Below are 144,179 nucleotides of genomic sequence, written 5' to 3'. Positions count from 1 at the left end.
AAAATTTTTCTATATGTGCTCAGAACCCACACAAGACGGCCTAAAAAGCAGCCTCAACTAGTAGTAATTGAGATCGTTTTCTTTGCATGAGGGAAAGATATAGCATACTCTTTAAAAGCAAATGCTTAGAAATTTATTCTGTCCTTTGTCACAAAAGCTTAGCCTAATCCCCTCTCCATCAGTGGTGTTACTTGGGATTTCTGGTGTCCACAAGGGCAAGTGCTAGCCCACAGGTCTTTTCCAGCAAGGTTTCACAGAAGTGCATGCACATATGTTTGCTTATTTTTTTAAATAAGCCAGGGATGGCTGCTTACTATAATGGGAAGAACAAGATGTAATTCCCCTTCGGTTTCAGAAAGAACCTGCATAAACCTGCAGTTTTACCTTTACTGTGAATGGATTTCTTTAGACCTGGGAAAATTAGAGTGAAGTTCTAGCAAGTGTTGTCTGTATTGCTGCTTACTCTGTGAAGACCAGAGATCACGGAGGCTCTCACACTTTGATCAGCTTCAGCATGTATTGTAAAGAAAGAGTTTGGATGGGCGTGGACACTGGACATAGCCACAGTAGCATGTCTGGACACTGTCAGCCCAGCGCCCCTGTGTGAATGTGCCCTGAACGTAGCTGCACTCTGGCTGCAAACCAGAACAGCAGGGAGCACATCACCTTTCTAAAAGTTAGTGCAGAGCAATGGTTCAGACTCAAACCAGGGGAGGACCCACATTGTCTTCTCCAGGTGTGCAAGTCACACAGTTGTTGTTGGCAAAGCAGAGCCAGCCGCTAAGGAGAAACTCTGAGGAGGAGGTAGCTCCATTTCTTCCTCCACCCTCTTTGACCCTGGGACTCTGCAGGGTTAGGGGATTTACAGCCCTGCTCTGAGATGGCCAAAAGGCTGCTCTGAGTTATCTGTCCAGGTGTACTCCTGAATTATAACCTTTGGGCTGCCCCAGGCACTTCCCTGTACAAGCAAGGCACCTTGGTGGGCCCTCCATGCTGCTGAGGGGATGAGGGTGGCAAAGTCCTTTCTTCCCAATGTGGGCCTCCCATCTCCACCCCATTGTACCAAAGCAGACTATCATGCAGCTATCACATTCTTGGGCAGTGCTTCTGGCTGCCCTGGATAAAAGAGTCACTCATCAGCCAGAGGCAGTAATAGGCTCTGTATGAGGGATTACACATAGATTAAGAAAAAGTTGTCCAGTATTTAATCAAATTAGAAAAAGTCTGGCAGCCAACTACAGCACAGACCATGCACATGGGAACACACTATTGCTGGGAAAGATCAAATGGATTTTAAATGCATCAGTTCCCTTGGCTGCCCAAGGCAATGCCTACTTAAGGGAGGATGCTGTCCATTTGCTGTAACAAGAGGCGTGCACAGTATACCCTTCTGAGAGCTCACTTATGCTCTCACAGCCACTTTGATGCACTGCATGTGTTACTTGTGGATTTACACAGCTGGCAAACTCCAAGTGTAGTCCCACTACAAAAGTCTCATTGTGCCACTATTTGCACTGTACAGGAGGCTGAAAGAAACATGGCACAGAGGGCAATGGTAAGATTCATGTTGCTCCCTAGAGAGCACCTCTCGAAAGACCTATTGTCTCCTAACATCTGCCACTGAACCTAGAGTGAGGCGAGTCACTCTGGAAGTTCCCATGTTTCTCCACAGATTTTGGCAGCAAATTGCACCAAAACTTACCTTGCCTGAGCTTCTCAGAAAGTTCATAGCAAAGCTAAGAACTGCCCATATTCTTTTTGGGATCCCAGTTCCAGGCTGACCTAAAAGCCCAGTTTCTGATTAGGTGAATACCAGCTCTTCACCAGGATACTAATGGTTCTTTTCAATGACTTTCTGGCACCAGCTGTTTTTGGGCAAATGCAGCTTTACTTTCATGCAATACATACTTGTACAGGGACTGTAAGGAAATTTTAGCAGTGCTTGAAATTATGGTAAATCTGCTGACTTGGAGCTTGTTTTTTGATCCTGAATGAAAAGCGGGGTGCCTACCACTGATTTTTTGCTCCAGGGCCTCTCCCAGTTGCTCCCTTTCTTCTTTCCCACAGGCTCCTAAAAAAGCAGCATTCCCTGGGGCCATAGTGTTAACATCTAGCACTCCAAGAGACAGTTACAGTGGAGACATTAGACTAAGGGAGCAGCTTGGAGGAATAGCATGGACGAGGAGAGCGCACTTTGTTCCTCCAGTGACATTGCTCTGTACAGTGCACAGGTATCTGCCAAGTACATGCAGTACAGCAGCCCAGCTCCCTATCCCCTAGTGTGTTTTTTGTAATGATTATACAGTGTTTAGATACATTTAGACCTTGGCTTGCCGGCACATAGCTATTGTCTGCATGGGCATGTCCTCAAGGAACAACGCAGAGAGCCCATTATGGTTAGTGATAGACCTGAGCTGCATAATTGAGATCCACCCTTAAGCCTCAAGATGTTCTGATCTAATGCTGAAATCCAGCAGATTCCTCTGTTGCAGATCAAAGCAAGACACACCAGACCTGCCATTTCCAGAGCTGAATTTTCCGGGTTCTAAAGAGCCTGAGGATTTTATGTTGGCTTGAGAGCTCAGTGTCAGAGTTCAGATCTTGTTCCCATATATGAATGTCCAGGAGGACTGCTGGATGCACTAGCTTGTTTCAAGCCTGGTCTCCTGTTACATTGGAAGTGTTCAGTGGGGAGAGGCTAATCATGAACTGAACGAATACCCGGGAAAATTAATTTTGAGGCAGATCTGTAAAAGTCTTCTTTTGTGCCAGAATAGCAATATTGTTAAGGAACATCCTTCCCCTCCTCTGTTTTTTTCTTGGTTGTTGTTTTTTGGTTTTTTTTTTTGGCAGAGAAGCTGAAATTTCCATATTGTCGAAAACCTTAGTGCAAATGCTGTTGAATCAACTTCTAAGTTTCTTTGCCAATATATAGAGGTTTTTATTTCACTTATTGAAATCAGCTAAACCAACAGGACTGTCTTGTGACAGTACAAGCAGTGCTCCCACAAAGAAGATCTGCTTGGATATCTCCTCAGGAATAATTACAGCTGGAAATTTTAAGAATAAGACCATGCTGAAGTGAATGTATATAAATATACATATATAAATACATATATACTGTGAAGAGGTAGTAAGGAAAACGGCCTGACTCATCTCCAGTCTATCCCAATGGACAGATGAGAAAGCTTTGCCTTGCTTCCATTTCCTACATAAACACTGGGAGCTTCCTCTCTGTTGTTTATGTCCCAATGAGTAGGAAGATGCCAGTAACAAACACCACCAGCATTGCCTTCATTCTTAGCAGCTTATTAACTCTCACAGTGTGCACACAAGCCTCTCAAAGGGCATTGCCAAACTCACCAGACAGCCTCCCCGAGGTATGTTCTGAAGAGCTAATGCGCGTCACGCCCATGCAATCTTCTTTTCCTGCATCTCCAGGCAAGGGCACGCACTGCCCATAAAAGCATGCAAATTATTCCCTAAGTATTGTACCAACGTGTAAAAGAAAGTATTTCCTTGCCCTCAGGAAGTCACCAGCAATGAAGAGATGGAAAAGACTGGGGAAGAACTACAGGGAATCAGCCCATCCCTAGCTGGAATTATTAGGGGGTTGCAACAAGCTGGGTGATGGAGAAGCCCAAACTGCTGTGCTGGCCAGCAGGACCAGGGAATGGGGCAGAGAAGTTCTCTCCTGGCTCAGCATAGCCCAGGCTGTTGAGTTGCAGGGGCCTTTGGATGGGCTCAGGATGCTGCTGGTCTGGCAGGACCAGGACAGCTCAGGTGCTGCCACCCTTCCTGAGCTAGCATGGCTCTCTTGGCCAGCATTGGAAGACTTTATCCAGCCAAGGGACAGCTGCTCTTGGCCAAGACCACCAGCTTGGAGCTGGTGACTTCTGAGGCCTGACTTAGTGCTCAGGGCACTGGCAGAAACACATTATTTCAGCTGACTGACAAAGGATCTGGGGTGGGCATGGAGGAGACTGCTTCGATTGATGCTCTGCTATTGGCCTTTACATGTTGGAGCTATTGCAGAAAGGGCCTCTTGAACTTTACAGGTATTTTTTAATCTTGCTTAACAGCTTGAAGAAATATCCTTCTTCCTCTTCCTTCATTATTGGGACAACATTTTCCAGGTAAACTTCCAAACTCAAAACATAGGCTTCCTGATGCAAGCTGAGTGTATTGAGCAAGGAGCTGGCATTACTAAATTGGAACGGTACCATCTTCTCCTGGAGAACAACAGCGGAGGAAACAGAAGGTTTTGCAAACCTAATCAACTGGTCGTACGGGAAGTCACGAGACCAGCTCCTCTCAAGCCAAAGCACTAAATGCTTAAACAACAAATTACGATGTTGATTAAAAGGAAAAGCCTTTAAAATATATATTGGCCAATGCAATTCAGAAGGAAGGTTTATTGTTTTAAGTGTATATACTATAAATAAGGAGGTTATTTGATGTCCTGAGAGTTGCGCAAGAGACTGCTTCATGCGATCTTTCAAGAAATGGTTGTAGCATGACTGAGGTGGGTGGTTCTCTTAGGTATTCGATTTCATTAGTATGCTGAGGCTTTTGAGGGAGCTTCCACCCTAAGAAAGATGGACCTGTCGTATTGGGTTTTCTGCCTCTCCCAGGCTACAGAGAACAGACAGAGAGATAAAAGGGCATAACGCCCTGAGAAGCAGGAATGGAGGGAATGGAGGGAATGGAGGGAATGGAGGAAAAGATAGAAAAGGAATAAAAGAAAAAAGAAAGAAAAGAAAGAAAAAGAAAGAAAGAAAGAAAGAAAGAAAGAAAGAAAGAAGAAAAAGAAAGAAAGAAAGAAAGAAAGAAAGAAAGAAAGAAAGAAAGAAAGAAAGAAAGAAAATAAAAGAAAGAAGAGAAGGAAAGAAGAGAAGGAAAGAAAGAAGAGAAGGAAAGGGAAGAAAGAAAAGAACTAAAGAAAGGATTGTTTGGGTAAAAATACTTTCTGCCCATGTTGCCAATACAGGCAGCAGTGTACTGGCAGTCAGCTAGATTCTAGCAGTGCTTCCATAGTCCTTGACAGCAAAACACAGATGCTGTGTAGCAATCCTGAAATCAGCTTATAAGATGGCAAGGAGGAAAAAAAGAAAAAAAAAATCACAGCGCAACAAGGACCGGTGCATAATCACAGATGGGGACTCCAGGCAGTGTGTTATGAGGCAGGTGCAGCAAGCTGGAGCTCAATGAAAAAATGTCAGCTCTCCTTCTTCACCTGAAGATCTTTAGGAATGCAGAGGGACCTGGGCATAACTGGTACTTCACCTCAAGCTGTTAGTTTTTAAATTTCCACTCTCCTGTTGTGCCTTGTGGAGCCTCATTTCCTCTGCTCAGGAACAGTGCAGTAGATTGCAAAAGGTCTCTTACAGATGCAATGCCGTTAGCAAATGTAGTGGTAAGGGAAGGCTGAGCTGGAAAACAACTGTGCAAGGGAATGCAGGTTACACCTCTAGTTCCTGCTGGCAAGTACTGCTTTGCACTTCTGTTGATGCAGGATTTTTTTGTTTGTTTGTTTGATGTGGTTTGGGAAGGAAAGTCAAGCTCCTTGCTGTCAGTCCACCCAAGTTAATGAATATAAACTGGGTCATTGCCACTGTAAAAAGGAATGCCTTGAAGGAAGATTGCAGTGTAATAAAAAAGGTAACCCGAGTACTGCACCTAATTCTGTGCTTAGCGCTGTGTAGCTGAAATGTTACTCACTCTAACTAGACCTTGACACCAGTCTGACTGCGAGACTAGATTTTTTCCCTAAATCTGAAAAAGTTTCATTCAAAGAGTAGGATTTAGAGCTGAACCATGAAGATCAAGCGGCTAGATTCACTGCACAGACTTCACCCTGCTTCTAGCCATATTTAAGTCTAAACCACCATGTATTAATTGGTGAGTATTCACCGTGGAGCCTGGAAAACTCCAGCTACATCTTAAATGGAAAATTATAGTTCCCTACTGAGCCATGCACCTGTATACAAGATGCCCTTATGCTTTCTCTTACAGTAGTACAACAAGGAGATTGCTGGCTCTTATCACCCAGAGCCTCATAGCTAAAGGAATGAGATGCTGACTGAATTCTTACCCCAAAAGCTGCCTTCTTCCAAGGAAAAAAGGTCATGGGCTGTACCCGATTGCCTCACCGATTAGCTCATGCTGATCTACCTCACCCATTGCTCTGAGGCAGGATCATGGGTGTCCACCCTACCCTGTCCGAACTGCACAGACATTTAAGAACTGATGGGTGGTAGCCCAGCAGCAGAGGCTGTGGGTACTTATTGGAGGACTAGCAACTCTTAAAAACTTGAAAATATTTCCCTGATGCCTACCATAAATCATCCTCATTGTAAATCAAGCCAGGCTTGCCTTGCCTCTGTGGACATGGAGAATAATGCATTGCTATTTTTATAAAAGGGCAGGATTTCTGCTACCTCCCCACTTGTTGTGTCTGGAGGAAAACATGCCAGACTATCACGTGTTCCTTAGAGGCTGTGTTTTCTGAGCCCTCTGCCCAATTCCCTTTGGCCCTAAGTGAACAATTTCTTTGGAGAGGTAATAGAAACAAAACCGAAACATGGATCCCATCTGTCCATGAGGATACTTGTCCCTGGGTCATAATTTTGTAAGGCTTAGCCAAAATCTTGCCTTTAGCCATCTCCAAACTCCGCTTAAGCTTACACTTGAAATGAGCACATGCACTCCTACGCAGAGCCTGACCCACAGTAATTCCTGAGCAAAACATTAATAATGCAGGAGAACCAGAAACTTGGGACACTCAGCTTGATTTACCAAAAAGGTCTTGCCCATGGATTGAGTTGCGGTTCTTAGCACAGAGGCTTGCACGACTCCTCCCTGGCAGCAGAGGTGGAGGAGCATTTGAAGGTGGCTTTCCTCCTTGCTCTTCTGCAAGTGTGAGTGGCAGAAGGCATGGTGTGCATTACTGGTCTGGATTTCAGTACACCTATATGTGGTAACCAGAGAAGCCGTAGCAGAGCCATGAGGAAAGCAAGCTGAAATAGATCCAAGAAACATGTAGTCCATCAGATATCCTGTTGCAAATCCCACAGAGAGGATGTCAATATGACAATACTGGAGATTATTGAAGAATAGGCCTTTCACATTTTATGGACATAAAAAGCAAAATAAATGGAAACCAAACAAGCTTGCAGCTTATGTGTCCCTGTCTCTGAGAGCCTGAGAGACCACATTTAGGAAAGTAATGGCAAGAGAGCTGAATCTCACGGGTATCAGCTTGACTTCTGAAACTTAGCGCCCAGAAGGAAGAACTGACACATCTAGAGTGCCAGGTGATATATATAAGAAGGCCGCTCCTGTCAGGCCAACAGTCTGAGTCTCAGTTGCATGGAAGCTCTGCCTGGCATGACTGCATCTGTGTGTTTATCTCTTGGGACGGAAAGGAAAGAGTTAACAGTCTTATAGCTATCTACTACAGCCTGAAGGCACTGTACAAGCTTAGACCGAGAGGAGGAGCAGATTGATGGGGCCCTCAGGCTGCTTAGGGAAAGTTGCAGGGTAATGCCCTGGTGCTCCACACAGCAGTACTGCAGTAGCTGCATTTTGTGGCAGTGTATCAAACCCACCCCAGTCCCCAGGCAAAGCAGGCTGGGCTGGTAAAGCTCAGAGAAAGCCATACCTGCCAGGCACCCTGCTTGCCCAAGGTCTGTGTGTCCTTCCACCTCTGGCTGTGCTGGTGAGGGGCACAAAAAGACCAGCAACACCTGATACTCTGCAGCCCTGCACCTGCCCCAGGAGCTAGGGCATCTAGTGTTTCACCCAGGATGTAGGTGGCTGCATCAGCATCAGATGGGTTCTGGTCAGCCTGCCACATCCATATGTGGGCTTGCTTCCCTCCTCCAGAGCTGGGGATGCCTGAAACCTTGTACAGGGTTCATGGCATCCACATCTCTGCATTCATCTACCTCTCCCGCTATGTTACGGGGCTGGCAGAAGATCTGCCCCCAGCGCTAGGGTTTATCTGTAATTCCCAATGTCTCTCAGCTGTGTCCCATTAATCAGAAAAAGGCACGGTACTTGGAAAGAGTCTGCTGCCAAGGCCTGTCCCATGCATGACCTTGCCTGGAGGAGAGGGGAAGGCGGACCCCAATCAGCAATCTGACTAGGGGTGAGGGGCTGCCCCTCATGTTTGCTAGCACTGAGATTTCACTGAGTGGCTGCTCTGTTTGCAAAAACCATCACTGGCAGAGCTGCCCTGGAAGCTGTGGGTTTCCAATTGCACATCAAAGAGTCTCCTGAAACCATGCTTCTTGTCCCTTATCACAACACACTAGAGCAACAAGATGAGAAACAGATAAGTTTTAACAGTCCTTCAGGTCCTGGGTTACCAGAAAAGCAATACCCATCTGACAACTCTTGTTGCTGAGATGGGATTTTTCTGGCCAACTTCTGTGGGACTCGTCCTCATTCTCCTCTGCTTTACCTGTTCTCTGCCTCTTCAAATGACAAGTGTTAATGTCCTTACTCTTCCTAAGCTTAGCAAACATCCAGCTGAGGGAGAAAGGACAAGGGATCGTTTAGCAGCCTTAGAATAACGTATGAGAAATTGTGGGCTGTATCCGTTGCTCACCTCCCTCACACAGACTTGGATTGGCTCAATACTGTGTCCCCCTTTTAAAACAGAGATAATCAGTCTTCCCAAATCTGTTGCTGGGAGAAAGTTTGTTATTGCTCATTAAGTCCTTGTTAGAATTGTTAGAACGACATGAGGTCTATCACCTGCCTGGAAGGCACTCTGTGACTTGAAATACAACAGCTGTGTGCAGGGGGGGCGGGATCATAAATTCCACAAGGCACCAGATAAACCAGAGGAGGTGAAAAGACAAAGGGGCAGCTGAAGTTTCAAAACCTCCCCCCACCCCCACCGCCAGCCCCCTGCATCTTTGCTCAAGCATTTGCCATGCCAACACAATACCAGTATGACAGCCCTCTCCATCACTTCTTGGGGCAAAAGCAGCATGTGGTTATGCTGCACCAAGTCTTGCTCCTTGCGGACAAGATCTCTCCTTCATCCCTTTTTCTCCTCCTTGGTCAGCAGGTGGGCAGCCTGAACGGCTTCCCTCCTGAGAAAACAAAAAGAGGAATGGCAGTGGAGAGGGGGAGGAGGGTTGCAGTATAGGGCAGAGGGGAAAGCTGGACCTAAGCAGAAGGAGAAAGTGGAGATCTTGGGATATAAGAGGGAAGAGGAGAAAGGAGTACAGATACCCACAAATGAAAGGCAATGGGTGGAAGTATGAAGTATGGCCTGGTGATGGGTGCTGGTGTTGCACACATTTCCTGGCAAGTGGGCAAATAGAGCAGAGATGAGAGGTTGCACAGAGCCTGCCTCCCGGCACACACATCTCTTGGCAGGTGCCTTGCATACGCGAGAGGTAGCACTGATGTACACATTTAGCAACCATCTTCACCTGCCCCTGCTGGGTCAGAGTTTTTGGACTAGATCAGAGATCCACAGAAGTAACACCACCTTCATTTGGTGCAAGCAGTGCCCGCTCCAGCCAGCTCCAGCCCTGACTCTTTGCCTTTCATGCTGTGGGGTGGTGATCAGTCACACAGTGGTCACCCAACTTGTTCTACTGCTTTGGTTGGACAACACAGGACAGTTACAGGAGCCTGGAGACTTCCTGTGAGGGTGAAGACAAGGAAAACAAGGCTACACATTAAAGTCTTACCAGTGTAATAATTTTGTAAGGGGGCTGGGAAGAGGAGGGAATACAGCACTTAGTCAGAGAAGTGACAACCCAAGTGTAGATGCAGCTATGCAGCAAAAGAACACTTTTACAAGGAAAGCTTATTTCATTTTTACAAGGAAAGCTTATTTCGCTTGGAAATTCCTGCAAACAACATCAACAACTGCTTTTTATGGAGTAGCATGTGTACAAGAGCCTAGATATGCACCCAGGTTACTGCAGATCGGCAAACTCCTGCTTATTAGCTGCATGCTACCTGGGAAGGAATATCTGTGTTCACAACATGTGCAGGGGCATTCAACATAGACAAAACAATCATTATTTATTCATAGTTTGTTATTACCAATTCCTTGACTGTGTGTCTAAGCTCTAACATGTGTGCTGTGCAAGGAAAATAGGGGAGGAGGCCATATACAACTTTGGGAATAGTGTGCTACTGACAAGCTACTTTGGTGAAGAGAAAGTCTTCACGCCTTGTTTTTCATTGCACAGAGAAATAGCTACAGTAGCTACGCAGAAAAAGCCATATGAGCACTGCTGGGAGACTTCTCTGCTACAGCTTCCCATAACGGGTACAGCCACAGCAAGGGAACAAAGCTAGAGGCTACAAGAGATTGACTGACTTCAGCCAGGCTCTTCATGCTCTTGGACTCACCTCCAAACTCTCCCTCATCCAGAAACATTAACTCCAAGCCCTCACTGACTGAATCTGTTTTTCACAAGTGATGCACGCTCAGGCTTGGAAAAACACAGATCATTAATGGATCCTACTGTGACAGACGGGGACCTCAGGCAACCCGCAGCCCACAGGCTGGGAACTGCATTCTTCCAAATGAAGGGGAAAAGAATTTGCGTCTTTGTTTTAGGTATTCTTCTCCCCAACTCTAAGCTCAAGCTGAATATTCATGAACCTCCTATATGAATTAGTTATCTTCTAAAAGCAAACACAAAGTCCCCATTCTGCATGAGGTGCCCAGGCACCAGGCAAAGCCAAGTGTCTGCTCTAATAGTAGGTTTCCCAGGGACTCTGCATGCTGCCTTAAACCAGTTACACTTGCCTATTAAAGCAGGATCAAAACTGAACAAAGATCCTTCCAGAGCTGTTTAAGGCAGCTGCAGCTAGTTCAGACTTCTACATCTCTTGACCTAACATGACTTCCAGGCTGCCACATTGTCTGGATGGGAAGCCAGAAGGGAAGCTAACGTGATTTTTATTGTAAGTGCTGCTCACCAGTGCAGTCAGTCTAGTTTATGTTCAGAGTTCAGGTTGCTAAGTAGCTTGCCTGTTCAGAGGTTCAGTTTCATGTTCGAGCTGTATTTATAGTAGGAACAAATGGGTGTGTATGAGCACAAATGCATTTAATGGTTCATTTGCAGGTGTTCATGGTAGTGTGCTGGACGGAAATGGGCATCTCTGAGTGGGAGCACTCCTGAGGTTGTTGAGAACATCAAAGAATGGCTTTTTGTATACATGATGGAGCTGACAAGGTGGCATTCAATAAGTGGGTATCACTGGAGAGGAAAATTCAGGTCCAAGTGAGATGGCAAGAGAGGGCAAAAAAATAGGTGAGCAATTGCACATATGTATAAAAGAGACATGCTATGCCTGTTGTCTGTACTGGGTCTGTCTGGGATGGAGTTAGGAAGATAACTTTCTTCACAGCTGTCTGTACGGTGCTGTGCTTTGCATTTGTGGCTAAAATGGCATTGATAACACATCAATGTTTTGGCTACTGCTGAATAATGCTTGCACATTATGCAAGCGTCAAGGCTTTGTCTCTCTCCTCCCCGCACCCTGCAAGTAAGTAGGCAGGGGGGTGAACAAGAGGTTGGAAGGGGACGTCCGGACAGCTAACCCAAACTGACCAAAGAGATATTCTACATACATGGTCAGCAATAAAAGCTTAGGAAAAGGAGAAAGGAGGGGTACTCATGGTTATGGTGTTGGTCTTTCCAAGTCACCATTATACATACTGAGGTCCTGCTTCCCAGGACATGGCTGGACATCTGCTTGCTGATAGGAAGAAGTGAATTAATTCCCTTTTTTTTTCTTTATTTCTTTGGCACTGTTTGCTACTCTTGTTAAACTGTCCTCTTGATGAGGAGGGTTTTTTTTTCCATCTTACTTCCTCCTCCTGTACTGTTGAGGTGGGGTAGTGAGAGAGCAGCTGTGTGGGTGGCCGTGTGTCCCACCCCCCTCCCTTTTCCCCAAGCCCTTGTGCAGACTACGGGATTGTTAGAGACACTCAGGAGGCTGATGAGCCATTCAGAGGGTCTGTGTGGGGAACTGCCTGGAGTTGGGAAATAGGAAGAATTACTAGGGTCAGGCTGTGTCTGTCTACTTGTGAACAAAGTGTCATTGCCCCTAAAAATACCACCACAGTAAAAGTGCTACAGTGGTACCCGCATACAGCAAATGCCTCTGGGCTGGACTTGCCAGGCTGGACCTCTATGTAGTGAGGCAAGGGGGCTTGAGCTGAGACCTGGGCTTCTAGGTTCTGCTCATGGCATGTGCTGAAGACCACCAGACCTGGTGCACATGGAGACTGTCTGGTCACCTACATGGCAGCCTCCCCTCCCCACATCGGTGGGACAAAAAGCGCTGGCCACATGGGTCCCTTTGCTTGTGTTCTGTGCCATCTTTGGAGAACAAGTCTTACAAGGAGCGGCTGAGAGAGCTGGGGTTGTTTAGCCTGGAGAAGAGGAGGCTGAGGGGAGACCTTATTACTCTCTACAACTACCTGAAAGGAGGTTGTGGAGAGGAGGGAGCTGGCCTCTTCTCCCAAGTGACAGAGGACAGGACAAGAGGGAATGGCCTGAAGCTCTGTCAGGGGAGGTTCAGGTTGGATATCAGAAAAAAATTCTTCACAGTAAGAGTCAATGGCTACTGGAACAGGCTGCCCAGGGAGGTGGTCGAGTCGCCTTCCCTGGAGGTGTTTAAGGAACGGGTGGATGAAGTGCTTAGGGACATGGTTTAGGGAGTGTTAGGAATGGTTGGACTCGATGATCCAATGGGTCCTTTCCAACCTTGTGATTCTGTGATTCTGTGATCTCCGGGGACAACAGCTCCACGGTCTGCGCAGGCCTGCCTCTGCCACTGATTTCTTTCCAGCCCACAGTGAACATCTTAGAGCAACCAGGTCTCCTGCAACCATCAAAGGGCAGAGGGGGATGTCCTTGGCGGGTCCCTATTATATATCCTCCACATCTTGCATACAGATTGCAGAAAGACCCTAGTGCCCCATAGGACAGTCCTGGCAGGTATCACCAAAATCAGAGCCATTCTGGACCACAAGTGGTTGAACTCCATTTGCTTCCTTTTCCTGACCTCTAAATGGAGTCAGCCTTTACCCTCAGAAGACATTGGACACCAGCAGAACTGCTCGCTCCATCACCCAGCTCCACACCCTCCAGCAGCAGCAGGCACAAGCACAGTCATGGAGTATGGGGTCCTCAATCACAAATCCTTTTTGTGGCATGAGAGAGACCCTGGCACACAAGTACCTAGCATGGTCCGGACCCTCTCCCAGCTCCTCCAAGGCCAAGTGTTTTTCTCCCCACCTTCCTACTTGCATCTCCCTACCTGTGGCCCCACTATGAATCATGTCAGAAGACCTAGGCAGCCTCCTTTTGGCCCTGGTCAACCTGATCACCTGCAGCCCCAGGAGGAGGAGGATGAAGAAGGAAGAACTACAGTGACTACTTCTCTCACCATGCTTTGAATGCTAATAGGGAGAGGTGGGCACAGATGGTGGGGCTCTGCTCCGTGTCCCCTTGCACTCTCAACTTCATCCTTTTTGTCTCCTTAATTGTCCCCATTTTTGCTGTTTTTCTTTATGCCTCCTCATCCCAAGAGCTCTATGTTTTAGTTAGGATCAGCTGACACTCAGTCTAAGGGGTAGGGTTTTCCCCAGCAATCCTTGGCCATTGGCCACATGATTAAAATCATCAGGAGAGCAGTGATGGGAACCCAATCTGGCATTAATGAGAATGAGAGGTTGTTGCATGACTGGCTGAGCAGCAGGAGCCTGGCCAAACAGCAGCATAACAAATGGTGCCGTGTGTAGCAAAGCTCCTTCTTAGCATAACACGGATCTCGGTTACACTTGGAGTGCTCAGCCTCCCAGATTTGCTCTTTCCTAACCAGCCCTCTCACATAAGGGCATATAGAATACCAGAGTCTACTTGATCCTTTCAGCAAAATAAAAGAGATGTCTTGCATTTCCACTTTAGCCGCCTTTGTGTCTTACCCTTTTCTGGAGCTGACAGTGCCCAAATGGAGCTGGTCAGGCTAAGTGACTTGGAACTAAGTATTGTGGAAGAGGGCTACCCTGCTTCTCTTTGTTGGGAGCCTGCTTGCCTCATTGGCTGGCAAGGCATCCATGGGCAGGGAATACCAGCAGGACGTGGAGAGTTGTTAGGTGCACTTCGCTGCCAAACATCTCTCTGCATGGATATGAACTCTGCTTGGACTTTGCAGTACTTGATTGCTTTGGGATCTGCCTCTGCTGCCCTTGAGACCACAAAACACTACCCTTTCTTCATGCAGGTACTTTGGTGAGGCTGATTGCAGGCTGCTGGCTGCAAAACTCTCTTGACTGGCCACTCTGTCTTGCACGGTGTTAAGAAACTCCTTCTCAAGGTAGCTCACTGCTATATTGTACAGCAAAGCACACATGGCTTTATACTAACTACTAGTTGTGGTTTACTTCAAGTCCTCCATGTACAAGACAGCAGTGACTTGCTGACACAGCTTAGTAAACAAAAGCTCACGCTTCTTCACAGTCTTAACTGATAGTGGCTGTAGTGAAGGCCCGGTCCTATAGTCCCTGATATGAATGTGATCAGAAATAATTATATAGTTTAACTATTACTCTACTCCTGCACACAACAGTGGTCCTCAACTGGAAGATTGGAGGGAGTCCATAACCTTTGTGCAATCTTGGGAATTGATTGCAGTCTGAGGAAGCCGCCGTCTACACAGGCCAGAGACATCAAAACAGGGTATTGCCCACAACACGTTCTTTGCACAGTACTGTTAGCTAAGGAATGACATATAATATGTGGTCTTATCTATCATCTGTTTAGCTACACCAGCATAGTTCATACAGTCAAAGAAGTTAAGTCAGTAAAATTTCCCAAGTGGACAAGCCTCATCATGGTTTTCTCACAACCACATAATACAACATTTTCACACTGCTCAGAGCAGCTAAGCAGGCATCAGGCCTGACTTCCAGTGTAATAAACCCTCCAAACAAAAGCAGCATGTTAAAGGGTAGGTTGTCATCAAAGCTTTTCTGTCTCTTCTGGAATAGGGAAATGCATGAACATTTTCTGCCCTTTTGGAATATGAATTCAGAATAAATTTTGCCAGGGACTTCAAAAATTGTCATTTAGAGCTAGAAACCCTGAAATACATGCAGTATTTGGTCTGTATGCATCAGGAGAGTTTGTATTGGCAACAGCATTTCTGCAGTGGAGATGGGACTCACTCAGACCCCAGCAGACTGGCACAGGAGTTTGCACAGACCACATCTGTTTGCAGAGATTGATATCCACTGCAAAACTTTCATCTTGGGGCAGGGACTCCCAGTTGTGCTCTATTGAGAGAAGTAATATGTGATCATTTATCGTTCCAAGGATGTTTCTGTTCCATGCAACCTGAGCTGGGGGGACCTGTGAGGTCAACCAAATCTCCAAGGCCAGTGAAACACCTACTCTAGGGCTGGAGAAAAAGCTGTTCAGCACTAAGCACAGAGAGGCTGAGCTGTCAGAGGCATTGCTGTTTTGGTTGCTGCAGACAAGTCGTGGGCCTCACATTTGTCAGAGACCAACCAAAAACTGCCATTGGGAGGGGACACCCAACCACCAACATGAAGTACGCCCGGATTTGCAGCATGCAATTACTCTGATTGTGAAAAGCACTTATCTGCTCTTGAAACCTTGTACAAGTACACACTGGGGGAAATTACAAAGGTCTGCTCTGCAATAACAACTGTATCCCAGCAAAAGCCGCACTGTAGGGGCCTCATACTGCCTTTCTAGGCAGTAGCACTTCCCCAGCAGTAGCACTTCCCCAGCAGTAGCACTTCCAGCACTTCTAGCATGAATGCCATATCTAGCAGCAAAATCTCTTCTGGCAGAGGCAAGGAGCACTGGGCAGAGAGAAGCCTATAGCTGGGCATTTCCCAGGCCACCTCCATGACCAAACCCACCATTTCATTAACACACCACCGGCGGGTCAGAGGCTCCTGTTTCTGACTGCATGAAGAAGATGATGCCAGTACAAGCATGTGTAGGTGATACAGACCACAGTCCTGGCCACAGGAGATGTGCAAGGCATCCTACTATGTATGTCTATGTGGTTGCAGAAAGAATGCTGTGATGCTGCACTGCACCTAAGAGAAAACCTTTGGAGGACAGGGCCACAGTGTAAGGTTCTGTCAGCAATCCCAAATGAAGCTGTTTGTACTTAGTCAAACACCTTAAACATGCTTCGTGCTTTGTCCTGGATAAAGAAAGCTGTTGAAATGCTACCTGCAAATATGATTGCATCTTGCTGAATACAGTGAGACAATATTGCACCCCACTGCAATATTGACAGGGTAACACCAGGTCTTAAGTGTGGGAAGGTTAGACAATAACATAAAAGACAGAAAATGTGTCCGTGCAATAGGTTAGATATGGAGCAATGTCCTGTCACAAACAAAGTTTGGCCTTACTTATGTAGGAGGGATCAGCCTAGGTCTACCATATCACAGCCTGGCAGAAACCATGAGCCAAATCCTGACATTTCATTAGCTTTAAGACTGGCGCCTACTCAGAAAATAGTTAAATGAAGTTTTAGTTCTCTGTGGATGAAAAGGATTGGTTTTACTGTAACATGATAAGGAGCACCGTACCTGCCTGCTTCAGGGCTGTGGTATTTGCAACAGGGATGGGACTTTGGCAGGCCAAGGAGTAGGAGGCAAAAACAAGCCATGAGCTGTACGTGTGAGGCCACAACAACAGATGGGGCTGGAGGCAAACCATCCTAATGGAAATTGTCCATGGGTGAAACAAAGGCCTGTTTGCAAAAACCTCTGTCTGAACCTGCCCACGCAGAGCGGGTGGTTAAGTCTCAGTCCAAGCCTCCCTGCAAGCTCAGTGGTGTAAGAGGTAAGAGTCAGAGTAGAAGAGATCACAGGGTTCATGAGAAAAGGGGATAGACCAGGTAACAGAGTCCAAACCCAGCAGCTCCTTTATCCTGTGACTCATGAGGACAAGGACAGTTCTGCAGAATCATTGCTTCAGGCCTTTGAACGGTTTGCAAAAAAGGCATCTTGGTCCTGATGCACGTGAATTGCTCTCAGCTGAGCTCTGTGAGTACAGAGCATGGGTGGAATTTGACCTATTCTTTTATCCACTCTCTGTACCACAACCATCACAGACAGTGAAAGAATTGTACAAAGGGTTGCCCAGCCACTTTCCCATCAGTCCCTCCCAGCCATGATGGGAGGTCTAGAAAGTATGGCCTGTGTTTTCATCCAATCTACAGGAGACTGAGAGGAGCCGCAGTAACAGGCTTCAAACATGTGAAAGGGCACTGCAGAAGGGAATAACCTGTTCTCTTTCCCACCAGGGAAAAGTCAAACTCACGTGCCTAAAACACAGTGAGAAGATCCAAGTCAATATCATGAACCGTCTCAAAACAATAAGGTGAATGAATCACTTCCTGAGTAGGCTGGAGGGCTTTTAAAAGTATGTCAGAAAAACATAGCAGGCAAGGGCTAGGTTTAGTTAATCCTGCCTTGGAGAGGAGGATGGGTGAGCTGATCCCAAGGTCCTTTCCTATTCTGTGTTCAGTGATCTCACAATCCTCATAGAACACAGGGAACAAATGCAACTATTAAAACATTTGTAAGATTCCTAATGGTTTGTATTTCTTCCACTAAAAAAAGACACACACCAAAAAAACCCGAAAGTGACAAAACAACAGACTCACCCATAGTTTATTTGGGAAGGAAACAGATACTGAGGGAAGGAAAACATCCTCCATTTACTCCACTGCCAATGCTAAAGGGAGGACCGTGAAAGGAACCGGGTCCTCCAGTGCTTTCTAAAAGCAGGCAAAACTTCTTCAGAAGCAAAAAGATACACCCCAGGCAGAACAACCAGCTCTCCCGTAAGTGCCTCCAGTTTCTTGGACTGGTGGCCTTCAACATTTCTGATTATAGATGTTTACAAGATTTTCTCCCTTTGAAGATGTAGGTGCCATAAAAGTGAATTTAAACCAACCAGCAAAAGGCTTTCTCTCCTTAGTTACCTTTCATGGACCTTTTAGAAAGAGGGGGTCTGCAGACCACAAGCCAAAGGTCATTTTGCTGATGAGATTTCAGATTTAATCTCTTTAAAACCAGGTGCAAGGAGTCAGGCATCTGAATGTGATCTTGCCTAGGTCTCTACCCTGGATTACACTCCCAGAGAATAGTTTGTATTTTAAAGGTCTTCTTCCGGATAGACCAAAAAGAACTCTGGACAGGCGGAGAGAAAAAACATAATTTTGATTAACAATGACAGACTGGTCTATAAATCCCCTGGGGCTTGTTAACAGCCTCATCATAACTGCCACGCCATTTCTCACGCACTCAGAGATGTAGCTGGCTGTTTGCTCAGATGTTGGATGAGGTGTCTTCCTTGGCCATTTGCAATCCTCACAAAGTACCCTAACATGCATATCCTGGGCGCTGACACCCCACAACTTTGGATTCAGGGTAAAAGCTTTATGGTAAGTTCCTTACTGCTATATTTCCCCAGGGGCTGCCAGGAGTTTCTGTTTCAGCTCATGCCCCAGAGGGCTGGAGCATGCTGTAGTGCAGCATGGAGCACTGTTAGCAGAGACTGAAATGGGTTGTGCTTGGCAAGTGCAGTGGAAAGGAAAAAGAGGGTGACCTAGGAGCACTGCTGTTCTCACTTCATTTTTCCATTGCATTCACTGCTTTTTTTTTTTCTATCAAGCCCAAAGGGAGAAAGGGAACACAAATGAAATATAAATGGGTTTTCTCACCATAAGTAGCACAAGAAGGGAGCGCTGTCGGAGAGAGGAAAACAAGAAGGGCTGGGTTACAGCCTCCACCCTTGCACTCATCCCCTCTTCTGTCTTTCATGCCCCTGGTCTCACTTGCTCTCCAGCATCTCACTGCCGCTGCCAGTCAGGGTGCTGAGCTGACCTTTGCAGTGATGCCTCAACAGAGTACCCAAGAATTACATTGCTTAAAGCCTGGCTCTGAAAACACATTTTTGGAAGCACCTCAACTCTCCCCGCAGCATATTGTCAGCAGATACAATAGCTCAACTATGACAGCAATTGAAGGCAACACGAATGCTATTGTTGTCTGTGCTGCTGGGAGCAGCTTCTGGCTGCTCAGAGGGGCCAGATGTCTTTGCGAAGCATTGACAAGCCTATTGCTCAATGCTCAAACCAGAACTGCTCATCTCCTCAGCACCACCTCCAAACCATCTTTTTCAGAAGCTGAATGTCGTTGGAGTCTACCTTCCCTAAAGAAACACAGGCCTTGACAACTGGTCCGATGTACCCCCTCTTTTGACTGGCTCAGCTGAATGGCCAAGAAGTGAGTGGACCAGACAGGCCCTGTGCTGAAAATAACACACATGCGGGAAGGGTTGCTTTGCCACCACCTGGGCCACACCGTACCCTCCCAAGGGCTATGCACGCAGTGTGGGGTTCAGGAACACGATGTTTCCATCCAGAAACTTGCTTTGCCCTTCCCTACCTGCAGCTGTCCCGCACCACCTGCTTCCCTCCATCCCCGTGCAGCAGGAGAGCTACGATACATGGGTTATCCGTGCTCCATACTAACAGTCTGGCAACTCAGCCTGCGCATTTCCATGACAGCATCACGGTCTGCAGAGGACACAATGCCAGGAAAGTGTCTGGAGAAGGTCTATTTGGAGAAGATTCCCTTTTGAGCCAGAATTCCACCCATGGGATTCATGATGACCCATCCGCCCTAGAACTGGATCCAGGAAAAAGTTGACTGGCAATGTTACCATCCTAGCAATGGGCACAGCAGACCCCTGAACTTGGCTCCTCCTTCTCTGGCAGAGCTGCAGGGGCTGAGGGAATTCGCAGCTTCCAGGAGCCTCAGAGCAATCGTGTGCTTGCTTGCCAGTGAAGTCTTGAAGCTGGAGAACCCTTTACTGGAAGCAGAAAAGCCAACATTTCTTCCTCCACAGCATAGCTTTGAGAACAACAGTGGCCACGGTTTGCCTTGAAATTGGACTGCAGCCAAAACACATGGGTCTTAAAGCTGGAGAGGAGGGCACGTTTACACCCTGCTGCTGCCTGTAACCTCAGGCAAGTCACCGCCTCAATTGCCTGCACCTCGAACCTGCTAAAAGTATTCTTTTCTGATCTTGCTTTAACTCTCCAAGAACGTGGATTCCCCTGCAAGCCCAGCATATCCCACCAGTCTCTGAGTTTAGCCCATAGATTTTGCAGCGGTGTGGCTACAAGCAGACCCTCTGTGGCTGTGCCTGTGCCCCTTTAAATGCTGCTCCTTTATTTCAAATGGCTCTTGCAATCCTCCTGTAACCTGAGCAGCCAAAATTGGTGCTGGCACTGGAAAGTGGTTACACAATATCCAGGAGGTGAAACCTTTTTGGAAAGGAGATAGAGGTGGGAGGCTCCGATCACTGGTGCAAACACCCATACATCCGGTGAGGAGCCCAGGAGAGAGGGGATGGATGAATCCACTGTCTCCCTCATGGTTGTTCTCCTGAACCACCTCTGCCATGAAGTATGGACAGATATGGATAACCAGATGATGGCATAGCCAGGAACTGGGACAAGCCAGAGCTGCCCAAACTTGACAAGCCACTAGACAGGAGACCTGCACAGATACTGTCCACTCTGCACCTTGTGATGCCACCTGATCTGGGCAAGAGTTCAAATGCAGGGGGACCTCTGGGCAGAGTGGCGTGGGGAAGGTGCTCGGTGATGGATAGCCTGTAAACCTAACCATGTACCACCCCAGAAAACATGCCATGCTGTGCCATGGAGCTGTGCCATGGAGCCGTGTCCTCCGCCACCCCGCAAGAGCAGGGTTTGGCTGGGCAGGCCAGCTCTGGCACGTGTGAGCAGCAGGATGTGTCCTGCTTCTTTGCACCGGCTTGCCAGTGTGTGCATCGCTGTGCAGCAGGACTGTATGCGCTCAAGCCATGCCATCTCCTTGAGGCTGGTCCCACCCCTGCTGCCGGGGGAATTGCTCCGACCTGTAAGGACAGGATTTTGCCCACAGCATCATTTTTCTCCAGCCATACAAATTAATTTGCTGGTAACTAAGAAGCATGATCTGACTGGTACTCTGCACCATCTACACATGTTGGAGCTGCTGGGATTCCTGTCCTCCTTTTCTTCCTGCTCAAAGTCCCAAGCTGCCAGCTCCACATAGCTGCCAGGAGAGACCCAGCTTTCCACATTGACAGCTCACCTGCGAATGAACACCCATCAGCTGCTGTGTGAGCCGTGCAAAATATTTGTGCATTGGCTGCAGAAAGCCATGCATGCTGCTTCTTCCTAGCCCTTTCACAGAAGCTGGCATGCTTTTCCCTACTGGGTTGAGCACATTCCTTCCTCTACACTTTGCTCTGCCCTGCAGCAATTTTCAAAGCATTTTTGTGGCATCCAAGGCTTGGAGACAAATTCATAAGATGTGGAGATGCGGTTTGTGTCACGTGCCATTAGCCCTGAGTCCTCGTTAGCGGGGGGGACTGTGGATCTGCAGGGTCTGCACTGGGCATGGGCACCAGCTGTGCTCCTCTCCTGAGGGTCAAGGTGTACTGACTGTTTCACAACTGGGTCCTTTTAAGTGAAATTAATTTGCTCTCTATGAGCTGATTGGGAAAATATTGTGTCTGTGCTCTTTCTCCCAAGTTCCTGACAGTCAAAATAATAATTACGTGGCCTGGGAAACAATGATTCTTACCCATAAGCCTGGGAACTGCTTTTGCTATTCAGCTTTATGGGAATCCATACAGCTCCCATGGAAGGGGATTATTTACCTAGGCCCTGAGAAAAAGCTGAGGAGCCCACGTGCTCCTTCTGGCTATTGTATTGCCGAGTCCCACGGTGGCGCAGCCTGAGAGCGGCTTCCTCTAGCTGTCATTAATCCTTGCGTACTTGACTGCCTCAGCACGCGGCATCCTTTGGGTCACCAGCCGCTGGGAAGCCGGGCCATTGTTTTGGGATCTTTGTTCCAGACAGAGGGCTTGCTGGAGCTGAGGAACCTAGCTTTGCAGGCATCGCACAGTCACAAAGTGACTGGCTCCCAGCCTGACAATTGCCTAGGCCCTTCCCAGCTCTGCTTCTGGGAAGCCAACTGGATTTGGACCCGTTTGACAAGGATGTAGGAAGGACTGGCCCCAGGGTGCTGTCAGCTGTGCTGACCCCATCTGAGCAAGCTTCCCTGCATGCCTGCGGCTGCAAGGGAGTGGCTCTACTGCAGTACCAGGGGTGGGACAGCACACCTGGGACTCCCCTTTCCTCCTGGTTCCTAACTCCAAGTCTGGTCTTCTAGTCTGCCAGGGGAGAAGTAGGAAGACCCAGTTTCAATTCAATGCATGAACCAAAGCAAAAATGTTCTCTTCCTCTAGGATCTAAAAGGAAGGCTTTCAGAGGAGGCTTTTTAGGTATGGTGTCCATGGCATGCATGTGCACACGTGCATGAAAGGAATCAGGGCTTATAAGGAAACCCAAACACACCTTTCATTCCTTGCTATGGGCTTGTGGAGCCCTTTGTGTTTTTTCATTCTCCAAAAGATGCCGTAGCCTTCAGGAGGTGGGAAGAAAAGAGGAAGATGTGGGAGATCAGTATCAAGTGATTCAGCCATCATCAGACCATCACTATCTTGCACTAAACAAGTGGGCACACAGCAACACTTGAGAGCAAGCCTGCAGTAATAAACCTGCACCTACAGGTCAGCTGTCTGCAGGATCTCAAGCTGCCCTACAATAACCAAGCAGTATATCTTCTCGTAGACACCATCAGACCAACCCACTGCTTCCCTGGCTAAGTCAGAGCAAGAGGGCTAGTGCTTAGGAAGGGCCCCAGCTTAACAAAGCACAGCACGAACACTCAAGCGGTTAAAATTGCCATACCATTTTACAGCCCCAAGCAAATGTTTTTACAGTGCAAACCTTAGGGGAAGGAAAAAAAAAACCTGAGGGTTTTCCAAATCAAGGTTTGAAGGGAGTTTATAGCTCTAATGGGAATGTCTCTTTTCAAGGTTGCCTCTGCCTCAGTACAAACACCACTTTAGGGACAGCTCAGAAGGAAGCAAGTTGTGATTTCTTGTGTGTGATGATGGCAGGCAACGCACCAGCAAGCATGGAAAGAGCTGTCTTTTCTTTCTCTAGGTGAAGCATACAGCTGGGAATGTCTGCATGTGGGCAAGTCTTCGCATCACTCCCAACTCCAGTCCCTCCTAGGGTGGCTGCAAGGCCATGGAGCAAAGCAGCCAGCCCCTACTACCCACCCAGACCAGGTTTCCTTCCTCCTGCCCTCTTCAGGGATATTGGGTGCAACTGCAGGTTTGCAAGTCACAGCAATATTATTTTGATGCTGCAATCACACCTTCGTAATAGCTCATTGCTTTGTGAGGTGCTAATGATTAAGGAGAGGGCTGAAAAGCCATCTTTTATACCAGCCCCACAGTGATGTCAGAAACACAGCCAGGATCTGGAGGTCTGTCTGATGGTCCCCATGAAGAGGAGCTGTGCTGCTGTCCCCTCCACTGTCACCCAAGCAAAGGACACAGGGAAAGTCTGTGGCTCCCTCCACCCTACATAGCATGGGGCTGTCCCAGAGACCCCCCAGCTAGTGTATCTCATGGCCCTGTGTGCAGTGCTAGTTTGGGGGCTGGGGCATGACAGCGTGGCTCTACGTCCTGGCTCCTGTGCTGTGCAGTGGGCCCAGGCAGCTGCAATGCCTTGCAGGGATCACAAAGCACCAGCATGGCCCAAGGGACCCGCTGGAGGTCTGTAGCGCAGCGAAGGTCCAAGCTCCAACCCAGCCAGCACCTGGCAAATGCAGAGTCATCCTCATCGCTGCAAAGCGGTTCCACCCTTCACAGCACACAACGGAGCAGGGTGACATCGGTCTTGGGCTTTAGTCCTTTCACCTTCTCCCTGATTTTGCCCAGTGAACAGTATGCAGGGAAGCAGAGGGATGCCCTTCCCCTCCCATGTGCTTGGTGGATGCAGAGTGTGGTGGCAGCCGGACAGAGCTGCTTTCTCCAGCACAGTGCCACTATTGTCTGGCCAGGCTCTGGGGCAGCACAAGGCGCCTCTCATCCCCACCAGGCAGGCAGGGTTGGGACCTCCACGGCCCAGCAGCACAGATGACAAGGTGAAGGGGGTGGAGGCAAGCCTCTGTATGGGCAGCCCACCTTTGCATCTCCCTCGTGCGGCCCCACTCTTTTCTGGACTTTTGTGAAGAGACAGTATGATAGAGGACACTAGGGTGGGAGCTAAAAAAAAGGGAAAATCTGAATGAAGAGGAGGGGGGAAGGAGAGGAGACAACTCTGAGATGCAAGGGGCAAGATAGAGCTGACAAGGCAGGCCTGGGCTGGGAGCCAGAGAGGAAAAGCTGTGAGCCCCATGGGAACTGGGCTGTGGGAAGAGACAATGTGATGGAGGGGAAGGAGCCAGCTCCCGCTCTGGGACACTCGAGCCCTGCGCGAGACTGCAATTAGAGAGAGGAGACAGAGTGTCTACCCATTCTGGGAAGTCTTTCTGCCATGGACACAGGCTCATGCAGGGGCTGGTGCAGAAACCTGTCACCTTCTCTGCGCCCCTCTGCACAGCCCCCCTTCAACTCAGACCCTGAGGGGGCCAAAAGCACCAAGGGAAGGTATTGGCTGTACCCACGGAGAATTGCGCCATGGTGCAGTGGGCTTTGCTCTGCAACGTCAGAATGAGGTGTCTGGTGGTGCTTTCTGCCACCACTGCAGCTGCATGACTGCACCAGAGCCACTTCCTCAGGTCAGTCCTCTTCTGGCTGTCCTGAGCAGCTCCTCCCTACTTCACAAAATAGCTGCTCTAGTACCAGCATCCTCAGGACAAGCAGGTTGTTCAACTGCCTGCTTCTCACAGCAAGCAATGCACCCTTCATGGGCTTCAGGGATTTTCCCAGATGACGGATGCTACAGACATAAGACTGCAGAGCACAAGCTCTGCTTTTAGTGTCCTCCTCTGCACTGCAATTATCCAGCCCCCAATGGAAAATTCAAGTTTATTTGGAAAGAGTCCCTGGGTTTGGCATGGAAAGGCTCAAAAAGTACCGCACAAGGGTCACAAACTTTTAACATGAACTGTGTTTGGCCATGGCTATAAAACAGCAGGGAGGCAGAGAAGGAACAGGAGCACACACGTTTTTTGCTACTGCAAAAACTGGGAAACTCTTTGTCATTCACTCTTTCTGGATATAGAGGTCCAAGCAAAGAGTTAGATGCTCTAAAAAGAAAGCAAACAAGGAGCACAGCCAGAGCAACTGATTTCCAAATTTGCTTTTTACAGTTCATTTTTACCACCCAGCCAAGAGGTGGATGAAGCAGAGCTCCTGTGACCTTCCACTGGAGTGGCAGCAAAAGGAGACGTTTGCAAAAAGCCAGCAACTCATGGCAAGAAAAGAAGAAAGAGGAGAGCCCTAGTGGGACAACAGTGAGTTTTCCAAAATATAAAATTATATACTTCAGACTTGCGGTGGTTTTTGCTTCCTGCTCAACAATTTTAAAACAACACAACTACTTTCTTCTTTTTCTGGTCATTTGAAGGTCTTTTTTTTTTCTGAGGGAAAATAAATACAAAGTGTGAGAGGAGACCTGCTGCTTTCCCTGCCCTTCTCACCTGCAAGGGAGAGGCAGTATCCATGAGTTACAAGGCAGCACTGTTGCCAGAGAGAGAAGGTGGAGGACTACTACAGTGTATTTAGAGCTGTGCAGCAATAACAGCTAATTTGTTTTTGGTTGAAGTGCAGTTAGGGTTAGTTTTGTTTCATTTTAAATAAAGACGTTTGGACTCGAAAGGTCATTTCCGTGGAATAACAATGCTTCTTTCAGTAAGGGGCACCGGCAGGGTCTCCGGTACACCCAGTGTGCCCGGTCTGGTTTGAAAGCCAAGTGGCTGCCCAGGTGGGCGAGCATCCCCAGTCTGCCTGTACGCAGTGCAGCAGCTGGCCACCCCAAGACCCCTGCCACCAAAAGCACAGGAGCTCAGGAAAGAGTTGTGGTTTCTCTGATGGTATGTTTGGAAGCACCCAGTATCTATTTGTCAGTAAAATGAAGATGGGGTCCAGCCCATCTTTCCCCTCAACTCAACCTCAGCTACACTACTCTGTCTTCTAGGAGCACCGGTGGAGGATGGTGCATCCCCAGCAGGCAATGTATGGTCATGCATTTCCCTCATCCTCATCTAGTATGGCACAAGGATCAGATGTGACCAAAAGTACTGATTTTAAAGTAGTGTGTTAGCAGTGCTTGAAGGTTTTCTGGGTGCTGCTGACTTTAAACAGAAGGTGAATGTGCCTCACTGACTCCAGTGAAGTTGGTACCATGATCTATATCCATATAGGTACATTGAAGTAATGTAATTTAGCCAGCTCATGAAGGGAGCTTTCAGCAGAGCTGGGAGAAAAAGCAGGCATCTCCATTCCCTGCTTCAGTTAGATTACATATTTCTTTTGCTATATGCTTTCTAAGTAGCTACTCACTCAGGCAACTCACTCAGGCTACTCACTTTCAGTAGGCAAAATGTGATGGAGCTGTGAAAAAGAAAACTTGAGGCTCAGGGTGTTCTCTGTGTTGCATGCGTGTGTTGATATAGATTTTCTCTCTGTTGCAGTGCAGCCCCCTGCATCACTTTTTGTGAGTCAAACAGTCTTCAACTTTTGTGTCACTTTGCTTTAAAAGTAAATTATCTTTTACATTGCATGGGGAAAGAATCTGCAGAAAGAAAAAGCCTTTGGGTTAAAAAAACCTGCCCTGCTTAGCAAGCACTGCTATTTGTCACCCTCTTGGAAATCTGTAAACTCTTTACTCTGTATTTATCTAACTTTGCTATTTTTGGATTTGCCATAGCTGTCTGCGCCAAGATGTGTGTATGGAGGGGAGAGTGTCTGTGCTGCCTGGCTATTTTTGGCCAGTGTATCAGTCATTAACAGGAGTGTGGGTACCTCAGGAAGGTGCAGAAAGGAGTCCTGATGCCCTCATCCCTCTGCCTCCTCTTCCTCCACAGGGAGCTATGCTGTCCTGCCTGCCCACCCACAAGTCTGCTCAGCGGTCCCTGACCGAGATGGTCTATGTAGATGCTACTGGAAGTGCAGAGGACTGGATGAGAGTGGAGACTGAGGCCAGGATGGATGGCACAATTGGCTGCAGTAGCAGTGTCTGGACCTCTTCTCGCCACCCCAGCTCTCTTGTCACTGCAGGAAGGATCACTGTGGCAGCAGGAGGTCTGCACAATTTTACCTCCCATGGGCGTGGCAGGACCATGATGGTCCGTAGAAGAAGGCAGTTTCCTACACTGTTTTTCCCAAAGCTGTCCTGGTGACTCCGAGACAGCCATCTACAGTGTGGGAAAGAGCAGCACAGGACAAATGCAGCTACCACATGCAGAAAAGAAAGGTCTGCATCAAGCTGCACCCCTCCAGAGGGAGGTGCAAGTGTACACATGTTGTGTGTATACATGTGTTTGTAGGTACCTTAGTACCCTACAGCTTACAAGACACTCATAGTTTTATTATTATTTTCTTGCCGGGGGTGTTTCCAAAACAGCTTCAGCTGTGATTAGCCTGGTCTGCCCTATGCAGTGCCAGGCATTGGGTGGTGTGGGGAAAGAAAGAGCTGCCACTATGGGGATGTCACCTCTACCCCTTCATTCACAATTGGGGACGCCCCAGCAGCACGTGAACAGATTCCCCCGTATCTCCTAAACAGCATCAGTGCATGTTTACTTCCGAGATCGAGGATGAAGCCCAGCACCAGGCAGCGATTCACTCCCATCCTCCCAGGCAGCAATGCCACAACAAGGAGTGGTCGCTGTGGTTCTCCTGTGCCTTTGACAGAAATATCTGTCCTGCCCCAACCAGAGTCCTGGTCAGAGGCACTGTGCATGTACTAATCACATACAAAGCTCTTCCCGATTTCTTGGAGGCTTGTGGGAGCAATTTTTTTCAGCTGTGGAGTTTTGATTAGGGTTTGTCTTCCAGTAGCCAAGAGGTCGAAGTGTATGCATAGATCGCAGCTTGGACATCTGCATCCTATTACATAGCAGGGTGATTATTTTTCAACATTCACTACGTCTTCTAGCAGTGACAGTCATGATTAAAGCCTGGAGTGGATTCCTGAGTAACGTTTCAACTTCCTTTACTTTCGCATCCTGACGGTAAACAGGAGAAGAGGGCTTTCCTTGGGCACTAGGTCAGGAAGCCCATGTGCCTTATGGTGACACTGATGTCCTGATGAAAGCCCGGAGATGTCAACTGGTACAAAGCAGCTGAACAAACCTGCCAAGGGATGCCAACAATAGCAGGATGTCACTGCAGCTTGCAGGGAGGATGTTTCCATTCATTGATTTGGCTCCCGTGCCAAAAGCTGTCCACTGGTCCAAGGAATAAAGCCAGTGTCTCCAGGAAGTGACCATGAGCAGATCCTGGTGGCTCAGATCCACAGAGACACAGCAGCAAGAGGAGGAGGTATGCAAGGTGAACTCTGTGCGGGGCACCTCTGGGCAGCCCCATTCACATCTGTTGTGCAGTCTGGATCTCCTGTTACAAGGAGGGTCTGTAAGCCTTCTTGTTGGAGACTGAGACTTGATCTTCCTCCTTCATCGGGGAGCAAGAGGAGATTGGATGGGGAGATCAAGGTGCCAAGAGGAAAAGGATGAGTAGGGTCAAGTGTATAGCAAGAGGCTGGAGCTGCCAAGCAAGTACTCCAGCCAGGAGATAGCCTCAAAAATTTCCCTATCTAGTAAGGATTTTACTTTCTCTCCTCATTATACAAGGAGGCATTAATGACCTCACATTTCTGGGCTGTTGATTTTGGGCCTGTGCAGGTCAGAATTCAACATTCAGAAACCTCCTTTCACTATAATTTTTGCTGCAAGGTTTTATAAAGCAGCCAAAGTCAGGAAATTCTATAAATGAATGCAACTGTTCCAGGTGGGTCCCAGCACTGAAAGCAACTGCTGTCTCTGGTCTGGATCTGGCCAGCAAGGAAGGAGGAGGCAGGACTTGTCTAGCCACTTGACCCTTCCCTTGGGAAAAGGGTCCGTGGCACACGCCTGTGTGCACAGCCTGCGCAGCAGCCCCTGATCACTCTTCCTCACCATGCATCTCTGCAGAGTCCCATCCTATCTGCCTGCTATTTCTCTGTCTGTATCTGTCTGTCTGTCTGTCTCTCTCTCTCCCCCTAGGCATTTGCAGATGTCCTGTCCCTGTGCAACTGCCTGCACATGCACCCACATTTGTAGATCTCCTTTAGCCCCGGCGTGTGTGTTGCTCTTAATTGTTCAGGTTGCCTAGCGGCTATATGCATGTCTATGTATGTCTGTATTTTTCAGCTTGGTTATGCTTGTGTGCCTCTCCCTGTGTCTGCCTTCCAGCACCTGCCTGCATCTCTGCTTGTGTTAGTACATCCTCCTCTGAACGCTCTTTTTATTGTGGTAAACAGGACAGGCACATGCATCCAAGCCATGTGCGCGTAAGTCAGCTGGAATTGTGGCAGCCGAGAGCTGAGATGGAGGGATGGGGTGAAGGAGGGGCCAAGCAAAGGGGAGCAAAAGAGCTATTGGAAAAGGCCTTGGGGACAGGCTGCATTGGTGACAGCCTGTCTTCCTACTGCCTATGTGCTGCTCTCATGGAAAAGATCTTGAGATAAACCTGCTTGTTAAGATAATGACTGGGTTCCCTGTGTGCTGTGGAGCTGCAAGCCACTGAGCTGGAGAAGCACAGCAACTCTCCTCATTTGCCATCTGAGACAAGGTTGAGGGTGTCCCAAGCTGGCGTGTCAGAGGCTGTCCCTGCTGCTTTCTGTGAGGGCAATAGGGGTCCAGGTTTAGGGGCACAGATGTGCAACAGAGCTCAGTTAAAAAGAGAAGGGCTCCAGGAGTCTGGAAAAAGCAGGTGCAGGGCAAAAATACTCCAATTTCAAAAAAAAGTGGGATGATCAATTAAGGCTGTTTAAAATAAGAGTAATATTACTTCCCCTCTCCCCGGCAGAGAAAATGTGGCTGGGACTGTATGATCTAGCTTGTAAATAGCTCTGCAGAGCCTTAGTTAAAACTTCATCCCCCTCATGATAATGTCAATATCACTCCATGTGCCAGCTGAATTGTCACCCCACATCAGGGGGCTTCCTTGCCTTGCCTGCCTGTGTGGTGGGACAAGGTGGGAGGATAAGAAGGGAGGATGCTGCAATAAAGGCACAGAGTGTCTGAGGATCCAAAAGTGCTAGCAAAAGGCAGAGGAGAGGGTCTGCAGGCAGCTGTGGGCAGCTGGGAGAGCACAGAGGACACTGATGAGTTGAATCAGAGAATGCAGAGAGGCCAGGTGAGAAAGCTGGGGAGGAGAGCCCAGCGAGGTTTCTGGAGATGTTGCTGGTAGGAAGGACGGAGCAGGCTGGCTCTCACCTCCTGTGTGGCATGTGCCACACAAATGGTCAGAGCCACCCTGGGGCGCTGGCAATGCCAACGCCACTCACATGTGCAAGGAGGCAAGGCAGTGGCTTGGCTGGGGTGAGACGCAGGCATGAGGAGAGAGGAAGAGGCATGGAGGCAAGCAGAACCCTCAAAACAAGATAAAAATGAGTCAGCTGTACCAGTTAATGACTAGGGGGGGCCTGGAAGATGTCAATGTTTCTGTCTCGCTTTCTGGAAAATACCCACGCTCATGCAAGTTCCCCAATGGAAAACTACTGCAGTAGGAGTCACAAACATGGCCACACACCAGGCAGATGGGGGCGTTGGTGAGGCTGGCTGCTGCTGAGAACTGGCAGTGTCCGACCTGGACCCAGTGTGTCCTGGACAAGACCCTTCCTGCATGGCTTTCCAGGCATCCCTTGGCCCGCACAGCTGGAGCAAGCTTACCTGGCAGCAGCTAGCCCCTCTGCTCTGGTATTTCTAGATGCACATCAGCCTGCCCAGCTGCTACATCCCACCTTACCCACAGGAGTGCCCACCTGCAACTAGCCTGTGAGGTCCACCGGATTTGGCCTTTTTTTCATGTAGCTGGTCCCTCCCTGCACCCCCACAGCACTCCTGATGCTCACGGTGATTCAGCAAAGTAGTGAAGCGACATAGAGACCTTTACAGCAGTGCCTGGCTCCCCTCCCACTGGCTCAACAAACCCTGTCCCAGGCTCTTGCTCACACTAGACATATCAGCTGGTGGGCAGCTTCAGTTTTCAGCTTATTTCTGGCCTTTCTTCTCATATGACTAGCAGTTAATTTAAGAGACATGAAAAGAACCAGTGGGGCCAAGGCTAAAGGTCAAAAGAGGGATGCCGGCATCTGTGCGTGCTCTCAGGTACAACAGCAAGAGGGGCATCTTCATTGTTCACAGGGGAAGGCAAAAGAAAATCTCACTACTTTTCTTTCCCTCAAGCAATCATTTAACTCCCTGTGCTTTCTGTTGTTTCTTGCTAGCTAATTAAATTTACTCAGATGGCTGTGTTTCAGGGCAGAAGGCTGATGTGGGGATGTGGAGGTCATCCAGCCTTTAGCCAGCCACAGGGAAGGAGTTGACATGTACCCCCATGCTCCCCATGTCCAGACTCCAGCCCTGGCTGCTTCATACAGCTGGATGGAGACATAACCAAGGGCACATAGCAATCTCCATTGAAGGTTAGGAGATAAGCAGCCCTCTCTTAATAAGGACAATGATATACCTGGCAAGACAATACCCTTCATGGGGAACAACAGGCTCTTTCAATCTGGGAGCAGTCATGGGACAGAAAGAACCACCACCAGCCATAGGAAGCTGCCAGGGGTTGTGGGGCTGCCCCATCAGTCCTATGCTCTTGAGGCAGCCCCACATCAGCTGCTGTTGGAAAGTCCCAGGATGCCCCACATTGGATTCCACCAGCAATTCCAGCGGGAGAGCAGCTCTAGTGGACTACAGCTTTGCTAAAACTTGCTTTTTCAGGGAGGTTCATGTGGGAACGGCAGCTCTCCAGTGCTGAGAGAAAAGCTGCATTTCTGTCTTCGGTATCTGCTGAGGCAAGCCCATCCCGGAGGGAAAAGGGCAGCGTTACCACTGCCTGCCACCTGGGAGGCAAAGTCCTTACTGAAAGGAGCCAAATCTTTACTGTGTATATCTAGAGACACTGAATTATTAAGGAGAAGAAGTCTCTTAAGGCTACAAGTGGAGCAGAGAGCTTTACAGATGGCTGGTATTAAGTGTAATGGACTTCTGACGGAAAATCACCTGATTGCTGCAGGATGGTTTCTCCTCTGTGGAGCAATACAAAGCAGCCAGAGTGAGTGTGATACATATCACCATCACCCCAGGGAATTACCCCCAGGGTTTTGGGTAGTTTAGTGCAGCCTTTGGGAGCATTACAGTGAACTTGTAAAGGGGAGATACCCACTCTGAGAATGTATCTACAAACTAGCCTTTGCTTTTGCTGAATGAGCCTAAGACACCCTTTTGCTGTCTCACCAGAGCATGGAAACAGGCCTTGCTAGCCTACAAAGAAGAAGCACACTAGGTAAAAGCTAAAAAGTGACACCCAATATGGAGTCAGGGGGAAAACATGGGACTGGTGAGTCCCATGCAGCAGAGGTCCAAGCAGGTACCGAACACAGAGCCTGAGGCTTAGCATCTCTGGCTGGGACAGATGTGTGCAGCATTTGTTCTGTTAAACTTGGGCTGTTTGTCAAGCAATGAGGAAATCCTCAAATACCCTGGAACCAGACTTCTTCCCACTCTCCCACTTCCACGTGATTAAGGTCATGTAAGAGCTGGCTGTCGTTTCCAAGCCTCTGGAATTTGCCAAAATTAGGCTGGATTTGTGTAAACTGACTTCCTGAGACCTCAGGCACTTTCTGCTTCGAACACCAGGCCAAAACCAACATAGCAGTACTTGCTTTCCCAAATTTTGGCATGACTCCTTTAGTCCCACATGGAGACACAAGTTACAAAACTCATTGATTTTGAAATCTTGAAGGTCAAATATTTTGGCTTTTTCAAGGCTGCTCAAGCAGAACATTGCTACGGTACCGAGTACGGGAAAATTTTGGAAGTCGATGCTGCAGAGACACATCATCTTCTGGTTGCTAGCACTGGCACCAGGTGATCCTTTGCTATTAAATGGCACCCGGGGGTCAAAGAAGTCTCACCTAACATCGAGCAGTTATGGGAGCTATTTCCACTTATTATGGGGATCACTTTTAGGGACTTGAAGAGTAGGAAAGAACAGTACAGCTGATTGCCCTGCTGCTCTGGGACAAGAAAGCCTTTGCTCCAGGACCTCATAATCAAATATAAGAACAACAAGAAAGATCTAATAACCACTTTGGAGAGGAAGTCAAGGGCTGGAGGAAAGCATGATATGTACCAGAGCTGCAGAGACTGAAGCTTTCTATTCCTAATTAATGGACTCATGTCTTATTTTCTGCTTTAACCACCATATTAGCCTTTTAAATATAGAAGGCTCCTTCCTGGCTATTTACACAGCCAGCCCAGCACCACCATCCATCTCAACTACGTTGTCACAGGTTGTATTTTCAGAACCACTTGATGCGTGGATTAATGGCTGCCTTTTTATCACCAGCTCCTCGGATTTTTATTTTTTTTTGAGGGGGGAAGAGGGGAAGTAATAATTAAAAAAATAGATGTGAGGCTTACAAGTGTCGTGAAGATGGCAAAAAAGCCGAGGTATTTTTTTTTTTAAGGAACCTGTAAGGTTTTTATTTGTTGCTTAGTTTGAGAAAAGGGAGGCTTATAGGCTCATTTTTCATACTCCCCCCCCCCCCGCCCCCGCACCCCAGGCCTCAAAAGGTACTTCATTATTTCAATGAAAACACGGTGGTTTTCATAAGAACATGGCTCCAAACTCTGGAGCTTTACTGGAGTAACTACCGTGAGCGCTTGTCAGTGCTGCCCAGTGCAGCCACATTCACGGAAATCTTGAGATTTCAATTTCATTTAAGATGAAGAGCAAGGTCTGTCATATTCTCTTTAGGGCTTTAAGGAGTAATATTTAATATGAAAAACATAGAAGTGATTTACAAATAGTTGTGATTGTTGATACAGGTTTGATGTAAAAAGGAGTACAAACTGAAACAGTTCTTTGGGTTGTTCTTTTTTTAAAAAAATGTTGTCACTATCATGAGGGAAACTACCCAGATTTAAAAGTTTCCCTGTAGGTAACACAAAAAAAACCCCAGTGGGATGCAGAAGGTGGTCTGGATGCAGGCTGAGGGAAAACCAGCAAAGGGTATGCATGGTGTTAGAGCTGGGAATCAGAGAGGGGAAGAGGCATTACTTGCTCTCTCTATCACCCTGTAGAGCTACAGCAAAGCAGTGCTTCAATCAGAAATCTCCCATCCATGCTGATGTTTCTTGTAGTGGAAATCCAACCTCCCCAAAGGACAGGGAGGGATTATTTTAACCTCTCCTTCAGAGCCAAGTCTTCAGCTGTGCTGCAACAGGCAGCACACTGATCTGATGCTGTTACTACTGCAGCACAGCTCCAGCCCTTGCTCCTGGTCCCACCCCGTCCATGACCATACCCATCTGACTACAGCAGTGCTCTCGCTGTGGACAGATCTGAGATGGCCCCTTGCCTTTTGCATATATGCGCTCCAGCCAGAATGACTCAGCCTCACTGTGGCTTACAGACGCCTGTTATTCTTTGGAAAACCAGGGTGTCTTGAGTCATTTGTTCACATCAGTGTGAGGCCAAATATTTTGGGCTCCCTGCAGCTTGCTCATCTGTGCAGACTGTGCTTGCCCCATTGGCCACAACGGGGCCATGCTCATCCTCTGCAGTCCCCATACCTGTGTTTGGAAGCACCTGTGACATGGGACCATATCTGCCTCATGGGACAGAAGATGTGTGTATTGGGGGCTCACCAGCACACTCGCAAGAGGTCTCCATCTCCCTGCCACAGCAGGAGAACATGATTTTTATTGCAAGTCCTGTGAGTGGGGAGCACTTATAGGGGCCAGGTCCCCTCGACATTGTATTTTCCACTCCCCAGACAGAGCTGGCTGCTGTGTGCTACAAAGGTGTGTTGGAGGAGAAGTATCTGTAACTGGGATCACTCCTTCCCAGCTGCACGCAGGGGTTGCTGCAGATCTGGGGGCTGATCGCTGACAGGGCCCAATGCAGGGGAGCAGCAGCCCAGACCCGACCATAGGGCTGAGCCAAGCTGTGTTGAGTGCCAGCAGGGAGTCAAACCAACAGCCTGCCGCTCTTTGCGCTCCTGTTGCCGATTACAGGGAGTGCTGCCTTTAAAAGTCACTCACCCAGGGCTGGGCTGACTTGCTTACACAGGGCATGCCCTTGCTCAGCAATCAATTTAGATACGACTAATATTTGCATGTTAATTACTCTGCCTAAGTAACACCATGTGTGCAGTAAAGAGTAAGTACTTTTCCCTTACTCTGAAATAACTCCATTTATGGACAAGGACTTTGAAACAGATGAGGCTCAGAGCAGACACCAAGATACTTCCTATGGTTTTCAGACAGCATCACCCTGACTTTGCCGGTCGGCTCTCTGGGCTCAGAGGGGCCCAGGAGCACCCCAAATTCAAGCAGGAGGGCAGAAGAACTGTGATAAGTAACACAGGTTTCCCCCTCCAGTTACCCTCATCCATGGACTTTCCTTTGGGCTGGCACAGCACCAACTGCCTCCCTGAGCTGGTATCTGGGCGAGTGGGAAGGAATTTGGACCCCGTGGATCTGATTACCAGAGCACAGCACAGCTGTTAAGGAGGCACTCACAGCACTGGCAAAGTTGGAAGTCTGGCATTAGGACTAGCGATTCCATTCAAATTGCCTGGCTGCATCTGGACCCCGCGCTGGCTGAGGATGCCTCACTCCCAGCAAAGTGGGCTGCCATGCTCAGCAACCTGGAGCCCGCAGCTCAGTGTGAGGAAAAGGGGAAGCAATGAATGGCACCCCTGGCTCATCTGTGGGTTTAAAAGATCTTCCGGAAAGAAGGAACAGGAAGGAGCTGTGTAAAAGGCTGCTGAGAAATATTTAAATATTTCAGTTTCCAGCATAAGTTGAGTCATTTGGAATGGAAAGTTTCCATTGCCTAATAAATCTAGCACAGTCGTTTAAAAGGAGGAGAAAAAAAAAAAAAAAAGACAAAGGACAACTTTTGGTGTTGGCTTGAGGAACATAACAGTGCAGTGGAGGCACTGACGCGCACCACCCACCAGCAGGTACATGATGTTCTTGGCCCGGGCTGGGGCTGAGGAGGAGCAAGGGGCAATGGGTGCGTTTGCTGCCCAGGGAGCGCTGCTCGCTGATGCCGGCATGGCTAATGCTGAGGACAATGTAGGCTTGGATCAGAGCAGGTGGGGAAAAAAAAAAAACCATGCACCTTTGGATGACATAAAAACTCATGAGAGTCTTTTTGGGAGATTTTGTGGGCTGCCCAAGTGTGAAGCAATGTTCAATGTTGCCTGACCATGAGACAGGTGCAGACATGCTCAGCTGTGACTTCTGCCCAGGGAAGGCAGGTTTACTTTAGGCTATTACCTACTGCCTTGGCAGGGATGGCTCTGGCGCTAGATTAACCTGAATCCAGGAAGCCTCTGCTTGAAGCACAGGTAGCAAGATGGAGGATCAGCTCTACCTGCCCCAGACCCTTCTGCTACTCCTTACAAGCAGAGATTTTTCCTAACACTATGATATCCAGAGGCCAACCATACCCAGGGCTGAATCAAAAGAAGCATGGCCAGCAGGCTGAGGGAGAGGATTTTGCCCCTCTATTCCACTCTTGTGAGACCCAACGTGGAGTATTGTGTCCAGTTCTGGAATCCTCATAAGAAGGATATGGAGCTGTTGAAACAGGTCCAGAGGAGTTTTTATCAGCCTGGTCTGGTGGGAGGCGTCTCTGCCCATGGCAGGGGGGTTGGGACTGGATGGTCTTTGAGGTCCCTTCCTACCCAAACCATTCTATGATTCATGAATGGGCAATGAATGGGGAGGGCGGGGGGTGGAGAAAAGGGAAGAAGAAGGTTCGTGTGTTCACGGACCGCTGTTTTCGAGTAGTCCTCGGCCACCCCGATGGCTCCCAGTGGCGGGATCCGGGGACAGAAGATGCCTTGGTGCTTCTCCACGATGGTGGGGCTGCACTGCACCCCAGCGGCCGCCTGTGCAGGCGACCCAGGGCAGCGGGAGAGGACTCCCTCTGCATCCCTTGGAGCATTCTCATGGGCCTCCCAGGCGTCGCCTTTCCATGCCCCACTGTCCCTCTCTCGTCTTGTAGAAAGCCTTTTCGGTATTAAAGTCAACGAAGTGCCTGAAAGCTTCTCCTGTTATCCTGCTTTCCCTCTGCCCTAACCTCTCTCCAGCAATCCGGTGCTGCTCTGCAGCCAAAGGAGAAACACAAGGAGAACCACAGGCACAAGGTCTGGAAAGCCAGGCACTGCTCCTAGCAGAAAAGGGCATGTGTGTAGAAGTAAGTAAATGGAGCAGGATGCTTGACAGCACCTTCTTCCCCATCACCCAAGAAACACGGATGGCAGGAGAGAACAAACCAGAAGTAACCCGGAGCCCCACCAGCTCCTTCTCCCCACTGCTCATGCTCTCCAAGGGGAGGATTGCACTACGGCACTCTGGAGGGCATGAGCAGGCACTCACAGCATGTAGGGCATCAGAGGGATGACCTGCCTGTCCTCTCCCCTGCTTGCACACATCAGATCCTACAAGCTCAGGAGTGGAGGAAGGGGAGAGCAGCAAGGAGGGCTCCTTCTGGAAGAACAGAGGGCAGAGCTTGAACTGTGGGAGCTGTAGACCTGCTGTCACCCTGATGGACACCAGAGTACTCAGCTGCCAGCAGCAGGGCTGGAATGCTCCCCTGATGGGGGAGAAATAAATACAGGGAGGTCCCTCACCACCTGGAGATGCAGCTGCAGTGCAGAAATTGCCCCAAAATAGGGCAGTGGTTTTGTGGAGCTGAGACGCAGGGAACCCATGGTGGGGCTCTCACTTGAGCTGGTCACATCAGGTAGCAGAAGAGGGGAAGAGAAATATTGCTTCCCTACAGCAGGTAAGTCCAATAGCATCCATTTATACGCTACCACTGTGTTTCTGGGCAGATAGTGACAGAGGTCTGGATACTCTTATAGCTTCTTGCCTAGGCTAAAGAAACAGTTACTGCAAATACTGCTATTTTTGGTCCGTCTGGGAAATACCATCCTTGCAGTCACTCCTGCCCTGTTGTGGGACCACCTTTCAAACAGAGGCCAGGGCAGCAGTACATAAAATGCTCTCCTCGTGAAAGCTGTGCATTTATAGCCAGAAACTATTGAAACTAATGAAGGCTGTTTACATGCAAGGCACAAGAAATGTTGCAGACAGAGCACTGCAGTTTGACCAGAGGTGGCTCTGTAATCACCAAGAAGGGTTTAAACAAACAGAAAGAAAACCATACCATTAACAATATGAAATAACAACAGAGAGAAAAACAACACAGCATCACTAGGAGCAGCATTTTTGCTTATAGGAGGATTTGTACAGTCACAGGTGATTCCTCAGCTCAGCACACACTAAGGCGCCAGGCCAGAGGGATGGGAGAGCGGGGACCAGGTGTGCCTCTCACCCTCTGCTGCATCACTTTGGATAACCACTGTCCATCCTTTTGCTCCATGTGCTGATTCAAGGAACGAGAAGCTTAGAATATGCAACACTTCAGTCATGCCTCCCTTCCTCCAAAATGATGCACAGTACTACCTGTGCCAAATGTCTGTGCTCGGAAGGAGAAACTACAGCTCTGTCACCTTAAAAGTCCTACTAAATCCAGCTCAATTCTTATCCAGTCTTTGCAGGCTTTCAGAGGTGGGCTGGTGCTTACAGTGTCTTCATGCCATGCCCAGGCCAGAGAGCGGAAAAATCTGAGGATGCTTTTAGGGACATTGTGGTGACAAAATGAGGGGAAATGGAAGGAAGAAAAAGGGGAGATCAGATGATTTTAATGATCGTCTACTTTCAGAGCACTACCATGTGCCTTATATTGCTAGTGTTTCAAATGACACTCTAGCACTTGCTTTTAATTTGACCAGGATTTTGTTATAAGGCTTTTCTGGCTCCTAGGAGCAGACGGCTGAAAACCAAAATCAATTAAAGTTAATTTTGAATTGCAGCCTCTATAAATCAATATTTAGATTGAACAGCTTTCCAGTGTACATAGGTAAGAACTGTTGTATTGTTTCCCCATACCTGCTGTCAATATTACAAGACCCTTGCTGGGCTGATATTAGTGCTTCTTCTATTAAGCCACAGAATTTGGCACATATTCTAGTTTTTCTTTATTATTGGTCACAGACCAAGTCAGTCTCTCTGTGAACCAAGAAAAGGATGCGCCTGTTCATGCCTCCAAGATTTGTGCAAAATATTAGTAAAAGCTTAGCACAGTGAGTTCCTGGGTACCCAGCCAGCCTCACAAAGAGCTGTGCTTGCTCTACCCTGGATACAGGGTAAAGCAGAAATGTGTGTTACGGTTCCCCCAGACTGCTCCCACAGTCATGCTTTAGGCTGTGCTTTAACTACTGAGTATTGCCAAAATTTCTGTTTGGTTTTTGAAATGTTTCCTGTTCAGAAAAACACACCTGGACCCCAGTGCCCTCCTATTCACTGACAATGTGTTATGCAGAGCTCAGTAAGCAGACATTAGGTTTGGATACTAGCATGTTTTTCATAAATTGCATGTATTTTGTATGTAAACAGTGACTATTGAAGGATTGTTTTCTGTTTTCTTGTTTCAATTGTAAGCTAAAGGCTCAAGGGGACTCAATTTGAGAAAAGCAAGAGCAGCCTTTGCTGTGGTTTCCTAAGTAAAAAGGGAAAGTTAAATGCTGTAACACAAACAAGGATGTGGTCCTCCACTTTGATGGAAAAACTGCCCTTGTAAATCCTACCCAATGAAAGCAACCAGTTGCTACAGCTTCTCCATGCTGTGATCACACTAATGGCTTTGCCCAGGCTGCCTGGTGATGTTGCTACCACCTCCACATCCCAACCTCTTTTACATCACAACCCATCCCATCCTCTGTCAGTCCAGTTTGCCACAGGGCTTTTGCACAAGTAGCAGGCAAAGCAGGGATCACCTCAGGTCTTTGCTCTTGTTTTGGGATCTTTTAACCACCCTTGAAGTACTTTTATTTACCAGAAGACTGGTACCCTTATTTTCAGGTGTCGCTGTCTGCTTTTCATAGGCCCCAATTCTGTGTGTTATGGGGTTTGACTTTATGAGCTTTGATATCTCACCACTGTGCCTCAGATTGCCCTCTCTCAGTGCTTGGTGGAACCTAATTGAAGCCATTTTCAGAAAAGTTCCAGTGTTGCAGCAGCTCCAAGAGGCATATTTAAAGACTGGGGTCTCTCTGTATGGGATCTTTAGCAGGATCACTGCCTTCAAGAGCCTTTAATACAAGAAAGAGCAGTGCCTGGGCACGGGCTAACTTATCTGACAAAGTCTCCTGGGCAACAAGAGGACAAGATTTGATGAGGTCAGTCTCCTCCTCTCAGCAGTGCACTTTGCACTGTGCTTGCAGGGGCAGCCGCCTACAGTTCCAACTTGGTGCACAGACAGCGAGAGCTTGGGCTGTGCTCCTAAAACGTTGTCTGTGTTCCTATAGAAAGTGCTGGAAGAAAAAACAGCCTAAGTTTGTCTGGGTTGGTACCTACATTATATAATGTATACCATATCCTATTGCATATGATCATCCCTTATTAAAACCTTCAGCAAGACTGAGATGCCTTTGCTGAGAGCAGCCTTTATTATCTGCAGGGATACTTCTGGGAGCATACAGTGCCACAGAGGGAAGAGTTCATGGGGCTGCATAGCTGCTTTCACTCTGTGAAGCACTGGCTCAGACCATTGCTGCAACCACGGTGAGCTTGGCCAGCCAGAGCAGGGTTTCTGCCCCTGCTTCATTCCCACCATTGCTGTGATCTGAGCGGAAAAGAATCCAAGCACTGCCAAAGATCTCTGCCTCTTTAGCAACTTCCCCAGTTCCTTGAGGGGCCAAGAGCTCACCCAAAGTCAACGTACTGCATGGAGGTCCTGGGGGCAGTCCAGGTTTACAGCTTGTCTGATGGGAGTAGCGAGCATCCCCCATCCTGCTGCAAGATTAAAGAGCATCACAGCTGGATTTATGCTTTCCCATTGCTTGAGTGCCCTTTCTCAGTTTCTGTCAGGCACCAGGAAGGGAAGATTGTCTGTTGCTGTCTTTTTTCAGTTCTGCATGTTGGATGCAAGTTCCCTGAAGGCATATACTAAGCATCTGGCACCTCCATCCCCTGCACACTGACACTTCATCATCCCAAACCAGGGGACATAGTTCGAAATCTGCGTAGCTGTAGCACTCATGTGGAGCAGGGTGTGAGTTTCTCATCCATCTCCTCCTCACGGACTGCCTCCTTATCTCCCCGAAATTCATCCTGGGTGGCTGGAAGGGCTCTGGCAACTTTTTGGATCAAGATCCCTTTCATTACTCTGAGATTTTGCTAGGGGTTTGCATCATGTTAAGTTTCAGGAAGCACAATAAGACTGAAGATCTTTTTATGCCATAGGCTTTATACTGTAGGCTCCTGCCCTACAGTACTTAGTCTCTGGGGAATGGAAAGCAGACAAAGGAGAAGGAAGAGGGTAGAATATCTGAGCAAAAAGATCAAGCTGATGAAAGAGTAAATTATTCACCAAGCATATCTCCAGGAGAAGTAACAGAGGGAGTGTGGGAACAGAGCTTGCAATTGTCTTAGGTACAGTTTTAAAGATTATATACCGATTTTTATTTCCCCTTTGTTGCCTGCTGTTTACTTAATTTGGGGCAGGACTCAGCCTAGCCACCATTTGTGAAAGCGAGTGTATTTACATATTACCACTGGTTTCACTGGTGATGACAGGATGTGCTTGTGATTATATGAGTTCATGCGTCTCCTTTGAATCTGGAGCTGCCCTGAGTCAAAGCAGTTCTCTACAGATTTTGCCCCCTCACTGATTTTAACTGTCCTCTGCCTAAGAGGAAAAAATAAAGGACAGAGATTTCCAAGCTGCACTACTGCAGCCACTGTCTTAAAACTTCCTGCTGCCCATTACAATGCCCATGGAGAGAGCTGCAGATTAGCAAACTTGTTTCTGCAGATTGTTTCTGCAGCTGGTGGTAGCTGAGGTCTCTCCATGAGACCTGCCTGTCCAAAGGGCTCAGGGCAGAGACTGGAGCTGCTTTAACCCACGATCACATTTCTTTCTGGTGACAGAGATGTCAGTAAGTCATCTGCATGTTGCATTTCCCAACCTGTCAACTTTTGTCTTACTGCTACTTTTCATACTAGCCAAATCTGCTCAGAGGAGCTCACAGAAGGCCTCCTAGCTGGTCAGCTCACAGCAGGGCTCTTGCTGACTTTTGGAGGGTGCCTCCTGCCCCCCAGACTGCTGGAGGACTCATAGGACTCTGTGCTAAATGTACTGGAGAGGGAAGGATCTGGAGGAACGGCAGTTCAGCTCAAGGACCTGCACCTCCAGCACAGAGACAATGAGAATTGTGGCTAAGACCAAGGGCAACTCTCTCCCAGAAGTATTGTGCTTCAAGACACATGCAGCTTTGGCTTCTGGCATCATTTACACTCCCTGGGGTTTCCTTCCCCATGCAAGCCCTCAATTCAAGTCCTCATCTGGGAAGGAAATCAGAGTGAACCAAACCTGTGAGGAGCTGGTGGCTGTGAAGCTACGTCATATTTCAAAGTGGGTGTTAAAACCCTTTTGCTCAAAACTGAGCAGTGAACCAGCAAAAAAAATCTTCCCCAGCTCGAGCCTCCACTTTCTCCCCTCTTCACCTCCACAAGTAGAGGCAACTCTGCACTGTCACACAAAATTAAACTTTCACTTTATTCTCCAGTCTAATCTCTCCCTCCGCAATATGATCCTGAGGTTTAATCTGATTATGATCCTTCATATCACACTATAACAAATGGCCCCAGCTGCCAAGCTAAGCAGTTTAATGAGATACCATGTTAGCTATCAAACAAAAGGTGCAGGAGATACTGCAAACAAAGGCATTGCTTGCTGAGTTCCATCCCCAGGATTTGGTGCACCCGCTGCAAAGAAATGCTCATGCAACTTTGTCGTGCCTCTTAGACACCACCACACCTGGGAAAAGACGAAAACCTGCCTTTCTGCAAGAGTTTTGACAGAGAACTATGCTTTACCAGGCAGGGTTGGTGGACCAGCAGCTCTGAGATACTAACATAACATTTGCTGGCTGTGGGGGTCTGAACACAAGATACAGATAATGCAGTTTGACTTTGTTCAGATGTTATTACATCTGACCTAAACATAGCAGCTTGAGATGTATCATATGGCAAATCAATATAATTGTTTGCTAATCCAAATGCAGTCAGTTGCATTTCTTTTTCTTCCTGCCTAGATATGACCCATCCTTCCCCTTCAGAACTGCAGCCATAATGTAATTCCCTCTCAGCGGCTAATGGCATTCATAAATTACATTCAAGACCTATTGTTCATTTAATCCTTTTTGCTGCTATTATCTCTGGTCACTGATCTGTTGCCTCTCCAGCCTACAGTATTTTAATGACACAGCTAGAAAACAGCCAAACTCTTTAGCTTAGTGGTGAAACCCAGATTTGTTTTACAAGGAGGTATGGTGTCTACCACTGACTCAAAAGGAACAAGTTGGGAAGAAACAGCCCAGAACTAGTTGTCAGCTGTGGGGGGAAAGAGGAACATGCTGAAACAGGCTCATGGAGATGATGAATGTGTTGGCTCAGAGCCTTGGGAATTTGGTTCACTTCCAAGACAATTGGACCATAGCAAGCCTTTCAACCAGCCTAACCTGGTTTGACAAAGGAAACAACTGATGATAGTTACTCCTCCTTTGAAGCTGCAGTTATTGTTTAAGGGAACTTGGCCCCTGGGTGTTCTTTTTAGCACAGGGGATGTGCTGCATGGATTTGTAACTATGTGACATGCCATTACTGAGATACTGATGAGACCCGATCTGGAACACTGCAAACCATCCTGGCTATCCATGCTGAGATGAATTACACTTGGAAAAGGTGCAGAGCAGGACTGGAACAGAGGTTTCACCAGAGAAAAAGAGACCATAAGAGTTTGGCATATCTAATCATCCTCAGCTAAAGCCAAGGGAGCTCATGGTTACCCTTTTGATGGTTGCATGAACAGCAAGCCCTTTGGAAAGAGAACAGCAGCTTAGTCTGTATTGATACAAACCAGACAACACTGGTTGTGAAGACACTTAGGCTGAAAGTGCAAGGAAAGCTCCTAATGATCTGTATGGATCTGAAACAGTCTGCCTGACTGGGGAGCCAGGGGCCTCCAGCTGTGTCAGTGACAATATCATCACCAGAGGGATTATGACCTGGCCTTTGCTGCTGGGATGCAGTGCAGAAGCAGGTGGGCCTACGGCTGCCTGCAGTTGTGAAAGGGGTTTGGCTGTTTGGGTTGCTGGGTAACAAATGGTACTCATCTTCTCCAAGGCAACAGCAAAAGCACCATGTGCTGGATGCAACTGGGTCACGGGTGGGGATCAGGCTCTGGACCACCACGTATGTAAAGTAATGCCCCAGGCCGAAGGAGGCTTGATGCATATTTCTCTGAGCTGTTGGCCTGTGTAGCTGCCTGGTTCCAAGAGTAGCTTCTCTAAAAAAGGAAACAAGAAGATATTTAGCTTTATAATCCAGTAAAGTTGTGCAGCTGGTAATTACCACCACCCAGGGGAGCCTGAGAAGATGCCATTCTTTTTCCTAATTACTACAAAGTCTTTAAATCTGATTAATTCCTTCCTTGATGCATTTTCTTATAATTTCTTTTTGTGAGAATGGTAAGGGTAAATTAGAGAATCATTCCAGTTCAAAATACATTCTGCAGTCTCCACAGGCCTGGTTTCTGGTAGCATCTGTGTGTTCCTCATCAATCCTTCAGGAGATGCTTTCAAAGCTAGGCTCTTATCCTGTCCTTTCTTTCAGATCAAAGGTGTTGCTTGGAGCAGAGCTAACAAATATCTGTATCATGAGAAAAGCAGCCTCCATTTCTTTATACTGCAATAGCTTGGGTCAGAACAAGGTAAAATACATCTGCTACCTGGATTGTTTAATTTTTTTTGAAACTGCACGTCTTCCTTCAGCCAGATAAGTCAGACTCCAGAGCAATCAAGGGCACCACACACCTCCTGTGATGATGGCAAAGGTTGGCCTGATTGGTGTGAGCGGGATGTCTTACCATATTTTGGCCATTGGTGCTGTGTCACTGTCTTATGTGACATTGCAAGGGCCTCAGATGACAGCCTGAGGGCAGGTGTGGAATGGTAGTAAAAGAACATGCTTATCCTCAAAATGAGCACTCCTTCAGCAGTCAGGATGGCTGAGCAGTTTAAGGTGCTGCAGGCGTGGGTTTGTATCCCACTCCTGACAACTTCACTTCCTGGGCTGCATCAAAAGAAGTGTGGCCAGCGGATAGAGGGAGGGGATTTTGCCCCTCTGCTCTGCTCTTGTAAGAACACACACACACCCCTGGAGTATTGTATCCAGTTCTGGAATCCCTAAAATAAGAAGATTATGGAAATGTTGGAACGGGTCCAGATGAGGTCTATAAAGGTGATCAGAGGGATGGAGTACCTCCTGTATGAGGACAGGCTGAGAGAGCTGGGGTTGCTCAGCCTGGAGAAGAGAAGGCTCAGAGGAGACCTTTCAGTGACTTTCCAGCACTTTAAGGGGGCTGCAAGAAAGCTGGGGAGGGACTATTATAAAGGCATGTAGTGACAGGACTGGGGGAATGGCTATAAATTGGAGAGGGGCAGATTTAGACTAGACAGAAGGAGGAGATTCTTCACAGTGAGCATGGTGAGGCACTGGCACAGGTTGTCCAGGGAAGCTGTGGCAGCCCCATCCCTGGAAGTGTTCAAGGCCAGGATGGATGGGGCCTTGTGCAGCCTGATCCAGTGGGAGGTGTTCCTGCCCATGGCAGGGGGGGTGGAATTAGATGATATTTAAGGTCCCTTCCAACTCAAATGATTCTATGATTCCAAGGCAGAATCAACCTGTTATCTTACCTATCGCTATCCACGGCCCACTTCTTCTCAGAGGGGCTGAGATTCTCCCATTGGGAACGTAGTTTGCTAAGTACCCTAACTTTATTGCTGGGCATCACTCCAAAGTAAAGAGGGAGTATAAAGAGTGGAGGGGGGAGGTAGATGGTCTGTAATGGCCTGTGTGTAAATCTGGGTCCTGTGTACACCTAACATAAAGGAGAGACAATGTGCACTCAAGAAATGACCATTCCCACTAGAGCCAAATAGATGATGTCAGAAAACCAGTTTAGAGAAAATCTTTCTGGGGGAGGAGCAGAAGGAGTAAAAGAGGGACACAAAGATGCCTAGGAATGGGAGTTAAGGTCACACTGTCTTCTCAGTGGACTAGTGGACCAGCCCCATGAAGAGATGGCAGGACACGTGCTCTGATGGAGCAAGGTCATGGCTATTCCCGCAAGTTCCTTCCTTCCCAGAACCCTGCCTGCACTTTGCTTGTCAGTGCTCTCCACAAACCAAGCCTGTTGGGAATTACTACAAGCTCATCTTTTGCTGCAGAAAGCAGTAGATCTGTATTCTGGCTCTTGGAGTGGTTCCCAGAGTTTAGAGACTTTTTACCCAAGTCTTGCTATTTATTAGAAAGCTCTCCCATGGTTTCTTTCCTTCTCTCCTTTTTGGTAATAGAATTTACCATTAAATTAATCGAGATCATTTGTCTCAGTTCAGTGATAACTAGCAAGATACCGATTTTAAAAGCGAGATCCAGGACTTTTTTTTTCTCGTTTTTGAGAGGGAGATTGCCCTCTAGTGACTTAAAGGCAGATAGTGTAAAAGGATTAAAACATCACGAGTTTGGTAAGTTTTTACATGGCAATAGCAGAACGCATTTCAAATTGAAGTTTCTGATAGACAGAGCAATGGTGTCTGTGGTGAGGGCTAATGCTCTGAAGCTGTAAGGAGGCCCTTAGCACCCACCATGAGCCATCTCAGCATCCCTCATCCCAGTTAAGGCTCCAGCACCTGGCATGACAATGAGGATCACACGCACCTCTCTTGCCCAGCCAGCAGCTAGCAACAAGCTACCTTGCACAAGCTACCTTTCAAGTACTTTAACACCCTCCATTAGTACTCAGGCTGAGCGCCATCACGTTGTGCAAAGGGAACAGTGGCCAAGAGCTCAGCCATGAGTCAGCTGAAATTCTCTCGTAGTTGCTGTTTCATGTCTCCTGAACAGAGGATTCCTGCAAACACTCACTGTACCCTATGTCTCATCAGAAATATGCATTTTAATCTGTCTTTTTCTTATGTGAATACTTTGGGAGTGTCTGTTCTTGAGCGCTGTACTTCACATGCATGCAAAACTGTCCCCTTTTGGCCACTGTTTCCCCTTTTTTGTTTTGAAGACAACAATTCAGTTAAGGAGATGAAAAAAAATTGAGAAGTAAACAAAAAGTTACAGCCAATCGTAAAGAAATTACGAAAGTCAAAATGACTTCTTTCCCTGATGGTGCCTTTGGGAGTTAGCAAATACATGAAAGCAATTAAAAAGAGAGGGAGAATGAATCGTCAGCACGGTCCCTCCAGATGCTCTGAACAAAAATAGAGCTTTTGATTAAATTTAATATACCTCAAGAAAGTCTGTATTTGTCAAGATGCTCACTTTTTCAAAAGAAAAATTAAAAATATGAAACACAAAACTTATTCCATAGCCAAAACATAATGTACTATCCTTTTTTTTGGAGGAAAACCTTGGGAGAAGGGCATGATTTTGCAATCAGGCTGGATGTGTAGTGAAAATCTATTTCTGGAAAGTTTACTGTGATAAGGAATGCAACAAGTACATTTGGCAATGTTTTTTATCAGATACCTCCTGCACAACTCTCCCACCATCACAAAAAACTGCCTCACAACCTCTTCCTCTCCACCCCCAGCAACCAGACTTGCACTAAATGATGTGATATAGTACGTAGTATAACCCAAACCTATAACTAAGATGGAATTGTTTCTTGTATTCAACTACTTCAATGAACATATTAGTTCTTCCTTCAAAGCCTTTTCCCTCACCCTTTGCTAGTGGCCAGCTATGTGGTGTCTTGCTGTTCTGAAGAAAAAGCTGGGGATGGTTTCTGTGCCTTTGTGGTCAGTAGCAATGTACTGTCCAGAGCAGATCCTTAGTTTTATATTTCCTGTAGCACCACGTGCTAGCTGATGCATTTGCCTGTGTGTCAACAAGAGAACAAAATGAAAATCAGAGCTGACTCAAAGCAGAGGTCCATCATTCTGCACTTACACACTGGCTTTGCTGATTTATTCCTGGCAGTGAAAGGCTGCTGCCCTGGCAAAGCAGCAGCACAGCATCACCTTCCACTTTGTGGCTCTGCAGTACACAGTGTATGCCCACAATCTCTCTCCATAGCAGGCTGCAAACTGCAACGACCGAGGACTGACCTGCAGCTGCATCCAAGTTAAGATATCACCACTGAATCACTTTCCCCCTGGCTACAAAGGGAGATAAATTCTTCAACAGCCACAACTAAATCCCAAACAGATCATTCATCAGAGCAGTAGAATATCTAACTCAGGATTAAGAGCCCTGAATGTTTTTTACTGTCCTTTCAAACTTCTTTTTCCCTCCTCCAACTTTTGAAGGTAGTCCTTCGATGACAAGACAAAGCCGAGATGAAACATGGAATATTACTTCATTGTCACAGCTGCCTAACTCCACTCAGTAGATTGGCATCTCTTTACTGAAACAGCTCTGCTTACCAAAAACAGGAAAGCCATGCTTTAACAGTGGGACATAATCATGAAACGCTGTTTGTGCCCCATTTAGAAACGAGCCTGAAGAATAAAGGTTTAGCAAGAGAAGGTACCTGTTCAAAACAGTTCTACACCATGTGGTTACCCATACGGAAAGGCAACTTGGAGGGTTATGCCCAGGTCCTGAGAAAAAAGTGTTCTGGTTTCATGGTACGGTCCAGTTTGGACATAGTGGGGTCTGCTGCAGGAGATCAGTACAAGAATGACCACACAGTTAGGATCCTGCCTGATCCATATCTTCTCTGTTAAAGAATTAACCATAGAAGAAAGCTGCCTCCTATGCTTGAGCGAAGGATAAGGAAGCAAATAGACTAGACTAGGCTACAACAGACTATTTCAGTTGGAAGGGACCCACAATCATAGAATCATAGAATCACTAGGTTGGAAAGGACCCACTGGATCATCGAGTCCAGTCATTCCATCATCATTTAGTCCAACAACCTGACCAGTCTTCTCCATTTCATCTCCTTAGGAAGCTGCAGAGAACAATGAAGTTGCCTCTCAGCCTCCTTTTCTCCAAACTAGACAAGCCCAAAGTCCTTCACCACTCCTCAGAGGACACACCTTCTAACTCTTTTACCAGCTTTGTTGCCCTCCTCTGGACATGTTTCAGGACCTTCACAACCTTCTTAAATTGTTGAGCGCAGAACTGCACACAGTATTCAAGACAAGGCCTCACCAATGCTGAATACAATGGGATAATCACCTCGTTCGACCAGCTGGTTATGCTGTGTTTGATGCACCTCAGGATACGGTTCGCTCTCTTGGCCGCCAGGCGCTGCTGACTCGTACTGAGCCTGCTGTCGACCAGCATCCCCAGGCCCCTCTCTGCAGGGCTTCTCTCCAGCCACACCTCTCTAGTTTATACTTGTGCCTGGAATTACTCCCTACCAGGTGCAGAATCCAGCACTTTAGCTTGCTAAATTTCATCCCATTAACCATAGCCCAGTACTCCAATCTATCTAGATCCCTCTGCAAGGTCTCTTGATCCTCAAGAGTCAACAGCACCTCCCAGTTTGGTATCATAAGCAAACTTGCTAAAGGCGCATTCAACTCCTGCATCCAGATTGTTGACAAATATATGGAACAGGACTGGCTCTACAACTGAACCCTTATGAACATCACTGGTGATCAACGTAGCTCCATTGAGTACAATCCTTCAAGCTCTGCCCTTTGGCCAGTTCTTCACCCAGCACACCGTGAACCTGCTCATCCCACAGCTGGACAACTTGTCCAGAAGGATGCTGTGAGGGACAGTATGTAAAGCCTTACTAAAATCCAGAAAACCTATATCCACCGCCTTCCCTTCATCTACTAGGCAGGTGACATTATTGTAAGAAGAATATCAAATTAGTTAAACAAGACTTTCCCTTTGTGAATATATGTTGACTGTGCCAATGATTGCATTATTCTTTAAATGCATTTCAATTGTACCCAGTATAGTCTTTTCCATGTTTTTTCTGGAACTGAAGTTAGACCAACAGGCCTGTAGTTCTCTGGGTTCTTCACTCACACTCTTTTTGTAGATTAGAATAACATTGTACACCTTCCAGTCAGTAGGGACCTCCCTAGACTCCCAAGACCTTTGGTAGGTGATGGGGGTGGGGGGTGGGTATGTCCTGTCATAACATCCGCTGGCTCGTTCAGTACTCTGGGATGAATCCCATCAGGCCCCATGGACTTGTGAATACATTCCCGGTAACAAACTCAAGCCGTAAAGCAGAGGCTGTGCTAAAGATCCACGGTTAGAACACAACTCAACACAAGGGGGAGATGCTCTGCCACGGATGGTCATTTTGCAAACCATCCACTTCAGCAGTTCCCTGGAGTATGGGCTCTGAGTCCTCTCTGCCACCTCCCTGGGCAAAGGAGATACTTATTTACCTTCCTGTGCAGGTGTAAGGAGAGAAAAAAAACCCAACCAAACAAAAAACCAAAAACCAAACCACTTTGGTTTATTTTCAGTGATTTAATAACATTAAAACCAACATCCTTTATACTCATCATAGAACTCTGTTCTTATGAAGCATTAAAACTGATTTTCTTTTTAAACATCCATAATATTAAAAGCACTGGGGGGTTTGAAGCTAACAGCTTTTGAAGAATATTCTCCTGTACACCACCCAAATACACGTGTGCTAACAGTGAGGGAAAGACCTGCTCCTCCTCCAGCCTGCTGGATGGACCCAGGGGTGGGAGCAAGGTCTGCTCTGGCAAAGCCCCCTGGTTGTATGGCACTAGCACAAATGGCAAAGGCAAACATGAAGAAAACATATTTGAAGTAACTGGGAGGAAAAATGTAAGTGAGGGAGAAAAAAATGAGGAGGCAGCAAAAACCAACATTCCTCCTCTTCCTTCCCTTGAGCTATTCAACACTAGCGGCATGGTTATCTTCGTACTGGAACAGGATCCTGTTTAATTGGAGATGGAGGCATAGAAGTGCCTCTGAGAGAGCTTCAGTACGCTTTGCAAATATTCCTTTGCTCTTCTGCAGAGCTGGCCTGTGAGGTAAACAGGGAATTAAAGATGTTGTCCTTGTGAGAAGGGGGGAGGCAGCAGCAATATGTGTTAGGTTACACAGCAGGTAGGCAGCAGAGCGAGACTTCTCTGCACCATCTTTCTGCTTAGATGTTGCAAGACTAGAGACAGAGAATAAGGCAGTTGCCTGTTCTGACTGACACAGAAAGTTGGGTTTCACTGGCTGTAGCTTCCAGGCAGGCTGTCACTGTCAAAAGCAAATTAGATCAGCTGGGCATCAAGCGATACCTCCCATCAGTTTTCACCACCCGCTGCTGCCAGCTTGACACTTCTTTTTCACGCTGCATGTGCCAACTGTCTTACAAAGCCAGCTGCAACATCTACTGGAAGGACATGAAGAACAGCCACAGGTCGGGAGAGGAGGTGAGGGATTGGCTCAGGGTTGGGGTACTGAGGCTTTCTCCTGCCTTAGTCCAGGCAGAAGACAGGGTTCTCCAAGAAGACTGCAAGCTTGCTGGCCACCAAGTCCAGGTCACTGGTGTTGGCATATTTGAGCAGATTGGTGTTCTTGACAAAGTAATGCTTGAGGAAATGCTGGCTTACACACTTGTGCAGCTTCTGCACCAGCCTCAGAAAGGCTTCAGGGAAGCAGCGCCAATCCTTGGTGCGTGGGTATTTTTCACACGTCCAGAATAGCACTGTCTGCAAGGAGCAGATGGGAGAGAAGAAGTGTTAGAGGTTCTGTTGAGGGCTCACACAGATTACTAAGGCAGATCTAGTGCCGGTAAATGGCTGACAGCCTTGGAAATCAGAGAGACCTGCACTGCTACCTCCCTGTGTTAACATTTCTGTAATGGAGGTATCACAATTAAAGCGTCCTCTGGGGATCAGGCAGAGCAACTCTGATGTGCCTGGTGAGGATGTCTCCCCAGAGGAGCCTCTCTCAATTGAATGGGCCAGGAGCCCAAGGAAAATATTCTTGCTAAAATAGTCTTAGTCTATTTGCCATCCTCCAGCAGGAGCCTCTAGAAAAGCCAGGCATTTTAGTCTGTAGAAAATGTCCTGTTATACAAGCGTAGAAGCCAGTAGGTGCAAGGAGACAGAGAAGAATAATCAGAATAACTTATTTATTAAATATATAAATTTGTTAGCTTCAGCTGTATTTGTGCTGAAGATGTGCACAGATCTGCATCTCAAACACACTGAGATTCCAAACAACAATTGCAGGTGCAAGGCATGCTTTCTGGTCAAGTGCAGCCTTTTTTTACCTGACACATGATACTTATAGTGTGTGCTATGTCATATTGCCCTAGGTTTATTTTATGTGATTTCATATTCGAGAAATCCATAGTTAAATTAAGAAAATGCATATGATTTTTGCTCTTACAGTATAATTTTTATGCTGCCCACGTTGTATATCTCAGACTTCCCCATGACTGAGGAAAATTTTCTCAAGGTACTTAGACTTACTATACAAAAAAGCCATACTGAACATCTTGGTCAACTTGAAATCAGTTTTTAAAGCACAAAGTCACCCATCTTTGGTTCAAGAATTCTGCTGAGTTCATTACTGTCCTCTGAGCCCCAATTTTATTTTCCAAATTCAGCCATGTGAAAAGAGACCCACAGACACTGTAAGATGTGGCCTTCAACTCCTCTGTTTATTCAGAGGTAGAATTTCACCAAAATAAGACACACACTTCTGGATTGACTGGCTTGGGTTTTTCCTCCAATAGGCCTTACAACAGTTGTATTGCTGACAATCTTCTTCTCAGACAGCTTTTCAAATGTAAATAATTTTTTGTTCACAGCTGCAATAAGCACAGAGACATTTTTTTAATGTTGCCAGGGAACAAAAGGTATAGGGAGGAATCCAAGCTGTAATTCTGTGAGAGCTACTCTTTGGAGACTTGCAAGGCAGTTACCTTTCATCACACTAAAACTACCTCAGCAAGATCCATGGACAGAAGTTGCAATGAAGTTTCTAGAGGCAAGGAATATAGCACTGCTTTTCCAGTCATGTGATAAATAAGTGATCTGTCCCCAACATTTACTGGACCATTCCTAACTGCCAGCTGCCTACTGAAGGCATAGATTTGGCTTCTAAAGCGTACCTAGGTCTTTTAGACCTAGTGATCTTGAGTTTAATTCCTGTGGAGGTAATCATAATGAGTACATTTACTAAGTCCTCTAAGGCTTTCACAGCTTCTGAGGGAAAGGATTTTCTCTGTCATAGAGGGGCTTTTCATGTGGACTCCTGTTTAATAATAGTTTTTAGATACCTCTAACAGGGGAAAACTGATAATGGGAAGAAGACTAACACTGAGCCTCTGCTCAACTGCTAGCTTATCTGCCAGCTGATTCTCTTTCTTGTTTTTCTTTACTTTTCTTTTTATTTCATGTAAGTAATGTTGAGGCATTTCTTCTGTCTGGTAAACCAATCCTCTCTTGTACTAAAAGCATGAAATACAGTTGCAGTAAAGCACTGAAGAGCTTATAAAGAGCTTTTTATTTTGATTAAGAGTCCATGCAACATGCACCACTTCTTCAGCCAGAAAAGGAGATCATTATGGTTTTCCACTTTCTCCTGCCTATGACAGTTTTCCCATCAGATTATTCATATAGGCAGTAAGAAATTTTGCATTCTCCTAAACTATAATCTGTTCATTAACTCTTTTTTTGATGCTATCTTGACTTAGATTAGTCCCATGACTATAATAGCACACAATGGTCTCAACCTTTTCTTTGGGAGAAATCTTGGCTTTGCATCTGATTTTGGACACAAAAGATCAGTAACTACTGGGGAAGCCTGATGGCTTGAGCCTGCAAGGCGGGAGAGGGTGACAGGTCCAGGAGGACGGAGGCCCAGAAAACAGGACTGCCCTACTGTGTGGTGAATGATGCTGCTTGTGGTCCATAAGTATTTGCAGCTGTGAGATGTAGGGACACAGTCATAGCAGAGCCTTCTATCTCTCCTTCACAAATGTTGTTTGCATCCGTCTTGAACCCTGAAGTACATGCAGGAAGGATGCTACCAACTCTTTACCTCTTTCTTCCCTTCCCATCCCAGGTGAAATTACACGAGACCTGTCAGTTTGCATCTCATTCATGAAATAATACCTAAGAGAATTTTGTTCAGTGCACATCCACAAAGACAAATGCACATATTTCCTCCAGAACAGTTATATGGATATGGATGGCTGGGGTAGTCAAAAAGCAGGACATAACTGTGCAGTTAAAGACAGTATTACAATGCCTGTGTGAAGCCAAAACAGAGCAGGGATCTCAACTCTAACGCTATTTACATTGCTGCAATAATAATGTTCCTGAAGGCTTTAGTTTCTTGTTGAAGTTTGGAATATATATTTACTGAACTTCTTGCCATTGTAAAGCAATGAAATCATACACAAGTTTTGACAGTTATCTTAAAAGTTATACAGATGCTACAGTGATTTGTACCGTGACATTTTGACATTACTGGACAGAATCCTCTGCAACAGATACTGAGACTGTTTCTTAGTATGTCACAATGCCTACCTGAAGATGATAGGCTGTGATGACAGGCTTATTTCCAGCACACCAGACATCTTCCTTCATCTGCCTCATGACCCTGAAGCATTTCAAGCGACAACCACCATCTTCATCAAGCCCTTCCATGAGTATATGCTCAGCACGGGAGAAGCACAGCTGCCAGTGATAACTGGACCGGGCCAAAAGGTCAAAACCAAGCAGCTGTGCACAAAATAGGAAGTGTGACAGCAGATTAGTGGCAACTTTCTCTGAGCAACCCAGAGAGATGTTACAAAAAGGATGTGTGACATCACTCAAAGTGTATTTTAAACAGGGTTTACACAGGCAGCAAACATGTATCATGCTCCCCTCCTTAGTCAAATGATAGAGCAATTGGTTGTGTTTCGTCATGTGCTGATAACAGTTACTCCACAGAGAACCAGCTCTAGAGCCACCAGGAGTACTGGCAGTGCTACTAAAGCAGAGGCACAGCTCTGCAGGCACTTTGCCACAGAGCATGAGAGAGGAGTTGTGCATGAGAGGGGAGTAGGGCTGCAAGGTGTAACTGGACTTGGAGGAACGTGGCAGCTGGGGCAAGCTGGAGTGTCAGAATCCAGCCATGACCTTCATAGGATTAGGCTGGAAGAAAAACTGCAAGGTAGTGGCCCGTTTGCAAAAGGTTTAAATGAAGCAGGGCAGAACAGCAAGAATGATGGACATGAGCACTGAGCTACACTGGCAGAGCTGTGTGTGAGAGACTCATGCAATAAACTGTTAACTCAGTTTTTCTTCCGTAGGATTCAGCACTGCATAGAGGGTGTGTGTTGGGGGGGGGGAGGTGGAAATCCCAATGAAATCTGACAGAATACTTTGAAACATCATTTTTCTAGAGATTACACCTTCCAACCACACTGTTGCCTGCCATGCAGTCCTTCAGTTTTGAAGCCACTGTCAGGCACTTTTGAGGTAAATTCCAGCACAGTGTTAATAGTGCTTTTTACACTATTCACCTTCATGCGCTGCACTATTTCCTGGCAAGGCCAACGCTTCAGGCAACGAGGCCACCGGGCTTTCTCAGGCCAGCATGTCGGAATTTCCACAGCAGGGACCAGCTCCACCTCAACCTGGGATTCTGATGTCTCCACAGCCACTCGGACCACTGAGCTGAAGCTCTCTAGCACTGTCACTTTACCTGCAAAGGAATGGCAAGAGAAGATAATAGAGGAAAAGGTCCTTTTCCAGAAGCCAAACAAAGGGCTGTCTAGGGCCTTGCAGTTCTATTGTGCTATCTTAGCATTTTCTCTTCTGTGAAAAAATTATCATGATAATTTACCCTGGGGAATGAGAACAGAAAGAAAATAAAGGAATCACTAAATTCTCAATTTTACCTTGCTTTTCCTTTCCTCTGTGGGTCCTCTTAAATCCTAAGACCACCTTCTTAAAAACAGAGATAGACAGCTGCTGCAACCTAACATTTCTAATGATCTGGTACAAAGACATCGCTGCATAGTAGAGAGTACCAGATGAACACTTCATATCTAAAGATCTCCATATTCCTTCATGATCAGACCAAACAACTTACCCTTGCTGTCATTCAGAATGTTTTGTGGGGTATCTAAGTTTTGTTTCTGGAGATGCACAGTAAACAATGTTGGAATTTATGGCCTATTGTGCAGGGCAGTCATAATAAGGTAGCAAACGACTTTCCTCACTGGGACTGCTGAGCATCAAAAAGACTTAGTTCTGTGGTGACTTGGAGGAAAGATGTTTCCTCAGTGAAAGCGAGGCTCATCTCCAGGAACAACATGCTGTAAGAGAGCAGAAAGGAATGAATGCTGCAACTGATGGACTTAGTGATATGTGTCCTGTTGGTCCAGATACGTTCATGGAAGAAGTTACTCTCCCTAGCTTTCCCTATCACTCTGGCAGGATCACTGTCCCTTCAACTTTGCCAGCTGAGCCAATTGTGTGATTATGCTTTAATCCACTGAAGTAAAAGACAGAGAAAATTACCATAAACAGGTTGAATAGTAGTGTTTTAAGCCACCTTGTTTTGACTGGCATGGGCTAAGGAGCAATACCCACAAGGAACCCAAACAACAGACTTGAAGAGGCAGTGATGAACACCATCTGCCTTCACAGAGGAAATATCTGTCTGCTTCCAGTGGTAATTTAGCATCTCCTCCAGGAAGCGCAAGGCTGAATTACCTTGCAAAATAGTGGAGTTCATCCCAACCAGAACTTTATAACCCCCAGTAAAATTTGCATGTTATCTCCCTGCTGAGTCAAGCCTGGTGCCGAAACAGGAACTGTATTACTCCCAAGCCCTCAGCAAAGAACCCTAGCAGCTGAAAAGCATTAGAGCAACTGTTATGTCAGCATGTAAATACATTGACAGCATATCCAAAAGAATCACAATTGGGCTACCTATTTTTCCACCAACAAAAAGTGAGACACTTCAAAAACTCTGGTTTTGCTGGTACTCAAAGAATTAAAAAATAGGGAAGCAATGAAATCAGATAACTTTTTCTGTAACTTTAGTTGTCCTGTGGGATGAAGGAAGTTCATTCTTCACAGAAGTGAAGAAAACCTTCTTAATTCATCTTAGCTCATCTCCTCTGTATCAATCTCCTCCCAGCCAGCCTTACCAAAAAGGCATCAGAATCATCAGCTTAAACATCACTCCCTGGGTCTCTTGGAAGTACCTCCTCTGGCTCAGCAATTTGATGTACTGCTGCTAGGCACAATGGCAGGGTTTCACTTCAGCACAATGACTTTCCCGGAAGTAAACCCTCAGATGTAAGCCCATTCCATCTGGTCTTTTCTGTGAGCCTCAATGGCGAAATTTTATTCTCATCAAACTTTTGATTTCTATGACAGCAAATACTTCCTGGAAGAAATGCAACAAGCTAGCTGAGGTTGACTTTAACATAGAATCATAGAATCACTAGGTCGGTACCTTTCCACTACTAAATTATATCTCTGAGCATTTAATCTACCCATCTTTTAAACACCTCCAGGAATAGGTATTCAACCACCTCCCTGAGCAGCCTCTGCAAATGCCTGAGAACCCTTTTGATGAAGAATTTTTTCCTAATGTCCAATCTGAACCTCCCCTGGCATAACTTGAGGCCATTTCCTCTTGCCCTATCACTTGTTACTTGGGAAAAGAGACCAACATCCACCTCTCTACAATCTCCTTTCAGGCAGCTGTAGAGAGCAATAAGGTCTCCTCTCAGCCTCCTTTACTCTACGCTAAAATTCACAACACATTTTTTCACCCATGACTGAAGTTCAGAGTGCAATCAGATGGGTGGAAACAGCCCTTATTTCTCTGGAACACAGAAGACCTGCATCAGGCTGCTGCTGAGTAAAGTCATCCTGAAAAGGATGAGAAGACACACCACAGTCTGGATTTGATATGGCATGATATCTTAATGTGAAAAGAGGGACACAGACCATTTAGCTTGGACCAAGCCAAGTGTTCATTAGCTGATGTCTATAACATGCCTCTAGGATGCTAAGAATTATGCATGAGGATCATTGTTCAGGCAGCATCTTGTTACAGATGTTGCAGCTATGAAGGCATGTTGCATGCACCACCGATTGTGTTATGTCAGCGATCAGCACTTCCAGTATAAATAGCCATGGGAAATAAGCAGCCACACTTTGGATTGCTCACAGAGGAATCTGTGCCACTGCTGAAAGCAAATTTCATGAGTCTAGTTCTACTGAACAGGACTAGCGTAGCCTGGACACTGGGGAAAAGAGCACTTGTTTAACAAACTTGGCTTAAGCAGCAGTTCTCCTATTTAGTTCCCATCACCCCATGCTGGAAGGCTATGGGCAGCTGAAGTTTCTTCAGTGTTATCTGCCCTATACACATCTTCAAGCACTTTCTCCTCTGACTTATGCACCTTCCTTGTACCCAGTTTTCCTATACTATCTTCCTTCATAGTCTAAATAAGTTGCAGGAGCAGTAGTAGAAAAAAAGATTCCCAAACAAATACCTAAACGTTCTGAGAATCTGGGTTGCGTCTTGGGTGATGTTGCTGGAGACCCTACCCGAATTCCTAAGAAAAGAACAACATCTTGGGTATGAAAAGCCCAAGAATTATTTAATTCTATCTCCAACACAGGTCTATGTGAATCACTGCAGTGGGCTACAGGCTCACTGATTTTGGAGGGGTAAATTATTTTTAAGCTTCTGATCACGTGTGCCAAATTGTGTGTGTGTGATGGTTTCCCTCTATCAGTGCAGAAGACAGTCAGATCCCCTTTATACTTGTCCCCACTAAACTCACTGGAGAGGTTACAGGAGACAATCGACTTCTCCACCAGCTCCCGGAAGACAATAAGGACCTTGGCTGGAACAAGATCGCCTTCGATGTTCACATCCGTTTCGTGCCACTGCTGAAGGCTTTTTGAGAACTGCTCCACCTCTAGCCATTGATGCAATTCCTCAGGGTCCCGCACGGAGGAGAGGAGCTTGGCTCCATGCACGGTGTAATAACGCCAGTGCCGTACCTGGCGTTCCCTGTACCCAGCCAGGCCACGCAGAGGGACTGTGATGAGGAATTGGCTGGGTGCTAAGACCTAGGAGAGTGCAAAGAGATTGAGAGAGCAGACAAGGGCAGATCCACGAGCCTGAAGTAGGAAAAAGAGGGTTAAGGATGTAATAGGTAAAATTGTGGGTTTTGGAGAGAAGAAAAAGCCAGGATAAGATGGGAGTACTTGAATATAACCAGGACCTGTTCCATGCCTGTCTGAGGGGTACTTTGAAGGTACACAGACTGAAAGAAAATCATCTGAGAAGGAGACTAATGGAGCAACCGCGGCCCACAGAAGACAAGAACACAGTGACTGATTTGCCACCACAGCTGCCATGCTTTCCCCTATTCCTTGTTACTTCTAGTCTACAATTACATGAGATGTAGTAACCAGCATCTTCCAAGGAGCAGGAAGATGATCTCTGTTTTGAGATCCAGAAAAGAGAAATAAAATAGTGCAAGTTATTATCACAGACTAGTTACTAGAGATAAGCCTAGAGCTCAAAAGTAGCAATAACTGTGGCAAAAAGTGTAGCGTTCTGACCTCTTCTGTAGTCCACTACAGACTACGGTCCATTCATTTCACAAGTGTTTGACTGTCCTTTAAGAGACAGAGATGTGAGGCAAGTAACACGCCTGAGCTTACACACTGCAGTGGCACTTTCTGAAATAAACTGGGTCTTGGCCAGCAATAGTGTATGAAACTGCATCTCCTGCTGAGCAGAAGCCAGAAATGGTGTAAAGATGGAAATAGTAACCAATGGACAACAAATCCTCTAACGGGCTTGTTTGCAAGACAGTAACTAGCCTCACTTCAGGAGTGAACATTTTGCAATAAAGCCAGTGTTGAACCAGTATTTGCAAAGAGACAATAAGGTGACACAAATAACATGAAACCTCCTGCTGGCCCCAAGGCGTAGCCAGATATCTCCAAACAGTAGTTTGGAAGCATCTGGCAACTGTGGCTCCAGGTATTCAGAGAGGGCATTGAAACTTCTTCAGACTTCTACCGTGTTGACCCAGAAGCTATTCAACTCCATTTGCTACCAAGCCTAACTTACATTGGCATTAATAAGGTGAAGCTGCTGCACGAGCAAGATGGAAAGTGACAGCTGTTGCTGCAAGGTGGCTTCCTTGAGGCAAATGAAACACCCTTGTCACTTTCCTGTAGTAATCCAAAACATCATGGTAGTCTTCTTGTAGCTCAGCTGATTTAAAATATTACTGCAGAGATACAGGGGTCCTGAGGGCACTAACAGCCTTTCATGGCCCTGAGCAGTCTTTCTGGAGCTTCTACTCACATTTTCTTGCCATTGGCCTGCAGCTCCCATTTCAGCTCAACGCCAGGCTATGCCATAGGAATGCTGGTCTCCAGCCGTGTGACAGCTATGCCTGTGCCTGGCCACAGACCTTGTTGTCCTACCTGCAGACTGCCTTCTGAGCCTGACCTCAGGCCACTGTGGACTTCTCTGGCAATCAATAGACTGCATCTGACCACAGTTAGTGCCATTGGGCTGATCCTGACCTCAACGACTGCTCCTGGCTTGACTTCAGACCTGCCTTGTAAACACAGACTTGCCCAACTATCCAGACTCTCGGCTGACCCCAGCTGCCACGTTGTCATGCTCACCTCTCAGCTTCCTCTTCCACAGGGAGCAGCTGGTCTTCTCTGCTCCCTGGAAAGATATTTGAAATACCAAAGATGGCCAACAAGAAGCACAGAAATGCAAAGGAAAAACCAGAAATCTCTTCTTTCTTCAAATATAAACCACCTCAAGGCAGAAGGATACTGGAAGGATATTTTGCAGACAAGCTGCCCAGTACAAGTCAGTTTTGTTGGGGCTGAAAAATCCTGTGAGCAGCTCAGGAACAAAGTGTTAGGCTCCAAAAGGAAAAAATACAATGGCTGTCATGCAGTTACTTCTCATTTCACTGCCTCAGCCACATTTGCAGATAAATAGCCATTCCTGCCCATACCAAGATACTGACCTAACACTGGCACTCAACAGATTTTAAAGGGAAGAGCTGCAGGTGTTATATGAGTTCCTTCAAATACAAGTCACAAGGTTCCCCTACTTGCAGCTAACCAGGAAACACCAGAGATCACAAGGCTGGGGATGGTAGTGTAAAATTGGGCAGCTCATTTCCCAGTCTCACACCTATGCTCTGTTGCATGGTGGTCTTATATGCCATATGCAGACCATGGGGCTCAGGAAGTCATGGGATTGAATAAGACCTTCAAATTCTGGGTTGTGTATTTATGGCCCACTATTCTGTATTTAAAAACTTCCTGCTACATTAAAAACCTGCTTGATGTATGCCAGACAAATTAAATACTGCATCACTCTTGTGATCTTGGCCAGGATATGACAGGGAGGGAGAAGCATTAGGTTAGAAACAAGATATTGACACTTTGAGCCAAAAAGCAAGTCTCTTATGAAGACAAAGAAAGAGTGATGGGAGGATTAGGTGGGTGAAGTTGCCTGGAGTGTGTGGAAGGAGGAAGCAGGCATATGGACTGGCAGGGACCAGGTGGCAGGAAGGCTTTGTACCTGGATAGATGGGTGGAATGGGCGCTTCCCCTGAAGCATAGCTGACCACTTGGCCAATAAAGCTGGCTGATCCTGAGAGAAGCAGAAAAGGAAACAAGAAATACACAGAACAGAGAGAAAGCATGTGCCAGGTCATTCATTCACAGAGCAAAGCTGCAAGCTTTCCACAAGTCTATTTGTTAAAGGAAAATCCCCACACCCTCAGCCATGATTACGGAGTTAACCATGCAGCTAAAAATTACAGAGTTAAAAATGCTATTGGGCAGTGCTATGCTACTCATTACCCTGGATGCTAACCTGCTTATTACACCTTACTGAATCCTCCACAGTCCTTGCATCAGTTCTGTACAATTCACAGCAGCAAAAAATGGTGGGCCACAACTAAAACCAAACACTTAAAAGTTTTAAAATACAACATTCAATTTGCCCATCTGAATTTTATTTCATTTTTCTTTAGTGAAAGATTTTGACTTTTTGTTCTCTGGGTTACAGAAAAACATAGAATATCTGAAGACTTTTCTTCTATATCTCCCATCCAGCCCTGCATATTTAGAAGGAGACTTGTATCTTCTCAGCAAATCTAGACCTGCGACTGTGTTAAATTATGTGCTTCTAATCAGAAGCTGAAAGTTCTGCAAAGTTCCATAAATTTAATTGACATAAAAAAGAGATGTTGCAAAATTAAAAGCAGAATAGTTAATATATTGGCTTCCCCTTGACACAAGTCGCCTCTCTGTTGAGTTATGTCAGCAGTGATAATAAAGTTTCTACTGTTTGGAAGCAGAACAGCACAACCCATTAACCCATTCTACAGGAATGTTACTCAGGCCCTCCTAGCATGACTATCACAGATTTGTATCACTGGGTTCAGTTAAGTATGAATTGCAAATCTGCAGCTTTTTAAGAAAATAAATTTTGGGGATTGCTTTTAAGCAAAGGTTGTTTAGACCAGCCTACTATAATACCAAATTACTGCTTAGAATAGAATGCTCTGGTTTTGTTCTGCTTTGTTCTCCAGAACAGGAATTTTACCCTGAACGTAGTCTTGTGAGACTTCATTAGCCAAGCAGGTTTGTTCCAGCACAAGAGGTGGATGGCAGGCTACGGTACTAAGGACCAGGTTTTGACACCATTTTATGTCACTGTTGTCATTCCTACCAGCAAGGCTGGATGCCCTGGCATATGCAAAATTCCAGAATATATATATATATATATATATATATGAATGTTTTCATCCCCAGAGCAATAGCCACCTTTTAGACCGGATGATTATATTCTGCCTCCACTTAGATATCCTTTCAGCATCTTGATGCACACACAGTTCTCTCTTTTCACTGAGAGTTGCAAAAGCTGTTTCATGCTTCTACATGTTTGGTGTGTTTTTATCTGTCACTGACTACAATTTAGTGTAACGATTGGCAGAGCTAGAGAATGTAAACTACTTCAGATGGAAAAGGCAATTTTCATCTAAAGTTGCCACTGCTATGATTATTTCTTATATCCTTACACTAGTTATTCTTGTTTCAAATAGCCACAGAAAATAATGACAGTCTTCTCCTGTCATAGCTAGGATAGAATATTATCATTTTGGTATTTGGTGGTCTAAAATGGGGAGGTATTTAACTTCTCCCATCAATAAGTATGTTTCTTCCCAGTAAAAAGGAAGTTCCAATCTGTTAACAAGAAACCCCATATTTTTCTGAAGGAGTTTTCTAATGTTCATAGCAGAAGAAGGATGTGGGTTGTTTTTTTCCTTTTTTTTTTGTGAATTGAGAGGTTTTCCACCTGTGAAAAATGAGTCAGAGCTCATGAAGGCATGAGCATTTTTCTCTTATGCTACTGCTGTACAAGTTTTTCTTTCTGTCTCCCAAAGAGCTTTGGCTTCTGCTTGCAGATTGACAGCTCTGGCAATAGACTCTCTTTGTAAAAGCAGCAGCTGTAAAATGAGGCTCTGCCTGATTTACCCAGCTCTGTCTGATGCTTCTCTCATTGTAAGATGTCCTTGAGTAAGTCCCTATGACCCAGTCAGTCACTAGAACTTCCACAGTGACGAGTCAACAAATCGTCTGTGTGAGGTACTTGTCCATACAGACACACAATGAAGAAATTACTGACTGCCTACAGCAGCCAGAGAGTATACTAGAGCTCTTCTTCATACCTTAATATTCTCATTGTGAATGCCAGAGTTGGAGATAGCCTGGAATCGCGTGGCCTTATAGCTGATTTCTGCAGTCAGTTGCTGGATGATTTTCTGCACCTCCTCCACTGCTTTGGAAACCTGATAATGTCGCGGTTCCACCTGTTGGTTCCAAGACAAACACTTCATATTACAGGTAACTGTAGTCTTTGTCTCCAGCAGAAAACAGACAATTGACTTAAAGCATCCTGAAACATTTGTGCCTGTGTTGCACTAGGAATAAAACTTATTATTCCCTGTATGTTAAAACCACCTTACCACGACCCACAGCTCTTGCTTGTGAACATTGAAGGACCAGTACTTAAGACTGCTGAATATTAATTGATACTTCCATACCAATATCATTGGATGGAAGAGAGAAGTTAATTTTGTGGATAAATTTGCTATTAACCAGCCACAGTCTCATTTTTTTTCCCATTTTAACGCAGAATACCCAACTATTCCCCTGCATATACTTGCCATTTACAGAGCCCAGATATGTTTAAATCAAAGAGTTGACAAGACTTCAAGAATAAGATACCATCTGCACAAGCATTAAGATGCCTACACAATATGTTGAAAGCATTCATACTATCTCCATATCTGAAGTACAGATGAGAGTCCATTCCTAGATGGTGAGGAGGCATCTTTCTGCAAGGAGTCCCATTTAGAACTGAGTGTTTGTATGGCTTGATGAACAGTCCTTCAGTTCAGGCAGTAGTAGCATGAATATTTACTAAAAATTATTTCAGTGAGAGGTCTGAGTCTTAGAAGAATTGAGATGAAGTAGGGACAACTCATAAAAATACAGATGAAGTTGAACAGATGAACCTTCACATACTGCTAAAGATGAAGAGAGCAGAATGGAATAGTCAAAATCTGAACAAGAATATCCCACAGGAGGAACAAGGAGGAACCATGTTAGTAAAGGACATTTAAATATTTACCAAAGGTTCTTACACATTTACCAAAGTATGGAGGAGATTCAGCCACTGTTAATGATGTTCATGAAAATAGCCTTCTTTACTTATTCATCTAGAATTACCTACGCAGGATGAGATACGAAGACCATTTAATGTGCTTTTTTTTTTTTTTTTTTTTGCATACTAATTCTTTTTCTCATTTGGCTGAAGTTCTTTCTTTAACTTCTTGGTTTTTTCTTTTTCCTCATTATATTCTACTAAATCTCATTGCTTGGAGGCAAGAACAAAATTCAGAACCAGATGAGAGTTTTGAAAGGACTGGATCGGAAAATGAAAACCCACCTGAAGCTAGAACTTCAGCTGGGCTATTTGCAGGCATGAAACAAAAGTGTTTAGATCCATAACAGCTTGGTTAAAGTGAATGATCAAGCATAATTGCCACAGTCAAACATAATTGCTACAGTCTTTCGTTATTATCAAAGATCAAAGCAAAAGAAAACAGAAGCATATGGAAGAAATTTTTTGCAATGAAAGTGGTAAGACCCTGGAATAGGTAATCCAGAGAAATTGTGTATTCCAGGGATGAATAGCTTCATCCCTGGAAGCGTTCAAAGTTAGATTGGATGGGGGTTTGAGCAATAAAACCGATTACAGTTTTATTATGGAAGGAAGCAGGACTGGGATTTACTGGGGACCGTTAAGAACATTTGGGTTTGTTCTAATTTACCCAGTCACATCCATTCCATACACCCTTGAGTCTTTCCTTTGAGTGGCTTAAGGAAGAAAGCTTTGGTATCATACAGATTCATTACACCAGGTGGTTGACTAATTTTCAAAAACAGGCAGCATTTGACAAGCAGAACTGGGGCTGCCTGAAGGTTAAGCAGCCTCACTTGGACAGGAGACTCAGGAGCAAGCAGAAACTAGGAATCCAGCCATGGAAGGCTGCTAGAAAACAGACTTTAGGTAGAACCTAAAATATTGGCAACTATGAGCCTCACTTAACCACGCTCTGCTTCTGTTCCTTGTACTTATGGCTGTCATATGAGCATCTTCCTCCGCATGGCTTCCCTCTGTTCCTTCCTTTGTAGCTCCACTTCATAAATCCTCAGAGAAGGGTTCACTGTTATAGCTCACTGAACAGATTCTCATGGAATGATTTTCCGGTGCACAACACTGCATGGCTGAAAATGAAAGTTCTCACAGAAATGAACCTACTTGTCACCAAAATATTTCCATAGGAAAAACAAACCTTTCTTTACCAGCCTCTTCGTGGTACTAGCATATCTAATCTTTTACAGAAAAGAAAGCTTTAAAGTTTTCCCATTTTTAAATCATTTTTCATTTTCATGTCTTGCATTCTGTTGGTGAAAGCAGACTATAAAATAGGAACTAGCTAAGCTGGTGAAACATGTCAGCATTAAAAAATATTATGGCTCACTTAGAGTTCTTCTGTTTCACTTCATTTTATTCTGTTTCACTTCATTTCATAATAGGGGGAAAAATATGAGTGCTTGAGTATCCCATAAAATAGAAAACACAGTTCCAGCCTGCAAGTGCTAATTAGGCATGTTATTTTAATAATGGTGTATAGAGAAGTATCCTTAGCTGAAGCGACAGATCGATGGGTGAATTTTCACAGTATCTCTCTCTCTCTCCAGGTCTTACATGCATTTTTCTTAGAGGCAATCCCTGGTGTGGGTTCAGTCTTGTTTTTGTCAAGCCAAGACCAACAGACAAGGACAGAGGCAAGGACCTTCCCCTACATTAAGTGCTGGCCACTACAGCTAGTCTGACATCTGGAATTACAGATTGGGAGCAAAAATTCAGGACATCTAAAGAAGAAGAGGACAAGGACCTTGAAAAATTAGGCTGTCAGCCAACATCCCTTGATAACATTCTGCAACAGAAACCTAGAAATCTCATTAGAAATACAGTTCTCAGGAAACTTCACCCAGTGTTGTCTCAGAAATGAAGACAGCAGGCAAGCAACTAACTGTCAAGTTTGGCACCCTTCAGAATCAACACCTACTGTGGGAGACAGAAAATCTGGACAGATAAATCCTTACCTTACTCTGGATGTAGATTTCTACATCTTCATCTGTGAATGGTTTCATGGCAAGACCGTCTTCACTGCTCTCTAAAGTGTGAATTCACTCTTCACTCATTCATGTGCCTCTGGAAGTAAAGAGACACTTGGAGAGAGCTTCTCAGAGCCTTTGTGCCCTGTAAAGCTTAGGTCACCTAACTCCTCTGTGAATAAAGAGGAGGAGAAGAGAGAAGCAAGGAAGCAAGCCTATTTTTTTTTTTTCTGGTCTGAGTTACAATGGTGACATCCAGCTGCTTCAGAAAACTAGCTGCAATTATTATTTTCTAAGTTCAATCATTATTATTCATCATATTACTTTTAAATGGTGGGTCTTGCATGCAGGCACACACCAAAATATCCCAGCTACTTCTCTGTCCCAGGTCAGATCTGGAAATGCCTTTTAGATTGCACTGCAGATTCAGTGCACTCATGCACAGCATTATTATTTTGTGCCACAAGTACTTCTCTGCTTCACTAGCCCTTCACTAAATCATTGCTTAACCACTCTCAGCTATCTCTTGTTGACTTCAATCCACCCACTTTCCATCTGAAACAGCACAAGTATTTTTAAACTCAGATCATTAATTTGGGTTGCAGTCTGCAGCCTCTGCTCCCCTCTCCTCTCCTTATATCTCCTCTCTCTTGCTGGCTGTATTGACAGTAAATATCCTGCAGCCTGTCCCTTCCTGTAGTTTGCTTTGCTTTCTTTACTGTAAACAGACAGAAAGCTGTCTCTTGTTTTTCTGCCAGCAGCTCAGCTAACAACCCCATATAGATAATTCAGAGGGAAAAACAATTGATCAGGTCTCATTGATCCAGTGAGGGTTGGTGGCTTTTAGAAAAAAGGGTACATCAGCACATGGAAGGGAGTGACAGGGTACGGAGATGAGATTCCATGCTGCTAAATGTCCCTTATTAAGGAAGGCACTCTCCACTTTCGAGTAAAATCATTATTTCACCCTGGAAACTGAACTTTGACATCTCTTGACTGATTTATTACCTCCACAGCAGATGGAAAACAACAGCACTAGAGTAGGTACTGTTGTTGCTAGTTATCCTTCATGCTCTCTGTTATTAACAGTCAAAAACTAAGTACATTAATGGAGTACTAATACCTAAAGGATATCTGATCCCCCAGAATCTACAAATAAAACCTTTATGTGTGCCTCTCAGGCATCTGCCTTCGTCTTTTTGCTGAGGGACATGTAGACATTTAATTCTCAAACCAGCTTCCATGGGAGCTGGGAACTGAAAAAGATGAGTCCACCAGTTTTTATGGAACCATACCTCATCCTAGCTCACTTCAAGGCTTACTGGCTATCTTTCAGCACATGTGAGCTCTAGGGAAGCCAGACAAAAGGCAGTGTCTGAAAGAAGGTGAGTGGAACAATAGGTTAGTAAGGGCTTGCAGTGGCAAGTTGGATGGGATTAAGTGAAAGCAGAGTGTGCAAGGGAGAAGAAAGAGCTTTTGAAATAGCCAAATTCTGTTAAAAGTGTATCCCTAAAACATCAATTCCCTTGTGCTCCCTCGGGCAGCTAGCTGTACATGCAGAAGGCGACTCCATTCATTACTTTAATACCCAGAACCTCAGATGTCTATTAGGAAGCAAGGGGAGATGAATGGTCTCACTTTCTTGCACCTTTAAGGTCTCTCATCATGACAGCTGTCCAGAGCCACAGGTGCTGGCAGACAGATGAAGAATGTGGTTTTGGTCATTTTTTCTTGTATACAATAACACGTCTTAGGTTTATAACCCCTTTTGTATTGGGAAGCACTTCTCCAAGTGGGTCTGGATGTCCCCAGCTCCTCCTCCTCATAGTGAGGGAAGGTGGCATAAAGTCTTGGACAAAGACTGTCTTTTTGTTTTATGTTCAAGCATATATAAGTTCAAGTTCAAGTTTATGCTTAAGTCCAAGGATCTGAGCAACAGTTCCTGCCTGCTCCTGCCATCTGAAGAGATCAGATAATTCCCCCTTACCATCACCCTTAGGGAGGTACAAGGGGAGGTGGCCGAGGACAAAGCAACAAGAAACCAAGTATCAAATGTTACATCATACACAGTTTCTTCTCAAATCTGAAAACTCCTTGCTCCAGCTGTAAGAATTTGCTGCTTCATCATCTCCCTGGACTCCAATGAAAAGAAAGAAAGAGAGAAAGAGAGAAAGAGAGAAAGACAGAAAGAGAGAAAGAGAGAAAGAGAGAAAGAGAGAAAGAGAGAAGGAGAGAGAGAAAGAGAGAGAGAGAGAAAGAGAAGGAAAGAAAGAGAAAAAGAGAACAAGAAAGACAGAAAGAGAGAAAGAGAGAAAGAGAGAAAGAGAGACTAAGAAGAGCAGTTTCAAGAATTGGATGCAGGAGATCACTGCAGATGGACAACTTGCATCAAATGCCTATGAATTTTATGATGTTACTTCTAGGATGAGAAGAGTGCTATTTGACTGACAAGAAAATACTGCAACCACTAAAGGCCCTTGCATCAACAGCAAAATGTAGTACAGGTTAGAGTAGCAACAGGCTCTTCCATAAAGGGAAAAGCAGCACGGTGGTATGGGAAACAGCAGCCAATCTCAACCTCACTGAGGCAAATAGACATCACAAGGACTCTCCTTTGTTACATGAGGACCAGATACCACAGGATGTAGGAGAAAAGCAGAGGCAGATGGCCATGTGTGAGAAGGAAATACAACAGAAAAACTTGCATCAGAGGGAGGAAAGGGAAAGGGGAGTGCAGTGAAAAACATCAGCAGAGATGAAAGAGGACATAGATCCAAAGTGGAAAGAATCCAGGCTTCTCCAGTGAGATCTGCTGAACTGGTGCTGTGTTGTTACAGGGAAACATTCATCTCTCTTCAGCGAGTAGTCATTGCTTTTGCAGCTTACCATGTTCAAAGCTCAGTTTTTCTAGCTTGCTTCCCCTGCCTACTTCTGATTAACCACCAGAATTCCAGAAGCAAACTTATGCCCCAGGCTGGTCCTTCTCAGGAAGCATCTATCCTGGTAGTGCTTGTATAGGAAAATAAGACTGCAAATGGAGAAAACCCCAGATGGAACCAATTTCCAAAGGCTAATAAACACAATCTCCTGAGAAAATATTTCCTCTGAACCTATAACAACTTAATGTCCCAGGAATATCAGCACAAGGGAGTGAAGAAAGGTCATTTCTTGTTCTTCACACTTCAAGAAGCTCAGAAGGAACTAACACCCCTCTTGTCACTTAGTCTTTCCTCCTTTCTCCAGAACCAGGAATATTTTGTCCCTTGATTGAGAATATTTGCTTTTTGAGCAGCTCATGCATGGTTAATACCCTCTGAGCAGAGGAGGCCATGGCCTGCCACAGAAACGTCTCTTCACAGACTATCAGCCAGGGTCATAAGTTCCCATCCAGCTCTCCTAAGTGTCAGCGTGATGGCCAAGCCAGCCACAGGCTGAGTAGATGGGAAAAGCTCACAACTGCTTCATGGAGATGAGAAACACCCTGCGGAAGCCAAGCAATGACATAAAAACCCAAAGAGAAAAGGCCTCTTCAATTGTAGTTAGTTCACAATCTACCAGATATTGTGAATCTGAGCCCTGTAAATAGCTTTTGAGCTCCGTTAATTTGAGAAATTAAATTCCCCATGTATACATGTTTCTAAGGAGATTCCCATCCACACTGAGAACGGCTACCTTTCTCATGCCTCTGAATCCTTGTCTTTTCTGTTGATTTTTGGAAGAGGCTTAAGCCCTCATGTTCTGCGCATATTTCTGAGAGTGAAGCTCACCCTCAGACAGTTCTTGCTGAGGGCACTGCAACCTTCCTTCCCTCTTTTGTATCCCTCAGGAGGATATCGTCATCACTTGCACAGCTAGCTGACCACAGACAGTCCTCAAATTCTCTTTGATAAGCATCCATTGATTTACCCAACTATTTTCAAGCATTTTCAAACAACACTTCAATATCTTGGTCTTCTCAAGTCATAGTTACCTTCCTGTGGAATTTCATATGAAATGATTCATCACCTCATTTGTTTTATTTCAGTGCTCACCTCGTAGCACCTTGTAAAGGAGTACAGTTCGTGGCTTATTTCCTTTGTATGGTGTCCTCATTTGCTCATCAGTATTCCAAGAGGATTTAGGGATTTCCCCAGTATCCGAAAAAATACTGAATCTATGATATATCACCTTCATTCATATCTTTGGCAATATCAAGAAGTGAATATGACTGTGGATCTGTGTAACCCACATAAAAGTATTCTGTGAATATATACCTTGAATGGTATTACATAGGCTCTTGTATCTTCTGAAGCTCCCAATTACTGATGCTTTCCATGCTTGCCCAGCTTTCCTTTCTTCACTCTTCAGTTTCATAGATATGATAAATATATTTCAAACTTACCATTGAAAATCACCTGAACTGTGAACTGTATAACAATAAAAAAAGTCACCAACATCATGTAAATAAGAGCAGTATTATCATACTGTATGGGGATTACAGTATTGTGGCCTTTTCTCTTCGGCAATTATTTAGAAACTCCACTCATACAGAACAGAAAGCATGTATTAAAAAGCCTTTACTAAATCATACAAATGAGTCAGTCTAATGTGAATCACCACTTGTGATTCACAGATGATCTGCAGTGGTAACAAATAAGTCCAGTTGAAGATGCTGCCTTCCAGCTGAAATACAACCCTTAACTGGCAGTTGCTAATGATGACCCATCACTTCTTGCTCTAATTACCAGAGGCACTAAGTCTGTTGCATTAACTGAAGCATGTACTTGGGTCAAGAGAGACTACCAAAACAAATCATTCCAGTAGATTTAATAATCTCTGACAGTTCCCTTGCCTTCTTAAACTGTTGCCCCATTTCTCCCCATTAGTGGATTAAGTGACTGTACAAAATGAGTAATTGTAGCTTGTATCCCTTATAACATTTATGCTTTAACAGTCTTTAGTAGTGATGGCTCAGTACGGTTCAGAGTCTCCATTCAGAGGATAATAGCATAACAAAAATCAGGCTTTCTGGGGCACAAGTTCCGTGGATTTATTCGGGCTTTTTTCACGCTGTCTTTTAACAAATAGATACAGGCAAAGGGGATGCTTCAATGACAAAAGCCTGGAATGGACTACAGGGAAAAGAAAGTGCTGCTAATTCACTGTGACAGCATCAGAATCACATGCGGATGCCAAATTGAAATGCTTCTCCAGTCATTCCCACACTTCCCGATCAATAGTCGGCAGGCTCAAAAATGCTCCAAATGCCTGTGCTGCTTGTTCTCGCTGCTGCACATTCTCACATTAGCCTTGGGTCTGCACTTCATATCAAAGAAGTTAAAGTTTTATATCCTTTCTGAACTAAGCATAGCATTGGATCACGTACAGCGGTTTATCAAGCCTGATATCTTTTTTCCACTTGTGGCCAGATCAGACACATCAGAAAAAGGCAGAGAGCTTTTACTAGAAATTACTTCTATCAGTCTGGGAAGACTTTTGAAATCCATAATTATTTACAACCCGAAACTTTTCAGGATGCAACGTAGCATTTCCAAAGAAAGTGATCACTCCATTATCACTAGCTGAGGATGACACTGACCAGGTTCAACTAGCAAATTCACAAGAATCCAATTAGTTTTGCAGCTGCTATTAAGAAGGTTTGCTACCACAGGGTAGCAAACACAAATCACATAAGCAGGGCTTCTAGTATTGCCAAGATCACTGGCACCAAGGGTGGTGAGCTGTTCAGAGAGTCTGGAAATTCCCAAGCTTATAATGCTCATCTTGGAGGGTGACAGAAGGGCAGGAACCTGGGAGCCCTGGCTGCATCAGCTCCCAGGCTCACAAGAGAGCTGACTGAGACGTTGGGCATTTTGGGCGCTAAATAGCTGTATTGTCCTCTGGAAGTTCATTGAAATAGTACAAGTTCAGTACACCATGATTTAAATATAAAATATTTCATTAGACCATTTTCAAGCATCTGCAAAGGACACTTTTCCTCTATCACTATGTTTCACCTATCACAAAAGTACAACAACTAATCTCATTTCAATCAGGATGTCTCACCATCTTGAAAAACTACCTGTGGCCAACTTTCACAAAACAGGAGCCTCTAGCACCTTCATTTATATACCTAAGTAAATACCAAATGCCAAAAAGGAATTACTCAATATCAAGAAGCTCTCACTGATTTAAACACATGGATAGGAGAACGGCATCTGGAGAAAACATGTTTGGCAGAGCACAGTGCAACTAGAAAAACATACAGTGCTGGAAGTCTTGATAGGTGAGAAAAAGCTGCTTCATTTTTTACATCAGCATAGGTTTGCTCAGCTCTTGGTAGTCTGATTATTTTCAGCTATAAAGAAAAAGACTTTAAATATAAGGCACGATAACTCTGGCACAGACAGACCACAGATGAGACTTACAAGAGCCAAACCAAGGAGCACGATTGCAATGATGCTCTGTCTCTGCTAGGGGCTGAATCAGACTGGACCACAGCATTTCCAGGAGCTGGTATTTTTCACGTGGATTCCCTCCAGAGTATAATGTTAGCTTGTATTATTTTTACACTTTGCTGTTATGTCCAAATTGACCCAATCCAGAACTTATTGCTTGAGTCTACAGCAGTTTGAAGCAAATTGGATAAATCACCAGTGCTAAGTGAGAATAGTCACTCCAACACAAACTCACTTGAGAGAGAGAAGACTCACATGTGCTTCATCCAGTGTTTATGTGCTTCATCCAGTGACTGACTGGCGTTCATTTGAGACAGAACTAGAAATAAGGTCTCACATCTATCAGGCCAATGACAGCTATGTACCTGTAAGATCTATTGTTTTCTCTTAATGAAACTAATTATTGGCCTGGTCCTTGGGAGCTACTTCTGAGTGCTGGGAGATATATTTGTATGGGAGGGGAGTGAGATTAAAAAACAACAACAAACAAACAGTGAAAAGCTCAGCAAGAGCTTCAACAACATTAAAGCTGCTGTGGTTTTGTACGATTTTGGTTAGCGGTATAGACAATATACTGTAAAGGCTGCCTGATCAAACTTCTAAGTGTGTCAATGTCACACACACAGGTAAAAGAAATCAGCCCTACAAGTAATAGGCAATCCCCAGAATATGTCAACTTGGACACTGCCTTTTGTTCCAAGGCTAACATAGCATTGATGAGAGAATGGAAAGGAGAAGCTGAAGAAGCAAAATGTACAAAGGAAGAATTTGTCAGTATACCTTTAGGAGTGGCTTGAGAAAAGTGCAGGGAAAGAGCCGGGCAACTGCATGTTTTGGGTGGAAAGAAGGGAGAGGAGGAGAAAATAATTAAAAATCTCTATAGTGCGAGGGCCCTGAGGGAAACATTTGCCATGAGGGAGCAATTACACTACAGACAACGAGAGCAACAGCAGACGCAAGAAAAGAGATGCTCTTTATTAGAAGCACAATACACGTACCACAAAGCTGATCAAGAGATTCAGCAGACAAACTACAGTGAGAACCAGCCTTGTATGAGAGAGAATTTCAACAGAGGCTTCAGTCATGTCTTTTCAGAGAGTTTCTAGACAGATCAGATCACGACCTGCATCGCTACACACTCCAGCTTCAGTCACTGGAAAATGAGTTAACAGTCTCCAGCCCAAGCGGTGCCTGGCAAATATGTACGCTATTCTATGAGCTGGCAACCTGTAAAAGCGTCATCATCAAGAGCAGGCAGCAAAGGAGGAATGCAATTGCACTCTTCAAGAAAACACTTCATCCTCTATCTTAGACCATAAAACTATACACCTTCAAGCTAATTCCTGTAACCAGCTGCCCAGCCCTTTCCACTTTATTGGCTGTTTTGTGCAGTCAAAGTCAAATTGCCAAAGGGAGTGGGTCAATCATTCAAGCTGCATCTGCTCCAGGCAGCAATAGGACACAACGTAGATATTTAGGACTAGAACTAGTTAAATGCAGATTCAGGGCACTGAAAGCAGATGTGGGGGAGAAGAAACAACCCCAGAATAAAAGCACTGCGAGTATGCAGAACAAGTTGCTTGGCCAGGCTAGTGCACCACCACTCTGAGTCGGGAGGAGAAGGGAAGAGGAAATGGAACAGCGTTTACAGCAGCACAGGGTCATTCAGTCCAGTTCCTGCTATCTGGGACAATAAAGACGTCATCTGAGTGAACTTCTACTCCATTCACTGCTCTCTAACAAACCAAAGACTAGCAGAGAAAAAGACCAAATAGCCACAGCTGTAGTTAAAAATCTTAGAACACAGGAGTGGGGGTGAAGGGTTCAAGAAAGCAACAAACTTTGGTGAGAAAAGTGACTTACCCAGAACTGGTGCCAATTTCAGTGATAATTCTCAAAGGTTCTGTCCTAGTCACCACATTGGTAGTGGATGCTTTGGCAGGGCTTGCAGAGGCTTTAGAGGATTTTTTTTCATTTCCTTTAACAAGGTTGATCAAGAGAGGAATTACTCCTACACTGAACAACTTCCTTTATCAATGGTTTTCACTTGCACAAAGCGCCTGCATGCTGCTTATTCTTGTTTCTCTGCTTTTGTTAGAGACCCACAGCGCAGCACAGCTCCACCATGACATTAGCAAAAGTGTCATCTTGTCCTGGCACGGCTGGTAAGCAGAGCAGCTGGAAGACAGGTTAAGGACCAGAATCATAGAATCACCAGGTTGGAAAGGACCCACTGGATCATCGAATCCAACCATTCCTAACACTCCCTTAAACCATGTCCCTAAGCACTTCATCCACCCATTCTTTAAACACCTCCAGGGAAAGCGACTCCACCACCTCCCTGGGCAGCCTGTTCCAGTGCCTGATGACTCTTTCCGTGAAATTTTTTTTTATGATATACAGCCTGAACCTCCCCTGGCAGAGCTTCAAGTCTCAGACTTCAAGATGCAGCATCTGACAGATAACAATAATGCTAGAAGAATAACAAATAAACCCTCCTTCACATAACACCACTCCAGCTTTGGGATCTGGTTCATGCCTCAAGCCATAGCTGAATCAAAATACAGCTGAACTGGATTTTGAATTGTATCTGAACCTGCAAAATTCCAAGTAATCCTGTCTGCATGGATCAGTCAGCCTTCCTCATGACATTCCCCACTGCAGTTTTGCGAAGCTATGACATGGACTATACCAAGTGCAAAGAAATGAACAAAATCACCCACTTAGAGCTGCAGAACAGATTGCCACATTGTCATATCTTAGATAACTTTTAGTAGAAGTTTGGAAGGGAAAATGAGATCCAAAGGAATGCTACAATTGTTCTGGTGCCATCTTACCTCCTCCCTCCACAAGATGGAAGCAAATCTGATCAGTTGTGTCTTTGTCATCTTTACTAGAAAAAGAGTCATCCACGAACCACTTTTCAAGAATGAGATTAGATTGTGTGCTGTTACTAAGTTTGATCAGTAAGAAGTTGAGGTTTCCCCCTCCTCCCTGCAGCAAGGATTGTTCATTGAAGGTGCTCTTAAGTAATAGGTGAAGATTAGAGACTTTTAGTTGCCAAGATGGAGAGAATTTGACCACAAGTACTTGTCCTGTCTATGTAACCAACAAGATACAAGATGACAATGCTGGAAAAGGCAGAGCAGAGTCTAGAAGTGCACTACTTGGAAATAGTCTATGAAACTAGTAGAAGGTAACTTCAGTTAAATTTGAGCCGTTTGGCACAGTTTATAAGAACCAAGTAATTTTACTCAATAGCTGCTTGGCAGCTGGCAGGCAATGCTTGTGACTGCCATCTCAACACCACTAATGGCTGTTATTGTCAAGAGACAAGTACGGATGGCACTTTAGTTCTACACCCCCCATTTGACGGTTTTCTCTTCTCAGTGTGAAAGACCAATGACAGCAGAGACATCACAATAGAGCAAAGATTAGAGCTACACTGACTAAAAATCTCAGCCATGCGAACCACAGTTCTTCCCATACGTTCTTTATGGATCATTCCCTCACTCTTCATCTTCCACCCTGTTTTTCCTTATCTTATCCCCACAAAGAGTCAACAACTTGGTGGCCAAACAGGCTCCAGTTACAGCAAGATACAGCCAGTTCCCAAAGCACAGACAAGCAAAGCTTCACTGAACAACAGCCCAAGTTTACGCAGGCTCAAAAGAAAGGTGCATAGAAAGGTGCATCAATGTAAACCATCCCTTGGGTATAACAAATCATACTGCCATACCCAGTAGCTGCTCACAGAAGCACTGCATATCCTCCTGTAGATGACAGCCAACCAAGTCCCTACAGTAGCTCCCTACAGTATATAGTTGAAACACATTGGAGAGGAGGGAACAACAAATTTGAATAGCTATGGGGATAGAACTATGCTGAGCACGTAACAGACATCTAAAAAATCGGGCCTTTCATTATCACCTCTGTGGTGAAACAGCAATAAAAGTGAAAACAAAATAAAATCCTAAGTATTTCAAGTACCAGAAACACAGGCTCACAAGAATCAGGAATAACAATAACAACAAATGGCCTTTGGCAAATTTAGATCAAAGGATGAACAATACAAGTGATTTTGGATACTGTTGTATGCTTTATATTTTCATTATTCAATCTAGAAAGGCTACTGATAAAAACACATAGGAGTTCAAGAGATTTCCAAATACCTTGTTTAAAGCTTCAGTAGACTCTAGAAAGCATATCACGGATTAATCAGACAGGATACTTACGATGGTTGAACTTTTCTTTTGCAGCGAGCACTACAAGAGCAAAAGATTACTTTGGCAGTGGTCTGTGCCCAGGATTATTGTTCTTAGCCCCACCTTGAAGAAGAGCAAAACGCAACATAACATAAGGTCTGGCAATATTAACTACCATGCAGGCCACCTGTCTTGCTTTAGAATGCACACTTCAAAATACTGACAGATGAAGTGCTCTGGCATCTGCTCAAATGACTAGCATAGAGAACTTTGAAATTACCTTTGGTTGCTGTTTTTTAAGTGTACATAGATGTACAAAAGCCCTGTTAACAGTTTAAAACACAGAACTGATCCTTCTTTCCCACAGTCCCTTTTTATTTTCAGATTCAGACAATATTTTCTTTGTCACTGGACAGGGAACAGGAAAAGCAGTCAAGCTACTTAAAACCTCATTTCCAGGTAATGAAGACAAATGTTCAAATTCCCTGCCAAGATGTTTAGGCAGGAGCTCTGAGGACAGGGACTATGGTTTTTTTGTGCATTTGTACAGCACCTTAAAGAAGGGGTGTTAAGTGCCAACTAGTGTTCATGGAAACTCCTCCAGTACAAATGTTAGTGACACCACCACAGACATTTTGCTATGCTAAACCCCCCAAAGTGTTTCCAGTCTTTCAACATCAATCAGCACAAGTGAAGCCAGTAGTAAATTGATTCTCACATTCCACCGGTGTCAGTTTTCATTAGAAATGATTTGTGATAGATATGGTGGAATATATTGATTAGTACTGACAGTCCCAGTTTCCCAGGCGCTTTGTAGTTCTGCCATTCCAGAATGACCTGCTTTCCACCTTGTCTATTTTCTTCTGCAGAGTATGTTATAAATATCTATTCTATTCCAAGAGCTTCAGCACCCTCCAGAAGAAAAAAAATCAAAACAAAAAAAAAATCAAGTGTCACGCAAGTACAAAACTCAGTACAACGAAATACATTTGCAGTGTTGCAAAAGAGCTTGTTTTTTTATTGAGAGATTTTGTGTCGGGGAAGAAAAGGCACAAAATAAGTTACAAAGACATTATATGAACCGTATGAGTCAGAGGCAGTATCAGAGCTGTTACAAATAACCTAGAAGTTGGCTTACTAACATACGTTAGCCTCTACATAAATCTTAAAAGAAAAACAATATTTCAAATGATCCATGTCATTCAGAAATTAAGAATGTAAAGACCACCAATATTAACTTCTGACTAAATTCACCTAGGCTTAGCCCCATTAGAAGACAGATATCACTGGAAAAAATGTAGTATTACATAATTATTTTTAAAACTAATTTACATTTTTTAAATTAAGAATCTGATATTTACTTTTTGTATCTCCTGTGAAGTACAGCACATACAGGTAAGGCAGTATGCATAGGAAATATATTAAGAAAATAACAGTAAGTGCAATTATTCTGAATATTTCAACATTTGTTATGGCCCCTCACCTATGGTAAAGAACATCTTAAAAAGATGGATCCAACAGCTGTTCACAGAACATATGAATATACCATCATAAAAGGTCTACTGTGAAAAAGCTTCTGCCGTCTTAGTGAAGTATTTTAGATCAAGTATTTTAAAAACAGACCTTTCAGCAGCACAACAGCACCGTAATAAACAGTTAAAGTACTTCTGAAAAGTACCAGTCTTCATTTTAACACAGGAAGGCGCATAACACTCAGAATTCAAGTAATCCAAATTAAACATTTAAAAATACACACACTGACTATACACAAATTGATTTTTGATTAAAGCAGTGAATCTATTCCCCCCCTATTCCTATCCTATCTTCCTGATACTTAGCTCTCAACTGGCAAGAATTTTTGATTGCTATTCAACTTAAACTCGCATGAGAAAACAATACAAAGTCTACAGGATATAGAAACTACACAAAGATTTATTTTCATGATGATGAAGGGTTGACCAGAAAGTAGTTTACCCCTTTGGCTGCTCCTCTGGTCAAGTGGAGATAAAAATTCCATCTTCTGAAATCAGCAAGGATGCAAATGTAACCAGACAGAGAACTTGGCTATAAATGTTTGATTATATCTTTGCTCCATTTCCTTGACCTGAAGAACAGTAACATATAGAAAAGGAACACCATACCAACCACCGCTCACTAAAACTGTCAGCCCAAACTGTAAGGATGTGATTTGCAAGAAAATCCTGTACAGCCATGTATTGAGCGTAATAACCACCAGGGGTTTGGTATTGAAGGGGCTGCAGTGTGTTTCTTGGGAAGGCAGAGGGGGAGACTGCCCTATGCTGGTCCCAGCCAGCTCAGCAACAGGCAGCACAGAAGTCACAGAATGGCTGTTGGAAGAGACCTCTGGATGTCACCTGGTCCACCCCCCCACCCCCCCCGCCCCGTGATCAAGCAGGGTCACCTACTAAAGCAGGCTGTCTAGGACTATGTCCAGATAGCTTTTGAGGATCTCCAAGCATGAGGGCTACACAATCCCTCCAGGGCAACTTGTGCCAGTGCTCGGTCATCCTCACAGTAAAGTGCTTCCCTATGTTCAGATGGATCCTCCTGTGTTTCACATAGTGTCCATCACCTTTTGGGCACAGTGGGCAGTCTAAGCACAGACCATTGCACCCTCAACTCTGTCAGAGGAGCTTCTGGCACTTCTGTAACAGCATGTTTAAGAAAGGGCAGTAAATGCCAAGAAAAAAAAAAAACCTACAGTGCTACAGCAGTAGGAGGAAAAAAGGCAGCACAAGGAGTGGAAAGGAGACAGCTGAGCAGGAGAAATGCCAAAGAAAAATCATATTCAGAGCAAAGGCTGAGAGTCAACTCAGAAGGAGCTACAACTTTAAAGGGACTGTGGCTGGTGAAGAAACCCACAGGAGAGCACTTGAGTAAGAAACAAGGAGCTGTGAAGGAACAGCAAGCGCAACAGACTAACCCCAGTCTCCCGTGTTACCTGTTGCCTTGCTGAAGGGACTGACCACAACGTGCAGAGAAGAAACTGGAGACCATAGTGGGGTGGGGGACAGCATGGGAGAGAGGGGGAGGACTGGAAGAAAGCAGCAGGGTTCCATAAGTGTTTTATTTTTTTCTTTCAATAGTAAAATCAGTAACTGAAACCTCTTTAATTCACAATAAATTAAATTGATTAAAACTCTCCAACTCAAAACTTTTTATTGCCCCCAAAAAGTCAAGTCCTCAAATGAGGTTAGCAAATATTAAGGGCTTTCTGTCCCTTCTAAAAGCAAACAGTACATACAGCAGAACCCACATTCTCAGTGTGTACTACTTCTGCTCCTTCAAAAGCTCAAGTCTTAAAAGACTAAAATTTAAAAGGCCATTAAGAAAAACTTTAAACACAAGGAGGACTTGTGGTCCTTAAGTCACAGATTCCCATATAAATTAAAAAAAAAAAAAGGAAATATTTTGTACTTTCCTAAAAATCAATTCAGTACAAAATTGACAAGAAAGCTCAACATAAAAGAGGTAGCTTAAAAAATAAAATCAAAGTATTATTAGATTCAAGAAGGAAAGGTAGTGCAATAAAAGTATCCATATGAAAATACACTTCCAACTTTCAAGTAACTTAGATCTTAACAAGAACAAAATAAAACTTGGGTTAGACTTTCGAGTAACAAGGATTAAATACTCAAACCTACTCTTTAAAAGGCATACTTGAAATCAAAGCAATCACAATAAATTCTTTTATCACAAATCACCCAGCAGCTGTCTGCTCTCTTAACAATTTTAATCAGTGCCTGTAACACCAATTTCTTTTCCTACAAACTAACATCACAAATGCACATCTCCCAATCAAGTTTCCACCATTTAAAAACATTTTGTTTGAACACAGATGTGCCAATACCTCTCATGGGCCGTATTCAAGTAAATACAACTTCCAATATTGGCAAATGTTTTTTTACTGCCATACTTCTTCCCTGCTGCCTAATAAAATAGGTATAATATGAGCACCTCAGATGTGTTTGTTGCAAAAAGAGTGTATTGCTCTAAAGATCTTGATAAGCAAACAGCAGAATGGACTAACATTTGTTAACATTAAATGACATAGCAGAACTTGTAGCAAGTAAAAGATCAAAGCAAAAAGATCTGATGTAAGGAATGTCTTGGTCATCTGGACCGAAGGACAACATATCAAATCAGGCTTAGTCAGCAGATTGCCAAAATGGCAGAGAAACACAGGGGGAGAGTGTCCTTAGAGCAGACCTCAACACACTGAATACGTGACATAGAAAACTTGTATGATGCAACCACGTGTAACTTCATTAAATCACTAACCAGTCATTTGTAGAGGGAAGTACTCGGCATGTGTTCACTTGGTAACTTTTGTAATAAATTGAGTGTGGAGGCTCCAGCCCAGTGTTCTTGATTTGTGGAAAGCCACTGAGCACCCAGACTTGTGCAGTTCTGAAATAAAAATCAATGTCTCCACTTGCCGTGAGATTGGCTATTTGCAAGCCAGGTAACTCATCTGACTTTTCAGACAACACGCTGGTGGGAAGCAGCAACATACATGCTAAAGACAAGTTTACTTGTCTTTAAAGACAAGTTTACTCTACAAATCGTTCGTAAATGAGAGTGAGCAAGTACTTACTGAAACATACTCCATTCTAAGAGCATGCTGTGTATGAGAAGACCCTGACATCCCATGGTCCCGCTTCATTCTGCGTACACACTGGAGACAGCAGATTATTCCTTCTAAACCATTCCCTCTGGGTGCAGACAGCTCTCACTGCATGAACTTTTAGTCATTTACTGGCAAACAAGCAGTCACGAAAGGGTTGACCTGCAGTGAATTTTAGCTGTAACAGGGATTTAACTCTAGACATTATTATTTAGCAATGCTTCAAACAGACTGTGCGCTTTATAGAAATCTGCTAGGTCCTATGAAGCTCCAGGCAAGCTGTTATGAGCAATGCTAATTTGTATGGCTGATGAACGAACTAACAAATTCCAGCATGGAGTTTTTAACCAAGTTTTATCAGCCTTAGAGTAAGCTTTGACATGTGCAACTCAGAAGCAAACATGATCTGCAGATTTCTCTGTAATGGCTACATGGTATGAATTCTGCACCACCTACAAAACCTACACTTTATCTTAAATGCTTTATTTATTTCTTTGGTTCCTCAGAAACAAAAGCTACTTAAGTGAACTGAGCAATGAAAGACAAGCAAACAAAGATAACTCTTTCTGCTCCCCTAAAGCTGCAGAAATGCTTGTAAATACCAGTTTTAGCAGGTTGCATGGAAGAATACCAAATGAATGCAGCTAGAACTAGTTTTGGACCATCGCTTTCCAGTAAATGCTGTCTTTGGCACTTAGATAATCCAATTCTATGACGTTATTTTACACACAGTTCCATATCAAGTTGACTGAGGAAATAAAAAAAAAAAAAACCAAACTTAAACAAGCCCTTCAAGTTAGAACAGAAAAATCTGCTCCCTCTTAGGCAATACAGGAGCTTCTTTTAGAATGACAAATAGTGAGTAGTACTGAAAATAAGATGAGAACTCAGTAAGTTCAGACTGTCGGGGTTGAAGTTTTCCTCAGTTCTATTAGACTTAAATAACACTAGCACCTGGAAAATCTGATGGCTATGGCACTGGACATGGCACTAAAAATACATAGCATGGAAAAATTCTCTATTAATTTGTTCACCCTCCAATTCTACATTTAGATCTGTATCAGAGGCTTTCTTACGTAGGCATCTTGTAGTGAGACACAAGCAATAAAACTCGAAGTACAGCTATACCGTATGTCTCCTGTTGAGTAAACAGCCTAACACAGACCTTTCTGACACAGGCATCAAGTGTGTCAGGCCAGACTAACTTGTACCATCAAGTGACAGCACCGCTCTTGGGCTTTTCTGACATACTGCAAGGCTCATGACTTGCATGCACAGATGTCTAGATTCAGCTCTGTCAAAGAACATGATCAAAGAAGCTCTAGCAGGGAGGGAAAACCTCATCATCCTTCAGCTAAAACAAAATACTACTAACCAAGTCTGCATTTGTGATTACGCAGAAGACATTCGGAACAGAAGTTTAAGCTCAACTGTTTCCATTAACACACTGTAGGAAAAGTAAGTTTGTTCCTCACTTTCCCCTTCTCCTCAGTACAACAAAAACATTCTCTCACAAACTGCTTCTATATGCTTTGGTGAAACAGGCTGGAAAGTGTATGGCTCAACTGCATTCCCTATGGTTCTGCAAAGGATATTCTGCTAACCTCAGTACAGCCACACAGCCTGAAAACCCTGTCAGAGACTTCGGAACACAAAGGGGAAAAAAAGCAGGCAATTTTATGCAGCTCGATACTACACTGCTGAGATCCTCCTGCAGAGATTCCCTCCTACAAAACTTCTGAATTAACTTGCCAAAGAAAGTAAAAATAGAAAGTTCCCGTGGTTGACAAAAAAAGATGCTACCCTTTAAAATTCCAAACGTTCAAACACAAGACAGACTTAAGGTTAAAAAAGTGCAGCAACTTTCAAGGAAAAAAAAAAAAAAACCCTGATATTTTCTTCACTCTTGGTTTTGCAATTTTACATATGCATACTTATAATATAAAAGTGCATGAGCGGAGAGGTAAGTAAGTTGAGGACTGTCACAAAATCCAGCTTACTTTCTTCAAAGAGCGACCTCCTCCACCTGAACCATTACAGCATCCTATTGTTCTAATGAAAATTACGTTAAGGTGTCTGGCGGCATGACCAAGGATGCCAGTAGCAGATCATGACAGTTTGGTGGGAAGAAGGCTAACAGTTCCTGCCTCCCTTTCAGAAGCCTTATTCCATTTACTACCCAAAGAGGGACAGAAGCAGCAGATATCTAAAAAACCTGTTGGGTCTCAGCAGCATTGTTAATATCATCAGGCTTGCCACTGTTTTCTTCTAATTAAGCAGGTTTTTCTTTATCCAGAAGCCCTTAGCAACAAAACTAAAAGTGAACTTTCCAGCTGTCCATGATTCAAGATGTGAATGCAAAACTAAAAAAAAACAAAACCTAAAAAAAAAAAATAATTTTGAAGAAATAGTTTCAACCTTTCCAAGTATTTCCAAGTACCTTATTTGTCGTAATTCTCTTTCATACAAATGGGCCAAGTATAACCAGGTAGGTTTAAAAGTGCTCTGTCATATCTACAGTGACTATTCAAGAGTCAAGAAAAAAAAAAAAAGGCTGGATTTCTTCTAGCAAAGCTCATAACACAAGGAAAAATCACAATACTGACACATTGTCTGTGAGTTCCCAACTTTGCTCACAGTCAGTGCCTGGATCAAGTTCAGGCTCAGTGGGAGTACTGCACGGATGAATTTGTAGTCTCTGGGCTGCCTTCTGCACCAACCAGGGCAGTTGCACTTTGCTCAGCATGAACAGTTCCCAGTGAACAAAGTTCAAGTGGTTAGCTGCAAATTTTAGATGCCATTTACTTTCATTTCCTTTCAGCATAAAGCAGCTACCCAGTTTAGCCAGAAAATATTCAGCAGTCAACTTTCCCAATTTTTCTTTATACAATATTTTAGGCTAACATCCACAAACATTGCTAGCAAGCCTGACAACCTACTTGCTACGTGGCACTTTCCTAGGAACTGCAAGTATAAAGACAAAATCTTTCTTAGAAATTCATTTCAATAAATAGGAAGGTTAGGGAATGAAGATGACAACGTAATCAAGAAAACTGGTTCTTGTAAGGCCTCATCTGAGTAGCTGGAAGATTTCATCTGTTCACGTTTCATATTTCAAGATTCCATACCCCGCTAATTAAACGCTTACAGAAAGTTCAGTGGAAACAGGGCAGTAAAGCTGTCTTCCTCAACAAGGTCAAGTAACCAAGTGCTCGAGCAAGCATTTGGTTAGAAACATCATGTAACCAAATGGTGTCTCAGAGAGGTTTGCCTTTTTTCTAAATAAGAATTTGATCTAAATGCATGAATTTTAAACAAACACAAGCAGCTTCCTGGCAATAATTCCCAAAATGCAACAGCAACTCCTAGTTCCTCTTACCACTTCAGAATTAAGTTTCTTCCAGAAATAAAGATGGAGGTAGGTTCACAAAAAAGAGCTATATATTCAAACACACACCTCACATTACACAGTATGTGATAAATACCTCAACTATGTCCCACCAAGAAATTATATCCTTCACAAAATTATTTCACTGCACAGAGAAGTTGCTGAGCTGCAATATTGATGGCAAAGTGAGAACAAGGTGAAAGTAGGCAAAGCTATAAACAGCTGCGCTGAGATGTGGGGAACATGTGGCAAACGTATGCATAAAACAGCCCAAGAAAATATTTGGTGGATGAAAAGAAGGAAAAAAATCAGCAGTGTCATTTAGGTCTGCAGGCTTTATGGTTGCTCTTTTCAGTAGTCCTTCCTTCTGGCCTTCCATTACCACTAAGTTCACGTTCATGCACAGCTCCAACCAAACGAGCGACACCCTATAACTATACAGGTGTCTGTGTGCAGACAGAGAAACCTGTGTTCATAGCTAACTCTCCTGTATTCACTACGCAGAAGTCATTTGAACATACAATTTCAGGAATTTGTTCCCACTGGAGTAGTACACAGCACATTCAATGACCACTTTCACTGTACAGAAAAAAAACAGTAGATATTTTCAAGTTTATCAATTCATATTGAATCAAAATCAACCACCTTGAAAATAAAATAGAAACATATGCATTGACAACCTGCCCAAAACTATCTAAGCCTAGGTAAGTTCCCAGGCTTCAAAAATACATCATCTCACCATTTATGTCTCACCTGCCTTCAAAAATGGTCAACACACTGGCATTCTGAACCACAAGAATTTGAATGGCTGCCTCATATGGAGAGCATCAGCGGTGTGATAAGTCTGAACATTTCTCAAACTCCTCTCCTAGTCAGGAAAAACACAGGCACTTGCCCAATTACATTCTCTGACAGGTGAGGTCCCCAGTACTTGTCTTGCAGCTGGACTGACTGGACAAGTAATAACAGGCATAAAATAGGTGAGTGCTTCTTCTTTTCTTTACTTGATCATATGAGTCTCTTCATCAGCATCATAAAACTCCTCATCTTCGCTTCCACTCCCTGCAGAACTGTCTTTGTCTCCAGACTAGAAACAAAAGCAAAGTAAATGGTTAGCACAGAAGCCACTAAATAAATCTCAAAAGGTGTAAGCACAAACCATTATACCTCTGTTGGAATGCTGGTAGAGAAAATGTACAAAAAGATACATCAAATTACTAAGACTTTGTAAAAGACTTGTTCATCAAGAGTCATTTGCACCCTTGGTTCTTCAGAATCTCCTTTAAGAGATGGGCTTCTAGCAGATGGACTTCCTGTGCTCCATCAGCACATTAGACAATATATGCAGGAGAGACTGTCTAAAATGGTTCTGCAGTGATGATCTATTCAGCTTTCTTAAATAAAGTCTAAATTTCTTACTCTGTGGTGATCTACTGCAAAAAGAGGCTCAAAACACACAAATTACTTGATTAGATAAAAGCTTCCCAAATTACTACTTCTCCCTGTGCAGCATAGGCATTTTCCCAAGCAAGATACCCCTGCAATACCAACTAAAAGTGTTATGAAAAACATTACCAGTTCAGATGTTCAGAAAATAAAGATATCATAGATATAACTATTCCAGCCAGATTCCTTTGAACACAATTTCTATCTTATCCCCAAACTAAAGCCAGCTATTACAACAAATTCATTATTTGACTAGTGCAGCATTTTTCCAAGGCAGTGATGCAAATTATTTCAGTTAAAAAGATTATCTTGCTAGTATAAACTCCATCTAGTATGAGTATTTAGGATTTTTTTTCCAGTATGCTTGCATCCACCCCAAGACTTCTGCCTGCCTAATCACATGCATAGAAAGGTGAGAGAGAGAGTGAAAAATAGAGAAACGGAAATCATGTTCCTGACTGGCAGTAGCACGCAAGCAAAATCTGTAGCTTTAGATCTGTCTTCAGAGGAGTTTTGCTACAGCAATGTGCGTTAACTGCAAAGGAATTTCAAACAGTCTGAGCATTAAGACCTGTCAGAAGATATAAAGGGAATCATGTTATGCTTTTTTCTGGATTTCTAAAATTGTTTGAGGAAAGTCAAGCTATCACTGGATGCTGTCCAACTTGAATATCACAGTCATGTATGTTAACAGGAACAAACCCTCCATTCTGGGCAACCAGAACGTATGTTACCCTGAAAGTGGTACAAAAGGACAATGGACACCTCAGGGAGAATTCAGGGTATGCCAAATAAATTCTACAGCTTTCTTACAGCAGCTTCATAAGACATCTCCATGGCCTTGTCAAAGAGGGTTAACGTTTAACAGATTTCCATTTTATCAGTGCTTTCTTTGTGAGCTTCAAAATAAACCCTAATGTGTCACAGACATTCCAGATATAACTTCACTGAAGTTACAGGACTACTTCAGGCCTGAATCAATGACTTTTTGCTTTTTCTTTTCATTTGGATTCAATAATTTTAATCCATCTGAGGAAAAGTGTTCCTGAAGAGCACTCTCCATGGTTTTTTTCCTTTTGTGGAACCTGTTCAGGTTGAGATCCTTAAGAAGCCTACAGAAGTGCAAGCAGGAAACATTTTAACCTGAGAATATTGTTTGACATAAATCAACCAAGTTATGCAAATACTGATAAAACCAATACTCGTCCCTTCAAAGGGGAGTACTGACCTTACTTGGCTAGAAAGGAAAATATGACTTCCCTCCCCCTCTGAGTTTCAACAACTCCACTGTTCGCTAGAATCGTTTTTTTGTTAGTAAGCCATCTGCAGAATTAAGGTGTAATAATGATCTAATTACTAAAATAACAGCTGGTGTAAACTTGATGTAAATGTATATGATGGATTTGCAGAGCCAGCAAAAATATGGTGTCATAACACATTATCCAGTATGGTTAAAAAATGTTTACGACATGTGCATGTAAAGTAGCTAAAGCATAAAGTTAATTATTACAGGACTGACTCTTTCAAGCTTTTTTCAAGTGTGCTTTTGTCACTAAACTGTGCTGTCCTGTCAAGAATTATTACAGCTAGAACTGGTAAACAAGGCAACATGTTGAAGCCTTTGAAAGGAAGAAAGTGTTCCAAATCTAGAAATAAATTTTACTCTGCGTCCTGATTTCTGTGAAAATAAGCTTATGACTACCTGTGAATCTCAGACTGCTTCACCAAAAATTAATCAAATGAGAGTAAAAGGTGTTAAAGGATCCTGTGTCATCTCAGACTATTGGGACAACTAACATCTTTTTGTTGAATTGCCCTTCAAGTGTTCTGAGCATTTACTCAAAATTTATAGTCCACTGATATTTAGAATTTGGGGATAAGGACTTAAACATTAAAATCTTACCCAAATTCAAACACCTACTTCCAGCTCTCTGGATATTTCTCTCTAATCCCGCTCTATTGACAGAGGAACAGCCACATGAAAACACCTCCACACAACTGGAAGATGCACACACCTCAAGAAGTGTCCAGGAGATTGAAAAAAATGAAGTATAAAGTGATAGGAAAAAAAAACAACATTCAAGGAAATCTCACAGAAAAGCATCCTGCTACCACATTTAATTATGCCATGCTTGGGAGTTTTGTATTTTCAATATTTTCACTTAATCTTCTTTTCCAGAATCAACGGTGGGACAGGTCTTAGAGGTTAGTCTAGCTTTAACCCATTTAAAGACTCTCTAGGATAGTGACATATCCCTCCCCCCTTGAAGCTGCTGAAGAAGGCTACTGCTTCGCTGAGCCATGGAGTGGAGAGGAGCAAGATGAAGTCTCGTTGCTACTCCATATCAGCAGCCACGTTAAAGCCCACATGCGCAGCAAGGATGAGTCAAGGAGAATGAACTAGCCATTATGTCTCTGCCCCTCGTTTGCCTACCAGGATGACCAAACTGGCCCCCAGTCACCCCTTCCTGCATATCAACACTGGTATGCAGAGTTACACCAGAGCCACAGAACAAAGAATCTGATCATGAAGTATTAATAAGATTTATGAATAGAAACCAATACATGTTGTACTTGGATGACTTATGGATGTGGAAACTGAGTTTTGTGTGTTGGAAGTGGCTTGCTGTATGACCCTGGAGTTTTTTGGATCCCTATACATTGGCAGAGGTTGCACCTGCAGGGAGGGCCAAAGCAACCCACCATGTCCCTTACCAGCGGCACCACTGGCCAAAGATAAAGATGAAGAGCTGGGCCGACTGATACCCCAGACGTTATCACTCCAGAAGGGACTACAAGAGAATGAGAGGAGTGGGTGATAACTGGAGCTCCCCCTCAGCTGGTCTGAGACCCCCACTGACATCAACATAACATCATGGATCCAACCCCTCCGAGCACTGGAGCATCTGCAAAAACTTCACCTGCACCAACTTCGTGGAAACATCTAAAAGGACTTTATCACTGAACTCCAGACAGGTCATAGAGCCCCTCACAAACCCTTACAGGATGCTAATACTGGTCTAGACTTAAGCTTATATTCAGAATTGCAACATTATAGGTAATAAACTGTTTAAATGCGGTTCTGGGTCCTACGCTGTCTCTCTTGGTGTGTGAGAGATAGATCAAACAATTGACTTGGAAGAAGAGCCAGTGCCGGTCAGGGCAGAAGTACAGTGTGCTGCCTTTGAGAACAGCCCTTCACAAACAGGTTACTGCTTTCTTTAACCTCTAAGGCTTCTCAGCCTTCAATGGTCAGCTATGCATGAAGTGTACTGCGGCAATCAGTCTTATAGATTAGAGAAGCAGAGACAACACCAAGTCCTTTATCCCAAGGAAAAGATCTTTTATCAAGTCCTTTATCCCAAGGCCCTCTTTGGTCTTGAAGAGATGAATTAACCCTGCTATATTTCAGCCTGCATTTCCAGACAACATTTCAGATGTGGTGGTAAGGTTGCTAAACTACCTTCTGTATATCCTTGGGTCCTATCCTCCACAGGCCAAGAATCACTATCCTAACCTATTTAGAGTGGCATATTCAAGCTGACAGCTGAAATAAACACAACAGAAAAGTATTAGGAAATGAAAAAAAAAAAAGAACATACCTGTGAGCCATGTAAGGCTTGCAATGACATGGCTTCATCACCCAGCCTCCAGTACGAGCACACCTGCAGATCTGAAATAGTTTCTAGTAAAGGGCTGTTTAAGGTCTCTGGCAACAATAAGCTTAAGAGTCCAGACAAAAGACCAGTTGCTCCAAACACAATGTAAGGCAGTGACCACTGTACGGATTTCTGGAAAAAGGCACAGAGAGAGTTAAGTTGAGACTAGCTCCTTCTAGCTCATATTCTGCATGTTAAAGCACTTAACCTTTACAACCATTCCATGTGGAATCCTATCCTATGGAATTGAAAGCCTTCAACTTTAAGTGCTCTTGAACCTACTGCTCCTCCACTGTTTGCTGGCCCTCTGCTTCCTCATCTGTGCTAAAAGGCACAGAGCTGTGGGGTCCCGCTTTGCCTATAAAGACTAAAGCAAGAGCATTAAGTATTTCAGCTTATTCCATCTCATCCACCAGTAGGATGTCCACCCCATTCAACAATGGAATAAACACTTTATCTAAATCTCCTTTAGCTGATGGAATCCCTATTTATGCTCCTTTCTAGTTTTAGTTTCAATCGACCTTTGGCCTTCCTGCCATCAGCCCTGACAGCCTAAGCAATGTTTATACTCCTCTGATGCCTGTCTCTGCTTTCATATGGCTTATCAGAAAAACTACACTGGGGCAATGTGTGTGCGAAAATACAAGTGATCTACAATATAGCTCCAGAATGTGTACATTTAAGTGTACACATTTCAGACAACCAGTAAAAATGACTGATTTAGAAAAAGGCAGAAGTTTAGCTGTTTGTTTCAAAAACTCACTTTGTATAGTAAAGAGCAATTCTAAACTGAGAAAATAACAGGTTGTGATCAAATATAAGAGCAATGTTTCATCTCTTATCTCAGCAAATAACCTTTCCCATTCTCAGTCTTTTTATAAGATCTCCAAACAGAAGTCACTGATAATGCTTTAAAATAGCTGAATAAATTCAAAAATACAAAAAAATATAATAACTTCCTCAATCAATGTTCATTTATTATTCAAACAAACTACACTCACTTGCATGGAATCTATTCAAATATGATGATCCAAGATTAGTGACTCCTACAGTGCCAAATCTCTGCTAGGTATAACACAATGGATGCCACAACTACTATATAAAAGCTGCCTAATAAATCTACCTGAGAGACCTGCACCAGTCTTGGCCTTGCCTGTTTATACTCTGGAGGTGCTCGCGTTCTCACCTACCCAATGTTTCGCTCTGCAGATTAAAAGGCTGACTGCTCATCTGCCCTTCTGCTAGCCCTCTGTCTGACATAACAAGATAGCAAATGGCAGAGAGGAAAGTTATTCCCTAAGTCTGTCACATTAAAGGAATTTTCATTTGACCTCAGCAAGCGGTTTGTGTGAAAGAAACTGGCATACTATGTTACCTGCATACACAGAAGACTATGAATACAGCGGAAAATAACAGCATCATCCCCATGTTTTGTTCTTAAGATTTTTTCTTTGTCTTGACAGGCTGCTGTGAAGTTTGTGCACAATAGTCTTGCTGATATCTCAGGTCTCCACAACATCATCATCAACATTCACGGAAAGATAAATTACTTTGCTGATAATTACAATCCTTGGATATTCAGTGAAGTTCACTGATGCTAAAACTGATTTCTTCTCATAAATATGAGTTATTGAGCCCTTATGCTTATCTTGATGTAGTAGATCTTCTGTCTAGGCAGGTTTTTTTTGCTATTGCTTGCTTCGGGTTTAAAACTAGTTATCACTGTCTTGGTATTTTGAAATTACTATATTGTTCAAGTCCACTAGCTAAGTCACAAAACTCTTACAGGGCTAAAACATCTTCTGGACTAAATAATGTTGAAGTTTTGCCTAATTACACATACTACATCACAATGCGTTTCACCTAACACAATACTGAAATGGCATCTAATTTACATATCTTAGTTTATAGACGTAATTTATCAAAAATATTCCCACCTACCTAAACCTCTGCTACATGAGAGCCACAAAACAATAAAATACATAACAGTGAGAAGTTCAGACAAACCAATGAAGGGACGAAAGGAGCAATGATTCCACCAACACGAGAAAACATGGAGCAGGCACCCATTCCAACATTCCTAAGAAGAAAACAAAAAATAATCACGACCTTTGTATAGCAGAAATGACAACTTTTCAAAAGTGCCATTGAGCAAGGAAATACAAATATCAGCCATGGCTTTGATCACATTAACTAGCAAAGAAAAGCCAAATATAACTGAAAGCACCTGATGACAGGAATTAACATGCTTTGTGCTTGGAGAATCAAACCCCCCCTATACATTCAGAATTCTAATATGTCATACACATACAGGGAGATGAAAAAAAGTGCAATTTCAGTTAATGCATCTTGTCTCTGCCTGAAACTGGCAAAATGCCTTCATCCAAACATTATCTATCAGCAGATTTGCCTAGCCATGAAAAACACGAGACTATAGTTTCAATGGTGGCTGATCATCAACAATAATACCTGGTTAAAACATCTATTAAGAATTGCACCCATATGATAGATGCTTCTGTCTGCTCTGTATGCACAAACCCAGGGTACTTCTAACCCTAGTGAGAGGAACCTGGCTGTTGCTTACATGTGGGCTGTGCCACATCAAGTTACTTTTACAAAGCTTATTGACCAGTCATCTTCAGTTGTGCTGGCTGAGCAAGTGTAACTGTGTAATAGAGCTGTCTGTTTGTAAAGCACTGAAAAGGTCATAGGTATCACTCATTAAAGAAACATCTGCAGTACTATTGTTATCCTCATGCGTGGAGGATAACATCCTTGTGAACATCCCAAGCAGCCAAAGGACTATTTTACTATTCTATAAAGAATATGATTAGCCTGAAGAGAACACTGTATATGTGAGGAAAAAAGCAGCAAAATGAGGATAAAAGAAGAAATGGAGCACATAAAATTACACATAATCATTATATGTAACTGAAAATCTCAAATGTATAGTTAATAGAAAAAAGTAACTGAGAAGTAAAAGGCATTCAGGTAGAGAGCCAGAAAAAATGAACACTTTAAAATTAACTTGTGTTACCTGATCACTGTGGGATAAAGTTCAGATGTGTAGATGTAGACAATGTTAAATGCAGCACTGATTGTCAGTTTCCCCAGCAAAGACAGAGAGTGACTGTTCACCACTGCAAACACTCCAGTATCTGAAAGAGAAAATGTAACCCTTGTAAGGCTTTCTAGCACTCAAAATACATCTTCGCATTAGAATTGACATCCTTAAAGCATTAAGATTCTACATTAAGGCTCTACTACAACAGCAAATTTAAGAAATGCAAGACAAAAATCCTACAAACACAGTAAAAGCTGAAACTAAAATACAACATTTTCTGAATCTACCACTAATAAAATACTAAACTAGTTCTGTCAGCAAGTTGAAGAAAATAGTGAATACATTTTTCAAAAGTGAGCAAGTTTTTTTCAGTAACAAGAACCCTATTTGTCATCAATTCCATCAGATGATAACATGCTTCTAACATTATCACTTTGGAAGAAAAACAAAAGACAAGAGGATGCTGGAAGAGCCATACCAAATATCCCATGCAGCTCAGTTTTGTTAGAAGAGCCACTGCTTATTCGTTTGTATCAGGCATATCAGAACACAGGTTAAATGCCAGTCGAGGAAGGCTACAGCATAAGCCATTACTGCTTTGAACAGATCATGCTCAGTAGACAGAGGTGCTTGCTACTCCGCTTCCTAAGACATTTTGCTCCTGGCTGACTTTGGCAGTTCAGCACACAACTGACATCCCGGGGTCTTGCAGTTCTATCCTCTGAAAATCTTTTTTTTCACGTTATATCTGGACTGATATGCAAAAGCTACTTGATGACTGGTACCAGCCTAATCAGAATACCTCTGAGGGTCCAGGCTCTAGCATCTGGAACACTCTGGAAAACCTAGTTGCAACCCTTTAAAAAAAGTTTTACCTTTTAGATTCATCGCCACCTAGAGCACTCTCTTAACCTAAACACTTAACCTTTTTGAATTTGCTTCAAATGTTCAAAACATTCTCTCTCCTTACAACAGGTGTTGTACATGCACAAATCTTACAAGCTGAGATAAATCTATGTACCTAGCTTTAAAAGGAAAAACTGCTTACTGTGCGATTTTGTTTCTATCATTTTGAAAAACTCTGAAAATGAAGAAATGAACACTGTTGCGTCTCAAAAAAAAAAAAAAGGCATTTTATTTCACACTCCTTAAAGATCCCTTGCTTCAGAATATTTTCAGAATGGTCTCTGTACTGTAAGATACGTGGTTACATTATTAATACCAGTCACACCAATCTTGAACATTACAGAGCACTGAGGACAAGATTGAAACTTGCCCCAAGATTCAATTCTTCAGATCTTTTGATATTGCTCTTTAACTTGGGGAGATACATACAAGTTGTATGGGTACTACTTATATGGATGTATTATTTGGATTAAGCCAAAACACTGGAGTGACTAATGTGACTAGAAGTAAAGGGCAGAATTCAAAGGCAAAAGTTCAAATTCAAACCTTTCTAATGAGTTTTTCTTAAGGTCTTAGGAAGGTTGCTTTCTTATCCCTTTTGCAAATTAGCTTCTCTGGCTTCAACAATTGAGACTTATATGTGGCATGAAGCTAATGTACTGCCAACCATTGAATTCTTCTTAGGCTGTAGAATGACGTGTTTACCAATTCTTCTCACAAACTTCAGAAACAAAAGGAAAATATTTACCTTTCTTTTTAGGAAGAAACATGACAATAAGACAAGCCAATCCTCCCAGGAACAGAAATGCACTCAATGTTCGCTTCCGACCAAACCTGATGTGCAAGGATAACAAAGCTTTATTCTGCATTAGATCTGTAGCTTGCAGAGCAATGAGTCCTCAAAATTCACATTATCTCTTTAATCGCAGTTGGAAATTCTGAATGTTATCTCCCACAAACACTTCCTCTCACACTGTTTTTAAACAAAAATTCTACTGCACTCTTAACAAAATAAGCATCAAGAAGTCTTTATGCAGTGGTTGACAATTCCTGCAATTTTCATTTGCTTCCCACTGTGTGTTCGCACCTGTAAAGCTCCTCAGGTGACACGTAGAGAAGAGATTGAAACATGAATTCTACAGAAGTGAAAAAGACAGTGCCCAGAGTATCACAGCTCAGAAAAAGGCTAAATATCTGAATTAACAGCTTGCTCATACTCATGCGTGCAGCAGCTATTACAGGAAACCACACAACAGGTTTAATAGAGTTTAGTTGCAGTAGCTTCGACATAACAGCGAAGAGTGCGGGTTCAGAGACAGAGGCGGGGAGAATGCCATCTTGTGTTAGCATGCGGTCAGCACAGTTAATTTGGCTGAGCTAGGAAAGCAGCCTCATCTATGAGTCCACATTAGATGGCGCATTAATAAGTAAGCTAATGAGAGCAAGTTAAGCTGTTATTTGGAATAAAATCACATCAATGGCACTTTCAAATTAAAGGAGAAAGCCCCAGACAACAAAGAGAAGCTAGGAGATGCAATATACAGGAATCATATCTTTGAGAAAAATTATAACAAAACAAAACGCAGAATAGGTTAATAATTTCATACTTACCATTTTTGGTTAATCAAGTAAATACAGATTGGGTATGCTGGGATTTCAATCAACCCCGAAAGCGCTAAATTGGCATAAATACTTCCACCTAAGTCACCCACATTAAGGGTAAGACCATAGTAAACCAAGCTGCACACAAACCTGCAGAAGACAGAAAGAGTAAAATCAGAACTGCCGCTTTGCCTGCCAAATCAAAGCACAGGTCTGGCATGATGCACTATAAACTATATTTAGTGTTTCAGAAGATAAGTCCAAAATGTTTCTCTAGAAGTGTATGCTGCTTTCTAGGTAAAGAAACCATTTTGTTTCCTCATAGACTCAGCTCCTGACTTGCTACTGAGTTAAACTTAAGACTACACTTAAGAATGTGCATAAACCAGAATAAAGTTAAAATATGAAAATATTATTTGACTTGGGAAACGTCTTTGTCTTTTTTGTTTTTACCAGGTTTCACCTTCATCCATGCTTTTCCAGAGATTTACACACAATTTCTCAAACAATTCAGACGACGCTCCACATTCTTTTAATTTCTACACTCTAGTCCAGTTTTATTTATTCTTTAATTACTATCTTTCACTTTTCTTTTGTAACCCTAATTGTTGTATATATAGTGAGGAAAGGAACAGGTCACTAATTCAATCTGTGGGAAGTCAGAAATCCTCATTTAAGGAACAGAAACTTCAACTATTCTGAAGGAAGCATTTGGAAGAGCAACAAGAAAACAGCTGTGTTGTCTGCTGACAAAATAATGTAATTTGTTTTTTTTCTTAATCAATACATCTTCCCCAATTATATGCAGTATAAAAGCAACCGTTTGGACAGTAATGCCAGAGGACTCTCATAGCATGTCATACATAAAGTTTATTTCAACATAGCAGCAATACATCTCAGAGCTTGCAGAGCTATCTGAAACAAAACAGGGACTTCTGGAGTTAAATTTCTGCTAGCAGCTAGAGGTTCCTGCTCCTTACTGCAACAACTGCTAGTACTGGTAGCACTTTCTCTTAAGAAAGCAAACACACTCATTAAGCAAGGTAGGCCACCCACCTGCTAACAGGCTCCTTACACACAAAGCAAAGAATAATCCATGTGACTGAAAGTACTGACACAGCACTGGCCAAAGAGGAGGACAGCATGACCAACGTCAGCCACCTTTGCTGGTCAGTAAGGAAGAGGCAGTTCTCAACTATTTGAGACTCAAAAAGCATGACGGAAATGCAAAGAAAATACATCTCACACTTAAGACTGTAAATAATGTCTTTATGTTAGAAATGCACTAAGGAAATACTGTAATACAAGGATCCTTGTCTCTAACAAGACAGACTGAGACTAAGTACAATCTGCAGGATGAGCCAATTCTCAGCAACATATTCTCTCAAAGACTTATAAGAGATCACAGTAGCACATCTGGCTCCACAAAAGTATTTCAAGTACCAGGTAAACATCATGATCAAGGTGCGTCCCAAAAGAATCTTGTATCGGAACAGATCCAAGAAGCTGCCAGCCTCTCTGGAGGTCCTCTCTGCTGGGAGTTTTAATGAAAAAGTGCACTTCTGCTTGCGATTCCTCTTTGCAATGAGGTAGAGGGCATCTTCTGCTTCATTCAGCCGACCTTGTGAATAGAGCCAACGAGGTGACTCTGGAATGAATCTGAAACACACATACATATACAGGGAGCTTCAGGGTTTTCTGTTCTTTAAGGTTGGACTTGTCTACGTAAAGAAGGCTGAAATACATCTCAGTATAACAAGGAATTTTTCAAAAAGCCCTTCAGGTATAAAATTCGCTTATTGAAACAGAGATAAAGGATGTTGAAAACAAAGGGAACATAAGTCATATGTAACTTAGATACTGAGAAATTACATTGAGTATACATGCATAATACTACAAGCTACAGCATCGTTAGACCCTGTCTTTGGCAAATTCAGAATTCAGGAGGCACCACACTGCTGCAACTAACATGGGACTGCTTTTGTTAACACCATATAGTTGATTTCTATTTCTCCTTTTCCAACTTTATCCCAAGTTCTCTCCTTGTAGACAGGAAGGTCATGTTCTTTCTCCTCGTGCACTGTTCACTTGATAAGTCTGTAACTCCAACATAGCTTACAAAAACAAATCTATTACTTTCAGATTCCCAGAACTAATTTAAACTTCAGCCTATTGCTAAAAGCTTTAAGGCTTTCACCTCTGACCAGAAGTGACATTTTTCCTTTAAATTTAAAGGAAAGTGATCCTGTGCTTTTATAAAAGAAAAGAGCTTAGAAAGGAGCATGTTTTCTTCCTCATGATAAAAAAAATATCTGGTAGTATTTTCTGCACAAAGTAATTTTCAAGCAATGTGGGACCGACGCAGCACGGTATTTAACATTAATAAATTCTTTTCTTACAGAAAGGTAGGCCTCTGAACACGCTCTGAAGTTCTAAGCATAAAGTACTTCAAAAAAAGTTCAGAAAGCTAAAAACTTTTTTCCAAAGGCCCTAAACACCACTAAGTTTTGAAATATCAGAAGTGTCACCTCATGAACAGCCTCTAAGATCTTTCCCTGAGTTCTGACACTTCCTTTGAAAAGAGCATGTTGAAAAGAGCTCTTTAGCAAAGGCTTTATTCAAAAAATTACTGAAGTTAAGTAAATGTTGGAAGGAAAAAAGCCTTACGTTTAAACAGCAACTTAAGTTATTTTCTACTTTCAGTTACTGAAATTTTGCTGGCACGAAGTATATGAGGAAAAAAAGAGCACATTGCATCACATAACTCTCAGTGCTGAAGTCCACAAATGCAACCACCCTATCATCTTAATAAAGAAGCCTTCTTCCTATTCTTTCCTGATCACATCTGGAAAATAAATGGAAGCTTCCTATTTTTATCTTTGCTTTAAGACTGTACGTGCAAGCACAATTGTAAAAGAAGCGCTGTATTATCACATAATGGCAAAACCACTTCTATATCTTTTAATGTGTGTATAGTGTCTTGTAGCATTCCAGAGTACAGATTAGGTCTACATATGCCAGTTAAAGACTAGGATGTGCTTCTACACCACTCTAGAAACCGTTCCAATCTACAGTAATAATGTATATACAAGATGATGTACACTTACATTTTCAAATACTGCAGTGCTGCTACTTAAAGAAAGCACAGAACATCGGGTGGAAGAAGTTGAGAGAAATACCTTAGTTACATCATTTCATACCATCCTAGAAAGGCATCCTGATCTGACTGTCTGGTTTGCTTGTTGCTTGGTTTTTGTTTGTTATTTTTGATATTTTTCTTGGTTTTGACATTTTTCTTGATGAAATTCAGTTTGAAAAATAACTTACAGAGAGAGAAGAAAGACGACTGTTCCTTCCAGGTTAACCACAATAGTCAGAGTCCTCCAGGAACGAATATAGTACCCTAGTAAAGCATACTGGGCAATTCCCACAGCAAAGAACAAGCCACCAATAGATCCTAACATACAATAAAAATAAAACATTGTCACTCCTTTAAGGAACATTACTAACATTTAACACATCGGATCAGACAAACTAACACTTGATTAAGCAAAATCCACTCAGCAACACAGGCAAAACCACAGCTATTACACCAAAGAACATTCTGCAGGTCAGAAATATTACATCTCATTGCAAAAATCAGTACAAGTCCAAAAAGCACTCTCCTACATCCTCCTCACCCAACAAACAATTAAAACTTGTAATTCCAAATATATTTCAGCTTCCTATATGTAAAAATAACCCATCAGAAAACTGGCATTTTTAGGAATATATAGTATTCCTTTGTAGTGCTCATGATTTGTTAGATATACTGTTTCAACAGAGTCTGAGAATAGCAATTCTTTGGCTCTTTCATAGACTGAGGAAATCAGGCCCCAGAGCTTTAATACTACAAATTATATACATGGTCTCTGTAGGACAGCTTCAAAACTTGCAGACAAAACATTTATGAGTGTCTGTATCTCTTGCTATAAATTCTAAGGTTGATTACCACATGAGACAACATTTTGATTTTTAACATATACAGAATTGTCTTAGCTTCTCATTACATAAAAAAAAACTATTTCTTTTTTTGAGAACTGCCAGGAAAGAAAGAATTTATATCTAGCATACAAACACTAAGTTCTATTTAATCCAAAATTCTGATGAATAGAACTCAGCTATCATAAATCTCGTCTGAGCCGTGTACATTCAGAGGGAATGCTTCAACGGGACCTTTGTCAACTTGAGAGATGCAGAAATCTGAATGGCCCCAAGTCACCTACTGTGCTTGTCTAAGGTTCGTATTAAATAAAGCAGGGCTCAAAGACTGTGGTCACACAGATCCTCAAGAACAGCTAAATTCCCAACTGCTGTAGTGCTAGCTTCGGTTGTATCTCAAGCAGTGCGAGACTGAAATCTATGAATTCTGACAATAAAGACACCACTACTCAAACGTTACCTGCTAACGCCCAGTAGGCAGTGCCCACACACTCATTCAGTAGAACAAAGGCCACCAGTGACATCCCACCATTCATCAGCCCCACCAAGAAGCGAGAGATGGCAAAGAATTCATACGAGGGTGAGAATCCATTTGCAATGGCAAACAAGATGTCAAGAGCAAAACCTGAAAAACAAGACAAAGGGTTTTATTTCAGAAGAGTACCCGAAGAAAAGCAGAAGCACTTATCAGCATCTTTACTTGATCTCTAGTGGCATCTGTCCCAGGCAATCACTGTCAACAACTACAACAGAGGATTGACGAGAAATTTAAATACCTGAAGTTAATATCATAAAAAGGGGGACACAAAAGGAGTGGCTTCTCGTATATAATTTGCAGTACTAAACCTTCAAATTCAGTTTATGGCAGACCAATTTTTTCATATACTCAGAAATACTGTCTGCCTCCAGTCAAGATAGCTTGATATTTATCCCCATACAGAAGCCACAGACTAAATACACAACCAAATATCTGCCCTCACTCTTGGAAAGCAGTCTACACAAACTAGGAAAGAGAAACGTTACCAGGGGACAGTATATGGGGAGTTTGCACTGCATAGCAGGCCCACCTTTACCTGCTTTGAATGAGGCTGTTCCTTTCTTAAAAAATAATCCATTTTTTAATTCTACATGCTCATCCACTGACACACAATTTTATAAATATAAAGCTTACGAGCTTTAAAACATTATATAGATCACAAATACATAAAAATTAAATCATGCAGCCTGGAAATAAAAGGTCCAACAAATTCCTAGCAGATTACACAAGCAATAACACTGCTAACAAACTGCTAGAAATATTAACTGCAACCTGCAGAGATCCCACAAGCAGAACATGCATGAGTGTAAGCCTTTATGGTATGATTCCTAAATCCAGAACACTTCCCATATATTCAGATGGTGATTGAATAGTCAAATATTACTTTATTGCTCCTACTTATATTCTTGAATTATACTGGAAGGACAAAACAAAAAATAAAAATCATAGAATCCTTTGGGTTGGAAGGGACCTTCACTGGTCATCTAGTCCAACTTCCCCTGCAGGAGGGACACCTTCCACTGGATCAGGTGCTCAAAGCCCCATCCAACGTGACCTTGAATGCTGCTGGGGATGGGACCCCTACTATCTCCCTGGGCAACTCATTCCAGTGTTACATCACCCTCAGTGTAAAAAGTTTCTTCTTTATATCCACTCTAAATCTACCCTCCCTTATTTAAAACCATTACTCCTTGAACTGGCACAACAGTTCTTGTTAAAAAGTCTGTTCTCAGCTTTCCTGTAGTCCCCTTTCAGGAGGCTACAGGAGGCTGCTCTAAGGTCTCCCCTGAGCCTTCTCTTCTCCAGGCTGAACAAGACCAACTCTCTCAGCCTGTCCATCACAGCACATGACGGACTGCTGAGTATTAAGCTCTCAGCCGAAACTGGGCTCTTCCATTGATCTTCAAAGACACAACACCTCTAATTCATTCATTTTTTTAGGTAGCAGCGGTTACCTGTGAGATAGACCTTCTTCCTTCCGAAGCGATCTGAGAGCTGGCCAAAGGAAATCGCTCCAATAAACACCCCACTGAAGTAGAAAGAACTGGCAGCACTGACTTTGTACGATGTGTTACCAATTAAAAACCACTACATAGAGAAAAAAAGGGGGAGGGGAATTAACCAGAATCCAAGGAGCTCGTTAATAGGTAATAGTTGGAGGGGCACGACACATACTTTAAGGAAAATTAAACTTTGTATTATTTTCCTGAGCATCACATTCAGTCAGTTATCAGATAGTCACCCAACACAACTGCTACTTCCCAGACTCACTGGGTGGTACTAACCAATTGCAGTTACCTCAAATCAAGCACAATCTTTGATTCTGAAATCAAGGCCGGATTCCTCAGAATGATGTAAGTTTTGCAGCCTTCACCCACTCTCTATTATCTTTTCTCACACAAATCTATTAGCTTAAATAGACTCAGTCCTATCTCTTGACATATGCCACTGCAGTGAGTAGGCTCACAATGCAAAACTAAAAATTGCAGCTTATATCCAAAGATAATCCTGCATATGCTCCTCCTTACGAACTGTCTTGTCACTGAGAAACGCTTTGGTAGCATCAGGCAGGTTTTCTGGTACTGCAAATACTTATTTTATACAGTATATTTGATGGTATTTCTGGTTCCATCTCAATTCCAAATACAAACTTGATCTTCATGTGATTCATACAGGCTTAATGTCTCACGTTGAACATGACAGGAAATTCCCCCACAAAACTGTAGAATGAAAATAAGTCATGCTCTTACTCTTCAAAAGCTATTTCCTTTCGTATTCTAAAACCTCCACATCTTGTGTTCTTTTCTTCTTCTACTCCTCTTGCACCTTGAGATAATGTTTCATTTTAGTGACACCCAACTTTTCTTCCTGTGCTGGTAAGCCAGTGATTATGTCATTATCCCCTGCAATAACACTCTAATCTTCTCCTCATAATCTTCTCTTCCTTTACTAAAATCCCATTAGATATCCTCTCTTATATTATTTCAAAGCTCAGTTATGAACTACCTCACCATGAGAGTAAAGCCATGCAATTAAACCTCACCAAGATTAAGGAGCTAACAAAACAAAATCATTCAGAAGCTCCAAGAAAATAACTCACTCTCAGTATATGCTTCATTTTGAGTTGTCACTTTAATGATGAGGTGTTTACCGGCACGGTAGGTAATGTGCCCATAAAGAGTCAAGACTGACAAAATTCAATTCTAAAACTAACCATGTGACCACAAACGAGCTTCTGAAGCTTCTATAGATTTTAAAAACGATTCCCAGAAAAATACTTTTGCATAATAACAGCACATGAGATTAATTTTATCCTGAAATAACATGGTCAGTTTGTTTTGTAAGAGCTACAAGAATCACGCCCTAACTTTTGATATAAAAATTTAAAAAACTGCCAACACTGAAATTCATTGACATTAAATGCTTTCTGAATCATTCAAGGATTAAGAGATAATTAGGTTGCAAAGCAAAATTTGTTCTGCAAATTAATCTCGACAGCTAAGACGCCCTTTAAAGGGCTCATGGCTTTTCTCGTCTACATAAAACAGGTTATATATATATGCTTGATATTCACAAATCATGCTTTTTCCATCTGAATATTTTTCAGTGTAAATTTGCAATTGTCATGTTATTAGTAGAGTGGAGCCGCAAGATAAGCATTGAAAACATCCTCCTCAAATGCATAAAAGCTTCTTTACGCATCAATAATGAAACTAGATAGTGATATGCCCCAAAACAAGTCTGGTCTCACCAAAATCTTCCTATTTAGCACGTAACTCAATTACCAAACATAGTTCACATTCAGCTAACAAATTCTGAAAACCAATCTATTTTAATAGTGGGAAACGGGAGACATAACAACATTTTATACACATGGGCCTTTACTGAGAAGTATGTTAAACAACTACAAAGCAGAATCTACACAAGTGGCCTTAGAATTTTTCTTTAGTTGCAGATTTTTCAAGTAAACGTCATTCTTTACCTGAGTTTCTTATTTATGCAAGTAAAATGCATAAAAACCTTTAAGATTTATGTCCTAAAACAATGCTAGGCTCCACAAACATGTCTGACTTGTCAAGTTTAAGACACTATTGGCTAAATTAAAAAGCAGAAGAAGCCCAGAGAGTTTGAAAACCTTACTGAGCTTTAAATAATGATTAAAAAAAAAATCCACCATCAATTAGGGTTTTAATTTAAATAGTGGCATAAGTACCCATATCCTCCTTATTGCAATATGAAACAATGCCTATTGTACACAACTCCTTGGTACTATTCCTAAACTAGCAGTTTTCGTCAATATGCTCATAACCAATAAAGTTAAGTGCTTTACAGGACTAATTCTGATAGCATTAACGCCTCTGGGCAATAGACATAAATTATCAAGTGGTACTACACTTGACTCAACTGCACAGCTCTAAATTCAGGTCTCATAACAGATGCAGTCAGACAAGGCTCCTGCACAGAACAAGGTGACATTAACAGATACTGAAAGACCCAGAAGGGCAGGTGTAGCACATATTAGTACAGAGTCCGGAATTTTTCCTGTAGAGACTGTGGCTAGACCATGAAAAAAGATACAAAACAGGCCACACCAATACAGCTGAAGCTTGTTTTGGGATGGAATGGAGGCAGGGAGTTGCTTTCTTGCTTTGTCCACCAGATTCCCCACTGCTCATGTCTTTCCTCATATTTGGCATCACAAAGACTCCAGAAGCCACTTTCTCTCCAGTTCCTCCACCACTTGCTGACTGCATGATGGATGCACTACATGCATCTGACCTTGGTAAAGTAATCACAAGAGGCAGACAGAAAGAGCTCAGGGTCCATAAAGGATTTTGAGCACATTAGTACAATGAACGGCATGGTTCCAGCTCAACTGTGGAATCAGGCTACAGGATCTAATACATAACTTCCACGTGGAAAAGGTGAGAAGTTTTGGAGCAGAAATTTGGTCAAGATCTGCATAGCAAAATAAAGCTAGTTTTTGTTGCTAGTAAAGATAGAAGTAGATTACCTGTTCTCTACATGGAAGTAGCACTCATTTCATTTGCTAACCAAAACATGCATTAGTATGGAAGGAAGAAGCAGTAAACCAGCTCCCACAGCTGACCCAATAACATTTACAATTCACACACAAGGCAGCAAAGCACATTTCAGTCTTACCTCAGAGACTATTGACGTGAAGCTCCTGCTGAAGTGTACATGCTTATGCACCTCACTGCTATTGGCGGTCAGAAGCCATTCGCCAAAAGCTCTCTGCTCGCTTGCTGACTGGTTGCTATGGCTCTGATTAGCTGAGAGCTCTTGAAGATCCCAGTGGTAGGGAGGAGTTGCACCCACCAATGCAATGAGGATGGCTTCAGTGGCAACATAGAGCTGGCATGAAAGACAAAATATCAAAGACGCTAAACATACATCCAAGCAACGTCTTCTCTGCAACTGGATCAAATCAGTATTAAAAAATACTCCTATTTTATTATTTACCTTTTACCACTACAAGATGCCCTGTATACTAAACAGCAGACACTAAACAACCACAGCTTCAACATGGTGGTTCTCGTCCTTTCTACCTGTTGATTATTTGAGAGAAGTTCACCTCCTCACACCCTTCCCTCAGTCATAGGCCCCCCAACTCCCACACACAGCAAGTATACTGCATGGGTATACAAAAAGTTGTTAGTAGTACTAAGGAGACGAAACAAAACTATTCTTTTAAAGCAAGTATATTACTCTATTATATCCTTTCCTCCCAACCATGTTATTCATTCCTCTAATTTGATATTTGGAATAGATCTCCTCACTGTTTGATATCTAATCTTTCCCAGTTTTACCAAAATTACTGATTTTTTTAATCTTCTGTGAACCAGTTGTACTCTTTAAAAAGAGATACAGCCACACATATGAATGTACATATGTATTTTTTACATATCTACACATTTATACAGACACACAAGGTTTAAATACAGTGATTAAAAGCTAGCTTTGTTTAGGAAAGAATAAATAAAACTGCTGGACACCAAGACATTTTAAGCCTGATCTTGAGCTGGGTCACCGCTGCTTGCTCAGAACAATATTCACAGCCTACAACTCCATCTTAAAACCCAGTGTTTTCAGACCTGTTTGAAGATGGAACTGCCAGGAAGTTCTGCAACAGAAGAGAGATAATACACACAAACACTCCCCACTCTCCAAATAAAACTCCCTCTTGTCTCAAGCCCTCCCTGGGGAACAGTAACTCAGCACAGTAGCTCCTGCCTACTACTTCCTCCATAAAAAAAAAAAAAAAAAACTTAGACATATCACTCCATCCTCAAATCCCATTTCAGCCACCTCCTGAGTGTAGTCCTTGCTCTGCTCCCAGAATCTCCCCTGTTTGTTCTTGGGAAGATTGTAGCTGCAGGAAGTGTGTTCTCCCAGAAGGCTGCCACGCAAGTATTGCTTAAAACTGGGAAGACCACAGATAGGCACAAAAAAATGTCAGAGGACCTCTGAATTCTTATGCAAGCAACACCAGGTAACCCTGTCCTGTTCTGCACAACAGTTGAGCAGCTGGAGTTACACCCAGATCCAAGTAAGAATTACTACTACATTAACACCGACACCCCCGAGTTATCACCTGAAAGCATTTTCTTTCTATCAGCTTCTTTTTGCATTCTACATTATAAATTGGCACTGTAGCGTCAGGAGATAAATAAATATTTTCTATAAGTCATTCTCGTCTTGCTTTTTAGTATAAAATTATTGAATATCAAAAGGAATTAGGAAGAAAACCACAATCTGTTAGCTACGATATTATTTAAGCTAGTGAACAACTTCTAGAAAGACAACGATGAAGAGTAAAAGACCTCATCTGGGAAAGAAGGCAATGACTATGATTACATGGGGAAAAAGGTGTCAAAAATCTGAGTGTGCATGTTGCTAGGATGTGTAGATACAGTATTCTCAAGAACAGTTTGAAATTACTGAGAAATGAGAATTACAGGTCATGATCTGTAGTGCATCCCTGTACCCTGACTCGCTCAGACAATTTCATGTCAGAACTAAGTGATAATATTTTTGCTTTTGCCTTGTGAAATAATAAACATATTATCGGAGTAGTTCAGGAAATGAAATCCTTGAGGCATTTGGTTTAGAGAAAGAAAGCATAACGCTTTCATTTTCCCTCTAGGTGAAACCCACCCCAGCTACAGAGAACTACATCGAAAAATATGTGATTGCAGGCACACAAAGAAACATTACAGATATTTTTTCAATTATAAAAAACAGCTTTAAGCATCCTAGTGGCCTCAGCAAGCATGGCTAAAACAAAGATAGAAACACCCAGAAATGTTTCTAGACCAGAAACATTTACTAGAAGTGGTCTTAAAAAAATTACTAAACAAACTCTAAACGTAAAGAAATTAAAAATACAGTTTTTATCATTCAAGTAAGAGGCAGGAGTTTTATTAATAAATCTAGACATTCCCTCCTTAAGAATTCTAAATGCTTGCACTTACCAGTAACATAGTTGCGTAGACTTGTGATCAATATAAAAGATTATCAAATCAAATAGAAATATTATATAATAACTTTATCAAGTATAAAATGGCTACATTATATGCACTATGGCACACAAAGCCCTTCATTTTTCATTTGTTCTATAACCCAAGTCAAGTCAAATTTATGTCATTTAATGCATACCTTCTATTCATAAAACATTTTAATTTGGTCTATGAGAACGTTAACAGTCCCCTAATGAATTCCCTGCACTGATCTGTATTAATCAACATGAATACCAAGCACAGCAGGAGAAGGCAGCAGCTCACAGTCACTGATACCTAAAGAGAGTTTTGTTAGTCTGGTTTAAGTTTCTCCTGTTTGTTTATATTCTCTGTAGGTTAAAATTTTACAGTCTGTCTTGATTATAAGTCTATGGTGTAAGGTGATTTAATGAAAGGCAGTGCCTTAATAACCTGTGAACTTTCTCTTTCTCTGCCAAGTAGAAGACATTTTCATTAACAAGATTTGAAACTAACTTAAAATTAATATTTTGAAATTAATATTAATAGAAATGCCTGAAATGCCTTTGTCAGCTTTCTTGGTGTTCATTTTCATAATAAATTACTTCCAAGAAAAACACAAAATCTAATCAGGCTAGCAAGGGAGAGGGAGGAAGAACTTCAACAGTTTCATTTGTGTACAAAAACACACACACAAAAATAATTCAAGAAACTATCTTAGATTTCATAATTTACCCATTATGAAGCACTAATGCAAAACAAAAGCAAGATTTAAATTCTACTAAGAAGTGCTTTCAATCTTTTTAATCAGCTAATCAGCAATTCATAATCAGCCTGGACCTTCTAGACAGGTATCAGATGAAACATTCACTGCTGAACAAAACAATGAGTAAGCCACAAACTTCTGACATTTCAAATATAGAAACATTAAAAGGAAAGATAGAAATTTCTATCTTTCTTGAGGAAAGATAGAAATTAGGGAAGACAATGAATGACCTTACTCTGGTAGAAGCCTATGATGAAGAGATGGTTACATTATGTGATTATAGTCATGTCTTCTGAACCCACGACAAGCAGCTGAAATGCTGGAGGGTGACCTTGTTTTTGAAAGTCTGATGATCTCATCTGCTCAGCATTATTTCAAAAGGGTGACTTGCCTTTGAATGTACATGATTTTTCCCCCTCAAGAACTCAATAAGCCCTAAAATGTTCTCCTGCTGCAAAATTATTATCTGCTGCTGAAAACATACTCTTGTATCAAAGTTTCCTTTCCCCTCTTGGTAGCGCAAATGAGAGAGAACACATTTTATGACAGAAGGAAAGGCTGTTGTAGTTAAAAATTGAAGACTCATCATGTGCAAAAGAATGTGATGCAAAATCTCAGATACGTAAGAACCTCACCCCACTCTGACAGGAAATATTCCTGATGAAGAATGTGACCACTGCTGATTACTACCTGTGCCAATGACAGAGTTGACAAGTATTTTGAAAGAACTTAAGGTTTCTGTAGAGAAACTAAGAAAACCTACTCAATTTAGAGGTTTTCGACCTTAAAACGTAGCCTTCCAGAATCCACAGGAAAAAATCCAAAGTCTGTCCAAACCCATACTTAACTTTAGTCTATAAATTCTTTAACACCTACATTGATGCAGAGGAAACCACAACTCGGAGCCTCATTTCCTACAGGTTTGTGGAAAATGCACCCTTATCACCCCCTCTTCTCTGTTCCAAAGACCTACACCTCAACTCTTGTTTCATGCTCAGCATCATTCTGGCAGGCAGTGACAGCAGTAGGGGCTAGGTGCTCCTTCTGCCCAGACTGGCCAGCCAGCACACATGTCCATCAGCCAGGTGACCGCTGACACCAAACAGCACACCTGCAAGAAAGCCAACTTTACTTCCCACCAGCACAGGCAAACATTTAAGCCTCAAGAGCAGATAACACAATTACAAGTTACTAGTTAACTAGAGAAGCTGGTGGCTCATGGCTTAGACCAGTGTACATTTCGCTGGGCACACTGGCTGGATGGCCAGGCTCGGAGAGTTGTGGTGGACAGAGTGAAACCCAGTTGGCAGCTGACCGCAAGTACTGTTCCACAGGGCTCAGTGTTGAGGCCAGTCTTGCTTAATATCTTTATCAATGATCTGGATGAGGGGATTAAGTGCCCGAGTAAGTTTGCAGATGACACCAAGTTGAGTAGAATTGTTGATTTGCTTGAAGGCAGGAAGGCTCTAAAGAGGGACCTGAACAGGCTGGATTGATGGGCTGAAGTCCAGTTGCGTGGAGTTTAACAAGGCCAAGTGCAGAGGTTTGCACTTCAGTCACAACAACCCCATGCAACGCTGCAGGCTTGGGGAAGAGTGGCTGGAAAGCTGCCTGGTGAAAAAAGACCTGTAGGTGTTGGTTGACAGCCGGCTAAATATGAGCCAGCATCGTGCTCACGCAGCCAATAAGGCCAATAGCATCCTGGCTTGTATCAAAAGTTGTGTGGCCAGTAGGAGTTGGGAAGTGATCGTGCCCCTGTACACAGAACTGGTGAGGTCACACGTCAAATCCTGTAGTGCAGGTTCCAAATCTGAACACAAGAAGGACATTGAGGTGCTGGAGCGTGTCCAGAGAAGGGCTACGAAGCTGCTGAATGGTTTGGAGCCCAAGCTTTATGATGAATGGCTGAAGTAATGGGAATTGTTTCATCTGGAGAAAAGGAAGCTGAAGGGAGACCTTACTGTTCTCTACAATTACCTGAAAGTAGGTTGTGGTGAGGGGCGTGCTGGTTTCTTCTTCCAAGTAGCAAGTGATAGGATGAGAGAAAAATGGCCTCAACTTGCACCAGAAGAGGTTTAGATTGGATATTATGAAAAATTTCTTTACTGAAAGAGCGGTGAAGCATTGGAACGGGCTGCCCAGGGGAGTGGTGGAGTCTCCATCCCTTAAGGTGTTCAAAAATACATAGATGCGGCACTTTGGGGCATGGTTTAGTGAGCATGGTGCTGTTGGGCTGGATGATCCTAGAGGTCTTATCCAATCTTAATGATTTTTATGAATCTATAACTTCATTGCACAAGTTTTCTGCAAAGGTAGCTGTTGTGTCCCGTGAGAACAGGCAAACATGTCCTGCTGCTGGCTTAGGAAACAAGAGAAACAAAGGAAAAACTCTTTGAATGCTCTGGAGGGAACCGCATGCCACCACAGGAACTGGGGTTTCACTGTAAGAGACCAGCAAAGGTGAAGCTTTATAGAATCATAGAAGCACTAGGCTGGAAAAGACCTTTGAGATCAAGTCCAACTGTACCTGTCTGCTACTAAATCACATCCCATTGCTCAGTGAGGGACTGAATTGCAAAGAATAGTGGGAAAGAGAAAAGAGCATGAGACAAAGAAAGGGGAGAGCAGAAGATGAAGAAAGGCTCTCTCGTTGCTCTGGGCAAGGGCATTGGGATCAGTCAGTGGCTCTGCACGGGCTGGGTCTCCACTTTGTGCCACCAGGTCCCTCCCCACTGCTGGCCTGCACTGCTTCTCAGGTTGCTCCAAGCTCAGAATCCCCTGCTCTTCACTGCGGAGGGATGGTACTCTGTACCTTCTGCCAGTCAGGAGCTGTCATCCGGAGGCACAAAACAGCAGCATTCTTTCAGGCACCTGGTGCCTTCCTGCCACTCCACTCAGCAACCAACAACTGTCACGTTGCAACTGTCTTGAGACAAAAAGTCCCTGCTGGAGCAGGCTCTGACAATAGCCCAAATAGCAGCCAACTCCAGTGCACATACTTCTGCCCAATAGCGATACAGAAAATGCTGGCAAATAAAGTCTCTAAGACTCATTTTGGAGTTTCAGAAAGCAAGCACCCTTTAATCACGCCTGGACAACATGAGGGAGCAATCTCCATCAATCGTGTGCAGAGCTGGGGACAGAATAGATTTGCCACTGACATGCATGTGAATAAATTTTCCCCTAAGTCTTATGCATATTCTATTACTCTCCGAGGACTAATTTTCATGTTATTGGGCGCTTCACAACAGCGAAAACTCCTGCTAATTTAGAGCTTTGGAGCCAGCACTCTGTTTGACCTTGCCTTTAAGATAAGAAAATACTGCAAAGAGATGCGATTACAGAAGACACATCTGTTCAGCACACATCACATTGAACACAAGACACCATCTCCAAAGAATGAATAGTGTCTGGAAAAATACTGTTTGAAAGAAAACATGCTACCAGAGGGACATTCTGTCTGACTTTCAAAGAATACAATTACTTAGATGAAACTTTAGCTTAAATCAAAAATACTCCAGTTTTTGTACTAGTAACTACTTCTTGTATAAACAGGCCATGGGAACACTGCATACACTGTGTACCTGTACTCCTGCCTAACTAATGATGACAGAACCGCTTATGGCATTGGTGGATCGGGACTGCAGAATGCATACCAGGAGTCTCAGCTTCTCAGCTCAATTTGCTTTAATAATTATTTTGTAGTCTGTCACGAGAAAATGAATCTACTCTTCTTCTGCCAACATGCAGAAGAGATCTTCTACCTGCAAAATTATCTATATTGTTTGCTCTGGGACAGATGAAACAATTTACAGGACTGAAAAGAGTTCAATAGTATTCCTCTACTGTGGTATATCAGTCTCTTGATTAAATTGACACCTAGCGTGCTACCTACCATAGAAACATTTAAAGTGACCATAAATACATCTTTTTCTTCAAAATTACATAGGAGGTGCAGGCAATGCACATGACAGTAAGGAGACCTGGAATCTGCTAGAGACCTAGAGTGGAAAAGCAGGTGCTACAATGCTTCTGGTATTTTACAAAGTACATAACCCTGAAAGAAAATTCACAACCTTGCTCTATAAAGCACCAAGTTCAGTGACAGAAATTAACAGAAGTCTTACTATATGTTTATAAACAGCACAGCAGCTGACTGCATACTTGTATACTGAAAATGCGAATAAAGAATTCAGGCTATAATGCCTGAAGCATTTGTATTCTTGCAGTATGCTGGACTACACGCAACACCCCTTAAGAAAGGCAAACATACTTATCCAGCAACTCACATACTGCATCTCAGAGGGCTGGAACAGAACTTGCCACTGCTAAGACTGGATCAACCTGTGCAAGGACAATAAAGTCACCCTCACATCATAGGCTGACAGGCCTATGAACATGAACAAGGAAGTTCAAAGTACATTTTTCTGCCTTCATAAAAAAAAAAAAAAAACAGAAAGAAAACTGAGGTGCCTTACTACACAAACTTTCAGTTCCTCTCTGCCAAAAATGCTCACATACTGGTAAGTTACAGAACCAAGCAAATAAACAAGAACCAAAATTATGAAAAGCAGTATGAATACAAACTCTGCTTGAAGAGGAAGAGTCAAGAAAATTAAATTAGACTAATGTGCAATTTATATAAGCTGCTTTCATTCATTTATGTTAAAGACTTGCCTGATAATAAGCAATTGGATCTACCTGTACTTTACTGTTCATTTGTGTTTTAATTTTAAGAAGTCTTGGGTTTACTGCTATTTTAGAGCAACATGATGCTCCAGAACTGAAAGAATAGGCTTTTTTCTGGTTTTGCAATGGAACTTCCTAAATCAGCGATTTCCAACTTAAAGCCTAAAGTTCTGGGAAAAAACAATTAAGAGACAGAAAGCTCTCAGCAGGCTAAAATTTACTGTACAAGGATTTAACATCTTCAGTGAGAAGTCTGTAGGGGATCTGCTAATTGAAAGAGATTGATCCAGTCTTTGTGCATTTTTAAGACATCCATGACCAAACTTCATACCAAAACCAGAAATCTGGAACAGGCTATGCGTACAACTCTCTTCAGCTTTCCTTACCTGAGGATCTCAAAAGCTTCACTGCACCTTCCAAGGCAAATTCTTAACTCCCTTTCTCTCCAAATCCACTAGGATTAGGAAAAATGACGAGGTGAACACAAATAAAATGTTTAACCAGGTTAAGTCCCAAATTTGGTCAGAGACCATATTGTAAACACACAAGACCTTGAGAACAGATGACACTGCTGCAGACGTCAATCCCACTGGGCTGGTATTTGCAAAGAGCAAGGAGAGGTTTTAATTAATGCAAACAATGCACATGAATCGCTATATTACTTATAAGCTACTACTTATCAGTAGTAGCTATATGAACCACTCCAGTTTAAAAAAAAAAAAAAAGACATTCGAAAGCACAAAACTTTATTTGGGTCAGAAATAAAGAGCAGTAATCATGTGCAAGTTGGAAATTATTATTCTTAGTTCAGTTACACATCTACCAGTTCAATCAAACACACTAGAGAAAAGAAAATTAGAGTCTCTAAAATGCAGGATAGAAGTCACACATGACCCTGCTGCCAACAGCAAAGATATGTTAGCCTTTGTTTCAAAATATTATTCAAGGAACTCGATACTAGTATCTTAACTATTTGTCCATCTTTCCTTCAGTTAGTACAAAGTCCAAAAATGGAGGGAACACCACCCTTCCTATACTGCCTATACTGCTTTGCAATGCATATTACCCAGCTTTAAGCAAAATCTTTTTCAACCGTGCAAACAAGACCTCACTTTAAAACTCTAACATATTTTTAAAAGCCTTTTGACAGCAATATAGTAGGCACACACATCCATTCTCAGATTTCGGCAGGTTCAGTTTGGACTTAGGCAATCCTGTAGCTCAGACTCACTGTCAAAGGCAAACCTCTTTCAACCTCTTTTTTGTGTAACGTTGCTACACACACTAAAAAAAAAAACCCAAACCACAAGAGACAGCATTCTTTAATAATGCTTTGATATAATGGCTTCAAAAGGTAGTGTGCAACCTTCTAGTAATCAATAGATGTCAAGCAATTACTTTTATTAGGTTGCAGAAAAATAATTGCCCTTCCTGTTGCTGTAAACTGTGATGCTTATTTTGGATTAAACTTTTATTTAACTGTGTTCACGTAGTATACCATTTTAAAGTACAAAATTCACTTTACTTATTTATTATTATGATTTTCTTTTCATTGTTTATTCTTTTTTATATTACACTGTCAAATTAAAGATGGGAAAAAAGCAAATCTGAGCAATTTTGCTGTAGGAGTTCAGAAGAGGACATAAAGCATCAGAAACTGCTAGTAATATCAACTAAGCATTTGGCCAGAAGAGCATCAAACGTACAGCTCGACATTACTTCAAAAAATTTCATAACGGAAAACACAGCCTTGAAGATGAGAATGATTGCAAATGGTCCATCGGCAATGGAGAGCAACAAATTGAGGGCCAGTATTTAAGCAGACCCACACAAAACAACTCAAGAGGTTGCAGAAGGACTAATGTTGACCATTCAACAGTTCTTCAACATTTGCACCAAACTGGAAAAATCAAAAAAAAACTTGACAAATAAGATGCCACATGAACTGATCAAAAATGTAAAAACAAAAAATCACCGTTACGAAGTCTGATTTATGCTTCATTTGCGCAACAAAAATGATCCATTCCTTGATCATATGGACACCTGATGAAAAATGGATTCTGTACGAAAACCAACAGCATTCCACGTAGTGGCTGGATTGAGGTGAAGCACCAAAACACTTCCCCAAACTGAAGCTGCATCAAAAGAAGGTTATGATCACTGGTGGTCAGCAAGTGGAATCCTCCACTACAACTTCTTGAATCCTGGCAAAACCATCACAGCAGAGAAGTACTGCCAGGAAATTGGCAAAATGCAGCAAGAACTGCAACATTTATGTCTAACCTTGGTCAATCAAAAAGGACCAGTTCTCCACAACAACGCTAAAACATGTCTTGCAAATGACTCTGCAGAAGCTGTACAAACTGACCTATTAAAGTCTCCCTCGCCCAGCTCACTCACCAGACCACTCTCCCACCGATTCACATTTTCAAGCACCTCAATGACTTTCTGTGAGAGGTTTTCCACCACTAAGCAGCAGCTCAAAACACCTTTGAAGAATTCATCAGTTCCCGGACTCCAGAAATCCATGCTACTGGAATAAATAGGCTTGTGCTTTGTTGGCAAAATTGCATAGATTCTAATGGTTCTTATTTGAATTAATAGATTGTATTCTAAGCCTAGATCCACTGCTTTAAAGTTGATGGGTAAAAACAGCAATTATTTTTACACCATCTTAATAGTTCAAAACAAAGTCGTAAGTATTTTAAGAGTTATCAGTTCTCTTTATTCCTCCCTTAATCTCCTAGATATAAAGACTAATGTAAGACTAATCCAGCCTCAAATTCACATCACTAGTCTATCCCCACATGCTTCAGATAAGATTGGCCTTTGGGCAATTGCACAGATTTCGGAAAAAAATGTTTCTCTACATTAGCTGTCATCGCTTCATTACAAAGTTAGCAACCACTGCTACAGAACATTCCTGAAAAGCTTCCCAAGTCCTATTAAGTTTGTAGTGCATAAGGCAGGCACACCTTAATACAGTAACAGCTTAACAAGTTAATGAATAACAGTAGCAAGTAGAAGAGGAATAATACAAATCGGTGAGGAAGTGGCAGACTACAAGACTTATGCTTAATCTAGTTTTACACTGATGACACATAAGACCTGGAGTTTTTTTGCCAGAGTGTCAGTAATCTCATTCCACAGGCTGAGTACCAGTTCACCCAAGTTCAGAAGAAAACTGACTATCATGTGGAAAGTCTCACCCATACAGACGTAGGTGTTGGGTACAACCTGCCTCAAAGAAATGCTGTGACCTAAACTATATTTCTAATTAGAATTCAGAGACCAGAGACGTTGGCACACGAGTAAGGCTACGTGGTAGAAATAGTTCACTGCAGAGATGAAAAAGCACAAAAAGAAAGCAAGTATATCTGCAGTGAATCTTACAGGGCAGGGAAGGTAGAAAGTTTAAGCTTCATATATTGGCATCAGAGACGAAGGGACTCAGCAAAGACAAAAATTGCTTTCACCCATGTGATAGTCTCATCTTTAAGAATGTGCAAGTATTTTTTTATACCAATAGGCCAATGCAAAAATATAGGCCTGCTGAAGGAGTACATGGGAAGGGAAGCAAGTGATAAAATGGAATAATCAGTCCACAGTACAGCCAGTGACATAGGCTGGGAGGAGATACTCTGCAACCACATGCTGCATCTAACCATGAGCACTAAATGAGCCCGTGGTTACCTAAATCTACATCATGCACACACCAGATACACTACTTTCTCTTGGGTCCATCCTGCAAAGGTTGACGACAGATCAGACAAAAGACTAACAATGGTTGTGGAACCTGCCTTTAGTCTTGCTCTTGCACATCCCAGTGACACATTATGTAACTTGGCATCAGTAAAGGAACACAGAAAGCAATTGACCACCCAAGCAGGAATCAGTTGTATAAGTCCAAATCTATTCATGGGCTGAAAGACAGCAAGCTTCACATCTAAATCCCTTACAAACTTCTGCACCTGCATCATCTGAAGCAAAGAAAGCATATCAGTCAGGAGACAATCCTCCTTGGTAAAGTTCAAGAAGTAAAGGTAACATGAGATAAAAACAGACTTGCAAACCTGCTACTCCTTTTTCTTTAGTTATTCTGAATTAGTTCCGGGGTTTGTAAAGATCTTTTTGCTAACTTCTCCTATGAGAACTGCAAGTTCATTCATTAAAAAGAAAACAAAAATATTACAGAACAGCTGACCCATGCTACTTAAAGCTCTGGAAATACAAAGCACTTGCCATGGTTGCAGGTTGTTAGAGAACATGACCAGCACTGGAAGAAAAAAATAATTATTTCTTCCTTAATCCCTACTCTTCAGTGAGCATTCAAATTTTCTAGCCAGTCAGCCAGTAGAATAAGCTCTAAGCAATGTCTAATTTTAAAGGATTAATCAGATAAATCAGTTTAAAAAAAAAGAGAGAGAGAATAACAATACAAGGAATCAGAAATCTACAAAGCTTTTGTTGTTCATCATCATAGCTTTACAACCAACTACAGAGTTCCTAACTGACACAACTAGGCACCTGAATTTTCTTTTGTTATCTCATAAAGCTCCTTAATGCTTCTGTCAGTCCCTTAGCCGCCAGGAGAAGACATCTTCAGTCTCGTGGCTCATAACTATAAGTTCTTGCTTACTACATAATACTGGTCAGCCGAGGCAGCAGAACATTTGACTTCCCCTCTTCCTTCCTGCTGTTAAGTTTCCACAGGGGCAGTAACCCAGCATTTGTCAGCCTAGCTGAATTCACTATAATTAAGTTTTCAAAGAGTAAACCAAATTTCTGTCAGATCCAAACTGTACTTTATGCCTAGGCCTGACTGTGAAGGTGCACATACTATCCTCATCTCCCCTCCCCACTCCCATAGGCACAAAGATCATACAAAGCTGGAAGTAAAGATGACACACATGATTGCAGAGCACATCACTTGGTCACGTGGTCTATGAATGATATCACAGCACTCCACTGTTACTTCATAGAATGCCCCGAGATGGAAGGCACTCACAAGGGTCATTGAGTCCAACTCCTGTCCCTACATAGGACAACCCCAAAATTCACACCATGTGTCTGAGGACATTGTTCAAATGCTTCTTGAATATTGCCAGGCTTGGCACCAGGACTTCTTTCCTGGAGCACTGTTCCACTGTTCCAGTGCTCCACCACTCTGACTGCAGAACCTTTTTCTAATATCTATTAGATATTAGAAATATCTAATATTAACTAATACCTAATATTAAGCCTAAACTCTAAATTTGAGAGCTCCAGTTTTCCATTTCAGAATACAAACCTGACTACCCAAAAATGTAAAGAAAGCCACATACAAATACCTAATGCAAAGACACTGTCCATACATTCTAGGAGTTATGGCACATCAAAGTACTATCAGCAGTTATAGACTACCAGCTGATTAGATGAGAGCTCCTGCACACAAAGTTATCAGTGACCAGATGTAGTTTTTCAAACATTTCCACACCAAAGAAGGCACACTCAGCCTTGAAATCACTAGCCTAGGTCATTAACTCTAGGTTGTGTAGGATTCCTAGCAGAGTGTCTGCCAGAAGTTGCTGCCTTCCAGTCTAACTCACAGAAATCTCCATTTAATTTCACTTCACAGGACAAACCGCACGCTCCCAATTTGCTCACCAGGTGACACAAGGCAAGATGGCATGGATGGTATCAGCCATCTGTCCCAAGTGCACTCTGCAGAAGCTCACGCTGCATAACCTCATTCCACTTTTGGACAGAGGTCACATCTGCCCCAGGAGCACAGCAAGCTGCTGCAGGCTAAACACAGAGCAGAGGACCAGTTACTGCCACCAGCAGCCCTCAGCAGAAGACCTCCAACACCAACTTCACACCAGATAGCACTCACCACAGGCATATCCACCCAATGACTTCAGCGGGCACCTGCCCTTAGCTCCCACCAGCACCCACAAGCTCCCATAGCCCCAACAGCTCCCACAGCATCCACTGCACCCCACAGCACCCCACTGCGCCCACTAACTCCAGCAGCTCCCACTACACCCTCCAGCATCCACCAACCCCAGCAGCATCCACAGCTCCCACAGCACCCCTCTGCACCAATTAACCCCAGCAGCACCCCACACCGCCCACTAACTCCAGCAGCATCCCACATTACCCACTAACTCCAGCAGCACCCCACAAACTCCAACAGCACCCACTGCTCCCAGAGAACAACACTGCTCCCCACAGTACCCCACTGCATCCTACAGCCCCCACTAATCCAGCAGCACCCCACAGTTCCCACTGCACCCCACAGCTCCCACTAACCCCAGCAGCACCCCACAAACTCCAACAGCACCCACTGCTCCCAGAGAACAACACTCCTCCCCACAGTACCCCACTGCACCCCACAGCTCCCACTAACCCCAGCAGCACCCCACTAACCCCAGCAGCACCCCACTAACCCCAGCAGCACCCCACTGCACCCCAGCACCACCCCACTGCTCCCACTAACCCCAGCAGCACCCACTGCACCACCCCACTGCTCCCATAGCAGCACCCCACAACTCAGATTAACCCCAGCAGCACCCCACTGAACCCCACTAGCCCCACCAGCACCCATGGCTCCCACAGCACCACACTGCACCCCAGCACCACCCACTGCTCCCACTAACCCCAGCAGCAATCAGTGCACCACCCCACTGCTCCCACAGCAGCACTCCACAGCTCCCACTAACCCCAGCAGCACCCCAGCAGCACCCATGGTTCCCACAGCACCACACTGTACCACAGCACGCCACTGCACCCCAGCAGTATCCCACAGCTCCCACTAACCCCAGCAGCACCCCACTGCACCCCAGCAGTATCCCACAGCTCCCACTAACCCCAGCAGCACCCCACTGCACCCCAGCAGTATCCCACAGCTCCCACTAACCCAAGCAGCACCCACTGCACCGTTCCACTGCTCCCACAGCAGCACCCTACTGCATCCCACAGCACCCCCCTGCCGTTCCCTCTCCGCCGGACGCTCCCACTGCAGCCGGGGCGCTGCCCCCCACGCTGGGGAAGGCAGGGGCAGCTTCCCACCTGGAGGAGCACGGCCAGCAGGACGCACAGATACACCTGGTAGGGCCCCATCTGCCCCACCAGCGGGAACGCCTCCTCCACCTCCATCCCGCTCCGCGCCCGCCCAGCAGCGCATCCCCGGGACGAGGCGCAGCCGCCGAGCCCCAGACCGGCAGGAGCAGAAGGAGGAGGCGACAATCACGCGCAGGCGCTCGGGAAAAAGCGTCTGGGGAGCGAAGGATGCACGCACGCGCTACTTCCTTGCTTAGATGCGGAAACGTCCCAGCCTGCGGTGCTGGCGAGGCGGGAGTCAGCGCACGCGCACCTTCCCGATGGGAATGGGGAAGCGGGGAGGGTGTTCTATCTTCCCTCTGGCTGCTTTTGGGCAGAAGCAGGGGGCAAAGGGAGGTGCGAGGGGTCTGGGAGCTGGGGAGTGGGAGAGAACTGCGAGAGGGCTGAGAGATAAGGGGTGTAGGGCGGTGTAGGGAGGCGTTTCGGGTTGCGTGAGGTCTGTGAGGGGATGTGTAAAGAGTTTGAGGGGTGCGTAAGGGTTGTGAGAAGTCAGTGAGGGGTCAGAGGGGTGTGTAAGGGTCGTGAGAGGTCAGTAAGGGGTGCAGGAAGTCAGTGAGGGGTCTCTGGGGTGTATAAGGAGTACAAGGGGGTGTGTAAGGGGTGCAAGAAATCAGTGAGGGGTCTGTGGGGTGTGTAAGGGTTGTGAGAGGTCGGTGAGGCATCTGTGGGGTTGTGAGGGGCGTAAAGGGGCGTGTAAGTGTTAAAAAGGTCTGAGGTGTGTAAGGAAGTGTGTAAGAGATGCAAGAGGTCAGTGGGGCGCGTAAGGGTTGTGAGAGGTCAGTGAGGAGTCTGTGGGGTGTGTAAGGGTTGTGAGAGGTCAGTGAGTGGTCTGTAAGATGCAAAAGGGTTGTGAGAGGTCTGTGAGGGGTGTAAGAGGGTGTGTAAGGTGTGCAAGAGGTCTGTGAGGGACGCAAGAGGTTTGTGATGGGTCTGGGAGGATGTAAGGGTTGTGAGAGGTCAGTGAGGGGTGTGTAAGGGTGTGAAGGGGTACATAAGGGTTTAGAGAGGTCAGTGAGGGATCTAAAGGGTGTGTGAGGGGTGTAAGGGAATGTGTGAAGGGTGCAAGAAGTCTTATGAAAGGGTGTGTAAGGGGTGTGAGAGGTCTAGGGGTTCTTAAGGGGTGCCAGAGATCTGTGAGAGGTCTGAGGGGGTGTATAAGGGGTATGAGATGTCCGTGAGGTGGGGTGTGAGAGGGCTTTGAGGGGCTGTGTGAGAGGACCAAGGGGGTTTGCGAGGTGTATTTTGGTGTGTCAGGGAGACAGCGCAGAGGTGCCTTGGGCAGCTGTGTTGCTTACAGCAAGCAAGCTTTGTTAATTGCAATTTTAACTTGCATACTTAAACTGCACACTAATGTTCTAAGACTAACATGTTAACCCGGAGGAGAATATGCACATAAAGAGTGCGAGCAATTGGATGTTGGGCTTCAGCTCTTGCAAATTAGCCACCAACAATTTCATGCCAAATGTCCTGCAACCAGGAGATGGGTGCTAGGCAGAGCTGGGGATGTTCCTCGTGAGGTTGGTCAGCTCTAGTCAGAGTTGTTTGGAAGGGGAGGGAGAAAGAGGCATTACCGCTAGACCCTTGCTTAGACCAAGGCAGCATGCTGGTCCCACGGGCTTGGCAAGAAGGCTGCTCTGGGTCCATGGTAGCAAGGTGGTTCTGAGTTTTATGGTGATGTCCATGCAGAAGCTTAGCTCTGAGGCAGTTTCTTCATAAAAGCACAGCGAAGTTATAGCCTGTGCTCAGTGGGTTTTCACCGTCATTGAACAGCGTTAGCACTGTGTCTGGGAAGCAGTACCACATAGTGCATGCTTCTTAAGTTCTTTAAGTTCATACAATGCCGACATACCTCAACTGTGGAATATTATGTAATTACACTTCATAGCACACTTCCTGGCGGCTGAAAACCAAATTTGGTGTGAGACTAGCGCTCAGTTCTGGACCTACTCAAATCTTGCTGTTCTTTGCTTAACGCCTAGTGAGGACATACCTTTCTCCGCTACAGCAGTCTTCATAAAACTGTAATTGTAATGTGTTATGAAATGTATTTGCAATTTATTTGGGCAGCCTTCATCGTGAATGTGTAGTAGAAGTTCTAACTTAGAAGTAATAGGACTTTGTGAGGGAATGTGAACTCTGCTGAGCAGGAAAGGATATAAATGCATGCATGAAATACTGGTATTCGTGGAAAGTGGCAATGAGCGTTTCACAGTCCATTTTAATTCCACCTTTAATAAAGCTCCAAGAACATGAAACAACATGGGTTGTTGAGACATTTTTACCTGATAGCACCAAAAAACAGCAGCAACATCTTTATGCTTGTTGAGACATTTTTACCTGATAGCACCAAAAAACAGCAGCAACATCTTTATGCTTGTGGCTTTTATTGTATGAACAACCAGCTGGAGAAAAAAGGAAGAGAGTTATGTCGTGAGATGTGACCTTTAGGATCATGCCAGGAGCCTGGGAAGTAATACCATTTCCTTGCTGTAAAAATCTTGGCAAATTGACAAGCATCAAAGCCATTTACTCTTAATACGAAATTCACCTTTGCCCTACGCACTTCTTTTCATATTTGAGGCTTAGTACAGATTGATTAAAGGCAAAACAGCAAAGGATTTCTGAAATGTCAGGACCTTTCCGGTGTTCACCCAACCGCACTAGTCTCATTTTATTACTCAACTAAGATGCAGGGGAGGGGTCCTGGTGCTCAAGATGCTCTGTGTTCTTCTATCCTGCACCCTTATTGCCCTCCCAGTCAGTTCAGCCATACTCTATGGCAAGCAGAGCTTTATGCCAGCTTGCCCAATGTCGGGAAGGGCTGTTGTCTTTGCCATCAACTTTCAGCTCCACCTCAACTCTGAAGACAAAGGGAACAGAGTAAGGGGAAGGTGAGGTACTTGCTCCCCATCAGAAGGGTACTGCCTTCCAGATTCCTGCAGCTCCCAGGCACTTCTCTGTCTTGCATGGGATCTTCAACACCCATGTGAGTTTTTTTCCTTCTTTAAGTTACCTGCTTCCTTACAGCCACCCAAGCTGCAGGTTCTGCCTGCTGCATGAGCAGCAATTAGAACCAGCAGCTCTCCTTACCTCTGTGTGGTGTTGCCTTCCAGACAGCGTTCTTGTTCTGCTCTTGCCACAGCTTTGCTTCTGAATCTCGCAGCCTCCAGTCCTGCCCCACCTAGGTTAGCTTTGGCACGTCCATACCTTGCAGCAGTGTTGTACACCTGTGGAAAACACCTACTGAGGAGCTGTCTCCTCTTGTGTGGGTGGTTCCCAAGCAAAGTCCAGCAGAAGACTATGAAGATGATTAAAGGACTGGAGCATCTGTCATGAAAGGAGAGCTGAGAGAGTGGGAACTGTTCAGCAGAGAAGGTGCAAGGAGGAATTTCCCAATATGTATAAAAATAATACCTGATGTCTGTTTAGTTTTGTTAGTTTGGTGTTTATGTTTTTCAGGGTTTTTTTTCTGTGAGCGTGATCAAACACTGGAGAAGGTTGCTCAGGCAGGTAATGGAGTCTTTGTCTGTAGACATAATCTGCATCCAGCTGGACACAATCCTGGACAACCTGCTTTAGCTGACCCTACTTGAGCAGGGAGGTTGGACTGGATGATCTCCAGAGGTCCCTTCCAACCTCAACCATTTTATGATTCTGTAGCCAGCATGTCCCATCTATGACTAAGCCTTTTGCATTTCCACTTCATTCTAAACCTTACAGATTTTGGTCACGTCACCCAAAATGCCTGATTTTAGAAGGGACTTGGCTTTTCATTTTTGCAGTTAAACCTGAGTGTTGGCAGAAAGGCCTTGTTTCAGGGCAAGCCTGAATGATGGGACTTAGGAATAGATGCAGAGAGTATACCTGTAGGACACTGACTAGAGGTATGAAGAAAGAAATAGTGTGGAGTGTAGGGGGAGAAGAGGAAACAATGACTGACTGAAATCAAATACCCATTAACCGTGACCCTAAACCCCAGACATGTAGGTCACCTCATGTCACGTTCTGCAATGACCGTATGGTGAATTTAGAGGAAAACAGGCTTTTTCGTCTTCTTGATATTCACTGACAGTGAAAGGTGTCTGCCCTGCGGCCAGTGGTTTTGGAAAGGATTGGATGCAATGTTCAGAAGCTTCAGCATTCTGTGACATAATGATAGCACTGCACTCCATTTGGCCAACAATCTCTCCTCACTGGCCCCCTCAGCTCTTCGCAGAGCATTATTGTCTGTGAAGTTCATTAATGTGCAGTTTGCTCCCTCCTTTCCTCATTAATAATCATGTCAAATAAGAATAGTCCTAACAATCCTGTCCATGGAGAATTTTTGTTTTAATGAGTGTCATTCAGGCTTCTTACTCAGACATAAATATGGTATTTCCTAGATTTTCCCATATCACTCCCAACCCCCTCTCTTATTACTGCTTCATGGCTATTTTGTGATTTAGATGCTTGCGTATCAAATTCACATGGGCATCCCAAAACAGATAGCCGCATGGCTTCTTTTTCAGCCTTTCTGAAGTAATTGTTTTATATATGTTCTTTTCTGTCTGTATATAATGATGACCCAGAGCATTCAAAGCACTAGATCTATGTAAATGCAAAGGGATAACCCTAAGCTAAGTTTCTCTTGGAAAAAAAATAAATCAGATTTCTTACAGTTAAAATCTTATTCTTTGTCGCTGTGTTTCTGGATTTATTGTATTTATTTCTAGTAGATTTTGACACAGTTGTTAATTTTGCCTGGAAACAATAGTTTGAAAAAAAGTCCTTAAAAGAACTATTGATGTTCCCACCTTCCATGTGGAGATTTCTCACTTGTTCAAAGGGTGGCTGCACAAATCATTGATTCAACACTTAGCACAGATGAGATCTAAAGAAGATCTATTCCTGATGGAGAAAGTTTCAGCTCATCCATCAGGGAACATTGTGAGTAAGCTCTGAAACTCGTTAGCCCAGGCTGGTGTGGATGCCAGATAATCAACTGGCTTCAAGTAAAGACTAGACGAGTACACAGAAGTAAAGTCTGCTGAGGTTTATCAAATGCAAAGAGGAAACATCTCTGGCTCCAAAGCATCCCTCATACAAAAATTGTTCAAAGCAGATACCTGGAGGAAATACCCTCTCTTCTTATACCCGTGCCTAGGCATCGACTTTTGGCCACAGCAGGAGATGGACCAGGAGGAATGGATATAAACCGGAGAGGTACAGATTTAGACTGGACATTAGGAAGAATTTCTTCACTATGAGAGTGGTGAGACACTGCAACGGGTTGCCCAAGGAACTTGTGGATGCCCCATCTCTGGAGGTGTTCAAAGCCAGGTTGGATCAGTCCTTGGGCAGACAGCTTTAGTGGGATGTCCTAGAACATGAACTAGATGATCTTTAAGGTCCCTTCCAACCCTAACTATATTATGATACTATGATACTATGGGACTGGAGGCAAAAAGGACACTTACTGTCTTGATGCATAGCCACTTTTGTGATCTCTTACTTCATCAAGTTCCCACCTCTTCCTGACCTTCATCCCTTTAATTCACAGGAGGTTTTCACCACATCAGCTGAGCTTAATAGTGAATGACTGAGCTGTGACTGAGGCAATGAGAATGGCAGCTGCAGGAAGAGGTGTGGAAACCTCTTCCATAAAAATATTAAAGGGTTATGGTTCTTAAAATCAGTTACTGTTAAGCCTAGGGCTAAAGGAGGGTCCCTCCCTTCAGATGAAAATAAAGCAGAGGTTCACTTGCTCTCTTAGCTGCATCTGATCCACAGCAAGATGACTGTGAGAAGTCAGAGGGATTGATGCCATCTGAATGCTTGCTTTTGCTGGCCTCCTGTTATGGAAAATGAAGATTTTTCCAACCATATTAATCAGCTGCACATTGCAGCTGGCTTACCCCATAATACTATGCAAAGCTAACATATGGCTCATTACAATATACCCTAAGTGTTCAGCCAAACAATCCACCAAGGCATTTTTGCTTGTCTGATGTGCCGTTTGCACTTTTTGCAAACAAAGCAACAAACAATTCCTTTGGAGGCACTTTTCAATTTTAGATGAGGCTCAGGGATGCTGAATTTCTGGCTATGCTGTGAATAATGTTAAAAGCTGATTTCCTATCCCTTGCTAAATGGACAGTTGTTGGCTACAAACCAGTCCCAGTTCAGGTTCCAAGGAGTTCTGAGCTTCCTCACACATCACGTATATCTGACAGTGAATAGTTGCCCTCAAGATGTCTTTCCTGGTAATGTCGCAAGGTGTACATCTGCATTCACCACACTTCTTGGCCAATGGCACCTGTGACTACTGTTCCCATCCTGCTCGGTTTGTCAACACTTAGACATTACCTGTAGTATCCGCCCTGGGTAGTAGCTCTGGTTTCACCACAGACACTTCTAGGACTTGCAGGCTGAGCAAAAGAGTTTATGAACCACACTTTTGTGCTTAAACATACTAAAAACTTAGATATAAAACAAAGAAAAACTATGTAGTCCTATGAGGCAGGATTGGCCATTGTGGTCTCCTGAAAGTGACTGAGACAGAGATAACAGTGTTGAACATAGAGGTGAGTGTTTGTATCTCAAAATGCTTCTTTTGAACAATTGTGCCACACTGCCTTTGGGAGAACTCGTGTGTTCTTTGTAGGCTCTTTTCGTTCCAAGCAGTCATCATTTGACTGGAGTAGTGCTCATAATCTTGACATTTATACCCTTCAATCTCTACCTTATCACCAGTGTCCAGAAGACTTTTTTGGACTACGACTCTTACTCTGGAGACTGACGAAGATCCCACAGAAGTACACAGAAGCTCTTACAGGTGGTTTGTCTGGCACAAGCAACAACACTCTGGATCTGGAGGTGGAGAGGGCACTTGGCAGGTGGTAGTTTCCTCACAATGTCCTCAAAACACAAAAAGTCCTTAACAAGGACAACCATGTGGATTTCAGCAGCTATTCCTACCCCAGGTGTGCCATGTAGTGCCGTATTGGTGTTCTGCTTGGTATGTTTGGCCCCTATTAAATTTCTTAATCACTGCTGCTGCAGGTTATCACAGGAGTAACTTGTCCTCCAACAGCAACTCCAGACTGCAAAATAAGGCTTTTGGTCCTCTTCTGCCCTTGCAAAAGAAGTGAGATGACTCAGGAAAACCCCTCAGACATGAGGGTGTAAAGACAGCCAGACTTCAGACAGGTGCTGCTGTGTGTCAAGTAGAAGCTCATAGTCAAAATTAGAAGTTTGGACCTAGGAGCACTGCATCAGTGGCATGGAAACTCTCATGACGCCATACTTATCTGACCTGATGGGTTGGCACAGACTATGTTAATTGTCTAATATGGCTAATATGGACTGCCAGGCCCTGTCTGGCACTAGCTCAGGGCTATCTGAAGTATCAGCTTCTGAACTGTGCAGACATACCTTAGGCTTCTGCACAAAAAAGAGAGTAGATCCATGAGTGATGGGATGCCCATTATGTCAATAATCAGGATGCCATAGAGAGGTTTTCTATAGGTAGTAGTAAGGCATTTCTCCAGCAAACAGGTTTGCATCTTGAGGGAGTTCCCAAGGTACAAACATCTTGTGGACTTTTTTTCCCCAAAGAGCTGTAGTTCTTAAAGTGATCTTGGGACTCTGTAGGAGTACCTATAAAAGATGTACGCAAGGGAAGACCCTTGCTCAACAATACCTGGAAGAGACACGCACTTAATCAGGGTTTCACAGCAGAGAACACTTGTGAAGCTTGTGCAACTAGGTGGTGGAGAAAGAGAATTTCAGATGCTTTTAATTACCCAAGGAAACGAGAAATTACAAGTCATACTTGTGTTCAGACACTCCAGTTGATATGTGGGGAAAAGAAAGATAACAAATGCCCTAGCCAGCACAGCATTCCAGAGAAACACCTGGCTTTGCCTTGCAACTCTTAGACCCCTACAGCCAGAAGGATCTCTCAACCATCAACTACAACAGTTTTTATTTTCCTGAGATCATTGTCACCTCAGAAATTTAGTCTGGTGCAAGACATGATTCAAGGAGAGCAACAAGGGATAGTGAAACAACGAGACAGTAATGTGAATGCAAATGAATACACAACTTAGCTGGATGCAGGAAATATGGAGACAATGGGTTTTGCCACTGAGGTGAATGGTACAACAGAAATGAGAAACACACACTGGCGCTGACCTGCCTGTTACAGTTCCACAGGGACTTAGGCAGAAAGAGGTCCTGAGGAAGGCTTTCAAATGGAGTGAATTTGGACTGTATGGGGTTTCTTCAATAGAAGCAATGACAGAAGATGTCACATCTCCTGGGTGCGAAAGTGCAGATGGTATGATAGCTGATAGTGCAGTGCCAAGGCAGCAGGAAAAGTGATTGACTGTCTATATGCTAAGGAGCTCAGGAAGCCTGGAGGTCTAGCTGGGACCATTTGGTTTGGGACAGCCTGCAAACCACTGCAACAAGATGGACATCCAGCTGGCTGCACAAAGAAACAACACAGATACATCTGCATTTTGGATAAGGTCAAATCTGTATCAAAGGTTGGCTGTCCCACTACTTATAGTCTGAACATTTGGTGAGTCTGGGAAGGAACTCTCGGATTCAAAACACTTCAATCTCATCTCTCTTTTATTATGCAGTTAAAACCATCTTTAACACTAGCTTAAATCACCCAGTCACCAAAGCTGAGCATAACTACTAAAGTAATTCCTAAGACAGCTCCAAGAAGAGCTTTGCAACTCAGCTGGGCAGGATTAGCATCCTTTTTTATACAGGGCATTGTTTCTCGTGTTCCTGCCCAGCATCCTTAGCAATTTGCACTCCTGAAAGAAGAACTGAGTGGGCAGAAAGCAAAGCCTCCCCTCAAAGCAGGGTGTGACGCTCCCTTTGAGCCCCAATGGTTGTCTGTTGCAGATGAAACAAACGTGGGAGGGCGCAATCTTTCCACCAGCAAAAAGACCTCACAGAGGAACAGAGGAAGATGCTTAAATCACTTTCCAAGATGGTAAAAAACATCAATAAACAAACTCCAGTTGGAGGCTGGTCACAATTGGTGTTGCCCAGGACTCAATGACTGGTCGGTCCAGTTCTATTCAATATCTTCATCAATGATCTGGGTGAAGGGATTGAATATGCCTTTAGTAAGTTCGCAGATGACACTAAGTTCAGAGGAAGCCTCGATCTGCTTAAGGATAGGGAGGCTCTACAAAGGGATCTGACAAGGCTGGATCGATAGGCTGAGACCCATCGTTTTAACGTTTAACAAGGCCAAGTGCAGAGTACTGCATTTGGGACAAAAAAAAACCCATGCAGCGCTGCAGGGTTGGGGAAGAGTGGCTGGAAAGCTGCCTGGCAGAGAACAGCCTAGGGGTGTTGGTTGACAGCTGACTGAACATGAGCCAGCAGTGTGCCCAGGTGGCCAAGAAGGCCAATGGAGTCCTGGCCTGTATCAGAAACAGCGTGGCCGGCACAACCAGGGAAGTAATGGTGCCCCTGTATTCAGCATTGGTGAAGCTGCATCTTGATTTCTGTGTTCAGTTTTGGGCCCCTCACTACAAGAAAGACATTAAGGTCCTGGAGCATGTCCACAGGAGGGCAACGAAGGTGATGAAGGGGCTGGAGCACAAGTGTTCGTATCCTGGGCTGCATCAAAACAACTGTGGCCAGCAGGTCGAGGGAGGTGATTCTACCCCTCTATTCCTCTCTTGTGAGACATCATCCGGAGTATTGTGTCTGGTTCTGGAATCCTCAGCATAAGAAGGATATGGAGCTGTTGGAACAAGTCCAGAGGAGGGCTACAAAGATGATCAGAGGGTGGGAGCACCTCTCGTATGAGGACAGGCTGAGAGAGTTGGGGTTGTTCAGCCTGGAGAAGAGGAGGCTCCAAGGACATCTTATAGCGACCTTCCAGCACCTGAAGAGGGCCAACAAGAAAGCTGGGGAGGGACTGTTCACAAGGGCTTGTAGTGAAAGGATGAGGGGCAATGGTTATAAACTGGAGAGGGGCAGATTTAGGCTAGACATAAGGAAGAATTGCTTCATCATGAGAGTGGTGAGACACTGGCACAGGTTGCCCAGGGAAGCTGTGGCTGCCCCATCCCTGGAGGTGTTCAAGGTCAGGTTGGATGGGGCCTTGGACAGCCTGACCTAGTGGGAGGTGTCCCTGCCATGGCAGGGGGTTGGAACTGAATGATCTTTAAAGTTCCTTCCAACCCAAACCATTCTATTATTCTATGATTCTATGTTATGAGAGAAGTGGGGTTGTTTCACCTGGAGAAGAGGAGGCTGAGGGGAAACCTTGTCACTGTCTACAGCTGCCTGAAAGGAGGTTGTAGAGACGTGGGTGCTGGCCTCTTCTCCCAAGTAGCAGGTGATAGGACGAGAGGAAATGGCCTCAAGTTGCACCAGGAAAGGTTCAGACTGGATATCAGGAAAGGTTCAGTTTGGATGTCGGGGAAAATTTCTTCACTGAAAGGGTTCTCAGGAACTGGCACAGGCTGCCCAGGAAGGTGGTGGAGTCCCCATCCCTGGAGGTGTTTACACGGGTAGATGAGGCACTCAGGGAGAGGGTTTAGTAGGGCACAGGTGATGATCTCAAAGGTCTTTTCCAGCCTAGCTCTCCTATGATTCTCTGATCAATAAACAAAACGACTCTATGATGGATGAACAAACAGCAGTTCCCCCGGCGCTGGGAACAAAGAGCGGTGCGGTGCCCGCCGGGTCCGGCAGGGGGCGGCCGAGCTCCTCCCGGCATCGTAGAATGACCAGGTTGAAAAAGACCTCTGATCGTCGAGTCCAACCATTCCTATCTGCCACTAAATCATGTCCCTGACATGATCCCAGCCCGGAGCTGCCGCGGGTGCTGCGGGGGAAATGTTGGAACGGGTCCAGAGAAGGGCGACAAAGTTGATCAGAGGGCTGGAGCACCTCCCATATGAGGACAGGCCAAGAGAGTTGTGGTTGTTCAGCCTGGAGAAGAGAAGGCTCAGAGGAGACCTTATAGCGACCTTCCAGTACCTGAAGGGCCTACAGGAAAGCTGGGGGGGGATTGTTCACAAAGGCTTGTAGTGATAGGACGAGGGGCAATGGGTATAAACTGGAGAGGGGCAGATTTAGACTAGACATAAGGAGGAATTTCTTCATGATGGGAGTGGTGAGGAACTGGGACGGGTTGCCCAGGGAAGCTGTGGCTGCCCCATCCCTGGAGGTGTTTAAGGGCAGGTTGGATGGGGCCTTGAGCAGCCTGGTCTGGTGGAAAGTGTCCCTGCCTATGGCAGGGGGTTGGAGCTGGATGGGCTTTAAGGTCCCTTCCAACCCTAACTATTCTATGATTCTATGATTTTATGATCTCCCCATCACGATGTGGCAGGTTTTCTCCCTCACCTGGCATGTTCCCTGCATGTGCTTGAGTTCAGCCCCGAGCTTAGGGAGATGTGATGAGGAGAAAGGAGAAACTCCGGTTCACTGAACATTTTATTTAATCACCAGGAATGAGCTCTGCAGCCACACGGATCTTGGGGTCAAAGTGTATGCATGCAGCGGTGTTCAAGCATCAGCCCTCTTGGTGTGTCTCCTGAAGAAGGATTCAGATAGGGTGTTACAACTCTCACATCTTGCTGCTTAAATATGCTATTTAAATGTGACTGCACTGGCATGCCTAAAATCAGGGTTTGAATGCTGTAGGTGGGTTAATCTTTGTCAGACTATGTCAGTCTCGTTGCATGTTTCTGCAAAAAGACAACACAAACTTGCCATTCAGACTTGCAAAGATCTAATTCTTTATTGCTATTTCTATCCATCGCTGTAGTGCCCATACCAACCATCACTATCATGCCCATTACTGTACAGTCATAGGCAAAGAATCATACAATCATATAATCATACAATCGTACAATCACTAGGTTAGAAAGGACCTCTTAGATCATCGAGTCCAACCATTCCTCTCTGCCACTAAACCATGTCCCTGAGTACCTCATCTAACTGTCTTTTAAATACCCTCAGGGATGAAGACACATATGTTCAGTCATAGTGGTATGATTTAGTAGTGCACAGGTAGGGTTGGGCTTGGTGATCTCTAAGGTGTTTTCCAACCTAGGTGTTCTACGATAATATACAACAAAAGCCAAAGAACATTTTTCTACCATAGGTGAGAAGCAGCTGCTATATAGAGGATTGACTTACTCGATATGGCAAAGCCAAGTACCAGGGTTACCAGCATATTGGTCTCTCAGCCATGATGGTCACATTTTCCAGACTGCTGAGGAGTATTGAATTACCATAACAGGTACAAAATTGCTGCAATGTTTGTTTAGGATATGGTAAATGCATGTTGTAATTTTATACCTATTTAAGCCTCTGGGCTATTACACAGAAGCAAAGTATCTTTTTTGACTTGGCTTAGGCTGAGTGGAAGAAATTCTTCCAGAAAATGTAGGGGGGGGGATCCAAGTCCTGTGCAGCAAATTCAGAGACTTTTTAGAAAATCTAGGTGATGCTGGAATTAGAGGGAGTCACCCTTATCCTCAAAAAGGAAAAGGATGTCTCCACATTAAAAATACATGCTCTTCTGGTACAAGGCTTTCTACAAGGAATTTAATATACATTCAGCAAAAGGCAATGAAATTTCTGGTCTTTCTGGATTTGTATAGTAAAAGAAAGGGAGATCTTAATTAATTAATTAATTAATCTTAATTGATTAATAAAAACCGTAATATTTTTATCCTGGAAAATTGTAGGTGATCCCCTGAACAAACTTGGTGACTGCTGCACATATTCGAGATCAGATTCTGTTCTCTGTAGGTCTGTTGAAAATGTGGATGGTCTCTCCAAAACTTAAGGTTGCTGGTTTGGATGGATTTGAGGAAAAGTTCTTACAGATCTCCATCGGAGTGAGTTTGGATGTCCTTCTCAATCCAGAGTCAAAACCCACAGATGCCCACAATTCTGTTCTTGTGAATGTCTTCCAGCTGCAGGGAAGGCATACTTTACCCATGTTAGCCAAGGTGGGCTATCTGACTTTGAAATTAGCTCCTTCTAGGTCCTACCTAGTCTCATTCACCCTCACCAGTATCATTGGTTTGTACTTCATATAAAGGTAGCTGTGCTGGATCTGACCAAAGATCAGAACTGTCTCCACACCACGGAGCAATTGCAGATATCAAAGGAAGAGTACAGGGAAGAGGGAAAGCATACTCCAAGACTTCCCAGCCCCCTTTCCCAGTCTTCTTACAACATGCGGTTAGTTCAGCCACAGATGATGCCTTTATTCTTAGTAGGCCTGGACAAGTTTTCTTCCATTGCGCATTCCCCTTTGGAATTGCTTCCAACTTTTCTGTTCACAGTGTCCTATAGGAGGGATTTCCACTGTGTAACTGCATATTCTGTGAACGAGGGCCTCTTTTTGTCGTCCTGGGTGCTGCCAATGCCGTATTCTTAATTTGGTGAAATTGAGGAGAGTTCACATTAGCAGCATGAATCATCTGCTTGTAGATTCATAATTTTCAATGGGCACTGTTAGATATCCTGCTGTTCTTTGGGGACAGTACACAGAGGAAGAACTTCCTGGGGAAAGCTTCTTAGCTGGACATGGAGGGAGGAAATGCGTAAAGAGTTCTCAAATGTGTGATTTTCTGTGACCAGCTCCCAAGCCACTTTGCTCAGTACAGAGCTGGCCATTCGGAGAAATCTGATTTAGGCCTGTTGTTATAAACAAAATGAAAGCTGAAGAGCACTTTTCCTGCCAGAGGTGGTGGCAATGCTGAATTCAAGTTACACATAGCCTCTATATCTACAGACTTCTCAGTGAGGTTCACAAGCAGTGCTCCTGCTCCATTTTCCTCCTGATGGGAGCTCTAGATTGTGAGAATAGTTCATCCAACCAAGTCTGGTTTCCCAGTCTAATTCTATCTGCAGGCAAAGAAGGCAGGATACACGTTCCTCCCCTGGAAAATCTGGACATCCACAAGCTGCAGTTGTCAGCTGGCCTCAGATCCTGCAGTTCTTCCCGGGATTGTTCTGCCCATCCACCTGTGCGGGGCCAAGGGAAGAAGTTTCCTGAGCAAGAGACAGTTCACACAAGTGTCTCTATTGGATTCTGGCAACAAGCAACATTAGTAGGAGCTGACATGAACTCCAAGCCCCAGTAGGCAGCAGCAATAGAGAACTTCCCTTCTGCTGTTTAGACCACTGCCACTCAAGGCCCCAAGCCACTTCTTGGAGTCTGGGTTCATTCCTCATCACTTAGCTCCTCATTGACTTGAACTGCCAAAGAGCACATCTGGTAGCAAAGGGAGCTGGTGCTTTTTCTGAGGCAGAAAGACTGTATCTATATTAGCAGCTGCATTTAGATTTCTAACTAATTTCATCTAGGCCACTGAACAGTTGGAGGATGACAGCAACTCCACTGAGTTTTGAGGGTACAAGTGCACCTAAAGGCTTCAGCTGTATTAACATGTTTGGCTACTGTGTGACAGATCTGCCGTTGGGTATGAATTCAGGGATAGCACTCTAAAAGGAGCTGGCATTTTTGATGGGTTCGTTGGTCATGACACCTGAGGCAGGAGTTTGCATAAGTCTCAGACTCCATTTCCAACGCCTTTAATGATTGCAGTCACTGAAGTGAGTTGTGTCAAGGAGCCAGAGGCTCCATTAGGAGGGATAAAGGAAGCACAAGTGTGAACAGCTGCGTTACTCTCCACTGAGGTTGGAATATCCAGCATGGGCAAGAGAAAAGGCTCCAAGCTTCTCAGAGATTAGCTTCCTCACTGCCTCACAGTTTATTTTTAAGATCCTTGTGTGTGGGTACTGGGAATTGAATCCCACCCTAGATTACTAGATCTCCCAAGGGGCAGAGTGGAGCAAGAATTCAGAAATCAGTTTAGGAGGCTTAGGGAAATGGAGACCATGAGCTAAAACTGATTTTGTAAGCTTTATGAGATGCACGGGGAGTCAGCAACAGTACTGGTAGATGTTAATGTCTTTTCCCACATGTGGCTGTGAACTGCCACTACCTCTGGTCTTGTTGCAAAGTGGGAGTGTAGTGAACAGAGAAACAGCTATGATACTTGATGAGGAATGACCAGAGCATAGCATGCTCTGCCGTAAGGGGGACAACAGTAGAAAATTCTCAATTAAAGTTAGACACAGTAGGACAACAGGTATCTAGGAGGATAAAATAAGGTCTATACAAGGATTTGGATTTAAAATAATCTGAGACGCACGTGAAGCCAAAAGGGTTTTAAACGGGGATCGTAGGGACAAGATTATTGCTCAAAGAAAGAAAATCCTGATCCGGTTGATGCCTTAGGTGCATGCCATGTTTCTTATAGTAAGTGGAAAAAGAAATGTGGCTTCTTAGACTTCACTTTCTTTGCTTCCTGTGTAACGTGTTTCTAAGGATCAGTTTGTGGAGTGGAAAGAGATGCATGGGACACAAGCAGAGCATTGTGCAGTGATGCTAGCTTTCTATAGCCTTTTCTGTACCCTGTATCAAGTATCTCTGTATGGCACAGCATGGACATACCAGCTTATTCAAAACCAGCTTACAACTCTTAACCTTGACATCCACAGACTCAGCCATTCTGGGCTTGCTGAGAGTGACTTTGCTTGTTATTTCTTCAGTGGAAGAAGACATTTTTTCCCAGCCAAAAACCCCATTTCAGTTCAGCCCTGTTCAATTCAAATTACAGTGGTGGGAGAGGGGAAACTACCAGTATTTGCTTTCTGCACCAAGAACAATACTGTTGGAAGCACTAATGAAGAGTAGAAAGGGTGTTTTCATAGAAAGCACATTGCCTACGTTTCATCTAGAATGCAAAAAAACCTATGGTTGCCAGCTCCAAACTTGACAGGTTGCTGCCAAAACAGAAACCTTGCCAATAAAAGCAAGGAAAGATTTGCTAAGAATACAGGCAGAACTGCCTTTGCGTCTTATAAGCAGAGAATAGTTGGAAGTGATTAATCCACAGCACCACTTAGAACAATTTTATCTTTATCATGTGCCATATAAACTGCAACCCAAAATTCTCTATCATTTAATATTTGCTAACATAGAAGGAGGTAAAAAATATTGTATATATGTCTATGTATTCTGAAAGGGAAAAAGTCTAAATGGAAATGGAGAGGCTTTATTTGGCAGGAATGTGCTGCTAGACTTACAAACAAATAAGGCACCCCCAGATTTGTCCATTAGGACAAGAACTAGCCATCAAATAACATGGATGATACGGCTCCTGGAAAAGGGAATGCAACACTGGAGGTAGAACTGAACAGCCTTTACTTCAAAACTCACCGGGATTTTAGTAGACCTGTGTTCCCGTTTGGCATGTTCTGGTCCATCCTAATACAGGAAGAAGAACCACAGTCCGTAATTAAGATAGGGTTCTACTTTTTCAGCTATTTGAAAGTCAATAGGTAGTTGTCAATTGAGAGCTGTGATCACAGCCAGGTCAGCCTTACGCAGAAACCACAGCACCTGAGGAAGTCAGTTCCTAGGCTTTAGGTTGATTTTTTTAAGTTGAAAATTTCTTGAAGTGATTTGAATTTGCACTTTGAAGTTTAGCCCATTTCACATCAACTGAGCATAGAATCATAGAGTGGTTTCAGTTGGAAGGGACCTTACAGGTCATCTAGTCCCAACCCCCCTGCCAAAGACAAGGACACCTCCCACTAGATGAGGCTGTCCAAGGCCTCATGCAGCCTGGCCTTGAACACCTCCTGGGATGAGGCGGCCACAGCTTCCCTGGGCAACCTGTGCCAGTGCCTCACCACTCCCATAGTGAAGCAATTCTGCCTTATGTCTACTCTAAATCTGTCCCTCTCCAGTTTATACCCACCCACCTTCATCCTATCACTACAAGCCTTTGTAAAGAGTCCCTCCTCATCTTTCCTGTCAGCCCTCTTCATGTAATGGAGCATCGCTATAAGATCTCCTCGGAGCCTCCTCTTCTCCAGGTTGAACAACCCCAACTCTCTCAGCCACTCCTCGTATGAGAGGTGCTTATCATCCTTGTAGCGCTCCTCTGGACCCGTTCCAACAGCTCCATATCCTTCTTATGCTGAGGATTCCAGAACTGGACACAATACTCCAGATGAGGTTTCACAGTAGAGGAATAGAGGGTCAGAATTACCTCCCTCGGCCTCCTGGCCACACTTCTTTTGATGCAGCCCAGGATATGGTTGGCCTTCTGGGCTGTGAGTGCACATTGCCAGCTCATGTCGAGCTTCTCGTCAACCAGCATCCCCAAGTCCTTCTCCGCATGGCTGCTCTCAATCACATCATCCCGTATCGTGTACTGAAATCGGTGATTGCCCCGACCCAGGTGTAGGACCTTGCACTTGGCCTTTTTGAACCTCATGATGTTCTCACAGGCCCAATTCTCCAGCCTGTCCAGGTCTGTCTGGATTACATCCCATCCTCCTGGTGTGGCTACTGTACTACTCAGCTTGGTGTCATCTGCAAACTTGCTGAGGGTGCACTCAATCTCTGTCTACAGCATTGATGAAGATATTAAACACCACTGGTCCCGGTATGGATCCCTGAGGTACATCTCTTGTCACAGCCCTTCATCTGGACTTTGAGCTGTTGATCACTACTCTCTGAATACGACCATCCAACCAGTTTCTTTTCCACTGAACTGTCCACCCATCAAATCCATCTCTCTCCAATTTAGAGAGAAAAATGTTGTGGGGGACCATGTCAAAGGTTTTATAGAAGTCCAGATAGATCACATCCATTGGTTTACCTATGTCCACTGCTGTGGTTACCCCATCATAGAAAGCCGGTAAGTTGGTCATACAGGACTTGCCCCTGGCTTTTTCCTGTGACTGATTCTGCTCCTGCATCCTGGATTTCAAGGTGTAGTTCCACCAGTGTATCTCTAGCTCGCCCTCCCTGATGCTCCTCAGTCTCTCTACTTCCTCTTTCAGGTCTGCTACCAGGCTGAGGAGGTAGTCCACCTGCTCACAACTTATGCAGCTATTGCCCTTGCTGCCCTCTGCTTCCAGCACAAGCTGGTGGCACTCCATGCAGCCTAAGACCCGGACAGCTGCTCCTGAAGAGCTCCTCACCCCATGGTCAATACTTCCTAAAACATTTACCTAGTGTCAATCTCAGATTATCCAAGCAGCACGAGACAAGCTGTTTCACTTCTGTGTCTCCATTCCCTTAACAGGGAAATGGTTGATTGTTCTTGCCTATACTACATGACTTTTATGGAACGTGCATATTTCCTTATTTTGGCACTGATCCGAAAGCTGCTTAAGGTCAATGCAAAGATTTCATCTGATTTCCTTGGGCTTTGCCTTAGTTAATAGATATACTCTAAGTCTTTGGACAAACAGCACTGCAGAAATGCACTGTGTTAGTACTAGTGCATCTTACGCCATTGTCAGTCAGTTCTTTGGCTGGCAATATTCCCCCAGAAGAAATATTGAGCTAAAGCAAAGTGCCAAGCTCCAGATTTCACCCATTACCTTCTAAAACATCTGACTTGTAATGCAAATTGTTCTGCTTCGTTAGGAATGAAGTGTAGCAACTCACCAGAAGTGCCTGTTCTCAGGGACATTTCTCAATAGGCAAGATGCATTGCACCCAGGCAGGAGATCTAGCTTTTTTGTTGCATCCTAGGCAGTGCCAACTCGAAGAGAGCTTCCCTAGCGAGCAGAACTACCCTTATTTCCTAAGTAGGGAAGAGGAGGCAGTGGCAGTTTAAAGGCAGGCTCCTGGCAGACATCAGGAAGTCTCACATTAGTCTAAGAAGTGCCCAGATTCATCTAATGAATTGGTAGCACAGGCAGACTCAAACATCTTAAGAGCAACAATAACTTTGCAGGTTAGCCCCATGACTCTCTTCCTTTTTTTTAACATTGTCTAAACTCCTTGCATTCATTTAGTCATGTTGATGAGTGGTAGTTGGCTTTGGCCATTCATCTGTACTGATGCTGGGAAATACCATGGAGGCATTCTGGACCTTCAGGTCCCATTTGGTTTAACACTGATCTGCTGAGGTCTCCATTTAGTGTTCAAGACCCTAACAGGAGTCTTTCTGTGGTGAAGCTCCAGCACCATTTAGCAGTGGAATAGAATCCTGCCAGATGGAGAAATTCTGCCATGTTTCCTCAGTATCTCTCAGGTTATAAGGGTTTACCTCTTAACAAGATTGCTGAGATGAACAGATGCGCCCTGACCTGAAAATTCTCAGCATTTTGATCAGTGTATTAACACACGGCACTTGAATTGTCAAAATCGTTTACACCTCTAAACATATTGCTTTTGCCAGGCAGTTGGAAGAAGTGTTGAATGTCTAAACAAAGGCACTGACCTATACGTGAGACTCAGCTAGCTTTTTGGTCATGCATCCTGTAATTTTTTTTGTCAAAGCACAACAGAGGTATAGTCCCCGAGTAAGAGCCGCTGCTGTGGAGTCACACTAGCCACAACAGAGGTTTCTTTCTGGCCTAGAGGCGGTGCCGCATGCAAAGAATCCTCTGTTAGCTTTCAGTGATACTGTTCATGCAAGAGGGCTGTCAGACGGGTAGTCAGGGAAAGTCAATTGCACCACTTCTCACAAGCTGCTTCCCAAGGCTGGGCAAGAGGAACAGCACTTATAGTCAGGTAGAAATCAGTAATTGGTAGCTTTCAGGACACATTTCTATGATCTCTTAATCAGCAAGTTCATCTTCATATCCTGTTACAAAAACATGCCGCAGCATTCATCCTCAGGAGCTGTCTTTGAAGGACAGTTATCAAAGGTTTCAGTTTCTGTAGCCTGGGACATCTTCAAGAAGCTGCTAACATCTTATTTCTGTTTGTCAATTAATATACCAAAGCCATCAGTTCATCCTAGAGAGGACCCAGGGAGTGAGGAATGGGTAACAACAATTGGTTATTACACCTGGGCTGTTGACTCCTTCGACAGGTGAATAGTTGAGCTATCACGGATCAAAGACATTGCCTACAAAGGGAGGGATTTGCGCACATATCTGCTTGGCAATAACAAAATTGCTGCTAAACAAAGTGGATACTCCAGCCTTTGAAAACTACCATCTCTTTTTTGGAGCTCACAGTTTCTTGGACATCATCTGCAGTGATTTTGAGGATCCCACAGAAGACATCTTTTCTGATGCAGCAGTCTATGTTGAAGTGGGAAGGAAATATTGGGGGAACTGGTAAGTCAGCCTACATACATACCTTTTAATGCTGGCTGCCATGTGGTGAAAAGATATCTTCACCTCTAAGGAGACTTTTTATAGATTAAGGCATTTCTGGTTCTTACCCCGTGAGCATGTGGCAATATGGAAAAGGATGACTGCCTGCAGTCCTGCGAGATCCACAGCAAGAATGAGATGACATGGAAAGAAAATACCTTGAAGAAAGTGTGCCCGAGGGATACTCTTATTTCCAGTCTCAACACCATGTGCCTTCTCTAGTGCTAACACTATTGGTCAGGGAGCACACGGACACCAAATTTAAAGCTACCCCTTTCACACTTCACTGGACAAAAAGGTTAAGTAGTGTGATAAACTTGTGCGTAAACCCCCCTACACCTGCATAATTTAGGAAAGCCTGCAATGTATTTGGTAAGTACAGTGATGCAGGGAAATCGCAGTTCAGAGAGCTGCTTTTGGGGAAGTTAAAATGTATTGGTGCTTATATAAACACGTAATGAGGTGATGGAAAAGTTCTTTCTCTGTTTATTTTTGGATTTCACATTCTTCCCTAGCCAGGTACTGCTGGCCATTGCTGGAGGCAGGACACAGGGCTTGGAATACATTTCATTGGATGCAGGATGGCCATGCTTGTGAGATGTGTGAAGTGAGTGGAGTGTAACAACTAGTAACTGAAAGACACTCTACATAGACTTTAAGCCCCCAACCCATCTCTAGAAAGGGCCAGAAGGGCTGTTCCCTGTTTAGTGACAGGCCCATGAAAAGTTACCCAAGCAAGGACTGTGATCAGGAAGTTGACAGTGAGTTTTGCAAGGGCTGTCATACCAGACCCACCTTACTCATACCGAAGATCAGAGAACATTGCAAGACATAACTAATTAGCAGTAATTTGGAACCTCCGCTCCACATGCTGTCCTTTTTGAATATAGTACTGGAGAGAGCCAAAGGACCAGTGACAAAAGCAAAAGGAGTACAGAAGATGAATGCCAAGCCAGACCACCACAGGATAACCTCCTTGCGTAAGAAATCACCCAAGTGTAAAAACTTGGCCAGGAAAGTAACAGTTCTTCACCTGAGAAGTAGTTTCCTGCCACCCATGGCAGGAATGTCATGTGTGATGCAGACTGCAGTGAGTGCAGGCTTGGAGGAGGCTAGAACTTGGATGATGCCCTAGCAAGTCCATCCAGCCTCCTGTGGTTACGGCTACTGTAGCTGCAATGCTTCTAAAACAGCTGCTACCAATGAAGCAGAGGTTTAGTCTTAGAAACTTTATACTGTTCCTTGCTGTGTGTCCTGTGAAGCAGTGCATGAAATCACCTCAAAAGCTATACTCCAGGTTGAATTAATTGCCACTGGCACTAGAGAGATTTAAGGCTCTCCTCCTGCCTCAAACTGCGTCAGCCCCAGGACAGGGTAGTTTATAAAAGAATCTCAAGTCCAAAGCATACCAGGACCCCAGGTTTTCCAACTGAACTGGGTTTTTTTTTGCTGCTAGAAGTGAGCAAAACTGTGTAATAAGGCACATTGGAACGCCTGACCTGAAGCCTCTATATCCAATTCTTTCAAAACAAATAGCATGCAAAAAAGGGAGCAGGTTTTAACCAGCCTTGGTTTGCAGCCAACATGGGCACATGGTTAGCTTTAGCAGGACTGGACAGCATATGGCACACCGACCTGGCTTGTTGTGAATAATGGAGTATAATAAAACCTGTCAAACTGCTATTGGCAGCTAGGTTGAGGAAAAACTCTGTGCACAGACAGCTTGAGAAAACCTACTTGTCACTGCCATACAAAACATTTTTCAGCAGTAAATATACATTCATGAATTGTCTCCCAGCCTTGGAAAATCAGTTCCTGAATTTCTGCAGGAATTTTACTCTGCTGTGGGGATGGTGAAATGGGGAACTCTAACAGCTGAGAGGAATAAAAACAGGTGCATGGGGAGGGGAAGGAGAATGAAAAAGAGCCAAGAGGCAGGTCCAGAAACAAGAACAGCAGGAGGAGGTAGAAGTGGTGGTAGTAGGACAGAGCAGAGTCATGGCCACCAACAGGTGTGCTGGCTGAGAAGTACATGAAGGGGATGCCTGGTGGCTGGAATGGAAGAAGGGGCAATGGTGTCTCCTCAGCCAAGGAAAGGAAAGAGGAGGCAGGATGCTGTTGGAGAGGCGAGAACTGGCTGGCTCTGTGATTAAGGTCTTTGTGGGAGATGGGAGGGTTGCATTTTGAGTGCTGTAGCTTGAAAGCAGGGAATCATCAGAGGACTTTCTTTGTAATCCGTCTATCCAGCCAGTGCTGGCAGGGAAATGAGAGCTAGGGGAAGTGCAGCTCTTTACCTATGGAAGTTCAACCAGTGCGTGGCCTCTGTGACATCTCTGCAGAGCACGTGAGGCCTCTACAGTAGTAGAGGCTTACAAGTGCAACTGCAGCAGGCATGCAGGGGACTCCAAGTCCCATTTCCACTCCTAGCTTGGGAAAGCTGAACAGAACTCCACCAGAGGCACACAGGTCAGAAATAACCTTGAATTTTCATGTCTTGAGTCACCAGGCTGAGCTTTGATTTTAGGCTGCGTCTCTGAACAAAAGCAAGTATTACAATGCTTAAGGACAGCTCAGCCTGGGCTTGTTTGTACCCAGCAATGTTCTTCTCCCTCTGGCCTTGGGTTTGTCTGATTTCTGCAGTTGTCTTGCTCCCTGAGGGCACTAGGAGGAAGCAGGAGCACTGTGTGGTCATTACATCCTGCCATATCAAGCATCAGTCTTGTTTTTTTCTTAAGGAAAATACTATAAGTACTCCTCTTATGACATCAAATGCCTTAAAGTGTTCCTACCTCTGCTTGAGCGGGCTGGTTGGTCATATCAATGGCCTGCCCTAGCTGTGCTGTATGCACTTACATGGGAGCAATAGCAATGATCTGGAATTCAGCAAGTCTATGAACAGGCAGCCCTGTTTTAATTAGTTGAGTACAGAGACTAATTAATATGCAAATGAGGAGCTTACCAATATTAATCATCTGTTTTACTAGGCTGCTTTAGTGAAGAATTTCTAGTGACTTTGCAGATGAAGTTTCCATGACATTAAAAATAAGCTAAACACCTATCCAAGAAATATCCTTTACTTAATATAAGGGAAAGAGAGGAAGGGAGAGTGAGGCTTTATTTTTTTGGAAGGAAAACAGCAGTGGCTAAAACTAATTTTGTCTTTGGCAAGTGTCACATAGGCTCACTGAGTCAACCTGTTCCAAACCCTAATTGAAAGCCTTTCGGCAAGCGAGGCACCAGAAAGCAATTGGACCTGTAGCTGTGCACACACACCTGTGTGTGCATGTGTGCATAGGTGCTTGTGAAGCACATACTGACAAAAAAGAAGTGTGATTGACTAAAAGGATGACTAACTGAAAAACAACTCTTTATCTTCCATATCTCTCAATAGTTCCCAACAGTGTGAAACATAAGCCTCAAGTAA

At 43.9% G+C, this 144,179-nt stretch overlaps 2 protein-coding genes across 3 annotated transcripts; both read right to left on the bottom strand.

Moving 5' to 3' along the window:
* Positions 1–50,856: 50,856 nt before the first annotated feature.
* Positions 50,857–75,456, bottom strand: MAB21L3 (mab-21 like 3). Its single transcript, XM_054086483.1, has 8 exons — positions 75,429–75,456; positions 67,117–67,225; positions 64,107–64,247; positions 61,949–62,020; positions 59,151–59,442; positions 55,857–56,038; positions 54,874–55,068; positions 50,857–52,038 (listed from the first exon to the last, which is right to left on the bottom strand). The coding sequence occupies exons 2-8, from the start codon at positions 67,162–67,164 to the stop codon at positions 51,805–51,807; spliced, it is 1,164 nt and encodes a 387-aa protein (XP_053942458.1). The 5' UTR covers positions 67,165–67,225; positions 75,429–75,456; the 3' UTR covers positions 50,857–51,804.
* A 6,883-nt stretch (positions 75,457–82,339) lies between these two features.
* On the bottom strand, positions 82,340–120,651 carry SLC22A15 (solute carrier family 22 member 15). 2 transcript variants are annotated; one of them, XM_054086470.1, is made up of 12 exons: positions 120,509–120,651; positions 105,665–105,877; positions 102,457–102,589; positions 100,925–101,089; positions 99,811–99,940; positions 97,927–98,142; positions 96,493–96,633; positions 95,630–95,715; positions 93,949–94,069; positions 92,919–92,991; positions 90,855–91,043; positions 82,340–86,893 (listed from the first exon to the last, which is right to left on the bottom strand). In XM_054086470.1, exons 1-12 carry the CDS (start codon positions 120,593–120,595, stop codon positions 86,807–86,809), a joined length of 1,641 nt encoding a protein of 546 aa, XP_053942445.1. In that variant the 5' UTR covers positions 120,596–120,651; the 3' UTR covers positions 82,340–86,806. The 2 variants fall into 2 exon arrangements, 1 of the variants encoding a protein (XP_053942445.1); XR_008453323.1 differs by lacking the exon at positions 92,919–92,991.
* Positions 120,652–144,179: the final 23,528 nt, after the last annotated feature.

The sequence above is a fragment of the Cuculus canorus genome, chromosome 1, assembly GCF_017976375.1.
Source record: "Cuculus canorus isolate bCucCan1 chromosome 1, bCucCan1.pri, whole genome shotgun sequence".
In the NCBI taxonomy this organism is placed as follows: Eukaryota; Metazoa; Chordata; class Aves; order Cuculiformes; family Cuculidae; genus Cuculus; species Cuculus canorus.
Note: the sequence above shows the minus strand (reverse complement) of the source record. Positions and strands in the feature narration are given on the sequence as shown.

Coding starts and splice junctions, on each gene's coding strand:
- MAB21L3 (XM_054086483.1), bottom strand. CDS start 67,164: ATGAAACCATTCACAGATGAAGATGTAGAAATCTACATCCAGAGTAAG. Junction 55,069..55,856: donor AAATAGTGCAGCGCATGAAG/GTGAATAGTGTA, acceptor TTTTGTGCACAG/CTGCTTGGTTTTGACCTTTT. Junction 52,039..54,873: donor TCACAGCCTATCATCTTCAG/GTAGGCATTGTG, acceptor TGCTCCTTGCAG/ACAGTGCTATTCTGGACGTG.
- SLC22A15 (XM_054086470.1), bottom strand. CDS start 120,595: ATGGAGGTGGAGGAGGCGTTCCCGCTGGTGGGGCAGATGGGGCCCTAC. Junction 105,878..120,508: donor TGCTGGCCGTGCTCCTCCAG/GTGGGAAGCTGC, acceptor CTTTCATGCCAG/CTCTATGTTGCCACTGAAGC. Junction 99,941..100,924: donor TGCCTACTGGGCGTTAGCAG/GTAACGTTTGAG, acceptor ATTGTATGTTAG/GATCTATTGGTGGCTTGTTC.